The following is a 144179-nucleotide window of genomic DNA, read 5'->3' as shown; positions in this document are numbered from 1 at the left end:
CAATCCACAGTTACAACTCCGGACCTAGGGTGAAGTTGTAGTTCTTGAAGAAGGATGGGATTTCTAGTTCTGATTGGTACTCTTCACTCGGAAGATGGTATAAGGCCAGATCGTCGAGGTGGAGGATGGCCCCTCGTGGGACTTGAATCCACATGCTCTGGTCAAGCAGATTGACACGGGTGGCTGTGTCATGCTGGTCGTAGGTCAGTGTAGCGGTACGTACTGGAGTGTTAACGAGCCATCTATCACCTACAATCTCAGCTTACGTCTCGGTGATGTGGCTGCGAGGCTGGGCATCGGCAGGGCAACGCGTGTCGCTGATCATGGGTTGCAACCCGCAGATTCCATCAGTATTGTCTCTGAGAAACGGTTTGCTGGGGCAGAGGTAGTGAATGTCTTTAGTTAGGGTGCACATGTGAAGGTTTGGGGCTAAGTACAGCTGGGTGTTGCTGTCATGGTACGCCACCACCTCAGGGGTACGTATCTTGATATGAGTGTTATCCTTCCAGAACCCCACATTAACAATGTCTTTGAGTCTGTAGATTCGGCTTGACTCTATGATGGGTAAGTTCAGGAGGAAACTCATCTCCTTCTGCTCAGGATCCACGTAAAGGGGAATAGCACTACCTAGAGAGTAGGCAAGGTGGATTTGCATAGGATCAGTGGGTGTGGTGATGGCGGAAGCCAGCACATTTTGCACCAAGCTTAGGGGTATCAGGTATGGTGGAATTCTTCCCATGGTTAGACTGTCGATGGAAGAACTCACTTCCCGTAGCATGTCAGTCATTAATGTTGTGACCAGCTGCGTTTGGGCAAAGTCATTCTGGAACACAGTGAACAGCTGTTTCATGGAGTTCATGGTCTGGTTCAAAAGCATGCTGTGGGTGTTGAGAATGACCACCGTTCCTTTCAAAGTCTTTCCAATGGTTTGCAAGGATGCACTCTGTGTAGTGAGTTGCTCTTTTAGCTGTGGAAGTTCAGTCTGAATTTCAGCCACATGCCGTCTCACAGTGGCTATATTTACTGCATTGACACTGGACATACCAATGTTGAACAGAGTTCCAACAGCAGCGGCGGCTCCGAGCAGCGCTCCCAGGAAACGTTTGGGGCGGCGGTTGTGTCCACCTAGTTCCGCCTGGGTAACAGTCATCTTCTCATGTTTGTTGAGCATGTGCTTGACATCAGCCTCAGCGTGCTGGAGGGAATCCTCTGTCCAACGGGCACCAGCCCAGCTGTACTGGGCTACTGCGCGGGGGTAGTGTGCTCTGTAGACGTTGCGGGGGTCGAGTCGAACGTATACTTTCTGGGTGTACGTCCGACAATTCGTGATCAGGAGTCCTGGTTGCTCTCTCAATACAATGCCCGAGGCAGGACCCGGTGTGATAATGTCTGATGACGGCTGGCCTCTGGTTGACTGGAGGCACAGGATGAGAATCCACAGCAGCATCCTGTTACAGGCCAGAGAGAGAGAGAGAGAGAAGGGGAGGAGAAGGGAAAAGAGAGAGAGGGAACAGGTCAGTGAGGTTTGTCCCGGGTTGGATGGGACAGTCTTTTCGCTTCGATGGCGGCGGTTGGTGTTTAGCTTGCATTGGCCCCTCCCTGTCTTTCTCTGCTAGTGGCCACATGTCTCTTAATCTGGTTACGGTGGACCCATTTGAGAACTGGTTCTCTCGATCCCCGACTTAGCTGGATTTGGTACGCAACTGGGGAGAGTTTGTTCGTAATCTCATGAGGTCCCGTCCAGTGTGGCAGGAATTTCTTTGACAGCCGCTGGGGGCCTGTCTGAGTTGGCGGGGTGAAGCGGTAATACAAGACCCTGTCGCCCACATTCAGTTCCTGGTGTGACGCTTTCCGGTCATAGTATGCTTTCTGGCCTTCAGTGCTTTTTTGCAGGTGTTGCTGGGCAAAAGCAAACGTTGTTTTCAAGTGTCTATGGAGCTCGTCAAGGTACTGGAATGTGGTGTAAGCAGTGACAAGGTTGGAGTCTCCTGGTTGATACAGCAAGTGTAGTGGCAGGGTCATCTGCCGCCCAGTCATGAGTTCAAAAGGGGACACCCGTGTTGATTCCTGTGGGGTGGCTCTGATGGCCATCAACACAAGGGGTAGTTTCACATCCCAGTCTTTCTGATTAGCAGACACATACTTTTTCAGCATGGCGACCACCGCTCGGTTCGATCTCTCTTAACTTCGATCTCTCTACCTGGCCGGATGCAATTGGATGGTGGCTGATGTGTAGTTTAGCTTGTACCCCTAGGCATTTCCAGATCTGTTGCATGATCTCGGCCGTGAAGTGGGTACCTCTGTCTGAGTTGACTCTCAGTGGCAATCCGAACCGGGAGAAGATATGGTTCATCAGGAGGTATGCAGTGGTTTGGGCAGTGTCATTGGGTGCTGGCAGACACTCTACCCACTTGGTAAACTGGCACACCACCGTGAGGAAGTACTTGTTGCCTCTTGTTGATCTGGGCAGGGGCCCTACCCAGTCGATTTGGAGGTCTGACCACGGGAACGTGATCCCTCTGCGTTGCAGTGGGGCTCTGTAGTTTGGGTTTGCTGGTGTGAACTGGCAGCACACAAGACATTCTCTGACGTACTCTGCCACATCTTGTTGCATGCCAGGCCAAAATGCCACCTGTCTCAGTGTGTCATACGTGGCTCTGGCACCGTGGTGTCCAGCACATGGTGTGTCGTGGGCGTACATTAGCATTACCCCCTTTTGGCATCGTGGCACCACGAGCCGTGGCGATGTGCTGTCATCAGGTGCAAACCACAGAATGTCATCTTGTACACGTAGCATGTGTCTGGTGTTATACAGGTGTCGGAGGCACGAGTCATCATTGAGCTCGGCTTCAGTGATAGGGTGGTTGGAGGGGTCAGAGAGGTGGTTAAGAATTGTCTTTATGGCAGTGTCAGAGGCTTGCATATCCGCAATGTCGTTGTTGGAGATCTGCGGAGTTAGCGATAGCGACTGTGAGGCGGGCACTGCCACAGGTGAAGGTCGTTTGCTGCAGGTTAACACTGCAACATCGGGGCTGGGTGTGGGTTCTGGGGGTGACCACACCTCCCCGTGTAGTGGGCCTGTTATGGCGAGGGTGTCGGTTTTATCATTTAAGTCTTTGTCCAGCCCTGGTAGCTTAGAGTGTCCTTTTACCTTCTTCCAGTACACAGTCATATTGTGCATTTCGGTGATGTTATCACATTCTTGGAACAGGTGTTGGTGTCTGACTAGCTCGTTGTTTGCCGTTTTGAAACCATTCTGTTTCCAGCCCGGAAGGTGGCACACAAAACTGAGTCTGGCATAGTTAGAGTCTGTACAGATGAGGATTTCTCTGATGTCATGGGCTGATGCGATCTGCAGAGTTATGAGAATGGCTGCTATTTCTGCATATTGTGATGACTGGGGACCTAACTTGAAGTGTTGTGGGGAACACGGCTGGTTGTTGACCCACAGCACTCCTGCACCTGCCTTAAGGATGCAATCGTGATTGTAGGAGCATCCATCGACGTAGGCTGTGAGCATGCCCTGACACGCATTCTCTTCAAAGTACCTGTGACAGGTCGGTTGTTGCTGTTGGGGTTCTTGCACACCCATTTCTTCTGCAGATGTGTTATCAGAACAGTTTTGGCATGCGGCCAGGCCATTGCCCAGTGCAGACTTGTGATTCTGTGCATACCGTGCCTCAACATTGCGTCCTTGGAGGGCCATTAACCATGTGGCTATGCGTGAATTGGTGACCACGCCATCTCGGATTCGCTGGCTGTTGAGGAACATTACTGGCTGGTGGCAAGTCTCTATGATAACTTTCTGTGCCCCAATGTAATTGGAGAATCGCTGAATTGCCCATACAGTGCAGAGCAGAGCTTTTTCACAGTCTGAGAACTTACACTTTGGTGGAAGCAGTGTCTTGCTGGCATAGGCAACTACTTTCTTGTCTTGGTCATGCCGTTGGTACAGGCCAGCACTGAGACATTGGTTGGAGAACCCAGCTTCCAGGTAGAATTCCTTTTGTGGATCGGGGTAAGCAAGACACGGAGCTGTGCATAAATGTATTTTTAGTTCTTTCATGGCGTGTTCTTGAGCCTCTGACCAGACGAAAGGGCAGTCCTTGTTTAGCAGAGCTGTCAGAGGTCTGGCAATGTCTGAGTAGTTTTCGATGAGCTGTCGAGAGTAATTGCATACCCCTAGAAAGCTCCGCAGCTCAGAGACGTTGGTGGGAGGCTTGATGTTCTGAATGGCATGAATGCGGTTTGACTGAGGTTCAATGCCTTGGGATCCGATGAGCAGGCCCACGTAGTTAACCTTAGTTCGGCACCACTGTCCTTTGTGGAGGGCGATCTTGGCTCCACCACCGGACACCTGTTGAAGGTGAATGCCAACTTGTGTTGGTCTTCCGGGTGCACCGGAATGGTCCAGAATCCAGAGGCCACATCAAGTGTAGAGAAGATTGTGGCTCCTCTGATTCGGGGTAGTTCTTGTTCTAGCTGGGTCATGGGCCATCGTGACAGTGGCACCTGTTGATTCAGTTTCCTGTAGTCAATGGTGGGTCGCCATTTGCCGTTAGGTTTAAGGACGGGCCAGATGGGGGCTGAGTAGGTGCTGTTGCATGGACGGATGACCCCCTTTTCAAGCATAGATTCGATGATCTCCTGCACTGGTTCGTGTGAGGCGATGGGAATCTTGTACTGTCTGACAAAAGTGGGAGGAGCATCAGGGTTCGTAGGGATGCGCACCGTGTGGAGGTTGGTGAGACCACAGTCTAGAGAGTCTTTGGCAAAGGATTCTTTGAACTTATACAGAACTTGTCTGAGTCCTTGACGATCCGTATCGCTTTGAAGTGCATTAGCGTCTTGTAGAATTTGCTGCACTTGAGATTCAAAACCTGGGTAAGGCTCCTCCATCGGTGTGTCATCAGTTGGGTTGGTATTGAGAGGTGTAGTAGGTTCATGAGCCTCACCGACGTTCTTGTGGGAGACTGTGTATATTGTGAGGTGTTCGTCCTCGGTCAGCTCCGTTCTGCACACTTGGTCTTTAGGCACCGACATAACAGATGTGATGGCAATGAGTTTGAAGGGTGCAGTGAACAATGTACTGTCTGTACTCCCTTCGGGTATCAGTGCGGGTGGAATGGGACCAATGACAGGTAGTACAAGTTCAAAATCATGAAAGTCATGGCTTACTAGCCATCCCAGCCGGTAGGCCTTGGGAATGTTGATGTCAGTTGCCGTGCAGTGTTGAACAGGATGTAGACTACACGACATGACACTTCAGTGAGGGGTGTGGCTTCCAGTGTGAGTCCGAGTTCCACACATTCAGGTGAGGGTTGGAAGAAACCCAGCGTGTGGTTTAAGGTTTGACCCCATCGCATGTTGAGCCGAATAGCGACCCCTTTGGTGTAAGCTGGTACCACCGTTCCCTGTTCGTTGACCAAAGTGTCGACTTCTGGGATGGTCTGCCCTGATATGAGGTTGTCATGGTGGATGGAAACGTGTGGCTGCAAAGTCAATGGGGCCCATACAACTTCATTAAAAGTGTCCACATGAGCCTTGAGGCGAATCAAGAGGTCTGCACCAATGTAAACATCGTGGGGCAGGTCCGGAAGGACCAGGAAATAATGAGTCAGGCACTGGTAATTCCATTTCACATGCAAAGCGCAGATTCCTCTAGCAGACACCATTGAGGATGGGTGTGAGTTCAAAGGGAAACGAGTGCGCTTGCTGGTATAAGGGAGGTCACGTGTCTTCTCAGTGATTGCATTGTATAGTGTAGGCCTTATGTGCTAAATCACGTAACTGTTGCGTTGACATGCTACGCGGGCACGCTAACACTCCCAAATGGTGGCTGACAGTAGGATGGAGGTTTCGCAGAAACAAAGTTCGGAAGTTGACGTCTTCCTCCATGCCTGGTTCATTCCTTGCTCCGAAGTAGGCACGTCGCAGTCGGTTGTAGAAATTTGGTGGGGTTTCAAGTCAACCTTGCTTGAGGTCCATTGCGGTTACTAGCCCTTGGACTGATTCTGGATCAGAGAATTCACGCACCAAAGCTTTTCGCAGTTGCTGGTAGTCTGTTTTGACAGTCTCTGGTTGACGGTCTAAGAAACTGCGTACCTCACGATGGTAGTAAATTCTGAGCAGGTACAATTTGTCCCAAGTGGTTACGTTGGTGACAGTTTTCAAGTGAAAGTCTATATCTTGTAAATAAGCGTGAATGTCGTGGCCTCCTGCAGTATCTGGGTTGAACTTAGGGATGTTTCTAGCCAGCTTGTCCAGTTCTTTTGGAGTTATGTGTCCGTGGCTGGTGACCCGGACTTTCTGGAAGGGTTTTCCTTCCCCCACTGCTGACAGGGGTTCGTGGAGGCTGGCTGGTGACATTTTGAAAAGCAGGCTTTCACCCCCTTTTTCAGCTCGAAGTTCTTGGCTGACAGGCTGGGGTTCACTGGCCAGGGGAAACTCTGTGGAGTGTGTTTCCTCTTTCTGTTCACATTGTAGGCTATAAGAATGTTTCAGTTCTCTGTGAACCATGTCAAGTTCATCTATTAGAAAGTCTTTACGCTGTGTAAGGTCGTTGATTTCAGCTCGGGCAATTTTCAGGTGATTTTCATAGGCCTTAACTTTAGCATCTCTTTCTTTCAGTTCGATTTCAGCCCTTTCAAGGAGAGCGTCACCTTGTCGGAGCTTTGCCTCGAGTCTCTCTCGGGTTTCTCTCTCCAAATGTTTTCTTTGGTCTGTGTCCAGACGAAGATTCTCCAGGGCATTTTGAAGTCTTTCCACTTCTTTCTGTAGTTCTGGATCTGTAGCGTTCTCTTTCTCGTGCTGGTCTTGGGTCTCGAGAAGTAGCTTATCTAGACGACTCTGGGTGTGGGCCTGATGCTGTAGGGCTTCCTCCACTCGAAGTCTCAGAGCCGCGGCTTCCTGCTCCAAGTCGTGGTTGCTCCTTTCGCTGATCCGTGCCTGGGCGATGAGGAGGTGAGCTAGGGTCCCTGTGATCCTGGCGAGTTCTTTGTGGGTGTAACTCTGCGTCGGATCGTTCTCCATCAGCTGGTCCATCTCAGTATCCAGTTGTCTCTGGCTCAAGTGCTGCAGGTCACTGGTGTCCTTTGGCAGGAATGAGGTCGTCATCGTCTCCAGCCATGTCGCTAGCTGATCCCAAGGGACTGCGGGACTGGATGCACGCGACATCTTGGCTCACTGCGGACAAGAGAAGCACAACACACACACAAAGAGGCCAATGCAAGTTTGTTCTCTGGCTAACGAGCTATCGTACGGGCTATGCCGTCTATAAGAATTTTGGCTAACTGATGCAGACAGTTAGACAGGGAGGTGGGTCCAATTAGGGTCGGCCCAAAATAGAGACTTGACAGGGGATAGCCTCGTGGGTCACCTAGTTACACCGGCTGCTCGGTTGTCACTCTACTACTTAGCTCTCCTTGGGGTCTCTCGGTGAACTGCAAGAAACAGAATCACAACAGCATGCAAAAAGGTGAAGATAGGAAAGAGCACCGTGAAAACAAAACACCAAATAAATTGGTCTGCAATGAAATGGAATGAATAAGAACGCTAGAAGTGTTAGGTAGAGAATAAAGGGGCTAAGCCTGCTACTTTTCACAAGAGTTTCTGCTAGGGGCCTACAGCACGTGCGGCTAGGTGGGTAAGAGACCTAGGAAAAGGGTGTGGCTTAGAGAGGAAATGGACCAAACACTTAACATAAATATCAGGGGGAATATCTAATATTCTGTGCCTTATAATAAGTGGATAGGTTTTATCACTTTTGGTTCACCTGGTGGAATCCAGCGGCACGGTCAGCCTCCCTGGCGCTCCCAAACACTCAACCGCAGTGTCCCTGGCCCTCCGTTACTCTGACTCTGCGCCCTCTCAAACAGCTTGTGACTTTTAACACAACCGGCAACACCAAGATGTCAACCGCCAGACAGCACTACAAAATTGGGCTGTTCCCCAGAACCCTCTCTTTAGAAAAGAAAGTGGGCCCCGATTTAGCCCCCGGTTTAGGTACTGGTCCCAGAGATTGCGTCGTGTGTCGGCTGGACTGATTGATCACCGTTGGAGTGCCAAATTGCTGATGTCTCCACTGCGTACCGCAAACGGACAGAGATAAGAGGGACCGAGTTTCACTCACAGCCAGTGTTGGTCACGCCGGTCAGCCCCCTTGCTCACTGGAAACCTGAGATGACTGTCCAATCCCCAAGGGAGTTCTACAATCAAATACACAAAGGATGAACAAAGGAAACTTAAAGTGAATTAAGGTTTGGTTTGTTTAATCATCAACTGAGTCAATATATATGTAGAAATAAGAGGTAACAGCTTTACCTAATAATGATAAAACAAAAACAAAAGCTTTATGATAATGATGGTAATTATCAAAATAACCTAAGCCAAAAGAGAGAAGAAAGATAAACATCAAAAAGGGCTATATAAAACAAAAAACAAAAAAAAAATAAAATAATTTTTTTTTAAAAAAGTAATAATAATAATAATAATAATTAATAATAATAATAATAATAATAATAAAATTAATAAAAAAAATTAAAGAAAAAAAAACAACAATAATAATAAAAAACAATTAATAATATAAATAACATAAGACAGGAATGAGCACGGGAGAAGAAGAAGCTGGTTTTCACCACAAAGGGGCGTATTCACTCTCTGTGGCTTAACCTGGTGAGCAGAAAACTTAATTCAAATAAAAAATTCAAAACTGGTTTAAAACAAAATTGAAAATAAGCAGGTGAGAAGAATTAATAGGAAAATCTGAATAAATGCCCTATAATACCCAACGATAACAGTAATGTGTCATTAATAATTATGAAATTAATCAGAAAGGGTAAAAGTAGACGTATGCAATTCAAAACAGAACCGAAAAGAAAGAGATCAGAGAGATGCAAGCTGTGAACTGACTTAACAGGTTACTGCCACTAGATGGCTTACTTCCTTCTAAATGGGTTAATCAGTGGTTGGCCGGAGACACTTAATTTGCACTATTAAACAATTAAATTCTAATTCAAATCATGTTTGAACCAAATTCAAAGTAAATGTGAACAAAGGCAGGCAAAAATTGTCTAATGCTGAAATAATATTCGCAGGAGCAAAGCTGTTAATGCAAATAATTATTGAGAATTTAGACAGCTAATTCAATAAATCACAGAGAGAAATAGAGGTTAGTAATTCGAGAGCCTTATCTGAAACGGCCACGAGATGGCACTCATGCAAGCTGGAATCAGAAGACAGGGCAACTTGAAACTTCTAAAATTCCCTCTGGTGTTTAGATAGCGGAATGACAGTCAGTTTCACTATTATCTAATCTCTGTGCGCTCATCAGCGCTGATTCTCTGCATCAAAATCGCAACTCACAAACAGACAAAGGTTTTATGACCCTTGAGGTGCTAAATTAAACAGCGCGTGAGGCCGGAGCTTTTCTCTAACCAACACCCGACTGTTAATAACAGGTTTTGTCCATCTGTTGACCTCCCATAAACATTTAACAAAATAGCACTTATGATTTAAATGTTTTAGGTTTAAAATCGGGTAGCTAAGCCAATTTAGACCAGGAGTTTTTATAGTTTAAATTTTGAATATCACTGTGGCTCACCACGAATTCAATAACGATATTTAATAAGCAAGGCCTTTTTAACTGAATCAGAGGAACATCGCTCAGGTTCAGATTTACATATTACAATTAATAAAAGATTTCTTCATCTTTTAAATACTCATATGAAAATGTTGGTCTTCTCTTGACTTTTAACATTTACTGTAGTTTACTTTTATTAAATAACAGTGACTATAGGTATTTTTAGAAACTGTTATTGTGCTGGACAGCTCGCTTTGCCAAATGAGTTCGCTCGAAGCGCGACTTAACTCACAATTCAAAAATGTGCATACATAATATTAACATCCAAAAATGCTCATGAAAATGAAAATGAATATTGCTCACAAAAACAAAGTTTGAACGCTGCCCAAATTAAACTCCACCATAATAATGTAGCAACAATCACTTTCTGGGGAATAATTAACTCAAATGAAGTGAATATTCATGAGTCTATGAATATAACGCGCTTATTGCTAACAAATATTAAATTACCCAAAGAGGGAATATTTAATCATTTAAAGGTAACCTTTACTAGAATTAATTTAAGTTACTCTAGACAATCTGTTCGTCCAGCGAACTGGAAGCTAGACTTCCTTATCAAAATTCAATAAAAATACCCTTCTTACAAACTCCAAGAAATATTAATCTTCTGATCAGGAAAAACAATATTTTCTGTGTCTGTACTACTAAGATTACTGAAATTAATTAATATAAAACAAAGCTCGTAGCGTAGATCACACGATTCAGGGACTTCGATCTCAATGAGCAATAAAACAATTCAATTCAAGCAAATTATAGGATTTAATAAAAACAGACTAAAGAGTACATAACTACAATTCACATGGATTAAATATGAGTATATAGCAAAACGAAAATACAATTTAAACAAGGTAAACGAACAAGAATAATAATGAGATAAATGAGAGAGAGAGAGATAAAGAGAGAGAGAGAGGGCGGGGAGAGAAAGTGAAAGTGAGAACCAATCTCAGCGTGACAATTTCAAACAGTTAACTTTGCAAGAGACCCCAAGTCATTGAATAATTTCACAAACATGGAATAGCCTAGACAACCTTAAACAGCAATTTTAGTTGCGATATAAGAAAGTACTTGCTTTGATCTGGCTCTTGTGTGTAGCTGCGCTCAAATTGTCCGGTCCGTGTGGCCTCAACGTGGTTCTTTCCAGAGCAGATGATGCGCGAGCTCGATGGTTAACGCGAAGGTAAACTTTGCCAAAAGATGACTAGACTTAAGTTCGTTTGGCTCGTGAAGGCAATTGAACGAAGTAAAGACAATAAAGAAAAACTAGAATGAAACGAAAAGTAAAGAAGAATAAACGGAGAACTTCTTGAAGTCCGGTTGCAAAGCTGGGAATCCTCTTTTCTCTCTGGCGGAATGCCCAGAATACAGGTTTCCCTGAGCTTTTACGTAAATCTAGGTTTACACCTATTTTTTAGTATGAGCCAATGAAGTGTAAACAAACTAAGGCGGGAAAAATCTTCTTTGTTTGCTGATCTCCGCCCACTGGTCTAATTTATGGCGATGTCAAAGTTAAACATTTTTCTTAAGCAAGATCGTTCCTCTGAAACAATGCATCTTTTTGTAATTTGCTATCAAGATTCATTACAGTCCTGTTTTTACGATTATACAGACACCAAGAACTATGATTTTACCAATCCCGTATCCAAAGGTACAGAGTTATTCTTAACTAAATGCATATAAAGTTTGCATTAAACACACAGTAACATTCATATATTCCACTATGCCGCATACATACATTTGAGCACAAAAAGGGAGACATTAAAATACATTTAGAGGTAGTTTAAGTAAAAAAAAGTCCATGGGCTAGCCAAAAAATGCTTGTGCCTGTTTTTGAGTGTGTGTGCGTCTCATGACTGTGTGTGCGTCTATTTCACTGGAATGTGTGATCAAGAAGGGGGGGTGTTTGTCTTCCCTTTTGAAGTTCGATATCGCATCTCTGGATAGTCTCCAAGGTGTTATAACTCTCATCCACTCCAGGACGTTGCCGTCATGGCGGCGCCCAGGGTGGTGAGTTATGTTGTAAGAGGGTTTTAAAACGAAAGTCCTGGTTTTTTCTTTAACTCACTTTCTGGTCTTTGAGTGTAGAATGTGTCAAAAGGGTCAGGATTCATTAATATGGAACAGATGGTTGAATACCATCCGCTCATTGGTGTTACAACTGCAATATTAATTTCTCGCTAGAAATTACATAAGTGGAAAAAGTTGTTCAGAAACATACATTTACACACAAACTGAACACTGAATCTTTATTTTTTTGGCTTAACTGTCACAGAATGGAACACACGGGATTGTGGAATATCAAAGGCAGCGAAGGATACATCTATGCTGCCTTCAAAACCGGCCAGATGAAGTCATCTCAGGAGACAGGAAATCAAGCTGACACTGATTTCGGATGTGCCTTGAAGCCTTCCTACTTTGGAATGCGACCTCCAAAGGCAGCATTTTTCAGTTTTCAGATGCAGCCTATGATAGTGAATAGCTCAATAAAAACACATGACCAAATTTGCCTGTCACTGTATGAATTATTACAGATTCCGAAACCCATTTGTAAATGTTGTAAGATAGCTCATTGCAAGCACTCTGCATTCATAAGCTGCCCCCTCGTGATTCAGGTTTTAACAAAACTTCTGAGAATCATGTATTTTACCATTTAAATTTACCTCCTTTTTATCATAATACAATTCATTTCAGAGCTTCATTAAAGAAGGTCTTAGGCTCCAGTTATTTCCCCTTGCTGAATTGACATGCCTTGGTGTTTTCCAGTTTTCCTCTTCATGCCAATAACATTATTCTGGATGTTTTCAGCCAGCAACATTACAGAACCTTTAATGTTCTCATGTGTCACACGACACGACACGACAGTATCAATAATTCTGTGTAACATCTGAATGGCTGAAGCGGTTTATCACTTTACATTGTTGCGCAAACTCAGTGCTGTGTGGGAGACTCTGCTCTTGCGTGCAGCTGGCGGATGCAGTGCGTAGCGCCGCCTCACATTTTTTTGCAGTTTGGTGTAATTTAGAAATGGTGCCTAAAGTGGGGGAAAACTCCCTCGCTTCGGCGATCAGCTCTCACTCAACCGGACCAGAAATGTCCCGGTGCTCCCGATGGCATTTGAGCGGAGTTGTCTCGCTGTAAAGGACACACGCACTCAGTAGATGATGGGTGGGGAAATGTGAGATGACAGAACTGATAATGCACCAATTACAACAAAGAATAATTAGTTTCACAACTGCATGGTACACCATTAAAGGGAACGATTCATGATAGTAAATTACAGATTTTGCAAAGCAACAAAACAAGTGGGCCCGACCACACCAGTGGTACGATAGAAGACGGCCTTAGTGTGTATGTGATCATGTACAGGCCACATGACTGAGCACACGAATGAACACTAGAGGTTCAATATTTGTCTGTTAATTCCAAGCAAGTGTGAGCAGCTATTAAAAATATTAATGCAACCCCATTTTTTTTTTCCTCCTCTCTGGTAATTTGCATGTCATCGTAGCAACTTATGTCCCAAAATCGAAGCACGAGCACATGTAAACACCACATCGGATTAGATAACGTCTCATGCGGTCCACCGTATCTTTGATCTGGATGAAGAAATAAAATCCATGTAAACGTGAATATTTTGTCACGTTCTTATAACCCTATGTATAGAAGCCATAGAGCGACAAATGCCTGCTTTTGAAGCTGTGTGCATCTGAAACATAGTAAATGTGACATCAACCTTAGAAATAAACACCAGTGACATTGATATTTTGCCGCTAAATACAGCAAACCCCCGTTGAAACGCTTATACGAGAATGCTGGTCTCGTTTAACACTGTTCTAATTGCTTAATCGGCGTGTCCTTAGACCAATTGCATGCTCTAGCTGCGTATTGCTCCAGGTGTATGAACACAGATGTATAAATGCTGCTGCAAATATGCTAAATATTCGTTCCTGCAACCGATGCAAAACCATGTTAACCACCAGGCAACTGGATTGGTACACGTCAGCAACAGCTGAGTGTCAGCTGATGCAAGCATGACTAACATGACCTGACTGAACTAACGCGATGCTCGATTTCCTCTTTCCACACTCATGAACTCGACTGCATCGGAGAATGCTTTGGGGAATGAGAATGCCACGCCGCCTGACTTTCAAATCTCTGCCAAGTGTGGAAGAGCACAGCTAAAGCAAGAGAAGGAGACAGGAGTCTGACAGTAATCGGGGACAACCTGTCCAATGGCCAAACTTCAGAAGGAGTGAGTCTTGACCCCCAAGAGAGGGGAGATCAGAGGACTCGAGGCTTAGGATAGCATCCTGATCATCGCTTAGCATAAGCTTCTTCTGGCCGGAGGCATCAGGGCACCATGGAGGAAACATGTAACCAGAGGGTGTATGCCCACTGTCTTGCCACCGAGAGGGGCGCGATATTCTGCCATGGCCACCACGTTGACCTTTGTTGTGGAGTCGGTCAACCCTGTGGAGAGAAGGGCCTGCAGGAACTCCAGCACTGTACCAACCGGGCAATTAACTGGGTCAAGTTGGCGGTCTCTGCACCAAGAAGGGAAAAGCTACCATTTTAATGCATACAGTTTCCTCATTGAGGGAGCTCTGTATTGGAGAACGGTCTCAACAACTTTGGTTGAAAGACCGGAAGCTAAGAGATGTGCCTCCTCAGAAATCACACCTACAGCCTCCAAGCTCCATGCGGGAGCACACCGTCTGCCTGCAAGAGGAGATCTCTCCTGACGGGAACCTTCCATGGAGTGCAGTCAAAAAGAGAAATCAGGTCCAAGAACCGTACCCAGCCTGGCCAGAACGGAGATACTAACAGCAGCCATACTCCGTCACAGCGCACTCTCTCCAGAACTCCTGGTAGCAGAGCAATCGGTGGAAAAACATACAGATGAAGCCTCGGCCACGTCTGTACCATGGCTTTGTTGCTGTGTTGTAGTTGTTCACCAACACATGGTGACTTCTTAGGTCTGGGAAAAAGTAATGTAGGGTTCGAAGCATGGCCAGCAGATGATATGCCATGTCAGATGGCAGCCACTCCACAGACCGCGGACAGGGTGACCACTTATGACCGCACCCCAGCCGGTGAGGGATGCGTCCAGCGCTAACGTTACATGGCGACAAGGAGCTCCTGGCACCGGGACCTGAGACAAGAACCAAGGCTTCCTCCACATGTCCAAGTCATGTATGCACCACCTTCCGGGAGAACCCCTTGGTCTTGGGCCACCACTGTAGGGGTCTCATGTACAGCATGCCAATAGTATTCACATTGGACACAGCTGCCATCAGACCCAGCAATCTCAGAGACTGCTTGACAATGAGTGACAGGCCTTCTCTCACTCTCACGGCTGCAGTGAGGATTGACTCAATCCGAGCAGGTGACATACGTGCTTGCATCGTGGTCGGATCCCACGCCACAGCAATATAAGCGGTTCTCTATACTGAAGAAAGCACACTTTTCTTGGTGTTAATTCTTAATCCCAACTCTTTCATGTGAGCGAGAATGACACCTTGATGCCGAACCGCCATACGCTCTGATCAAGCTAATATCAAGTCAAGTCAAGTCACCTTTATTTATATAGCGCTTTAAACAAAATATATTGCGTCAAAGCAACTGAACAACATTCATTAGGAAAAGAGTGTGTCAATAATGCAAAATGATAGTTAAAGGCAATTCATCATTGAATTCAGTGATGTCATCTCTGTTCAGTTAAATAGTGTCTGTGCATTTATTTGCAATCAAGTCAACGATATCGCTGTAGATGAAGTGACCCCGACTAAGCAAGCCAGAGGCAACAGCAGCAAGGAACCGAAACTCCATCGGTGACAGAATGGAGAAAAAACCTTGGGAGAAACCAGGCTCAGTTGGGGGGCCAGTTCTCCTCTGACCAGACGAAACCATTAGTTCAATTCCAGGCTGGAGCAAAGTCAGATTGTGCAGAAGAATCATCTGTTTCCCGTGGTCTTGTCCTGGTGGTCCTCTAAGACAATGTCTTTACAGGGGATCTGTATCTGGGGCTCTAGTTGTCCTGGTCTCGGCTGTCTTTCAGGGCAGTAGAGGTCCTTTCTAGGTGCTGATCCATCATATGGTCTGGATACGTACTGGATCCGGGTGACTGCTGTAGGACCTCGGTGAACAGTCACGCCAAAAACTGCAGAAACGGCTGCTTCGGCCAAAGTAATTATAAGAGCCTTCTTCCTCCCATCTGCGATCTGAACACAGTTAATGATTAGCTGAGGTAAACAATGCTCAAGATTGTCTGGACCCCTTTTTTGTCAGGGAAACAAATGGCTAAAGGACATTGGGACATTAAGCGAATTGATAACGTGATCATACAACAGAGGAAAGGTCTGTTGCAAAATGCCCCCGCTCATGAGGAAACTAATGGTACATTGACATCCTGAGTCCCTAAAAAGGAGCTGATTTAATTAACTCTTTTTACTAGATACAAGGACCCTGTGTATCACAGCATCACATAATCCCAATGTATGGAAATGCCCCAGGAATTGTTAATAATTAGTGGACCTCAATACAAAGAACCGATACAGGATCATCCCATGACTTTGCTTATTGCTTGCTTGAGAATCTTTCTACGAACTGAACTTTTCAACAAACTATCTCAAAAGGACAACCATTAAGAAATCTGAAGGTTTAACTATAGTCACAAATAATGTTTTATGCCTTTTATATATGTTTGATGTGCTCAAGGTAATCAGTGCAACGTTCACCAATGTTTAATGTATGGTTTTTATAACTTTAACAGATTGATTGCTATTGAATGTGTGAAAGATATGGAAAGTTTAGTATTGAATGAAAGCTCACGTTATTTATCTAAACTTGGAGCAAATGAAATTTCCAGATTCTGTATTGTGTGCATATTATGACACTTTATAAGGTATTAACCCAAAGATCCATCCCACATGACAATGCCACATGATGTTTAATCGAGAAACAGTACGGGGCGTGTCTAAGCTCTGCAACAGCATCCCATTGGGAGATCGCACCGTGGGATGGACCAAATCTGCTTTGATAAAACCCCAATGCTCCAGTCTAGTCTCTAGTCTAGTCTCCAAGCGCGTCATCTCTTGTCGAGGGTGGTGTCGTGTATCGTGTTGCTTAAATGCGGTGCGGTGCGCTGCTCTTCCATCTAGGCCATGGCTTGAACTACCTACACGCTTGCTAGCGTTCTTGCCATCCAGAACTCCAAACCACTCCGTTGAAACTTTGTGACAGCGAAACCATGCTTGCTTGCCCCTCTTCAACCCTGGCTTCTAGCCATCAGCGTGCTTGCAAGTCATAAAGAGTTTCAACTTTCCGTGACAGAATCTTCAAAGCTCACGCCGCACAAACGAGAGGACTCGGAAGAAACTTTGTCCACCGTCAAGGCAAGAGCTGTTGAATCTCTCAAAATTCAGTCGGGCAGTCAACCAACCAATCAAGGCACAGGGCATCCCCAGACGTCATCTACGCAACCGCGAATCCCAGCCGGGATTCCACTTTCAGCTCAACGCGAGCCAAGGAGACGAAACAACACCGCGGCCAGCAGCACAACCACAAGTAAAGGCAAACAAACCTCTATCTATTGCTGAAATGGTGCAAGGTCGTTATTAAGTTGTAAAGATAAACTAGGGCTCTGCTTTTATTGATTCTTGATACGCCTGTGAATTTGGTAGAGATTTTCTCATTAACTCACCTCATAAATCCGTTGCAACTGTGTGTGTATGTGTATGTATGTTTGTGTGTGTGTGTTCATTTAGTTTAGATCCATATAATCTATAGAATAGCTCAATAAATTCTTGTTTCATTTATAAAGAAGTATTGTCTTGTGTGGTGTATTTTAAGATTAAACTTTGCCCAGATCCTGTGCTACCTAGCCTGTACCGTATAAATTTTCTTTCTGTTTGTATTATCTTGTTCATGAAGTAAACTCAAACAGATTTTAAGGATATACTGAATTTTAAGTTTGCTGGACGAACCGTTGATGAAGTATAAACTAAATCAATTTGGACTCAGTTCAAGGAAAGCAATTTGAATCTTTAGATCTGATTTTTCTCAGAATAAATGAGCTAATATTTCCTTACACTGCAGTGACCCTCTGATCTGGATACAGACTGGATCTGGTGGCTACGGTGACCTCGGAATAAGGAGAAACAGACAAATATTAGCGTATAAGTCATTCTTCAAATGATGTAGCAAGTACATACCGTGTTATGGGAAGTGTTTCCCACTCATTCTCTACTATAGGAGAGGAAGAATTGTATAAACTTGTTAAATCATGTAAACCAACAACATCTATGTTAGACCCTATACCATCTAAGCTCCTAAAATAGGTTCTTCCAGAAGTCATAGATCCTCTTCTGACTATTATAAATTCCTCATTGTCATTAGGATATGTCCCCAAAACCTTCAAACTGGCTGATATTAAGCCTCTCATCAAAAAAACACAACTTGACCCCAAAGAACTAGTTAATTATAGACCAATCTCGAATCTCCCTTTTCTGTCCAAGATACTAGAAAAGGTGGTATCCTCACAATTATATTCCTTCTTAGAGAAAAATGGTATATGTGAGGATTTCCAGTAAGGATTTAGACTGTATCATAGTACTGAGACTGCTCAATTTGATAATACCTAGAATATCAAAATCAACTGCGGGCGGCAGATCCTTTTCCTATTTGGCGCCTAAACTCTGGAATAACCTACCTAACATTGTTCGGGAGGCAGACACACTCTTGCAGTTTAAATCTAGATTAAAGACCCATCTCTTTAACCTGGCTTACACATAACACACTAATATGCTTTTAATATCCAAATCTGTTAAAGGATTTTTAGGCTGCATTAATTAGGTAAACCTGAAGGTAGGTTATTCCAGAGTTTAGGCGCCAAATAGGAAAAGGATCTGCTGCCTGCAGTTGATTTTGATATTCTAGGTATTATCAAATTGCCTGAGTTTTGAGAACGTAGCGTTCGTAGAGGGCTATAATGTAAAACCAGCTCATTCAAATACTGAGGTGCAAAACCATTCAGGGCTTTATAAGTAATAAGCAATATTTTAAAATCTATACGATGTTTGATAGGGAGCCAGTGCAGTGTTGACAGGACCGGGATAATATGGTCATACTCCCTGGTTATAGTAAGAACTCTTGCTGCTGCATTTTGGACTAGCTGTAGTTTGTTTGCTAAGCGTGCAGAACAACCACAGAATAAAGGATTACAATAATCTAACCTTGAGGTCATAAATGCATGGACTAACATTTCTGCATTTGACATTGGCCATAATTTAGATATATTTTTGAGATGGAAAAATGCAGAAAAATGCTAGAAACGTGGCTTTCTAAGGAAAGATTGCGATCAAATAGCACACCTAGGTTCCTAACTGATGACAAAGAATTGTCAGAGCAACCATCAAGTCTTAGACAGTGTTCTAGGTTATTACAAGCAGAGTTTTTATCCTATAATTAACACCTGTTTTTTCAGAATTTTGCAGTAAAAAATTACTCATCATCCAGTTTTTATATAGACTATGCATTCCATTAGTTTTTCAAATTGGTGTGTTTCACCGGGCCGCGACGAAATATAGAGCTGAGTATCATCAGCATAACAGTGAAAGCTGTGCCCTCTGAGAAATCCTGAAAACATTGTTATAAATTGAAACAACTCCTCCCCCTTTGCCTTTTAGACTCGGCTCATGTTTATAACAGTAATCTTGGAGGATGGACTCATTTAAAATAATGTAATCATCAGGTTTTAGCCAGGTTTCTGTCAAACATAGTACATCTATATTATGATCAGTGATAACATTTTTTACAAAAAGTGTTTTCGTAGAAATGGATCTGATATTCAACAAGCCAAGCTTTAGCATTTGTTTATCCATATTTTTGAACCTCAATTGAAATGTTAATCTTAACTTGGTCGATATGGTCATGAGTCATGAAAGTGTGCGGTGAGAGTACAAGGCCAGAGCAAGAACCATATTGGTAGGCTTCCGATGAGGAAGGATGGAGATAAGTGCATTTTTTTGATAGATCATGACACACCAGTCCTCGGACTTGGTCTGTTTAAGCGTGCTGAACTTCAGTCCCTTGACTGAGTGGTTCAAAAAAACACATATAAAAAAGGACACACCATCTCATCCTTCCTCGGAACAGTGAAGTACCAGCTGTAGGAGCCGGACTCTGCAACGCAATGAGGGACCACCTCGATGACCTCCATCCTCAGAGAGTGTCTTCTTCTGTTCCATTACCAGAGCCTGCTTGGGGCCCACCAGAACTGGATTCTGTGGCCTCTCACTACAGTGTGCAGGACCCACTGAGACACATTTGGCAGTAGTTTTCACACTGCCAAATAGTATACTAAGGAAACCAGCCTCTCAAGACAAATCTCTGGTGTCATAAGAGTAGTTACATCGGGGCACTGAAGTGGCGCAACGGCAGGAGATAGCCGAACTAGCTGCTTTGGAAACCTCCCAGGAGGTCGCGAGCCTCTTAGCACAGCTACATTTCCGGGTGGTACACCGCTCTTCCCCAGAGGGAGCTGACCCTTAAAAAGTTCTAGGTTTTAGACGTCAGGACGTTATGACTGAAATGATGGTCCGCAGAATCGCTTTCCATTAGAAGCCTTCGACCTGGGAGCGCCACTCTGACTCTAGCATCTATGGAGTACAAAAAGTGACAGACGTGACAGTAATTCCTAACCTCTGGTCTCCACATAATTTTTTGTCAGAGAATGGCACAGAAACTCTTTTCCTAATGGACCAAAATAAACTTCAAATGACTTATAAATGATTATAAGTCATATAAGTCCATATTAATTTATATGTAACCCACTTTAATTAGCATGTTATAATCACTTGTTGTTTATGTCTTTTAATAACTATTGGATAGCTTAAGGATACATATTCATGTTTCGTATGTACGTGTTTGAATCTGTTAGCTTGAAACAGTCATGACCATCAGTTATTTGTCAAATGTATCATATTCTTGTTATAGGAATCATGTCCAAAATTATGCCCTGCAAGAGCGGGAAAATTTGGACCACGTGCTTGATAAGATAATATATGATTTATGATACCCTGAGCAAAGACAATATCTAATTGGTCAAGACAACATTTGAGGTGTGGCCAAAAGGCCAGTTTAAATACTCAGGACGCCATTAAAATTTTGCTTTTAGCTTGCTTGTAGCGTTTGCTTCTTAGCTTTTGCAATTAGTCATACCGGCTTTTAGCCTGCTTTTAGCTTTTGCTCCTAGCTTTTACTCTTAGCCATGCTTTTAGTCCTCACTGTACGCTTGCTGCTACTATCCACGATGAGAAGAAACACCAGGGATGTGCACAGACATTTTGAGGGGCAGGGGCTCAAGTGAAATAAAGGGCACTTCTCATAATTACATTTTTTTTTTTCTTTTTTTTAAACAAAAAAGTATATATATTAACGCAACACTGACTTCCTTTTAAAAAAAATAATTAAAAAAGTTAATTAATTTTATCTTCCTCAAACTAATTTTCAAAAGATGTCTACAAAATAATCAGTTCACACAGAAACCATGTACACATACACGATAACCTATGGTAACTGATAAGGACTTAGTTTCACATTTGAGGGAGGACTGTATCATCACCATCATCAAATAAAACCTTCAAAATCCACATTTAGATGGAGTTTGTTTTAAACCTACTACACTCAAAAATATTCTGTGGCTTAGTAAATATTTAACTTAATTAACTTAATAAAATCTCTGAAAATCTTACTTGATTGTTTGAATTAAACTTACCAAAATAATTGAGTAAAAATTTAATAAAATTAAATAAAAGCCAATGTCATGTATGTATTTGTGGTTGTATGGAATACTTTTTTATAAAGGTTTAGAGGAAATTAAAAAAAAAGTTCATAAATAAAAAGTTAATTTATAAATATTGTTATTTTTAATGTTTAATGTTAACTTATTTCTACTCAGTTTTATTTATAAATGTACAGATGCAGTTACTCAGATTTACTACATTTTTTAGCGTGTAGCCTATCCTCCATCTGTTTGCATCTGTAGATTTCTTCTAGATTCACCAATTTAGATTTCTAAATTTCAGGGGCAAAGACTCTTGATGTAAGTCATTAACTAACTGGGGACGTTCTTATTTTATTAACTTATTTTATTACATGGCTTGGTTGATCTCCAGTGTAGAATGCGGTCTGTTATTTCTTGATAACAGACCGCTGTGCGGAGTATAACAGACCGTTGCCATGAAAAACAGAGCGTTGCTATGGACTCACAGGATTTTAACCGTAGAGACGGAGCGTACTATTTTCTTTAGTGGAAGCAATACAATCGGATTTAAATCAACAAACTACCTTTTAATATTTTGTGTCAAATTATTTATTTATTTGGTAGGTAGCCATGTAATAAGCAGGAGGATAATGTATAGCGATTATCCCTTACACAGCTCTAGTCTAGTAGCTCATGAGGCATGCATGCTAGCAAAACACAGGTTAACTAAGTTATATTTGCCTTTGGCTAATCAGCAGTAAATTCGAGCATTATTCAAGGCACTGGTATTTTAATCTTTTGTTCATCACCAGCTCCACTCACCTCAGCACAAGCCAAGAAAAACACTGCTGGGAGGGGCTGTGTGGCTCAATCCAGGTGTGTGTCTGTGTACAGTGTTGCCAGATTGGACTAAAGATTTCCAGCCCAACTACAGCTTAAAACCCGCCCATTAAAAAAAATACCAGCCCAAAATACATACTGTTATTAAAACTGTTATAGAATAAAACACACCATTTTTTTTCTTATTAAACAACCAGACTAACAAATCGCACATTGGAGAGCACGAGGCTCGCCCCAAGTATATCCAGTGCATTTTATATATATATATATATATATTTATAAATGATAATTTTAATAAAACACAAGGTCTACATCGGAAACCTCAGAAGGGGACATCATTTTTTATTGTTCTTGTGCTACTATTGTCAGAACTACAGTTCTTTTCTAATAGGCCAATTCTCAAATCATTTCATTATACTTTTCTTTTTGTATTAGTAGGTTACTTACAAATTTGCGCTTAATTACCAACTAATTATTTTTTTATATTATCATTATTAAAATTATTATTATTATTTAACTTATAGACCACTGGGCGAATCAACATGAATTCTCGTTTTCCTTCTTTTAATTTTAAATAAAATAATGACTGAATGATACACTGAATCGTAATCAGCTATTACGTTTCAGAAACGATCAAACATCAGAATTGTACATCAAAATAAAACTGTAGGCTAATAGCATAAACACGCTTACCTTTTAATATGAAAGTTAACGTAGATAATCCCCGCAGAACTGATGAAAACGTCTTTATTATAGAACAATTCTAGAACTATTTAAAGATAGGACCAACTTTGTACAGTCACAACCAGTTTGATTAATAGATCGTTGAGTCAAATCTCTCCAGCAACTGCCTGGGAGGTTTGAATGTTGCCGAGGTAAACCCATTCAGACCGGGCCAGTGCGCACATCCATGATGCTGGAGAGTAAAGGTAGATGCGATTCCTAGTGTCATCTTTTAAAAGCGAGACGAGGGAAAATGCCCGCTCAACATGGCCATTGGAAACAGGCAGAACAAGAAGTCTTATGGCACCTTGTGCCAATTCCTGGAAACACTTGTGCCAAAAAGCATGCTCTTTCAAATCATTTAACTGTGCTCTGATTTCTGATTGACAGTATTTACAAAATGCCTTTGTATCATCGCCTACCACAGGTGTAATACATGTTTTTAAAGACTGGTCGCTCTCCCATTCCTTTCTGTAGGACTTTTTATATTTACCTCACTTTGGCATGATGATGATGATGAATGATGATCACAGTTTTGACTATATAACGAATTAGCCTACAACAACCCGCCAATCAAGCTTGAAGTCTGATTGGAAAGGATTCCCCTGAACCTTATTGGCTAAGCTGAACCATACCTAATTTAAACATCATCCTACATTAGCTATATAATTTATTTTATAGTTCGTTTTCATTAAAAAAAAATAAAGAATACTGTTTATAGTCAAAAATAAAAACCCGCCTGTTGTATCAAAAACCAGCCCAAATTTTAAAGACCCGCCCAATGCATTTTTTTCCGGTTGGACGTGACCAAAAGGAGCCCGCCCAATCTGGCAACACTGTCTGTGTATCTGACGTGTGCCGATGTGAGTCGCTGTGCGCCACTGCGCACAAGGGGGGGGGGGGGGGGGTCAATGAGCGCTTCAGAACTCCTGACCTGATATTTAGATATAATATTCTTCAATAAATAAATTTGTTTGACAGGGAAGCTGTGCGCAAACAGGAATATATATTATTTTTTCAAAAAAAAAAAAACAAAAAAAAAAAACAAAAGCACCCCAGAAAAAAAGGGCACTTTCCCTCCAGGAATAAAATGGCAGGTGCCCAAGCCCCCTTTGATGTCTATGTGTGCACGTGCCTGAGAAACACCACCTAGTCTCGTCAAACTTCTGTTCTCTTACTTTAGTTTCTTTTCTTTTCTGTTGAGAGTTGTGTGTTCTGAGTTAGGTTTTGTAATGCTGTCTCAGAATCTGAACTCGAGTGCCCGTTCAACTTCAACCAGCTCACAACTCCGCATCGTCAGACGACGCCCAACCACAGGCTTTCCAATACGTCACTTCAACGACTACTGAACTTCCAGCCAATCAGCCACCTCGGGAAACCCCCTTTCAACTACAACAATGGGAACTCCTTTGCACAGGCAACGCAAGTAACTTTACCTCCAGACTCACATCTGGTGTATCTAATATAATTTTAACCTCATTGAGGAACTCAATGCGAGGGTTAATAAAGTGACTGATGGTTGTTCATGTTTAAGCAATTTCACGTATTGCTGTGAACACATTTTCATTCTCTTAAACATTCTTTCATAACTTTCTATCTTCCTCCAACTTGTGTGAATGTGTGAGTGCGTGTGCTTATGAGTTAAATTAGATTATATATCTTAGATTTATCTAAGCCTTATTCATATTGAAAATAGAAGTATCTTGTGTTTTCTGCTTACAAGTTAATGTCTTAAACTGAAGATCGTGTTACTGTGTTAATTAATAGTGTTTTAACTATACTTTGGATATTAAAACCCAGTGCAGATTTGATGTTATACGGCTCGTTCAATGAATCGCTGGCCGTCTCAGTAATCAGCCATGAAACAGTGATTCTGATCCCTTTAAAATCTTAAATGATTTGCTTTGAGCTAAATTATAGTTATAATCATGAGACATGTCCAAAAGGCAAACGGGGAGGTGTTTCTTCAATTTACAAGTTCAGTTCGTGTTTTCAGGATTTCTCAAAGGGCAGGCTTCAAGTATAGAAGTGATGGTGCTTCATATAACATTATCCAGAGAAACAAATGTTAATGATAAATCCCCTGTGATGTTTGTACTGGCTACTGTATACAGGCCGCCAGGGCACCATACAGACTTTATTAAAGAGTTTGCTGATTTTACATCCGAGTTAGTGATGGCTGCAGACAAAGTTTTAATAGTTGGTGATTTTAATACCCAAGTCGATAATGAAAACGATGCATTGGGATCAGCATTTATAGACATTCTGAACTCTATTGGGGTTGGACAGCACATCTCAGGACCTACTCATTGTCAAAATCATACTCTAGATTTAATACTGTCACATGGAATTGATGTTAGTGGTGTTGAAATTATGCAGCCAAGTGTTGATATCTCAGATCAATATTTAATTTTGTGCAAACTTCATATAGCTAAAACTATAAATCCTACTTCTTGTTACAAGTATTGTAGAACCATCACTTCTACCACAAAAGACTGCTTTGTAAGTAATATTCCTGATGTATCCAAATTCCTTATCATATCCAGAACCTCAGAACAACTTGATGATGCAACAGAAACTATGGACTTTCTCTTTTCTAGCATTTTAAATACAGTTGCTCCTTTACGCTTAAGGAAGGTTAAAGAAAACTGACACCATGGTATAATGAGCACACTCGCACCCTTAAAGAGAGCAGCCTGGAAAATGGAATGCAGCTGGAGGAAAACAAGAATAGAGGTATCAGAATCAGAAATGAAAGCTTTAGCCTAAGTTCTGCCAGGAAGACTCAATTACTTCGTCACTTATTACCTTCATCATTATCCAATCAGGTCTTTTGGTATAAAAGATCGTAATTACACATGTTTGAATTTGCAGATGCCGGCGTGATAACAAATTAATAAGCGTATAAACAATTGTGCTATAAATGATAATAGAATGCGATTGAGTAAGATGGAGGGGTAACAAATAAATATAAGGATATTGCATGTTTTTATTGCATAAGTGGGGAACATTTAACTGTTCATGAGGTAGATTGCCTGGGGCAAGAAATTGTTCTTGTGCCTGACTGTCCTGGTATTTGCGGCTCTAAAGCGCCGGCTAGATGGCAAAAGTTCAAAGATGGGGCAACTTGGATGTGAGGCATCCAGAGTGATTTTCTGAGCCCTTTTCCTCACTCTGGAAGTATACAGTTCTTGAAGGGTGGGCAGGGGAGTACCAATAATCCTTTCAGCAGTCCAAACCGTTCTCCGTAGTCTTCTGATGTCTGTTATTGAAGTGCACAGGACAGACTCAATTATCGCTGAATAGAACTGTTTCAGCAGCTCCTGTGGCAGATTAGATTTCCTCAGCTGGCAAACGAAGTACTATCTTTGTTGGGCCAATGTGACTGTCCCATTTCAGGTCCTTAGATATGGTGGTTACCAGGCATCTGAATGACTACACTGCAGTCACAGTGCTGTTCATGATGGTGAGTTGGGGGAGTGCAAGGAGGTTTCTTCTGAAGTCCACAATCATCTCCCCTGTTTTGAGCAGCTCCAGGTATTTCATATTGCTTAGCGGGGAAGTAACCTGTCCTACTGAAAAGCATTAACAATAGCTAGATCTGATTACTTTTCGTCTCTTTTAGAAGAAAACAAACACAACCCCAAGTATTTATTCAATACAGTGGCTCAAATTAATGAAAAATAAAGCATCAGCAAGTGTTGACATTGTCCAACATCACAGCAGTAATGACTTTATGAACTACTTTACTTCTAAAATCTATACTATTAGAGATAAAATTGTAACCATTTAGCCGCCAACTACAGTATAGCATCAGACAGTGCACTATAGATCGCCTGAGGAACAGTTCCACTCATTCTCTACTATAGGAGAGGAAGAATTGTATAAATTTGTTAAATCATCTAAACCAACAACATGTGTGTTATACCCTATACCATCTAAGGTCCTAAAAGAGGTGCTTCCAGAAGTCAAAGATCCTCTTCTGACTATTATTAATTCCTCATTGTCATTAGGATATGTACCAAAAACCTTCAAACTGGCTATTATTAAGCCTCTCATCAAAAAATCACTACTTGACCCCAAAGAACTGGTTAATTATCTCGAATCTACCTTTTATAATGACTGGCGCCGATACAGGATGGCTGCCTCCGTGATGAGCTCTGCATATGTTTTTGTGTTTTTGTTAGTTTGTCCTGTCTTTAGTTATATTCCTGCCATCAGTTTCACCAGGGAAGAACTGCTGAACATTCGGCAGAACGCACCACAAGATGTTTTTCCGGATTTCAATTATTCAGATGTTTTAGTGAACGTTGTTATCGGAGGAGCGGCGGCGCTGATCAAACGCTTCAGGACGCGCAGACGGGGGAAGCGAGCGGGATCGCTTGTCAGACTCAGGAAGCGCGGATTTCGAACGCCGTTGCCTAGCATCCATCTGGCAAATCTCCGCTCTCTACCCAACAAAACGGACGAACTCCTTCTGCTTTCTCGGACAAATAAGGATTTCACACACTCTGCTGCTCTGTGTTTCACGGAAACCTGGCTGAATGACACCATACCGGACAGCGCGCTCCATCTGCCAGACTTTCAGCTGTTTAGAGCGGATTGCGAATCAGAATCAACTGGGAAATCGCGCGGCGGCGGGACATGCTTTTACATCAATGAACGGTGGTGTACAGATGTAACTGTGTTAAAGAAGACGTGCTGCTCAAATCTCGAAACACTCTTCATTAACTGCAAGCCGTTCTATTCGCCGCGGGAGTTTCACTCGTTCATTCTGGTCAGTGTTTACATCCCTCCGCAAGCGCATGTGAGCTCAGCTTTACAGAAACTCGCTGATCAGATTACAGAGACAGAACAACAACACCCGGACTCTGTTTTAATCATTCTTGGGGACTTTAATAAAGCCAATCTGTCCCGTGAACTGCCAAAATACAGACAGCATGTTACTTGTCCCACAAGAGACAGTAATATATTGGATACCTGTTACACCACAATAAAGGATGCATTTCACTCTGTTCCACGAGCAGCTTTGGGACGTTCTGATCACCTTCTGGTTCATCTTATACCGTCCTACAGGCAGAAACTAAAATCAGCTAAACCTGTATCAAGGACTGTAAAAAGATGGACTAATGAAGCAGAGCAGGATTTACAATCTTGTTTTGACCTCACTGATTGGAGTGTTTTTGAAGCTGCTACCACCGATCTGGATGAACTCACAGAGACCTCATATATCAGTTTCTGTGAGGATATGTGTATTCCTACAAAGACTCAACTAATTTACAATAATGACAAACCGTGGTTCACTGCAAAACTCAGACAGCTCCGTCAGGCCAAAGAAGATGCTTAAGTGAAGGGGGACAATGTCTTGTATAAACAGGCTAAATACACGTTGGAAAAGGAGATCAAAGTGGCAAAGAGGAATTATTCTGAAAAAATAAGGACTCAGTTCACTTCCAACGACTCCGCATCAGTGTGGAAAAGTCTAAAGAAGATCACCAATTACAAGACACCACCCCCCAGCACTGTAGAGAATCAACGACTGGCAGACGATCTGAACGAGTTTTACTGCAGGTTTGAAAGAACACCCATCACCTGCCCTGAACGCCTCCCCACACAACCATTCACACCCTTCACAACTCCTGCAACCAGCCCCAAATGCCTCTCCAAACAACCGTTCACACCATTAACAGCTCCTGCAACCCATCCTGAACACCTCTCCAATCAAGCACTCTCACCATTCACACCTCCTGCATCCCCCCTCTCAGGTGGGGCACCTGCAATTCAGATCAGCGAGGATGCGGTGCGCCAGGTCTTCCGGAAGCAGAAAAGGAAAAAAGCACCAGGCCCAGATTGTGTTACACCAGCCTGTCTAAAATCCTGTGCTGACCAGCTGGCCCCCATCTTCACACAGATCTTCAACAGATCGCTGGAGCTGTGCGAAGTCCCTTCATGCTTCAAACGTTCCACCATCATCCCCATCCCTAAGAAACCCAAAATTACAAGACTAAATGACTACAGGCCTGTGGCTCTAACGTCTGTAGTCATGAAGTCATTTGAGAAACTGGTGCTGGGCCACCTGAAGGACATCACTGGGCCCTTGCTGGATCCTCTTCAGTTTGCCTACAGAGCAAACAGGTCTGTGGACGATGCAGTAAACATTGGACTGCATTATGTTCTGCAACACCTAGACAGACCGGGGACTTATGTGAGGATCCTGTTTGTGGACTTCAGCTCGTCCTTCAACACGAACATCCCAAACCTCCTCCTGCCCAAACTAAATCAGCTCTCTGTACCCACCTCCATCTGTCAGTGGATCAACAGCTTCCTGACAAATAGGCAGCAGCTAGTGAGGCTGGGAAAATACACATCCAGCACCCGTACAATAAGCACCGGAGCTCCCCAGGGCTGCATTCTCTCCCCACTGCTCTTCTCCCTGTACACCAACGATTGAACATCTAAGGACCCCTCTGTCAAGCTCCTGAAGTTTGCAGACGACACCACACTCATCGGCCTCATTCAGGACGGTGACGAGTCTGCTTACAGACAGGAGGTAAAAGAGCTGGCTGTCTGGTGCACTCTCAACAACCTGGAGCTTAACACCCTCAAAACAGTGGAGATGATCGTGGACTTCAGGAGGAAACTCCCTGCACTCCCCCCCACTCACCATCATGAACAGCACTGTGACTGCAGTGGAGTCTTTCAGGTTCCTGGGAACCACCATCTCTCAGGACCTGAAGTGGGACATTCACATTGGCTCCATTGTGAAAAAGGCCCAGCAAAGGTTGTACTTCCTCTTCCGCCAGCTGAGGAAGTTTAACCTGCCACAGGAGCTGCTGAAACAGTTCTACTCCACCATCATTGAATCCATCCTCTGCACTTCAGTAACTGTCTGGTTCAGCTCAGCTTCTAAATCTGACCTCAGAAGACTACAGAGGGTAGTCCGGACTGCTGAGCGAATCATCGGTACAACCCTCCCTTCTATTCAAGAACTGTACTTATCCAGAGTGAGAAAAAGGGCTGTCAAAATCACTTTGGACCCCTCACATCCAGCACACTCCCTCTTTGAACTGTTGCCATCTGGTCGACGCTACAGAGCACTGAGCACTAGAACAACCAGACACAGGACCAGTTTCTTCCCTCAGGCAATCCATCTTATGAACAGCTGATAATAACGGCGAACACACTACACTTTATATTTATATACACATACACTTTATTTATCTAACACACATACTTAGTATACACTTAAATTTTGCACATAATATATATGTACATACATAACTGCATTTTGTAATATACCTGCCTACAATTGTCATTTGTATATTGTCATTCACTATCTACTTATTTGTATTTTTTATTCTTTTATTATGTGTTTTATGTTCTGTCGCTGTCATTCTGTTGTACTGTGGAGCTTCTGTCACGAAAACAAATTCCTCGTATGTGTAAACATACCTGGCAATAAAGCTCATTCTGATTCTGATTCTGATTCTGATTCTTTTCTGCCCAAGATACTAGAAATGTAAGTATCCTCACAATTATATTCCTTCTTAGAGAAAAATGACAGAAGAGGTATGTATCACGGTTCATTCATTCACTGCCTCACCTTCTCTGTTTGTGCGGTTGTGTTGGAGGTGGGGTTATTGATTACCGATCACTCTAATCACTGCCACCTGGAGCCCATGCAGGTGGGTAGAGCTCGGCCTTCCTAGGAGGAGAGAGAGAGTCGACGAACTGAGGGACTGTGTCTTTACTGCGGCACGGTGGGACATTTCCTCAATCACTGTCCACTAAAAGATCGAGTCCAGCAGTAGGGATGAGGCTACTTTCGGGTGGAGCAGCATTGGGGAAATCCTTGTCCGCGACTCTCATTCTGGGAAGATTGGAATGGGCAACCGGCTCTTACGATTGCCAGGCCCTGGTGGATTCCGGAGCGGAGGGTAATTTCATGGATTTTTCTTTGGCCAGTCACTTCCGCATCCCCATCACTTCACTTCACAAACCCATTGCAGTTCACGCTCGCAATGGTCAGACATTATCCATTATCACGCACACCACGGATCCCATCACGTTGACGGTAGCGGGTAACCACACTGAGACACTGGAATTCTTAATCACTGACACTCCCCTCAGCCCCATCATTCTTGGGCACCCTTGGTTGATCAAACACAACCCCAGGGTTGCCTGGGGTCAAGGCTCTGTTTCCACCCAGAGTAATCAGTACCATGCCTCTTGTCTTGTGTCTGCTCATTCGTCTGTGTCTAGTTCTGTGTTTCAGGAGGAGACTTTTCCAATATGCCCAAGGAATACCTCAACCTAAAGGAAGTGTTCAGTAAGTCCCGGGCTTCTTCTCTTCCTCCCCATCGTCCCTATGAGTGTGCTATAGACCTAATGCCAGGTACGTCTCCGCCTGAGGGCAAGTTATAGTCACTTTCTACTTCTAAAATGGAGGCCATGGGGAAATATATGTCTGATTCACTGGCTTCCGAGTTCATCCACCCTTCCTCTTATCCAGCGGGGGCGGGGTTCTTTTTTGTGGGTAAGAAGGATGGATCTCTGCGACCTTGCATTGATTACCTAGGGCTGAACATCATCACGGTGAAGAATAACTATCCTTTTCCATTGATGTCTTCAGCTTTCGAGAGGCTGCAGGGAGCATCAATATTTACAAAACTGGACTTACGTAATGCTTATCATTTGGTCCGCATAAGGAAGGGGGATGAAGGACAGCATTTAATACCCCAAGGGGCCATTTTGTGGGACATGCCTTCCGGGCTGTCCAACTCCCCTGCTGTCTTCCAAGCACTAGTCAATGACGTGGTAGATCATTTCATTTATGTCTACCTGGGTGACATACTGATATTTTCTTCTTCTCTCCAGGAACATGTTCAGCACGTCAGACTAGTGCTCCAGAGTTTGTGAGCGAATGGGCTTTTTGTCAAGGCAGAGAAATGCACTTTTCACGCACAGTCAGTTCCATTTTTGGGGTACATTTTGTAATCCGAGGGAGTGCGCATGGACCCCGACAAGGTTAAGGCTGTGGTGTATTGGCCAAGTCCAGATTCTTGCAAGGCCCTGCAGAGGTTTCCGGGGTTCGCCGACTTTTAACAGACGTTTCCTCGTGATTTCAGCCAACTAACCATGCCTCTGACAGCGTTGAACTTGCCCAGAATGATGTTCAGGTGGTCTGGTGTAGCCGAAGCTACATTTTCCAAACTAAAGAGCCGCTTTGTTTCGGCTCCCATTCTTGTTGAAACTGGTCCATCACGTCAGTTTGTGGTGGAGGTGGACGCATCAGATGTGTGGGTAGGTGTGGTTCTCTCTTTGGCTCTTCCTCAGATGTCAAGATGCATCCATGTGCGTTTTATTCCCATCGCTTATCGCCAGCCAAACGCAATAACGACATTGGCAACAAGGAACTGTTGGAAGTCAAGCTTGCATTGGAGAGATGGCGCCACTGGTTATAAGGGTCGGGGGTTCCTTTTATGGTATGGACTGATCATAAGAATCTGCAATACATTAGATCTAGTAAAAGACTCAACTCTAGGCAGGCTCGGTGGGCTTTTTTTTTTTTTTTTTTGGGACGTTATGATTTTTCTCTTTCGTACCGTCCGGGTTCTAAAAGCATAAAACCCGATTGCTTTGTCTTGCATTGTAGACTGTTCCAAATGTCTGTCTACTCCCGAGTGTATTTGTCATGAAATGCACACACACAGAGCAGTGAACACACACACACTGTGAGCACACACCCGGAGCAGTGGGCAGCCATTTATGCTGCGGCGCCCGGGGAGCAGTTGGGGGTTCGATGCCTTGCTCAAGGGCACCTAAGTCATGGTATTGAAGGTGGAGAGAGAGCTGTTCATACACTACCCCCACTACCCCCTTCTGTTCATACACTACCCCCACCCACAATTCCGTCCGGCCCGAGACTAGAACTCACAACCCTTCGATTGGGAGTCCAACCCTCTAACCATTAGGCCACTACTTCCCCTCGGTCGTTTTGACCGTGGTGGACAGGTTGTCGAAAATGGTTCATTTTATTCCCTTGCCCAAATTACCTTCTGCCAACGAGACAGCCGTGGCTGTCATAGATTACATCTTTCGTTTACATGGCCTTCCAATGATCGTGGTCTCCGACAGGGGGCCCCAATTTGTATCCAAATTTTGGTGGGAATTTTGTAAATTACTGGGGGCTACAGTTAGTCTGTCCTCGGGATCCTTCTGTCCTTCCATCCCCAGAGCAATGGCCAAACCGAGCGGACCAATCAGGATCTTGAGACAGTTTTGCGATGTTTGGTCTTTAAGAAACCTCCCTCCTGGAGTCAGCAAATTTCTTGGGTTGAGTATGCACATAACTCGTTGCCAGTGTCGGCTACGGGCTTATCTACGTTTAAGTGTAGTCTTAGTTACCAGCAACCAATTATTCCCAGCCTGGAATCCGAGGTTGTCACTGTCATGATGGGTGGACTCTTCATCCTGCCTGCCTGCTTCAAAGCCCTGCTTCACTCGTCTGTGCTTTTTCCAGCGAAACTCTTTTACCATTGTCGAGTACTTGAGTATAATAAACCTCTGTTATTCACTCGCTATTGGATTCTCTGCCTTTTTTCCCGTCACTAGACATAACATTATCATATTGTTCACAAGTCAATCAATCAATCAATCAATCACCTTTATTTATATAGTGCTTTAAACAAAATACATTGCGTCAAAGCACTGAACAACATTCATTGGAAAACAGTGTCTCAATAATGCAAAATGATAGTTAAGGCAGTTCATCATTGAATTCAGTGATGTCATCTCTGTTCAGTTAAATAGTGTCTGTGCATTTATTTGCAATCAAGTCAATGATATCGCTGTAGATGAAGTGACCCCAACTAAGCAAGCCAGAGGCGACAGCGGCAAGGAACCGAAACTCCATCGGTGACAGAATGGAGAAAAAAACCTTTGGAGAAACCAGGCTCAGTTGGTGGGGTCAGTTCTCCTCTGACCAGACGAAACCAGTAGTTCAATTCCAGACTGCAGCAAAGTCAGATTGTGCAGAAGAATGATTTGTTTCCTGTGGTCTTGTCCTGGTGGTCCTCTGAGACAAGGTCTTTACAGGGGATCTGTATCTGGGGCTCTAGTTGTCCTGGTCTCCACTTTCTTTCTGGGCAGTAGAGGTCCTTTCTAGGTGCTGATCCACCATCTGGTCTGGATACGTACTGGATCCGGGCGACTGCAGTGACCCTCTGATCTGGATACAGACTGTATCTGGTGGCCACGGTGACCTCGGAACAAGAGAGAAACAGACAAATATTAGCGTAGATGCCATTCTTCTAATGATGTAGAAGTTACATGTTATGTGAAGTGTTTCCAGTTCCGGCTTACCTAATTAATGCAGCCTAAAAATCCTTTAACGGATTTGGATATTAAAAAGCATATTAGTATGTTATGTGTATGCCAGGTTAAAGAGATGGGTCTTTAATCTATATTTTAAACTGCAAGAGTGTGTCTGCCTCCCGAACAATGTTAGCTAGGTTATTCCAGAGTTTAGGCGCCAAATAGGAAAAGGATCTGCCGCCCGCAGTTGATTTTGATTTTCTAGGAATTTTCAAATTGCCTGAGTTTTGAGAACGTAGCGGACGTAGAGGAGTATAATGTAAAAGGAGCTCATTCAAATACTGTGGAGCTAAACTATTCAGGGCTTTATAAGTAATAAGCAATATTTTAAAATCTATACGATGTTTGATAGGGAGCCAGTGCAGTGTGGACAGGACCGGGCTAATATGGTCATGCTTCCTGGTTCTAGTAAGAACTCTTGCTGCTGCATTTTGGACTAGCTGTAGTTTGTTTACTAAGCGTGCTGAACAACCATCCAATAAAGCATTACAATAATCTAACCTTGAAGTCATAAATGCATGGATTAACATTTCTGCATTTGACATTGAGAGCATAGGCCGTAATTTAGATATATTTTTGAGATGGAAAAATGCAGTTTTACAAATGCTAGAAACGTGGCTTTCTAAGGAAAGATTGCGATCAAGTAGCACACCTAGGTTCCTAACTGATGACGAAGAATTGACAGAGCAACCATCAAGTCTTAGACAGTGTTCTAGGTTTTTACAAGCAGAGTTTTTAGGCCCTATAATTAACACCTCTGTTTTTTTCTGAATTTAGCAGTAAGAAATTACTCGTCATCCAATTATTTATATCGACTATGCATTCCATTAGTTTTTCAAATTGGTGTGTTTCACCGGGCTGCGAGGAAATATAGAGCTGAATATCATCAACACAACAGTGAAAGCTAACACCATGTTTCCTGATGATATCTCCCAAGGGTAACATATAAAGCGTGAAGAGTAGCGGCCCTAGTACTGAGCCTTGAGGTACTCCATACTGCACTTGTGATCGATATGATACATCTTCATTCACTGCTACGAACTGATGGCGGCCATATAAGTACGATTTAAACCATGCTAATGCACTTCCACTGATGCCAACAAAGTGTTCAAGTCTATGCAAAAGAATGCTGTGGTCAATTGTGTCAAACGCAGCACTAAGATCCAATAAAACTAATAGAGAGATACAGCCACGATCAGATGATAAGAGCAGATCATTTGTAACTCTAAGGAGAGCACTCTCAGTACTATGATACGGTCTAAATCCTGACTGGAAATCCTCACATATACCATTTTTCTCTAAAAAGGAATATAATTGTGAGGATACCACCTTTTCTAGTATCTTGGACAGAAAAGGGAGATTCGAGATTGGTCTATAATTAACACGTTCTTTGGGGTCAAGTTGTGTTTTTTTATGAGAGGCTTAATAACAGCCAGTTTGAAGGTTTTGGGGACATATCCTAATGACAATGAGGAATTAATAATAGTCAGAAGAGGACCTATGACTTCTGGAAGCACCTCTTTTAGGAGCTTAGATGGTATAGGGTCTAACATACATGTTGTTGGTTTAGATGATTTAACAAGTTTATACAATTCTTCCTCTCCTATAGTAGAGAATGAGTCTATAGTGCACTGTCTGATGTGATACTGTAGCTGACGGCTGAATGGTTGCAATTTTATCTCTAATAGTATTGATTTTAGAAGTAAAGTAGTTCATAAAATCATTACTGTTGTGATGTTGGGAAATGTCAACACTTGTTGAGGCTTTATTTTTCGTTAATTTAGCCACTATATTGAATAAATACCTGGGGTTATGTTTGTTTTCTTCTAAAAGAGAAGAAAAGTAATCAGATCTAGCAGTTTTTAATGCTTTTCTGTAGGATATGCTACTTTCCCGCCAAGCAATACGAAATACCTCTAGTTTTGTTTTCCTCCAGCTGCGCTCGATTTTTCGGGATGCTCTCTTTAGGGTGCGAGTATGCTCATTATACCATGGTGTCAAACTGTTTTCCTTAACCTTCCTTGAGCGTAAAGGAGCAACTGTATTTAAAGTGCTAGGAAAGTGAGAGTCCATAGTTTCTGTTACATCATCAGGTTTTTGGATATGCTAAGGAATTTGGATACATCAGGAAGATAACTTAAAAAGCAGTCTTTTGTGGTAGAAGTGATGGTTCTTCGATACTTGTAACAAGAAGTAGAATTTACAATTTTGGCTATATGAAGTTTGCACAGAACTAAATAATGATCTGAGATATCATCACTTGGCTGAATAATTTCAACACTATCAACATCAATTCCATGTGACAGTATTAAATCTAGAGTATGATTTCGACAATGAGTAGGTCCTGAAACATGTTGTCTAACAGCAATGGAGTTCAGAATGTCTATAAATGCTGATCCCAATGCATCTTTTTCATTATCGACATGGGTATTAAAATCACCAACTATTAAAACTTTATCTGCAGCCAGAACTAACTCGGATGTAAAATCACCAAACTCTTTATGGTGCGCTGGTGGCCTGTATACAGTAGCCAGTACAAACATAACAGGGGATTTATCATTAACATTGGTTTCTCTGGATAATGTTATATGAAGCACCATTACTTCAAACGAGTTATACTTGAAGCCTGCCCTCTGAGAAATCCTGAAAACGTTGTTATAAATTGAAGCAACTCCTCCCCCTTTGCCTTTTAGATGCGGCTCATGTTTATAAAAGTAATCTTGGGGGGTGGACTCATTTAAAATAATGTAATCATCAGGTTTTAGCCAAGTTTCTGTCCAACAGAGCACATCTATATTATGATCAGTTATCATATTATTTACAAAAAGTGTTTTTTCGTAGAAATGGATCTGATATTCAATAAGCCAAGCTTTATCATTTGTTTATCCATATTGCATTTGTTTTTTTACTTGTTGAACCTCAATTAAATTGTTAGCCTTAACTTGGTTTGGACGTTTTTTGTATTTTCTAGTTCGGGGAACAGACACAGTCTCTACAATGTGATATCTAGGTGAAAGAGTCTCTATGTGCTGAGAATTAGCTGACCTCTGTGACGGGAGGCAGCTAGCAGACGGTCGGTTTAGCCAGTCTGTCTGCTTCCTGACCTGGGCCCCAGTTAGTCAGGTATAAACACTAAGACTATTTGCCCTATTTCTAGAGAGAACAGTGGCGCCACCCCAGGAGGGATGAAGACCATCTCTTTTAAACAGGTCAGGTCTGCCCCAAAAGCCCGTCCAATTGTCTGTGGGCACCACTTAGATATCCAGCCATTGAGTGATGACAATCTACTATGCATCTCATCACCACGGTAAGCAGGAAGGGGACCAGAGCATATTACAGTGTCTGACATCGTGCTTGCAAGTTCACACACCTCTTTAAAGTTATTTTTAGTGATCTCCGACTGGCGAAGTCGAACATCATTAGCGCCGGCATGAATAACAATCTTACTGTATTTACGTTTAGCAGGCGCTCTGGCTCCCGGTAAACATTTGACTATGGTGGCTGGTGTCTCTATATTCACGTTCCGTACAATAGAATCACCAATAACTAGAGCACTTTCAACAGGTTTCTCAGTGGGTGCATCACTGTGTGGGGAGAACCTGTTTAATGTTTTGATCAGAACAGAAGAGTGTTGTTTTGACCCACGACTACGCTGCCTCACCGTCACCCAGTTGCCCTGCTGCAGGGGCTCTGTTGCCGGAACCGGACAATGTACAGGAATCCCTGAGCTAGACGCATCCAAAGCCGTATCTAGAGCCCTAACATTCTTACTGTCCTCAATTAAAGTTTGGATGCGTGTCTCTAATTCTGAAATCTTCTCTGTCAGCCTAACTATTTCCCTGCATTTATCACATGTGAATCCCTCATCAGCGACAGAGATAGATAAACTGTACATGTGGCAAGAGGTGCAAATAACGATAGCAGGCAAAGCCATTACTCACAGTGCTTGATTAAATATTCTTACTGCGGTTGTTTGATGAACTTGTCCAAAAAAAATGCAGCGTGAGAGAGGAGAGGAGAGGAGAAAAGAAAACGCTAATGACAAGTGCAGTGTGGAGAACCTCAAGGCTCAGTACTAGGGCCGTTACTCTTCATGCTTTACATGTTAACATTGGGAGATATCATCAGGAAACATGGTATTAGCTTTCACTGTTATTCTGATGATACTCAACTCTATATTTCATCGCGGCAACAAAATGCATAGACGATATAAAAACTGGATGACAAGTAATTTCTTACTGATAAATTCTGAAAAAATAGAGGTGTTAATTATAGGACTTAAAAACTCTGCATGTAATAACCTAGAACGCTGTCTAAGACTTGATGGCTGCTCAGTCAATTCTTCGTCATCAGTTAGGAATCTAGGTGTGCTATTTAATAGTAATCTTTCCTTAGAAAACCACATTTCTAGCATTTGTAAAACTGCATTTTTCCATCTCAAAAATATATCTAAATTACGGCCTATTCAACGTAATGGTTTATTGGGTGGTTGTTCAGCACGGTTGGTAAACAAACTCCAGGTAGTCCAAAATGCAGCAGCTAGAGTTCTTTCTAGAACCAGGAAGTATGACCATATTAGCCTCCCTCTGTCCACACTGCACTGGCTCCCTATAAAACATTGTATAGATTTTAAAATCTTGCTTATTACTTATAAAGCCCTGAACAGTGTAGGACCTCAGTTCTTGAATGAGCTCTTGTTACATTATAATCCCTCATGTCCACTGCGTTCTCAAAACACATCTTTTGTATAATACCCAGAATATCAAAATCATCGAGGGGCGGCAGATCCTTTTCTTATTTGGCACCTAAACTCTGGAATAACCTATCTAACATTGTTCAAGAGGCAGACACACTATTGCAGTTTAAATCTAGATTAAAGACCCATCTATTTAACCTGGCTTACACATGGCACACTAATATGCTTCTAATATTCAAATCCATTAAAGGATTTTTAGGCTGCATCAATTAGGTAATCTGGAACCAGGAACACTTCCCATAACACCCATTGTATTTGCTACATCATTAGAAGAATGGCATTTACGCTAATATTAGTCTGTTTCTCTCTTACTCAGAGGTCACCATAGCCTTCTGATCCAGTCTGTATCCAAGTCAGAGAGTTACTGCAGCCACCTGGATCCAGTACGTTTCCAAACCAGATGGTGGATCAGCACCTAGAAAGGACCTCTGCAGCCCTGAAAGATAGTGGAGACCAGGACAACTAGAGCCCCAGATACAGATCCCCTGTAAAGACCTTGTCTCAGACGACGACCGGGACAAGACCATAGGAAACAGATGATTCTTCTGCCAATCTGACTTTTGCTGCAACCTGGAATTGAACTGCTGGTTTAGTCTGGTCAGAGGAAAGCTGGCCCCCCAACCAATGGAGTTTTGGTTCCTTGCCGCTGTCGCCTCTGGCTTGCTTAGTTGGGGTCCCTTATTTTACAGCGATATCATTGACTTGATTGCAAATGATTGCACAGGTAGTATTTAAACTGGATTCACCACTGATTGCACAGATAGTATTTAAACATGACATCACTGAATTTAATGATGAACTGCCTTTAACTGTCATTTTGCATTATTGATAAACTGTTTGCCTAATTAATGTTGTTCAGTTGCTTTGACGCAATCCTTTTTGTTTAAAGGACTATATAAATAAAGGTGACTTGACTTGACGTTTCTTTTTATTATTATTTTTTGCCACTCTGTCACACAAACAACATCAATCTCCTCAGAGAAAAATCAATGCTGCAGCATGCCCGGCAAGAGCGCCCTCTCACCAGGAGCGGGTGCCGGATCTGGTGGTTAAGGAAGAAGATAGGTATTTGCCTATCTACAATCCTTCCAGTGGATCTAAAAACAAAACCAGTGAGCACAACCACCGCTCTGCCTCGGCGAAAGTGGGCCACAAGAAATGCCAGTGAAAGCTCCCTCCTCAAAGAGAGCCTTCTGAGAGTAAAGCAAAACACTTGCGTCGCAACCGTCAACTCCCTCGAGAGCTGATCCTGCGCACTTCACTCTCAGGCAGACAACACACAAACTGCGTATGTCCCTACTCCCCTTTTTTTTGCTGGCAGGGAAAACACAGCCTGAACGCTGCCTGCTCTCACCCAAAACTTCTCTTGATTGAAGCTTTGACAACTGGAGTTTATCAGTGGACAAACAATACTAAATAAGACTAGAAAACAGATAGAAAACAGCCCTTGCTGAAGACAGAAAGCTTAATCCCGACTTCGCCGCTTGTGCTTTTAAGCTTTCTGGTCTCTGACATCACCTGCCCATGATGTCTCTCCAATCCATTAGACTGATTACACACGTGATTCAGAGCCATCACGCTGGAGGCGTTCCCCAAAGCATTCTCAGACGCAGCTCGAGTTCCTAAAGAGGAACTATAATGCATGCAAGAGTTTTTTCCACATCTTTTTGTCATTAGAGGCTGAACTTAAATTCTATTATTATTAAAATATTGCCATACTGCTTCTGAATGATAAGTATGATCTATTTCATAAATATTGTAATAAAAAAAAATAAAAAAAATAAAAGTATTGAATATAAAACCATATATAGAAATGGGTGCACACTTATAGTCAACAATGGAGCCTGAATGTCATGAATCCTGCCCGTGGTATGCTTGCCACCAGAGGTCACCTTTGCATTATATTGAAAAAAAATTCTGAAAAATCCTGTCATAAGTGCACAAACTGATCGTCACCACTTATAAGCTATTACTAAATATTGTAAAAATGTAATTTTCTGTAAAGTTGCTTTGTAACGATTTACAAAGGAGTAGCATGAGCTTTTTTGGCTCATTGAAGACAACCCTCGCTGCTGCATTCTGGATCAATAGGTTGGTTTCACGTGATGTCACATTGCTGCTTCGGGAACACACGAAATTCAAATGGAGGGCAGGAAGTGAATTAGCGAGGATCCGCAGTCTTCAAAAATGCCCATGTTTTGTGCAGTTTACGGCTGGTCCAATCGTTTTAACCATGAAAAAGGAAAGGGTTTTTTAAGAGTTCCAAAGATTGTCGTTCATAAAGGTGAGAAATGTTAAAAGCTCACAGAACAACGACGTAAAAAGTGGATTTTAAACATATGTCTGCGGTCGGGAGGAGCGGAGTCAAGTTAAACCTGATACACATGAAATGTGGTTGATCTTTACTCTCCTTTGCCTTACAGCTCTACGGCTAAGAAGTCACAACATGAAGAGTGAAGAGTGTCCCAAACAGAACCCTGACGTCATCCTCTGAATAGTGAGCTGTAACAGAAATGAGTCGAACCAGACAAATTAAAGAGTCTATCAAAGCAGGGCCGGCCCGCAGCATAGGCGGTATAGGCAAATGCTTAGGGCGCCACTCATCCATAGGGGCGCCAGAATGGGTGAACGAGTGAATTTTTTTTTACATATTTTTTTTATAATAGGCTACTATTTAAAAACCATTAATTCGAAATACTACCAAATAAAAAAAAACATTAATTCGAAATACTACCAAATAAAGCAAAAAAAAAAAAAAAAAAAGTCCGGCTCTTCAATCTTCCCCCGCCCATCGACTGCTTGAAGTGCGTCAGAAACAGTTGTTGGTAATTTGTTGTGTAGAGTGCCCGACGCCGCATCCAATGTAGATGTTGCACTCCTGGACAGACAAAACTTTGTCTTCTTTTTTTTCTTTTTGACAACTTTATTCTTCCTGGTTCAAAGTTGGAGTTAGTATTTACACGCGAGAACTTCTCTGTATACACACAATCAACAGTTCACGTTCGCTCTTCTCCTCCGTAAGCTGATGACATCACTCTCCTTTTTTTCCTCTGACCTCTCGGCATCAAAAGTCATTCAACATAATATAACAAAATAAAACTCAGATGTAATTTCGATATATTCCTCTTATAACACTAAAATTCACATCTGGTTCAAAAAAAGTAAATTACAACATTCTTCTAGCATGCAACACCCTCCCCCACTAAAATAAAAAATGTTGTCAAACATTTCCTCCTTAATCATATTTAACAATGGCAACAATCTAACTCCAGACGAAAAGTGAATCCACAAATACGTTTTTTTTTTTCTTATACATTATATAATAATTGGGTTTTACTATCTCTCCATACTTTTTTTTTCCTTAGCATCAGTATCTCATAGCATCAACACAAGACTAAGAGTCCATAGTCCATTAGTGTTAAAGGGTGCATAATCCATAGAAGTATTGGTGGGCCCCCCCAAATCTTCACATAGGGACAAGGAAAATACCATTTACACCCATTCTTGTATACCTACACATTTTTCAACTATGAATTTAATCATTCTATATGGTAAGTGTATATATAACCATTACTAAACTACTTTCCCGTTCCAATATACTCCAATAGTAGTCCCTTTCTGTAACTATTACTTATAATAGTTGTACAGATAACTTATTTTGTAAACTCTGTCATGAAATATAACTTATTAAATGTTGAACCAAATTAGCTATGAATTATAAACTACAACTTATGAACTATATTACGTATGAATTTGTTTCTCTGAGGGAATATTATTTATTTATTTTTCTTTCTTTCTTTTTAACCACTAGCAATGATAGAAAGGATACATGAACGATGAACCTGTAGAGAGGTCATAGCTGTTTCCTGGAGACCACTTCACTCCAACAGGGCAGATCTTCAGCTGCTGAAATGTTGGCTTGCCTAACTGATCATAAGTGTAGACACGTCGGGGCTTTCTAAATCTCTTGGGCCTGTCCTTCCATGTCTCAGCCTCACTCTGCCCATCCTCAGATTCAGTGGCTGGGGCTTCCATCTCTCTTTCTGCGTTCCGTACCTCCTGAATGTTCTGTTCTCCAAGGGGTTCCTCTGGTAACATCGTCCCCTCAGTCACATGTTTAGATATTTCCATTCTTGGGCGGAACTCCTCTGCTTCAACATTGAGAGGCTGATTGACACGTTTATTTGTTGTCCACAAATGATATTCTTCTTCACTGGAACTATCTGGATCTGTCAAGTCAGGACCACAGCTGCGTTTATAATTCCTCCTTACTGTCTGTTCTACTTGACTTCTCTTGCTTTTCTTCTCCAGGTTGGGTTCATGAATGTCTGGCTCTTCGACCAGGTAAGGACATGGCAGAAGTAAGTTAGGATGCAACACACGTCTTCTCCCTGTTCCTTGCAATGGTTCTACCACATACACAGGACTCTCAGCCCCTTTTCGTTCTTTGACCACATGAATTGTGTCCTCCCAGTAACTACGCAGTATACCCGGACCACCTCTGGGGGTGAGGTTCCTCACCAAAACATGGTCACCTGGCTCAAGAGCAGAACTCCATACCCGTCGATTGTAATTTTTCTGTCCTCTCCTCGCACTTTTCTTTAGATTTTGCATTGCGATAGCATAAGCTTCTTGCATGACATCCCTCCACTTTTCTGCATAGCCAGTGGGTGACTGGTTCCGTGTAGTGCCTTGCTTCGGAAACATCAAATCCACAGGTAATGTTGGCTCACGACCAAAGAGAAGGAAAAATGGAGAAAATCCTGTGGCTTCGTGCACAGTGGAGTTATATGCATGTACCACCTTATTCAAGTTTTCCTTCCATCTTGACTTCTGAGACTCCCCCAGAGTGCGCAACATACCCAGCAGCGTTCTGTTGAAGCGCTCTGCAGGATTAGCCTGTGGGTGATATGGGGAGGTGCGTGAATGATGGATACCACAGTAGCCTTGGAGCTTGCGAAACAGGATATTTTCAAACTCCTTCCCCTGGTCGTGGTGGATCTTGGATGGGAAACCAAAGCGCATAATAAAATCATCAAAGAGCTTTCTGGCCGCAGTTTTCCCAGATTTATTTTTTGTAGCATACGCCTGTGCATATTTTGTGAAATGATCCACGACTACCAATATGTACTCCTCTCCTCCCTTACACTTGTCCAAGTGTAAGTAATCAATAGAGACCATTTCAAAGGGTGCCGAGGTCTCAATACTTTGGATAGGAGTCTGAGTTATCCTGTTAGGTTTTTTTCTCTTCATACAGTGGCAGATCTGAGTAACATGGTGTTCCATTTCTTGCCTCATCTTAGGCCAGAAGAAGCGTTCCCTAGCAAGGGCCACCATTCTTTCTGCACCTAAGTGTCCCATTTCCTCATGTAAGTGCCTGTAAACAATAGGCTTTAAGGATTCAGGAATGACCAACTGGTTCCTTGTCACTGTCTCCCTTCTGAGAATGCCATCTCCATCGATCTGTAGACGGGGCCACTCCCTGGGAAGCTGTCTAACGGCTCCATCTTCTGCTACTCTGTCTTTATGTTTTAAGTATACATGTGTTCTTTTCAGAGCCAGGACTCTACTAATGGCTGGGTCTGCATTTTGAGCGAGTCTGATGTCTTCTGCTACAAGAGGCTGAATTGATTCTGAGATGCTATACTCCCCTGGCAATGCATCCGCATTACAGGTGATGGCAGAAATCCAATTAACTTCTCCTGTTTGATTTCCCTCCAGAGCTTTTCCAATACACTCAATAGCCTCCTGTTGGCATTCCTCTGTGCATTCTCGCATGATTTCGTCAATGGGTTTCGACCTTCGTGACAAGAAATCCACATCCCGGTTTGCTGTTCCCGGTCTGTATTTTAGTGTGAATCTATAATCCGCCAACTCTTACACCCAGCGGTGTCCGGTTGCGTTAAGCTTCGCCGACCTGTTGACATATGTCAGAGGATTGTTATCACTATATACCGTGAAGTGAGGTGCATGGAACAGATAATCATGAAAGCGTTCCGTTACGGCCCATTTTAGCGCCAGAAATTCTAATTTTCCTGAGTGTAGCTTATAGTTGCGGTCTGCTGCTGTCAATGTCCGCGACCCATAAGCTATCACTCTAGGACACCTTTCTGACGCCTTTCTGGTACAGAACTGCACCAATGCCCTCTTCCGATGCATCTACATGAAGGATGAACGGTTCCTCCAGGTCTGGGTATGCCATCACCGGTGGGTTTGTCAGCTGATCCACAATTTTGTTCACTATCTCCTGATGGATCACTGTCCACTGAATTTGGTGGGAAGGTGGCAGCTGAACAGACTTTTGGCCAGTCCCCTTTTTCTTTTGGCTTTTCTTCAGTTCACACTTGGGTTTGGCTAAGAGTTCATAAAGGGGTCTAGCCAACCTAGAGAAGTCTGGTATATAAGCTCTGTAATAACTGAGGAAACCCATCAGCTTTCTCACTCCTTGTACAGTGGTTGGAGACTCTTGCTTCAGTTCTTGAACTGCTTCCACCTCTTTGAGATTCATTTTATATCCCTCAGCAGAGACTATCCGTCCGACATAACAGACTTCCCCTTTAAAGAAATCGCATTTCTTTGGCCTTAGTATTATTCCGCACTCTCTTTGCCGCTGCAGAACTTGCCACACATTCTGGACATGCTGATCAAAGCTGGGGCTAAACACCAGGACATCATCCAAATACGGGACACAGATTTCATCTCGGAGGTCTCCCAGGCATCCCTCCATGTAGTGTTGAAAAGAGGCTGGGGCGTTAGTCAGCCCAAACGGGATCCTCACCCATTCGTACAATCCCCAGGGTGTGATAAATGCGGTGCAGGGTCTGCTTTTCTCGCTCATGAAGCCCTGGTGGTAAGCCTTCCCCTGATCCAACACCGTGAACCAGGAGTTACCTCCCAAGTTTTCCAGGATCTCCTGTATTCTCGGAATTGGATGACGGTCTGGCAGCGTCTTCTCGTTCAATAGCCTGTAGTCTATACATAGACGAAGACCCCCATCTTTCTTCCTGACACATACGACAGGTGAGGAATATGAAGAACAGGATTTCTGAATCCAACCACGGTTAAGTAGATCCTGAATGTGTGTTTTCACTTCTTGGTAGAGATGCTTAGGAATTGCGTTGTATGTTTTCTGTACAGATACATTGTCTTTTAACTGTCTTGGTAGAGATGCTTAGGAATTGCGTTATATGTTTTCTGTACAGGTACATTGTCTTTTAACTGTATGTTCATCTCCAAATCTCTAATAAATCCTGCATCCCAATCATCCTTTGCAAAGACATCACATTCTTCTCTGAGCATTTGCCATACCTTTTCTCGCTGGTCATCTGGCAAATGGTTCAGATCCACGGGTGGATCCCAGGGCTCAGCTTGTGGCCCAAGACCGGGTTGCTGCACAGGTGAGTTGACACTGCTGTCTGACATCCTGGAACTCTGATCCTCAGTAGGCTTTGTCTGCAGTGGGTAGACAGCATCCACATTGTGTAGCCAGCCAAGTGTAGTGCGACTGCCCAGTGTGATATCATTATCTGTCACATTTTCCACAGAGACCTCAATTTTACCCCCATCATCTGCAGATAGATAGATTAACTGTTCTCTGACCACTAGGCCTGTTGGCCAGGGTGCTTCATAGTTCGGTTCCAACACTACAGGTGACGCACTTAGCACCCTCTTATTCACCCAACTGCAATGCACTGCCATCACTATGTTCTTGGGTATGGTCACTGGCTGCCTGCCTACCCTGACTGTATGGGGTTGAGCTTCAGGCTTCTGTTTCTTTAAAACAGATAGAACAGCCCTTGCAGTTTTGCGTCCTACCTCCATTGCTGAGCACAGCCTCTTTACCATGTAACCCGAGCGTGTGCAGTCTCCAGAAAAATCATTCGCCAGCGCTAATTCTTCAACCACATTGAACCCAATTATAGGCCGATCAATGTCACTGCTGGCAAACAGGATCGGAACCAGCACAGGTTTGTCACTCATCCCAGCTACCGCATCCTTGCACAAAGTGAATTCAATTGCCATCCACCATTCATACGGAATATCTGTTCCATTTGCAGCTGAGAGTTCCAATGCTCCTTCTTCAAGCAACTCCTTCACAGGTCGCACCTCAATGTCTGGCAGGTACTTTTTTTTCCAGTTCGTTCCCACTATTGATACCTGCGAACCCGTGTCCCACAGTATTGTGGTGTCAACTCCTCCCAAAGAAGCTCTTACTAGACACCTTTTCCCTACCAGCTTGGCTGTCTGTCGCTGCTTGCCAGTGAGTGGAGTATTTACACTAAACAGATCCGTTTTTTCCATGTCTTCTCCATGATGGAGTCGGATATCAATTTTGTTTGTGCTGACGGAGGCATTTTTCTTCCGACAACCCAAAGCCCAATGTTCAGTGCTACCACACTTATAACAGTGATCACACCTTCCCTCAGCCTTAGACAACTGACACATCTGACAGTGTTTACTGTTTGGGGTTTTTGACTGTAGTCTGTACTTCCTATCTGGTTGATCACTCATTCTCACTAGTTGAGGCTGGGGCGTTTGTTGAAGGCTTGCTATTTGAGTGGTGAGATTCTGAATGGCCTCGCATATAGCTTTATTGCCCTGATCAACCTTTTCCATCAATGTGTCACGTTTGTTCTTACTGTCTGGTTTGTGTGCTTGGACCTCTTTATCCATATCTTCATTTTCCTCAGTAATCATGGCAACTCTGATCATTCTCGCTTTTGATGTAGATGACAACTTATTCTTTCTTTCTGTCTCCAGATTGTATGCCATCGTCACTTTCTCCAGAAGAACCTCGTCCTTGACTTCCGGATCTTGTAAGTATGGTTTCACATCTGCACGGATGGTGTCGTCATGGAGACCAGTGAGTACTGTTTGGAGGAACTGATTTTGAATTAGCTCTGCACTGTACTTCAATCCAGACTTAACTCTTTCTGAAGCAATCAATCAATTAATCACCTTTATTTATATAGTGCTTTAAACAAAATACATTGCGCCAAAGCACTGAACAACATTCATTTGGAAAACAGTGTCTCAATAATGCAAAATGATAGTTAAAGGCAGTTCATCATTGAATTCAGTTATGTAATCTCTGTTCAGTTGAAATAGTGTCTGTTTTAATTTGCAATCAAGTCAATGATATCGCTGTAGATGAAGTGACCCCAACTAAGCAAGCCAGAGGCGACAGCGGCAAGGAACCGAAACTCCATCGGTGACAGAATGGAGAAAAAAAAAAACCTTGGGAGAAACCAGGCTCAGTTTGGGGGTCAGTTCTCCTCTGACCAGACGAAACCAGTAGTTCAATTCCAGGCTGCAGCAAAGTCAGATTGTGCAGAAGAATCATCTGTTTCCTGTGGTCTTGTCCTGGTGGTCCTCTGAGACAAGGTCTTTACAGGGGATCTGTATCTGGGGCTCTAGTTGTCCTGGTCTCCGCTGTCTTTCAGGGCAGTAGAGGTCCTTTCTAGGTGCTGATCCACCATCTGGTCTGGATACGTACTGGATCCGGGTGACTGCAGTGACCCTCTGATCTGGACACAGACTGGATCTGGTGGCCACGGTGACCTCGGAACAAGAGAGAAACAGACAAATATTAGCGTAGATGCCATTCTTCTAATGATGCAGAAAGTACGGTGTTATGTGAAGTGTTCCGGTTCCAGTTTACCTAATTAATGCAGCCTAAAAATCCTTTAACGGATTTGGATATTAAAAGCATATTAGTATGTTATGTGTATGCCAGGTTAAAGAGATGGGTCTTTAATCTAGATTTAAACTGCAAGAGTGTGTCTGCCTCCCGAACAATGTTAGGTAGGTTATTCCAGAGTTTAGGCGCCAAATAGGAAAAGGATCTGCCGCCCGCAGTTGATTTTGATATTCTAGGTATTATCAAATTGCCTGAGTTTTGAGAACGTAGCGGACGTAGAGGAGTATAATGTAAAAGGAGCTCATTCAAATACTGAGGTGCTAAACCATTCAGGGCTTTATAAGTAATAAGCAATATTTTAAAATCTATACGATGTTTGATAGGGAGCCAGTGCAGTGTGGACAGGACCGGGCTAATATGGTCATACTTCCTGGTTCTAGTAAGAACTCTTGCTGCTGCATTTTGGACTAGCTGTAGTTTGTTTACCAAGCGTGCAGAACAACCACCCAATAAAGCATTACAATAGTCTAACCTTGAAGTCATAAATGCATGGATTAACATTTCTGCATTTGACATTGAGAGCATAGGCCGTAATTTAGATATATTTTTGAGATGGAAAAATGCAGTTTTACAAATGCTAGAAATGTGGCTTTCTAAGGAAAGATTGCGATCAAGTAGCACACCTAGGTTCCTAACTGATGACGAAGAATTGACAGAGCAACCATCAAGTCTTAGACAGTGTTCTAGGTTATTACAAGTAGAGTTTTTAGGCCCTATGATTAACACCTCTGTTTTTTCTGAATTTAGCAGTAAGAAATTACTCGTCATCCAATTTTTTATATCGACTATGCATTCCATTAGTTTTTCAAATTGGTGTGTTTCACCGGACTGCGAGGAAATATAGAGCTGCGTATCATCAGCATAACAGTGAAAGCTAACACCATGTTTCCTGATGATATCTCCCAAGGGTAACATATAAAGTGTGAAGAGTAGCGGCCCTAGAACTGAGCCTTGAGGTACTCCATACTGCACTTGTGATCGATATGATACATCTTCATTCACTGCTACGAACTGATGGCGGCCATATAAGTACGATTTAAACCATGCTAATGCACTTCCACTGATGCCAACAAAGTGTTCAAGTCTATGCAAAAGAATGTTGTGGTCAATTGTGTCAAACGCAGCACTAAGATCCAATAAAACTAATAGAGAGATACAACCACGATCAGATGATAAGAGCAGATCATTTGTAACTCTAAGGAGAGCAGTTTCAGTACTATGATACGGTCTAAATCCTGACTGGAAATCCTCACATATACCATTTTTCTCTAAGAAGGAATATAATTGTGAGGATACCACCTTTTCTAGTATCTTGGACAGAAAAGGGAGATTCGAGATTGGTCTATAATTAACTAGTTCTCTGGGGTCAAGTTGTGGCTTTTTTATGAGAGGCTTAATAACAGCCAGTTTGAAGGTTTTGGGGACATATCCTAATGACAATGAGGAATTAATAATAGTCAGAAGATGACCTATGACTTCTGGAAGCACCTCTTTTAAGAGCTTAGATGGTATAGGGTCTAACATACATGTTGTAAGTTTAGATGATTTAACAAGTTTATACAATTCTTCCTCTCCTATAGTAGAGAATGAGTGGAACTGTTCCTCAGGGGGTCTATAGTGCACTGTCTGATGCGAAACTGTAGCTGACCGCTGAATGGTTGCAATTTTATCTCTAATAGTATCGATTTTAGAAGTAAAGTAGTTCATAAAGTCATTACTGCTGTGGTGTTGGGAAATGTCAACACTTGTTGAGGCTTTATTTTTCGTTAATTTAGCCACTGTATTGAATAAATACCTGGGGTTATGTTTGTTTTCTTCTAAAAGAGAAGAAAAGTAATCAGATCTAGCAGTTTTTAATGCTTTTCTATAGGATATGCTACTTTCCCGCCAAGCAATACGAAATACCTCTAGTTTTGTTTTCCTCCAGCTGCGCTCCATTTTTCGGGCTGCTCTCTTTAGGGTGCGAGTATGCTCATTATACCATGGTGTCAAACTGTTTTCCTTAACCTTCCTTAAGCGTAAAGGAGCAACTGTATTTAAAGTGCTAGAAAAGAGAGAGTCCATAGTTTCTGTTACATCATCAAGTTGTTCTGAGGTTTTGGATATGCTAAGGAATTCGGATACATCAGGAAGATAACTTAAAAAGCAGTCTTTTGTGGTAGAAGTGATGGTTCTTCGATACTTGTAACAAGAAGTAGAATTTACAATTTTGGCTATATGAAGTTTACACAGAACTAAATAATGATCTGAGATATCATCACTTGGCTGAATAATTTCAACACTATCAACATCAATTCCATGTGACAGTATTAAATCTAGAGTATGATTTCGACAATGAGTAGGTCCTGAAACGTGTTGTCTAACACCAATAGAGTTCAGAATGTCTATAAATGCTGATCCCAATGCATCTTTTTCATTATCGACATGGATATTAAAATCACCAACTATTAAGACTTTATCTGCAGCCAGAACTAACTCGGAAGTAAAATCACCAAACTCTTTAATAAAGTCTGTATGGTGCCCTGGTGGCCTGTATACAGTAGCCAGTACAAACATAACAGGGGATTTATCATTAACATTGGTTTCTCTGGATAATGTTATATGAAGCACCATTACTTCAAACGAGTTATACTTGAAGCCTGCCCTCTGAGAAATCCTGAAAACGTTGTTATAAATTGAAGCAACTCCTCCCCCTTTGCCTTTTAGACGCGGCTCGTGTTTATAACAATAATCTTGGGGGGTGGACTCATTTAAAATAATGTAATCATCAGGTTTTAGCCAGGTTTCTGTCAAGCAGAGCACATCTATATTATGATCAGTTATCATATTATTTACAAAAAGTGTTTTCGTAGAAATGGATCTGATATTCAATAAGCCAATCTTTATCATTTGTTTATCCATATTGCATTTGTTTTTTATTTGTTGAACCTCAATTAAATTGTTAACCTTAACTTGGTTTGGACGTTTTTTGTATTTTCTAGTTCGTGGAACAGACACAGTCTCTATAGTGTGATATCTAGGTGAAAGAGTCTCTATGTGCTGAGAATTAACTGACCTCTGTGACGGGAGGCAGCTAGCAGACGGTCGGTTTAGCCAGTCTGTCTGCATCCTGACCTGGGCCCCAGTTAGTCAGGTATAAACACTAAGACTATTTGCCATATTTCTAGACAGGAGAGTGGCGCCACCCCAGGAGGGATGAAGACCATCTCTTTTAAACAGGTCAGGTCTGCCCCAAAAGCTCGTCCAATTGTCTATATAACCTATGTTATTCTGTGGGCACCACTTAGACATCCAGCCATTGAGTGATGACAATCTGCTATGCATCTCGTCACCACGGTAAGCAGGGAGGGGACCAGAGCATATTACAGTGTCTGACATCGTGCTTGCAAGTTCACACACCTCTTTAAAGTTATTTTTAGTGATCTCCGACTGGCGAAGTCGAACATCATTAGCGCCGGCATGAATAACAATCTTACTGTATTTACGTTTAGCATTAGCCAGCACTTTTAAATTTGCCAAGATGTCAGGCGCTCTGGCTCCCGGTAAACATTTGACTATGGTGGCTGGTGTCTCTATATTCACGTTCCGTACAATAGAATCGCCAATAACTAGAGCACTTTCATCAGGTTTCTCAGTGGGTGCATCACTGAGTGGGGAGAACCTGTTTAATGTTTTGATCGGAACAGAAGAGCGGTGTTTTGACCCACGACTACGCTGCCTCACCGTCACCCAGTTGCCCTGCTGCAGGGGCTCTGCTGGAACCGGACAATGTACAGGAATCCCTGAGCTAGACGCATCCAAAGCCGTATCTAGAGCCCTAACATTCTTACTGTCCTCAATTAAAGTTTGGATGCGTGTCTCTAATTCTGAAAGCAAGGACAATTTGTTGTCTCAAGTCCATAGCTCGCACCACAAACTGTATGGGTGTTTCCTTTGGCTCTTGAACCGCACGTGTGAGGGAGCGGTACAACTCCGTAGCATCCTTCTCAATGTAATGAGTCCGTAGTATCTGTCTGAGACCTTGTAATATTAAATCAACCCTGCTTTCAAGGTAACTTTTCAGTTTTGTTCCTGGAGCTATGGCTTGAATAACAGCCTCAACTACTTCTCCTTCATCATATCCTTTTTTTAACGCCCTCTGAATTTGTCTTTCCAAACTAGTGTACGCCAATTTATCCTTCTGATTTGGTTCCCCAATTTGTCCTATTATTTTAAGATCTCTTCTGTACAGTGGATGAACACAGGCTACACTCTGATTCGCAAAAGATGCGGCTTCAATTGCATTTGCAGCAGAAACATTCTCTCTTTGTTCATCTAAGTGACTGGATGTTATTCCGACATCGTCCACAATGTGGCAATGTTGTCCCATCTTTTGAAACGGTGCTTCACCATCATCATTTTTCTCTTTTAGTTCATCAATTTTATCATTTAGTTGCAGTAACACAGACAAGCCTTCATCCTCTCGTGATGTTACCTCTTCTCCTTCTACATACTGAAGAATACGCCTCCTCAGCTTACGTGGTAGGTCTCTTTCACTCATATCCACAGTTAAGCTCAGTGCTGCGCATATATCATTCAACTCCGATGCTGACAGTGTTAACAACTTTTCTTCGATCTCCGCCACGACATTTTCCCACTCAGATGACATCTGCGGTGTTGTAGACATGATTGAAAGGTTTTACCTTCACAACTTGTGTGTAGCACTGCAGTATTCGGTCTTCCTCGCTAGCCGCCAGCTCTCACTGCGTCACAGCCCGTAACCGACATGTCGTCCTGCCTCCTCGCTATCAAACTCCAAACTGGGCGGGAACACCAAGTTTATGTTGCACTCCTGGACAGACAAAACTTTGTCTTCTTTTTTTTCTTTTTGACAACTTTATTCTTCCTGGTTCAAAGTTGGAGTTAGTATTTACATGCGAGAACTTCTCTGTATACACACAATCAACAGTTCACGTTCGCTCTTCTCCTCCGTACGCTGATGACATCATGCTCCTTTTTTTCCTCTGACCTCTCGGCATTAAAAGTCATTCAACATAATATAACAAAATAAAACTCTGATGTAATTTCGATATATTCCTCTTATAACACTAAAATTCACATCTGGTTTAAAAAAAAAAAATTACAACATTCTTCTAGCATGCAACATAGACAGCACTGCTTTTGTTAACACACAGCTCGTAGAAACGGGCCTGGCAGCTCGCGCCAGTTCTAGACACGGTGAAAGTTTCCTGATTGTGACGGAAGGCCGAATTGACATGACACATTATAAATGAGCATAGTCTGGGATAGATACAGTGCCAAAAAGAAGAGAAGAGGATAAAGACAGAGGTAAAGAGATGTAGGGAAAGAACAATTTATTGCATATGAGTAAGATACTATAATTTCATGGCAGTTATTTATTTATATCTTTATTTGACATGGACATACAATTACATTGGACGAACCATATGCATTGGTTTTAGTGTTATAGCATGAATGCTAATTTTCAACACCTCTCCATGAGAGGCTTTTAGGAAGAAAATACAATAACAAGACTAATAACAGAGTAATAACAACAATACCAAAAATAAATAAATAAAAAATAAAAATAAAAAATCTAAATACAGCAAAGCATGAGAATCAGAGAGTATCTTAGTTGTAGGTTATACATGCGAGCACTGTTATTTAGTTTTTAGCCATTGTTTCAGACCTCTGTTAAAAGCATTGCCATCATTCTCTAGTTTTAAATTGGTGGGTAAAGCATTCCAGAGTTTTGGCCCCATTACAGAGAAAGCAGACTGACCAAAAGAGGTCTTGCACTTTGGGACTAGGCAGTCGCCTTTGACAGCGGCTCGTGTGCTCGCCCTGTGAGAGCTTTGACGCCTACAGACTAATTTAGAAAACAGTGGTGAAACATGATTATTTAAGCATTTATAAACCAATTTAATATAATTAAAATCAATAAAACTGTCAAAGCTTAAAAGCTGATGCTTTCTTAAGACATCATAATGATGCCATCTCATAGGTTTCCTGTCCATAATTTTTATTGTCTGTTTGTAAATTGAGAAAATAGATTTTAGTTTGGATGGGGATGCTTGTGCCCATGATGTAACGCAGTATGATAGATGTGAGAATATCATTGCGTGCATGTATAGTTTTGCAGTTTGACGAGACAAATACCTCCTTATAAAGCGAAAATAGTTTATATTAGGTTTGACCTTTTTGCAGATGTACTTAATATGATTGTCAAATTTTAAATTTTTATCCAAAATAATCCCAAGGTACTTGACTTCCTTTACTACTTGTATTACTTCATTTTTTATCTGAACCTCAAATATATCGCTTATAGGCCTATTTCGTATGGAGAAACACATGGAGACTGTTTTCTTAACATTAAGAGATAAATGGGATAACTCGAGCCATTTAGAGATATTATCTAATGCTTTTGTCAGGTGTTCACCTGCCAGACTGGATGTTTTAGCGGAAACATGGACCACAGTGTCATCCGCATACATCTGACAGTTTATGCCCGGACAGCATTTTGGTAGGTCATTTATGTACATTGTTAACAGCAATGGGGCAAGTACGGACCCTTGCGGTACTCCCATGTTGTTGGCTTGCAGAGATGACTTCACTCCATTAACCCTAACACATTGCTGTCTTCCGCCCAAATAAGATCTAAACCACTGCAAAGATTCAGAGGACATTTTAAAATGATTTAATTTTTTTAATAAAATATTGTGATTAACAGTGTCAAAGGCCTTTTTTAGGTCCAAGAACACTGCCCCGACAACATTTCCTTCATCCAGTGATTCCTTAATTTTGTCCAGTAAATAAAAGTTTGCGGTTTCGGTGGAATGTTTGTCTCTAAATCCAAACTGCAGTGGATAAAGCAGCTGGTTGGACTCTAAATGTTCTACTAATTGCTTGGCAACAATCTTTTCCAGAACTTTTGATACTACAGGAAGGATAGCAATAGGCCTATAATTGCTTGCTATATCCTTTTCACCCGATTTATAGATCGGTGTAATTATTGCTGTTTTCCAGCTCTCTGGGAACATTTTTGTTTGTATTGATAAATTTACTAATCAATAAAAAAAGTATTAAAAACATTTGCAATAGCCTCATTACTATGAATCAAGTCATGACAAACTTTAAGACCATTTATTTTTAAGTGTTTTTGTCTACTTGGACTGGTTAGTCTATTTATGTGTTGCCACAATTTATTTCCACTGGCTTCTTCGATTAGTTTAGAGAAATAATTAGTCTTGGCTTTTCGCAACTCTGATACTACCTTGTTCCTCAATCCCGTATAAATAAGGTGGTCAGTATTAATTTTTGTTATTAAAGACTTTTTAAGAGCAATATCTCGCCTTTTAATAATCTGAAGGATGTCACTATTAAACCATGGAAGAGAAAGTTTCTTAGATGTTTTTTTCCAAGTTTTTGTGTATTTACTTATTAGATCCCTTAACACATAGTTGAAATTACTTAGAGTTTAGAGTTAAGTGCCACATCGCAAAACCAACTGAAGGCGGTGTTGTTATTTGTACAGTGTTGAAATTAACCGACATTTCATGTAACACGCTTAACTGTATTTGCAACAATGCAACGATTCATGTGCTAACGTTAATTCACTACGTTACACACTACGAGTGTGTTTTGGTTGCCATAGTGACGCCCGTGACCCGGAAGCCTTAACATACTTCCGGAGCAACTCTGAACTGTGTCAATAGTGTAAACAAACTCCACGGGGTTGCTAAGCAAACGAAACCATTGCATTTACATTGAAGTCTATACTAAAGACACTAGCCTCAAAGGTTAGCCGTTAGCATTACCATCCAGTGGTAGAATAATGTGTGTTTGGACGACGCTGAGGTGATTTAACCATTTTAAACATCTTAACTAACACTTGTAAGTCTCTTTCTCTTTTATTGCTCTCTTTTCTCACTAAACCACTTATTTTCATTTTACTAGAAAGGGAAATACTAACTCACAATTATTAATTGTGACAAATTGAAATTTAATTGAAACATAAAATTTATTTTGAATTTATTATTATTATAATTATTTTAGGAATGAATAAGCCTTGAACTTTGGAATTTTAAGTAAACTTATTCTTCCTTAATTCTTCCTAATTTATTTATTACCCACATGAATATATGCTATTCAGACCTTTACTTATTTGAATGCGTTTTACCCCTCTTCCGGTTTTGGTTATACACTTAACCACTATTGCTTTACTTATTGATTTCCTCTAATTTCATTTTTGCATATTTTGCCCATTTATTATTATTTTTTATTTATTTTACTTTTTCTTACCATTTCTTTACTTTGTGTATCCTAGCCTGGGAACGACACACCTGAGCCCTAAAAGGATATTGTTATCCCTCGAGTTCAAATAAATTAGAAAGACAACTCTCTTTCACTTAAAGTTTATTTTGTTTGATTAGTTGTGCCGCAACTAACACAACGCTCTCCTTGTAGTTGAGATAACCGCTACAGAGACTTACCATCTCCGTCCTCTCCCTCCTTTACTTTCCTCTTCTCTTTTTACATTTGTAGGACATGTAAGAACCATCAATCAATTCTAAGTGAATTAAATACACAATCGTACCAAAGACGACGAATCATCCTTATGAATTTTGATTGTAATCATCCTCTCCTTTGTTCTTCCTAACCTCCCTACATTTGGAAACGCAATCCAAGTTTTAGCATCTCATCCAACGTTGAGATCAATTTAATAGAGATACGTGTTGAAAAACTGTCGCCTTCGCAGCCTCCCTGGTGAGCGGTCCAACTGTAAGGTGTATGGTGTCAATCCTGTCAGACTAAGCAAAGAGATATCAGAATTATTATTGTATTCTTTTGTCCAAAACAAGAAATATAATAATATAGTTTACCCTTTTTGATAACATTTAATTGGAAAAAAATAATTTTCCTAATTTGAAAAACATTTTTGCTTCATTTTTGTCATTGAATTTTGTTTTTCACCTCTTTCTCTTTTTTCCTCTTCCTCATTAGAGTGACAAAGTCTTCGCATCTCTAATCTACTTAGACCCCCTGATATCAACACAGTCATCACCACATTTCACTAGTGGTTCACAATCACTGATACAACACTTAGTTGTCCCACCACACATAGGCTTTTACTCCATACAGATCTGTGTCAGTCTCTCTTCTCCCCAGCGTGCCAACATGCCGCAGACTGCAGACCCCATTTCCCATGGGGAAGATGTGAACACTTGGCTGAGAGGCATGACAGACAGCCTCACTCCAAAGACATTTGAACTCTTATTATTTTTAATAATAATCCTAATCCTGAGAAGATTACTGACACAAGATTCAAGCCAGAACAACAACCACGAGGAGCTAGTCAAGATCACAAGCTCACTAAGCTATGCCTTCACAACCCAGCTGAAACTGAGCGACAAGCACATCACCCACCTTCAAGAGGAGCTGACACATGCTCAACATCGCATAGACAAGCTGGAAGTGAAAGTTCAAGATCAACTCAAAGCACCCAGCGAGAGGGAGCAGGAAACAACGGAACAAGTTATGAAGCTCCAAGCAGCCCTGGCAGTAGCTCAGCTTGACCAGCAACATGCAACGGCTGCTCAGAAAGACCTGGTAAACAGACTCCAGTATGCCGAACAGCTACTAGAGAAAGCCAAGATAGACATCAGAAACAAGAATTCTGAAATCAGTGCTTTGAAAGACCACCTTGAAAGGTACAGAACTGAAACGGACAATCTGACCCAACAATTAGACGATACCAACGATGAGCTCTACATGGTCAGAAAAGAACTCCAAAATTCTTACAAGCACAAACAAGAGCCAAGGAAAGAGAAACCTCTCTTAGCCTCATCACTGCTGAGCAGAGCAGAGTCCCACGTCCAAGAATTGGCATATGACGAAAGGAGCAAAGGGCCACAACCCAAAACCTCACCTGCCTTCGCCACACAACCCTTTCCTGCCAGCGAAAGAAAACCTCCCGTCCAAGACCTTGGAGCTGCACACAGGATGACCATCAAAGACCTCAACAAGCTGTCTGTAAACATCAGCAGGTTCAACCCAGACTCCACAGAAAGCCCCGACATCCAAGCTTACCTGCGAGATATCGAATTTCACCTGGAAGTGAGACCTCATGTGACTGACAGAGACTGGTTATACCTCCTTAGAGCCACGTCCTGTCCCGAGGTATGAAACTTCCTAGATCGGCAGCCCAGTCAAACCAAGTCAAACTACCAGCGAATTCATGAGGTCCTGATTAAAGAGTTTACAGACCCAGAGTCTGAACATGGACTGTTAACTGCCTTGGAAACCAAACAAGGTCGTCAAGAGACTCCACAAGCTTACTACAACCGACTCCGTCAAGCCTAGTTTGGTGCACACAACCAACCTGACCTTGAAGAGGATGTGAACTTCAAAACCCTCTTCCTAAAGAATCTGCACCCTGGAGTCAGTCACCATCTAGGTGTCATGGCCTATCCGAACTCCATGACCATCCAACAGTTGCGTGACCTTACACAGAAGGCCTATAACAAACAGAAGTTGGCCTCAAAGAAAGGTAACAAAACATCCACACTCTTGAACTCTGTCAACAAAGACTCAAGCCTTGCACTGGACGACACCCAGTGGCATCACAACACCAGAGTCTTCCATCAAGAGCACAGAGAACGTGACGCCCATATCCACGACCGCTTTCAGCCCAATTGCTGGATAAATCCATGGGACCAGCCACACTTCTCAAGAAACCAAAAGGATAAGAACATCTGGAAACCTAACCAGATATCCAAAGGTAATCACCTGACTCATCCAAGAGCAACTCGTGTGGGTAAGCGACAACAAAACCCACCTCAGCAAACACTCAAACACAGTGCTGAGTATGCACAAGAACATGGGTAGAATATCCAACTTTTAGTGTAACAAAGTTGCACATACCCACCATGAAGAAACGTGCAGCCATCCTCACAATAGGTAGAACACCTGACACTAAGTTAAGGTTCATGACACACTAGCTGCACCTGACATCCTAGCTCAATAGTAGTTGTAACCCATGCTAGGAAAACCCACAGCAACCTTGTTTTGTTTTGTTCTTCTTTTACCTATCCTTCTCCTTCCCCTCTTTCCTGAGTAGGTGAAACGCCTAAACACCCTGCGAGGGTCGAAGGTCTGATGTTAGGATTGACTCGCAACACCTAATATCCGCCAGCCACTCTAAACTGTATGGAAGCTAGAGAGCTCCATTCATGATAGGTCAATTCATTGAATTGAAAATGAAATTACTAGAAAACTAATGGTAAACGTGTAAAGTAAGACAACCTAGAAGAACCAAACAAAGTTAACCACAAATTTGATTGATGAATCAAAATAAAAACAATTTCCAAGACGATCTAAACTATCCTCAGTGTGCTAAACTACATTGACTAATTGAACTTAACCACGTGTACCTAAATAACCTGATGCCTGCACCAGTACAGTAACTGTCATGGAGGTGTTGTCTTGCTGTTTGCTGTGTTTGTCTGCTTCTTCTGCCTTTGTTTCTCCAGCGATCGACGATGTCTTCACCTAAACACCTCGCCGATCGAAAGGGGGATATATGTAACAGAAATGAGTCGAACCAGACAAATTAAAGAGTCTATCAAAGCGATGTTTGAAACACGAGAGCCGAATTCCTCAGGAAGTAATGAATCAGTTCTAGTGCCACAGGAACCAAGCAAGATGACCAACCAACTTGTTCACACAACAGCTTTCAACATTAACACCACTGGAACAATTATTTACAATTTCAATTCAAAGAAGAGAAATTTGGTGCCAAATGTGTTGTTCGTAATGGAAATGCAACGCTGGACATCACATGTAAACCCAGGAGATCAACTTATTTTAGCTTTATAACTTTTTTTATATTCTTCTAAGAGCGCACTTTCCTGGAAAAAAGAAAATTTGGAAATTACATGAAAATGATTTTTCATCAGGAATGGTTGTTTGGAGACTCTGCGTGAACACCAACCTCAACAGAGCCAGTTTATATGGCTATAAATACTATGTCAGCCTTAAAGACAGTCTTTCTCGGTTTAAAATGTTAAATCTTTAAAATCTATAAAAATGTATTATTATTATTATTATTATTATTATTATTATTATATTTTTAAATCTTTTAAAGACTTAGATTTTTGTCAAATATTGGTAAAAATTTTGCTGATTTACAAGTCACCAAGGTAAAGTAGCTGGCTAACCTATATATGAGGTTTTGTGGAAATTGTTAAAATAAATTGTAGCAGTCTTGGAATCAAGGTACTGTGTCCAGGAGCCATAGATTGTTTTGTAATTAGCTGCCATTTGCAAGCAAACGTGCATACATATCATAAAACACTATCCAAGGACTCAAGACTACAGCTGGCATTTCAATGAGTGTGTGACAGCAGCTGCAGCCGTCCCATCTGTGTGACACTAAAACAGTGTGCTCTCAGACTAAAAGCCTTTAGTGCCTGCAGTCTGAAAACCACATGAGAAGGTAATTTATGATCTGAAAAAACAAAAAACAAACATATTTGTACAGTGATTTGTACAGCCCGATGCCGCTCACGATGCTGTTCCGGAGGCCGAGGCAGTGCCCGATGCTGTTCCGGTGGCCGAGGTGGTGCCCGATACCGAGGCGGTGCCCGATGCTGTTCCGGAGGCCGAGGCGGTGCCCGAGGCCGTTCCCGAGGAGGTGCCCAATGCTGTTCCGGAGGCTGAGGTGGTGCCCGATGCCGAGGCAGTGTCCGTTGCTGTTCCGGAATTCGAGGCCGTGCCCGATGCTGTTCCAGAGGCCGAGCCGGTGCCCGATGCTGTTCCGGAGGCCGAGGTGGTGCCCGATGCCAAGGCAGTGTACGTTGCTGTTCCGGAGGCAGAGGCGGTGCCCGAGGGCATTCCCGAAGCGGTGCCCGATGCTGTTCCGGAGGCCGAGGCGGTGCCCGAGGCCGTTCCCGATGCGGTGACTGAGGCGGTGCCCGAGGCCGTTCCAGAGGCGATGCCCGAAGCCGAGGCGCCTCACGTCTCCACAGGCAGTCCAGAGTCAGGTCAGATTCCTGTTGACCTTCCCAAGTCAAGTCAGGTGCCCATTGACTTTCCAGAGTTGAGTTAGTTGACTTGAGGTCAAGTGAACTCTCAATCAATCAATCACCTTTATTTATTTAGGGCTTTAAATAAAATACATTGCATCAAAGCACTGAACAACATTCATTTGGAAAACAGTGTGTCAATAATGCAAAATGATAGTTAAAGGCAGTTCATCATGGAATTCAGTTATGTCATCTCTGTTCAGTTTAAATAGTGTCTTTGCATTTATTTGCAATCAAGACAATGATATCGCTGTAGATGAAGTGACCCCAACTAAGCAAGCCAGAGGTGACAGCGGCAAGGAACCGAAACTCCATCGGTGACAGAATGGAGAAAAAAGCCTTGGGAGAAACCAGGCTCAGTTGGGGGGCCAGTTCTCCTCTGACCAGACGAACCCAGTAGTTCAATTCCAGGCTGCAGCAAAGTCAGATTGTGCAGAAGAATCAGCTGTATTGAATTCAGTTATGTCATCTCTGTTCAGTTTAAATAGTGTCTGTGCATTTATTTGCAATCAAGTCAATGATATCGCTGTAGATGAAGTGACCCCAACTAAGCAAGCCAGAGGCAACAGCGGCAAGGAACCGAAACTCCATCAGTGACAGAATGGAGAAAAAAACCTTGGGAGAAACCAGGCTCAGTTGGGGGGCCAGTTCTCCTCTGACCAGACGAAACCAGTAGTTCAATTCCAGGCTGCAGCAAAGTCAGATTGTGCAGAAGAATCAGCTGTTTCCTGTGGTCTTGTCCTGGTGGTCCTCTGAGACAAGGTATTTACAGGAGATCTGTATCTGGGGCTCTAGTTGTCCTGGTCTCCGCTGTCTTTCAGGGCAGTAGAGGTCCTTTCTAGGTGCTGATCCACCATCATGTCTGGATACAGTATGTACTGGATCCGGATGACTGCAGTGACCCTCTGGTCTGGATACAGACTGGATCTGGTGGCCACGGTGACCTCGGAACAAGAGAGAAACAGAAAAATATTAGCGTAGATGCCATTCTTCTAATGATGTAGAAGGTACATGTTATATGAAGTGTTTCCGGTTCTGGTTTAACTTATTAATGCAGCCTAAAAATCCTTTAACAGATTTGGATGTTAAAAGCATATTAGTATGTTATGTGTATGCCAGGTTAAAGAGATGGGTCTTTAATCTAGATTTAAACTGCAAGAGTGTGTCTGCCTCCCGAACAATGTTAGGTAGGTTATTTCAGAGTTTAGGCACCAAATAGGAAAAGAACCTGCCGCCCGCAGTTGATTTTGATATTCTAGGTATTATCAAATTGCCTGAGTTTTGAGAACGTAGCGGACGTAGAGGAGTATAATGTAAAAGGGAGCTCATTCAAATACTGAGGTGCTAAACCATGCAGGGCTTTATAAGTAATAAGCAATATTTTAAAATCTATACGATGTTTGATAGGGAGCCAGTGCAGCGATGACAGGACCGGGCTAATGTGGTCATACTTCCTGGTTCTAGTAAGAACTTTTGCTGCTGCATTTTGGACTAGCTGTAGTTTGTTTACTAAGCGTGCAGAGCAACCACCCAATAAAGCATTACAATAATCTAACCTTGAAGTCATAAATGCATGGATTAACATTTCTGCATTTGACATTGAGAGCATAGGCCGTAATTTAGATATATTTCTGAGATGGAAAAATGCAGTTTTTACAAATGCTAGAAACGTGGCTTTCTTAGGCGAGTCAGGTTCCAGCGAACTTTCCAGAGTCAGGGCTAGTCACTGATGACCTTCCAGAGTCAGGAATAGGTACCATGGACTTTCTAGAGACAAGGCTAGTCACCGGTGATCTTCGAGGACTGAGTCAAGTCACCGGTGATCTTCGTCCTCCGGTTGGGCTGACCACAAGGACGTGGTGGTCTTCCGCTCCGCCCTGGGGGACTCCGGCCTCGACCACGAGGACGTGGTGGTCTTCCGCTCCGCCCTGGGGGGGCTTCTGCCGTGACCACATGGTGGTGATGGTCCACTGCTCCGCCCGGGTGGGCATCACGTGATGTCCTTCATGGACCCATGTTTTTGTGTTTTTTGTTTTCTTTTGGTTTTTTTCTCTGTCTGTTTCCTTCTTTGGACCTGGCCCTCCGTCCCTCCCCCTGATCCTCCGCCGGTCCACCACCCTCCTGGACTCCTTGTTTTGTGTTACACTTCTCTTGTCTCTGTCTTTCCATTGTACCTGGTTCTCCTGTCTCTGTCCTTCCATTTTACCTGGTTGTCCTGTCTTTGTCTTCCCATTCCACCTGGTTGTTTGTCTCTGTTTCCCCATTCTACTTGGTTCTCTTGTCTATGTTGTCCCATTCTATCTGGTTCTCCTGTCTTTGTATACTATGTTTTCTGACCCTCCGTCCCTCCCCCTAGTCCGCCGCCAAACTTTATCTGTTGGGTTTTTCCTGGGTTTCAGGTGGAGCATCTGGCAGCTGCTCCGTAGGGGATGGCGTAATGTCACGCTGTCAGTCTCTGTTTTCCTGGGTGTTCCCTAGTGAGCTCACTTCTCCTTAGGCACTTCACCATAGGCACTTTAATTCCTCTAGTCTGGTCCTGTCTTCACAGTAATTGCACTCCAATTAATCGCACAGGTGCAGCCAATCCTTTTTTGTCGTTGGCCTCCTTATAAATAGCTGTCCTTCTCTGTTGTTTGTATGGAGTCCTTACCCTTGTGTGATATGTTCTCGTCTCCCGAGACTTACCCCTGCCTTCTCGTTCCTCCGAGTTTCCCATTCCGTTTCCTCTTTTGTTTTGTTTGTCTCCCTGGACTGTTTATTTTGTATTACCCTTTTTGTTATTAAAATCATACTTGCAATTGGATCTACCCTCTCCTTGTGTTTCCTATACACGATCGTCACAAAAACACTGCAGTGTTTTTGAAAAACAAATTTGAAGTACCAAAAATAATAAGATACATTGAGGAATTCACTTGTGTGTCAGGTCTTAAAATGAATTTAGATATTTCTGTATTATTTCCCCTTAAAGATTCTCCTCTTCAGAAATAGAAAATATTCCAGTTAAACATAAATTAACATATTTAGGTGTAATAATTTGTAAAAATGAAAAACAAAGGAGTCAGTTAAACTTTGAACCAATTATTGAAAAAACTAAAAAAGAAATTTAATTTGTGGTTATTGAGGGACATCTCAATATTTAGGAGGGTTTTATTGTCAAAGGCGGAAGGTATATCTAGATCTGTTTATACGTCATTATCATTAGATGTGCCTCCCAAGATTATTAAAGATCTAGATCAGATTCTTTATAATTTTATTTGGAGGAAAAAAAAAACATTATTTAAAAAAGGTAATTTGTAATCCTGAAGAGCAAGGGGGACTTAGATTATAATACTCTCAATGACACTTTTAAAATTAAATGGTTGATAGAGTTTATGAAGAATAGAGAAAGTCCTTGGAATGCATTCCACAATTATATATTTAATACTCTTGGAGGCATAGACTTTTTGTTGAAATGTAATTTTTCTGTTGACAAAATTCCTGTTAAATTGGTCGGTTTTCACAGACAAGCCGTTACCATGGAAATTGGTCTACGAGCACAATTTTTCACCCCACAGCTATTTCATATGCAACAACAAGGGCATATTATTTAAAAACGAATCTTTATTCTATCATACTTGGTTGAAGGAAGGTATTCTTTTAGTAGGAAAGTTAGTTAATTCCCATGGATACATGTTATCGTATACTGAATTTCTTCAGAAATTCCAATTACCAGTTAAACCAAGAGAATTTGGGATTGTTTTTGATGCAATTCCAAAGAGTGTGATTTTACTTTTAAAAACCTGTAACTTAGAAGAAATCAGTTTGGTTAATCGTTTTGGTAACATTTTCATTGAAAATACTGATGTTTTAAAACAACAGTGTAGCAATAAGAAATGCTCTTTGTTCTGTGTCCTTACCTGCAGCAAGATTTTCTTGGTAATCTTTATTTGGTAATATCTTGTGGGTTAAAGCGTGGAAACTGCCAAATAAGTTTTGTATCAATAACAAAATAAATGAAGTGTCTTATAAAATACTCCATAGAATGTATCCTGCTAAACATGTTTTGGAAATATTTAAGCTTAATATTTCACATACTTGTGAATTTTGTGGTCAAGAAAAATAAACTATCTTACACCTTTTTTTCATTGTATTTACTTAAGATTAGTTTGGAAAGATTGGGAATTATATTAACAGAAAAATTGAAGGTATGATAGAAATTTGTATATTTGATGTCATTTTTTAGACAGAAAAATTTGAATAGTAAAGAACAATATATCTTACAATTGTATTTTTTTTTTTTTTTTTTGAAAATAAGAAAAAGTGGGCTCAATGTAAAACAAATTGTGTACATTTTATAAATGACTTCAAATTATATATAAATCTCTTGGAACAAACAGAAAACAAAAAAGCACTGAAAACATGTAATGCTCTGAAATCATTAAAATGTATGTAACTTTTTTCCTCTCTTTCTCTCTCGCTCTTTTTTCTATGGCAGCTAATGGTAATTTGATTATGTGAATTTGTAATATCTCATGTTCTTGCGGCATTGAATTAATAAAGCATAAAACATTTTCTAGAAAAAGATTAAAAATTAATTAGCAGCCAGGCTGGATGCTATATAACAGTCTTCACTGTTTGCATAAGAGAGATTCCCTGGTCTACAGTTTTGTTGCGGTTTGGATGTGTGGCTCCTTCATGTAATCAAGGTATTTGTAGATATCTATACGATGTAGCAGGCTAAGCATTTAGTATTGTTCTTTTAACACTGGGTCATTGGAAAATAGGTGTTGGACCGATTGCCAGACACTTCTGGGTAGTCGTTCGGTGTACTACTGAAGGTATTTCATTTTACTGCATTATTACATGGGTGTCATTCTTGGACATGCTTTGTAGTTTAAGCATATTTGCACACAGGTCTTGGGCAAGGCACCTGCATCTAAAAGGTAAACGTTTGTTATGGGTAGAACCAGTGTGTTAGCCAGTATACTAGCTTTGAAAACATGCAAAATGAGTTTGTGTTGTCCTGACAATGCATGGCTGTGTTAATTGTTAACCCTTGATAGAAATGTATTAAATCTGTTGTGTGTAACTTATGTAGGATTGTGAAGATTGGCACAAGGGCTCCTTTTCCACTGGCCATCTCGTATGTTACATGGAGGCAGATTGATCCTGCTGCTTTGCCTTGCCTAAATTAAGTGTATTGATAGCTGTACCTTTTATATTTTCTTTTCTTTCTTTTTTAGTTTTGTTGTGGCTATTGTCTAGTGCTCCTGTCGGACCATTGTGGTAGTGGCTGTTCCATACATAGTCTTAAGATTCTGTCTATTCTTTTGGTTGCAACTATTGTACCTCTACTATGACCGTGTGGCTCTTTTAATTGTACCATTTACTAATAAAGTGTCTTATTTAATTTTTTTACTGAAAGCACGTCTCTGTTTAGTTCATCTTTTGGTGTATTTCTATGAACCTGCTTTCCTTAAATTAGGTATTCAGCAGTTAATAAACAAAGTATATCTTGATGTGAGAGGCACCAGGTGCGTAGCCAAGAACTGTTAAGCCTAGATCTGGTTAAAGTTCTCCAAGGTCACACTTCCTCATACTGTACATTAAGAAATAAGAGTAATAGTTTTTTTTTTTCTTCCTCATTTTGGCATATGTAGTGCCAATTACAGAAACGTTACTTTATGCAGAGACTGTATACTCAGTTTTTTTTTTTTTTTTAAATAGAAGCCAATTTTCACCACAGAATAAAAAAATCTATGGTAAACAAAACAAAGCAAAAATCAAACAACAACAATAAAAAAATTGTAAGATGTGAACTAAGAATAAGTCAGAATTCTATGTTAATATCTTGTAGTTCTGTTTATTTAAAAAATGCCAGAAACAAAGTCCGAACTGTGATGTATAAATCTAGAATTGCAAGAACAAAAGTCTGTATTGTGAGATAATGAGGCAATTACTTATTTAATTAATTAACTATTTAATATGTAGCCCCACACATGGAAAAAGTAGCAGGCTAAATTGTGTGCACGATTTACTATTTCGTTCCCTCGATTTATAAATTGTGCACACAGCTGACTAATTCTTTCCCTCAATTTGCTATATCGTGCACACAAATGTATAAATCGAGAGAACAAAATAGTAAATTGTGCGCTCGATTTAGCAAATGGAGTGAACGAAACCTATGAGCTTTTAACAGTTAACTAAATAACATAAATGTTTAATGTAATTTATTTGAGAGTTTTACAAAAAAGAAAGAAAGAAAGAAAGAAAGAAAGAAAGAAAGAAAGAAAGAAAGAAAGAAAGAAAGAAAGAAAGAAAAAGACAAAACAGGAATAGACTCAATACAATGAGAGGTCATAGTGACTACATCTGTCAGGTTTATATTATATTTACTGATAATGTTCCCCTTATCTTGTGACATTTAATAGCTTTTGTTTGTCCAAAATCACTATATTCCACAACAATCATTGCTTTGGTATCCACCAGTATCCCATCTCATAGGAGATGAAGATTTACAACTGGTCATTGGTAAACATTACTCCTGTCAATTATAGTGCTGATTGCCTATAATGATGAAATACTTCTAACTTAAACCCTAACCTTATAGCATTTCTGTTTCTATCATTTCTGTAACGATCACATTATTATATTTATGAACATTGCACATAATCCATCAAGTTTGAACTTGAACCTGTTAATTGACTGCGATGGTTCACCTGAACAGTGTGACCACAAGATCACCTTTTAGGAAAACCTATTATTCATTGTGAGTACAATATGATGACTGGTCGACAGATGGAAGCACTGAGCCAAGCATTATTGTTAACATAGACACATCTAAATCTGTCTATTACTTTAACTTAAAGCACACAGCTGTTTTCCCGAATAAGTATAATTAATATATTTTAAAAGAAGCATGCTTTACGGTGAATTGTGAATATAGACTAAAGAGAATTAGAAATAGTGGAGTGATAAACTAATAGCACAGCCTCGCCGCTTTACTTTTTTTAATATATAAAACTTACAACATAATACAAATATTCAGCATGCATGTTCCATTAAAAAGTTACTTTACTAAGGAAACTGCGCTGTTCTAGAAGCCCCGGACGTGTAAAGTAAAAGTGGCCTCTATGGGCGTGCAAAGGAAGAGAGAGAGAGGAGAGAGTGACTCCAGTTTTAACTTGATGGAAGTTTAGTCATCAGTGCATAAACACAGATATACTAGGATTTTGTGGCAAAGAGCTGAACTCGTTTGATGGAACTTCTTCGTGGATGGAGCGGTTTCGAACCGCCATTCACTGTAACTTTTTGAACGCTCTCCGACTGCCATGAAACTCTTAAGTGAGGAGTCATTAAACCAACACATACAGTCGCCCCCCCCGTGTTCAGTCCTTCGCCTACCGTTTACAAAGCCCCGGGATGGGGGCTGATTGACAAGCGTCTCAGCCAATGAAATGCCTAAGCTCGCGATCCAGACCATTCTATTGGTTAAAGGAGCTGTCAGTTAAAACGCAGCGCCATTGAATTTCATTATGCTGCCGCTGCGCCATCATCAGCCAGCCGCTCGGAGCAGTGAATAATATCCTGCTGAAAACGCTATTTACTAGCCGTTCCCTGATCGCCGGTAATTCTTTGCACCATCACGGATATCTTTGTGATTGGTTTGTGTACCATGGAAAACATAAAGGCAGGCCTATAGGCTGTTATCTGGGTAAGTGCATTATTTGTGTTGATTATTGTAGTTTAAAAGAAATGGAAGCGTGCTTAAAATCCATTGCATTGCAATACACGCCCTCATTCTTTACATATAAACATATAGTAATAACTAGTCTGTGTGATGGGATTTGCGCAAAGCTGGGATTCTGCAGTTGTGATTTTTGTTACATGCAGTGATTGTAACACTGCAGAAACAATGTTGTCTTTACTGTTACTGATATTTGTAGATGCAGTCGGTATTTAATTACGCTCCTGACCTCAGGTATGCTGCTGTGTCGGCATAAACCTGAAGTCCGCATCCTTCACTTCAGCTCAAACCATATCCTGCAGCCCAACATTTCTTTATTAACGGATACTGCTTAAACTGCGTCAACTGGGTCATATTTACGAGTTATGTTTTTAAAAATTAAATCTCTCTCTCTCTCTCTCTCTCTCTCTCTCTCTCTCTCTCTCTCTCTCTGTGTGTATGTGTGCAAGCAATATCATATCAGTAACAGTCGCTTGTACTGAATATTAGCATGACAGTAGTGTGAATATTAGGAGCACAGTACAATAGTACAATGTGATACTGATTTTAAACAGCTGATAAATAAGATGTAACTTGACTAACTTTTAGACACAGTTACTTTGTCTATTATCACAACTCCAACAAAAATAGTTCCAAACAAAAGGCAGAAAAGGATCAGATGCTGCATGTTTTCAAGCAGTGGTCTTGGTGTACTTTCTCTCCTGAGTGAATACGTGTTTAATTGCGAACTAATTAAACTTCATTAAACGGTTCTTGAACTTATACATCAAAAGAGTATAAAATACGCTTGTCACCACCTACTGGCCCAATTTTTAAAAAGGCTCGCTGAACAATTCTCATCTATTGGTCAGCCTGTCTGGAACACCACAAACAAATCATTTTGTATGCATTGGTGTAGTACATTTTGTCCAGTTAAATTATCTGTAAATTGTCCCTGCTTGAATTCTAATTAATCTTTATGGCAGTTGTTTATTTGGTGCATGATCCTCTGAAAATACAGTATGCAGTTTCAACGGGCACTTTGGATAGAGATTTTTTTAACTAATCAACTGAGCTTCTTATGACATTTGACTAAACACTCTGGCACCATATAATCCTTCCCAGTTTCAAAAGCGAATATGTCATAACTATTTCATTGGGTGCTGAAAGCAGATGGTTCAACTGTGATACTGAGGCTCAAGACTGTGGCTGTGTCTTAAAAGTGAGCCTATCTAGACAGCAGTTTTGAGCATCATGTGCTCATCTGACTCAGAATGTATTCAGTGCCCAAAATCTAGATATACAAATAAACGGATTAGGGATCAATAACATGTCCTGGTTCATGTTCATTAAATGCACTGACCTAGTTTTAGAAGTCTTTTTCTTTGATCTGTGACATACTTGCCTTTAATGGTTCTACAACTGATGTACAGAAGCATTGCTTTCAATTTTTAATGTTGCCTTTGGAGAGAAATAGCTATCGGAGTAAACTTAGTAAGAACTTTCTAACATTTTCAATTTGTTAACATGTACTGATTTATTTACTGCTATTTGTGCACTTTACTTCAAGTCAAAGCATTCATTAGTTGTGCACACATTCAAATCTAAAATGGGTGTTATTTTCTTTATTATAATGCAACATTGATTCAGATCTCTTTGAATGTTCTATAGCTCTTTCACAAAACATAAATAGCCTACCTAGACAGCATTTTTTGGTGCATAATCCCAGAGCCATTGTTCACTGACAAGCTGTGCAAAACAACAATCATATGTTGTGCATGTTTTGCGCAGCTTGTCAGTGAACAACGGTCCTGTGTAGTAAAAGCTGCTCCATGTGAAAAAGTGCAGGTGATGGAGATTTACAGCTGAATACAGAATCGGCTTTACTGACAAGATGCGCATTAAATATCGCATGCGATTTATCGTGCAGCCCTACTGTCTAGGTAAGCAGCCCATCTGTGTGTCTGCCAGGCAGTGTGTAGTCTTGATTCTTTCTTTGTTTTATTCATTATTTCATTATTATCGGATGCACTCATGAACCTTCACACAGCAACACACAATAATCCTCCTACAGTACATGTCATACACACTAACTGTTCCATCTGGAAAAATCAAGTAGACTTTGTGGGATGTGTGGCATCTCTTTCGGGGTTGGTGGAAATCACAAACATACTGTCTTTCTCTGACTTTTTCTCTTCACTTTAAAAGAAGGTAGTATGTAAAAAAAAAAAAAAAAAAAAAAAAAGAATAGTTTACTCATAAAAATTGTACACTCATTTCTCTGCCATTCACCTTGCCCCCACAGGCTGTAAATATGATCTGCAAATAGAAAAGAGATCGTTTCCATCAACATCCTTACAGTCATTTTCGAAACTGCTTGCCCTATGTAGGGTAGCTGGGATGCTGGATCCTATCCCACTCTCACAGGCGTTAAGCAGGGAAACAAATCCCTGGACGGATGGCCAGTGTGTTCCATTAAGTTCTAAACGCAAATACAATTATTTGGGATCGAAACTCCTTAATAACACCATAAAAATAGACCAAATTACCCATGCACTATATTCCGTGCATATGGTTTGTTTGAGAAGAACAAACAACAACAACAACAAAAAAAAAATTATTAATTGAAAAAATGTATATCCACTGCATTTTATTTTCTTATCCGAGACAATCATGAGAAAATTAGAGTGTGTGAACAAAACATTCTTTTTAGTTAGATAATTGGAAGGAATTTGCTCACAAAATACGTGAACCATGTGTCTGATTTATCTGTTTCTTGAGTTCAACTCCTTTCTCAGTGATTCAGTCACAGCATGTCTGGATTTAACAAAATCATGTTTCTGGAGTTATCTGTAATAACTAAATAAAGGACATTCTTTCATGACTAATCATTTGTCACTTCAGTTATGTTGATTTAAAAAATGTATTTCAACTCCCAGCTCTTTGCTCTCCATAAGTTCATGTCATTTTATTGGTAATCTCATGCACCATTTTGTTGATGCCATCATGATTTCAGGGCTTAAAGTTCTCCGGTACTGTGCCAGATATCTGGCGTGTGGCATTTGGCTGCAGGAAAAAAATAGTTCTTCTGAAAAAAAAAAAAAAAATCTTGTTGATTTAATATCACTATCGAGTCAATGAGCTCACCTACAATGGTAGGAGAGGAGCACAGCTTTTACTCTTAACCAAACTAACTAGCCAAGTTACTAGCCAATCTGTATGATTTGCTCTTATAAACCCGAGACGTGCATATAGTATCCAATTGTGTAGGAAGCCCTGGTCAATGGAAAAGCGCGATAAAAGCTGTGAGGCGCAATGGTCAAAGATGTCCATCTAGTGCATATTTGCATAGAAAAGCTAATTAAAAAGCAGTGGAACTTTGTAAACCACTCAGAGTAATCATGTCATCTCCATAAAACATTATGTTTGCCAGAACAAATTTACCAGGATTTTTGAAAAGGTCCTGTTCACATATGATCTCTTAATGGTAATTTACCAGTGAAGACTGTATGTGTGAAAGGGGCTAAACTCTTCCTCTGTATATGCTGTGAATTTGAATTGCTTAATGTTCCTCAAAAAACAGTGTGCATTATCGCACTAGATTTGTAACGTAAATAATTTATAAACCTTTGCCAACACAGGAGAATACACTATGCCATGTATTGTACATCACGATTTCAAAATAAAAGTTTCTGCATGTGGCCAAATATCAAAATTTAATGGATGTAAACATTGTTTAATCATGCTGTAAAGTGAAACGTCACCAAGCCGTTGGCGCCCTTTACCGGTATTTGTTATAATACATAATATACTTAAGTTGGTTATGTTCACATAGTATTTTAACAGTGTTGTTATTTATTGGTTTTAATATTTTATTGAGCCAGTTATTATTGCCTCATTGTTAGTTTATATCTTAATAGTCATACTAAAGCCTGGTTTTTCCACTTGGGTCTGTTTGTTACTAAAAATATCAGATTACTCAAAATAATTCAATTAAATAATAATTCAATAATTCAAAATGATTCAGTTGTCAAAATAATTAGAAGATTACTTGATTACCAAAATATTAATTAGTTACAGTCCTAGATTAATTAAAATATTTCTAAATACAACTGCATTGTTTTACTATTTGTAAATAAAAAGTATATTGTCAGTGAAAATTTCTTACTTGTTGATTACGGTTATCACAATTTACATTGAATGACGTTTATACTATTGTTTGATGCAACTAAACAAACTGAAAACACTAACTGAACAACTTTTGGTGCTTTTCTATAGTATTAAGCCTCAAATGTCAACTCTACATCGGATTTGTTGCTTCTTTAAATTATATATATAAAATAATAAAATATATGGGGAAAACTCTTAAGATAACATGCAGAAGGAACGCATCTCATGCGTGCAGAATAACATAAGTAGGACTTTGAATGATTAATTGCCGCTTTGAACGATTACGTAAATGCCACAATTACATAATCATTCAAAGTGGCTTCCATAATTGTAGTTGTGATTAGAAATTTGATTCATTGTGCAGCCTTAGAACCAAGTATCTGTATTTTGACTCATCTCGTGAGCAAAGTATATTGTCATAACCCTAGTGTCGATAAGTGGTGATTTAGCTCATCATTTTTTCAAGTGTATGAGCTTTCATTCTTCAGGTCAACCATATATTCGTGTGGAAAAAAAATCAGTTTCAATAAAGAAAGTAATCATTTTGCCATAGTATCCTTTCAAATGTTAAGATTGCCACAGTCTTTGCTTTGCATGCAAAACCACTTCCAGGAAATTCAGTCACATTCTCCATAACCACAAAAGCCATTTGCTTCTCACATGTTCCATTTTGTTTAAATATTTGACTTTTATTTTCTGGTATTAATCACTTAACCCAATGCTTCTTGACTCAACCTGCTGAACCCTGGAAAGGTAACCGTGAAAACACAGACGAACGTTTGGAATATTGCTGTTCTGACTGGGATGCACCTTTTAAGCTGGAGGGTTTGTAGAGGTGAAAATATCTTGTTTATTTTTAGATAGTATCATGTCTTCCTGTTTTGTTCAGATTTGTTCTGAGAGCAAACATATGGGGCTCATCTTATAGAGACGTGCTTATGCCATCAGACGTCGCCTTAACTGCCCTGCCTGCATTTCAGATGTGTTCTAGAATATGTAACTTACACTGTGTAAGGTAATTGTCAGATACTTTGCCTTAATACTGCAGGTAAAATCTCACATGTTGAGGAACAGAGCAGAAAAAATGGCAACATTTTGTGTTTTTGCTGTGTTGGCATATAAACCTAAAACTAATTCTTCTAATTAATAGGTTCAAAATTCAGATTATTGCTGTCAAAAATGAACAAGACCTCAAAACTACATCAGCATTTTTGTTCTTTTGTTTAGCTTTTACATGTTTAATTAAATTGAGGGATCCCTCTTTCATTTTCCAAGTTACTAGACCACTATTCACAGATGCAAACTCAAAAACGATAATTTAATTCTCTTAAAGTAAAATATATAGGATGAAATATGTATACATATTGAAGTTTAGCTCACTTATTTTGCTTAAGAGCACAATCTATTTAAGTCCACATATGATACTAAAAAGAAACTGAAATTGCTTCTAACCACAGTTGGAGAGCTGAAGTTCCAACCACACAACTTTGCGGTTTTGTGTGTGTAAGTTCCTTAGAACTATGATTTCAGGAAACAAGGGATTGTTAAACTATGTTGGTAACGATGGAACTTGCAACTATAGCTGGCTAATGAATATTTTGGGGAACACACACCCCTGAATAGCTAAATAATGACTTCATTAGGCAGACAAACAAATTCATCCCTAATTCATGCTATTTGTTGGGCCAGTGTTGCAGTTAACACATTTTAGGAGAATCATCCTGTGAATTGCTTGTTTTAGCTGTACTTGCATATTAAGCTGTGATAGAAGGTATTTTAACATCAAAAGATTGTACACTTTACCTGCAATAAGGAGAGTCTACCAATTCTAAACAGACCTGCAAACCTGTTCACCAGTGGTTAAAGTAATATCTTTCATAGTGCTCAAGAAGTGTTGGGAGTAATGCATAATACCGTATTTTCATAGTTTGGCTGGTGCTGCGACTTATTTATCAAAATTAATTTGACATGAACCAAGAGAAATGAACCAAGAGAAACAATCTATATATATATTTTAAGGGGTCATCAGATGCAAAATTCACTTTTGTTGTTGTTTGAACATAAATGTGTGTTGGAAGTGTGTGTACACATCCACCCTATAAGGATAAAAATCCAACCAGTTTTTTTTTTTTTTGTGTGTTTTTTTATCACTATTTTAAAATCCCTTCTGAAATCAGGCTTATCTGAAATTCCTGTCAGAATGACGTAGTTTTGCACAGGCCCCTCCCACGATAGTTGATTCACATGGCTGTCATTCCTTACACCTGCCTGAGTGAGCTGTCCGCCATTGTGTCAACTCCGGTGTGGGGTTGTCGCCTAACGCCTGTTTCACACGTAATCCATCTGCAGTGCGTATGCAGTCCGTGTGCGTTACGTATGTGGTGCTGAAGCAGCAAGGACTCATTGTGCTTTCACACAGGACACGTTTGCAGTCCGCTACTGATCTGTGGCTGTTTAAGCCACAAAACACAACATTTGTCCATTATTTTGATATCAAATCATTTAAAAACAAAACAAAGTTTGGGGGTTCGATTTCCAGGAAACCCATGATAGGTAAAAATTGATAGCCTGAATGCACTGTAAAGTCACTTTGGATTAGGGATGTCAACGATTAATCGATGATCGATTAATTGTCGATAAGAGATGCAATCGATTAAAGCTATCGATGGTCGGTTAACCGATTCAATGTTGGGCTGCGTGCGGCTCATGCGCACTCAACACGTGCGAGCGGCTGTGAGTGACGGTGATGATATATAAAAGCATCATCATTCATTCACAATGTACAAATTAAGCTTTTAATGTGATTTAAACTTTAAAGTACATTAAAATAGAAACAACATAAAAGTTCTTCAACATTAAATGCAATAGAAATGTAGTTACTAATCATTTCATCAGATAACTGTTTTATATCGTGCGCTTTGCAGGGCTGCGGGACACAGTGACAGGACAGGTAGTCTATTCATTCCTACAACTTGTTAATTCATTCCTACGAATTATTAATGTGGCAATTGTCCATGTTTCATTAATTTTGTTCCCTAAATAACCCATGATTTAAGTGAAATAAGGGAACAAATTAATAAATCGAACGAATTCTTAATTCATGAAATCTTTAATTTCCCTTCCCATGTTTACCACAGTAAGAGATGCGAAAACAGTTATTAAAAGCGAAAGATAATAAAATAAACCTGGGAAATTAGAGGGTTAGACTATGAAGATTTAGGAAAAGAAACAATGCCTAAATATACTGAATTTGTGGAAATTCGTGATCAACCGGCAAACCAGAACAAAGCCGCGTAAATGAAGACTATGGGTTCCAAAAGCATGGTCGCGATCTAACATTTTCCAGTTAACCTATTATTCGTCTAATAAACAAAGCTTTTATACCACACTTGTCATAATCAGATCTTATCATTTCTAAATAAATAATTGCTGGATTCAAAACAGCGATTAATAGGCGCTGTGACCGACACATTCCTGGAGCATTCAGTTTAAATAGACCGTAGTATACCGGTCCACTCTGCTGTTATGCCAAAGACGTTTTTGCTCATATGAAGAGGATCATCTTTTCCGTCTATATGCGAATGCGTGTTAACTACAAGCCTAGTTTACATTATAAATAATAGTTTAACATTCAAATACATTGCGAATATGGAAACATTTCGATTTGTGCCGAATGAGACATGAGCAATAACCTCCAAATAAATCTAGCCAAAGCCGCGCTCGCTCATCCTCGTCTGCACGCATGCACTGTCACGATCTAATGCGCTGTATGCCGGATTTTTACAAATCTGACATTTTCTAGGACAGAATCCAGCAGGATCAAATTAATGTGAGCAACTGTGTTTTGGTGCAGCAGCGCCGATGTAGTTCACTTAATGTGCAGCGCAGTCACACGCGCTCCACATTTCGGATAATTTTATACAATAATGTCAGTTGAAAACATTGCAATTGTGCTTTAAAATACAACAACGAGCACCACAAAACCATTTAAAGATGCGCGTTCAGCGTTCTTCGTGCGGGATTGGAAACTGTCAACAAAGTAAAATGACCTCAAAAGTATGGCGCGCTCTCTTCATTTTATCAAATGATCATAATCGCATCTATTTATTTTATAATCCTGCTACTAGCATTTTATTCAGACTAAAACCTCTTTAATTCAAGTGAGAAAGCGTTTTGTGTGTGTATGTGGCTTTTGCACATCCTGTCATACCGCTGACTGCGTGCCTGCAATAGACGCATTTTGCAGTATTATGGTTAACGATTAATCGATTAATTGATCGTTAATTTAAACGACGATCGATCATGGAAATAATCGAAATTTGACATCCCTACTTTGGATAAAAGCGTCTGCTAAATGCATAAATGTATTTATTTAGTACAGTAACAATCTTTCATAGACCTATTTAAATTCAAATATAAACAACGTATTACTCATGCATTTGACTGCTAGGTTTTTATAATAAGTTGCTGGAACAAGCTGCAACACATTTAAACACAACATTAGCATCCTTTTCTTGTTAGGATATCACAAACATTTAAAGTTAAAACTCCCTACTGACAGAAACCGTCGAGTCTCGTGCCTGTTGCATTTAAATCTTTATTACACGCAATCCAACGGGTCTTAAATTATTTTTGTTTTTCTGCCTCTATAAAAGTGCATATATAATATTGCCTTGTTTCTCTAAAGTTGCTCTTTTTCTTGTTTTAAATCTAGCCAAAACCCATGTGTTGCGTGTGAAACACAGTACGCTTTAATTAGTATACATTTATTGTGAAATGACTGCATTTCCATGTCAATCCATGTTAATTTTTACCGCAAACAATGCGCTGTCACTTTAATTCAGCACATGCAGCTCAGCAAAAATAGACTCGGTATATAAATGTTCGCTGCACTGCTGTAGACGCACCGCTCCTGTAACGCACATACGGACTGCAACCACATGCAGTGTTAACGCTGGAATCCGTTAACATGGGTCGGGTGCGTAAAAAAATATGCAATGCATACGTACTGCAGATAGAGTATGTGTGAAACAGGCATAAGCTATTGAGATGTTTTGTTGTTGGTATAATAATAAACATAGCAGTCATCATTTACTCCCGACATCTGAGCCACTGACATTATAGTAACAGTTTAATTATTGATCGTGTGTTTGTAAGGAACAGACTGCAATTTTGGTTGTTAGTCAATAGGTTCAGAAGTTCTAAAATCTCAGATGCTACTCTCAATGCATTTAAATTTCATTCATCCAAATAGTGCCAGATTTGACTTTATCCACCAGGATTTGATTGGATTAATTTTCTTGCAAACCCTTCAGAGAGTATAAAAAGCAAAGACGGGTAAATACAATGTTGGTACTTTTTGTTTTAGGATGTGGAAGTGGATCTTTTAGGTATCCATCTTCTGATCCAGCTGTTCTTTCTGTGTGTGTGGTTGACCAATGGAAAGTCTGAAGTGGGTCACACTCTTTTTCGTCACAGCTAGCCTTTGCTGAGGTCATCACATATCACCACAGCCCACGGTGCACTCTTCTGCCCTTGTGTAGGCAGCCTATGCCTGTTCTTTGAGAGAGAACATCAGCCAATACATAGAGAGACTCAACAATGGGCCACAGGCCAGAAACATACTTTACACAAGTATGCTTAGCCAGAAGAGAAGCGTGCTGTCCCACTGACCAAGATAAACATGTTTTTGCACTGTCAGGTGTTGTTTTTTCAGGCAGTTTGCAATAAACATGACAGTTTGATTCACTTTTTTTTCTGTATTTTGAGCCTTAAAGCTGCAGTAGGTAACTTTTGTAAATATATATTTTTTACATATTTGTTAAACCTGTCATTATGTCCTGACAGTAGAATATGAGACAGATAATCTGTGAAAAAATCAAGCTCATCTGGCTCCTCCCAGTGGTCCTATTGTCATTTGCAATTACTGACCGCTCCCAGTAAGAAATCAACCAATCAGAGCTGCGGTCCGTAACTTAGTTTGTGTTCAAAATGTAGAAAAATTTATATAATAAGCGAGTACACCATGAATCCATTTTCCAAACCGTGTTTTTAGCTTGTCCTGAATCACTAGGGTGCACCTATAATAAGTGTTTATAATCGGACTATTTTAGATTGCTTCGGGGTTACCGCGGCGGAGTAACCCAGTACCTTTGTGATTCTTCATAGACATAAACGGAGAGAAGTAGTTCTGGCTACGATGTTCTACCACAAGACGCAAGCAGTTCTGTTTATTAACCGCTAGAGCGTCAAAAGTTTCCTACTGCAGCTTTAATGTCCATGACTTAATGCCTTAATGTCCATAATGTCCATGCAATAACATCATTTTCAGAATATGTCCAGAAGTTCAAAAAATACTGTAAAAATACTATTCGGGTAAATATGTATGTTTCTGTCCTTAGAAATTGTGTACCTCAGTATTGCACGTTCAATGTACAGAATGTACATATTAAGGTTAACACCATAACCATAAATCTGTATTTATGCTAAACTTTAAACTTAATTAATAAAAGTGGGTGGTGTTGGTGCAGTGGATAAGACACATGCCTTTGGTGTGAGAGACCTGGGTTTGAATCCACTGTGAGACACCAATGTGTACATGAGCAAGACACTTAACCCCTAGTTGCTCCAGAGGCGTGCGACCTCTGACATATATAGCAATTGTAAGTTGCTTTGGATAAAAGTGTCACTTAAATGAATAAATGTAAAGTGTAAATGTAAAAGTTATTACTAGGGTTGTCACAGGTATTGGCACTACAATTGTTTTATTTGCAGTAGCGTAGTGTGTCAACTCAAATTAAATGAATTTCTTAGTCAGGGTGCATTTTATGTAAACATACAGTAGTCAGTTTGTCCTCCAAGTAAACAAATTGGGGAAAAAAAGTGTTACATTTAATCTGCCTTGCAGTATACATGCAACCAAACAGACCTTCTTCTGTCTATTGTGTTGTTAGAATTAATCAAACAAGAAGAAAAAAAAGGAAACAATACTTTAAGAAAAATATGCAACTTGCATGCCATTCTTTAATAAAAATGTAGGCCAAACTTAAAAATTATCATTATAAGCTAACTATTAACTATGACTTTTACTTCAGTGAACTCCTAATTTGCTGCTTAGTTGTTGTTGTTTTTTATTCATTTTAGTTAGCAAGGTAGTTGTTAAGTTTAGGTATAGGGTTGGATTAAGGTATCTAAAATATGGGCATGCAGATTAAGGCATTAAAATGTGCTTTATAAGTACTAATAAACAAACAATAAGCTAGAAATATTTGTGCTAATAGGCAACATGGTAAGAATTGGTCCCCCATAATTTAATTTAATTTGTTCATGGTTACGTGATAACATTTTAATGCCAACCGAAACTGTTACCTTTTAAGGGGTTAGTTCACCTGAAAATGAAAATAAGCCCATGCATACTCACCCTCATGTCATCCTGTAAATGACTTTCTTCTTTCAGATTAATCCAGTCAGAGTCGTTTTAAAAATTGTATCTGATCTTTCAAGCTGTTTAATGGCACTCAGCATGTCTTGCAGTGCATTAGTCCAAAAGAAGTTAAATAAATGGCGCCCGTCCATATAAAAAGCTCCGCTGTGTGAACAAATTCCTCTCGTTGCGCACTGGTTCCCAATCTTGGTCCTGGAGAACCCCCAACACTGCACATTTTAGGCCCCGTCCACACGGAGACGGAGCTTACCCCAATCCAATCTTTTTTTTTCCTCGTCTCAAGAAATATCCGCGTCCACACGAAACCGCATAATGATGTAGTATACATGCCAGACCAGACTACAGAGATACACTAAAAGCAGAGAAGAAGACTTGGACTATGCTCATAAACCTTGCGCGTGGTACACAAACGAACATGGAACAATACATTTATTAATCAGTGTTAATGTTACTTAATAAAAAGACAATCGTTCAGTGTTTGTTCATGTTTTTGTTGCTGTTACGTGACGTAGAGGTGTCTGACTAGGGGGGAGACGTGGGCTGATGACGTCATCGTTTCAGAAAATATACGGATTAGCCGTCCAGACGAAAACGCAAAGACGGCGTTTCAAATTTATCCACTCTGGGACCCGGTTTCAAAAAATAGCGGTTTCACCTTATGAAAACGCCGGATCCTTGTGGACGAAACGCCTATCCGATAAAAAATTTGTGCGTATTCACAGAAACGCATTTCTGTGTGGACGGGGCCTTAGACGTCTCCCTATTCACACACCTGATTCAACTCCTCAGTTCATTAGTGAAGACTCCAAGACATCAAATGTGTGTGTCAGATATGAGAGACACCAAAACGTGCAGTGTTGGGGGTTTCTCCAGTACCACGATTGGGAATCACTGCTGTAGATAGATGAATTTTGGTAAGAAAAATATCCATATTCAAAACGTAATAATCACTTTAATGTAGCTTGCGTCAACAGTTGCATATGGAAGTAGTTTCCGGGAGGATGACATATGATGTCAGCGTTGCACATCCTCCTGTGAGTCTTGGGAAAACCAATGTTTGTTAACAGGAGCAAAGGAAACCAAAGTCTACTCTTGGCTTCTATTGAAATCCTCAGACATTGTTCTTTACAAATCCTCATTTGGTATCACTTCTGACCTCATACGTCATCCGCCCAGAACTGCTTCCATGTACAACAGTGAGCACAAGCTACTTTAAATTGATTATTACATTTTAAATATAATTTTTCTTAAAAAATGAATCGATTCACTACAGGAGGACTTTGTTTACCCCCCAGAGCTGTGTGAGACACTTTTTATTTAGGATGGGTGCTTTTTATTTCACTTATTTTAGACTGATGCACTGCAACACCTACCGAGTTTAAAATTCGAAAAACACAACTAAGTCTTACTGTACTGCATGGTTTAGTTACACACATCCTCACAATTGATGGCCAAATGTGATTGCACTTTAGGGTGTTCCTAGTGTCTGGATCAAATTAGTTGGTCTGGGGGTGAAATATATACCACATATCTTGGTGGGAAGCTTAGACTCCTAAATTCAAAATATCACGGTCCCTAGGGCAAAAGCTGAATCACACAAACAGCCACATTCTTTCTCTGATCAAACACGTTCTTGATCTAAACCACTGCATGTTTGTGTTTGGATACAAAACATTTGCTAAATTAGGGATGCATCGATCCAATACTCAGGATCGGGATCGGCTCTGATACCGGCTCTTTTCTGTGGATCAGGTATCATTCAGACGAGACCGATCCAAATCCGATATTTTGTGTTATTGTTGAGCCCCACGAAAGGCACAAAAACATTATAAAGCACCACAATGTTTTTGTGCACTATATTTCAAGTGTCCTGAAGCTGTTCTGTAGTTCAATGTGAGGTACAGATTATTATTTAAGTCATTCAATTCAAGTTCGCCTAAACTCTTCTTTCCGCTGCGGCAATCTGTTATCCTCCATTCAACAGTCAAACTGCATGTTGTGTTCGGTTACAGTCAAAACGATGAAACTCTTCAAGAACGCACAGTAACTGAGGTTTGAAACTGTTCAAAGTAAAGGCTTAATAAACTAATGCACAAATTTAATACACTACGTATTAATATTTCTTGCCTGAGGACTGGTTCAATTTAACCGGTTCTTCTTAGTGAACCAGTTCACCAAATCAGACTGAATCGTTTGAAACTTTCCGTGTCTCCAGTAAGCATTAATCCACAAATTACTTTTTTTAACATGGCTAACACTCCCTCTGAGTAGAAATAAACCAATATCCCGGAGAAATTCATTTACTCAAACAGTACACTGACTGAACTGCTGTGAAGAGAGAACTGAAGATAAACTTGAGCAGAGTAGCTTTTGGGTTGTACTAACTGTTCTATGTGGACTCGGAGGGCTGCGCAGCTGCACACTTAATACATTTAAAAGAAACATCTTTTAGATTTCTGTATAATTGATATACTTGTTTTTCATTAATGTATTTTACAACAATACAAAGAGCAATGTGTAACATTTTACCAGAATTTAGACATATTCACATTTATTTGTAAATACAATATTTCACTAGATTTTCTAAAATTGTGCACCCATGATTTTCCTAGAATCTAGAGTATCTTTTGCTGCTGAATTATCCACTAACCTAGTTTATAATAGTATTTTTGTCATAGATAATGATTATATAGTTTTTCATTTGTTATTTTTCATTCAAATGAAGTTGTCTATATGTAGTAGATTGTGTTTAATACACAAAAGAGTGATGATCAGGTCAACACAAAGTATAGAAATTCTACATTGATTAAAAAAAAAAAAAAACGATGCTGGTATCGGATTGGATCAATATTTGCATATGCTCAGAATTTTCAGGATCGGATTGGTTCTGAAAAAATGGTATTGTTGCATCCCTAGTATTAACTAAAGGTTTAGATCTGGTCACTTTCCACCACTGGAGCTACTTAAGTCAGTTTTGTTCAAATGCTCCATTCTACTGAGGTATAAAAGCTGTCATCATGTAAATTAAGATTTGACGGATGAAATTACACCTCAATTGAACTTTTTTCATGTTACATGTGGTAAGACTTTGTCATCTTTGATATTTACTTTAGTCACTGTTGCTATAGTTAAAGGTGATAGTCACAAGTTTGTTATTCTTTCAATTGGTATGAATATCAGTGTCAGTTATTGCAGTTTTGGATTCAATCCTACATTTATATATGGTTGTGTATTGAACTGCATGAAAGTTCATTGCGAGCTCACTGACTAAGTTTGGCTCTCCCAAATACAATCCATGAAGCTGACTGACTACACTGCACATGTAATCTTTTATTTACACAATGTCCATTATTATTAGGGGTGCTCCGATCACGATCGGCCGATCGTTAATGCGCATCTCGTCAGTAAAGCCGGTTCTTTAATCAGCGGTTAATTCCATCAGGTGCGTGATTTCACATAGAGCAGCTGTTACTACACAGAGTCGTTGTTAACTGAGAAGATGCGCCAAAAAACGCTGAAAATGAAGTGGATTTGCACATCTTCTCTATTAACAACGGCTCTGTGTAGTAACAGCTGCTCTATGTGAAATCACACACCTGATGGAATTAACCGCTGATTAGAGAACCGGCTTTACTGACGAGATGCGCATTAACAATCGGCCGATCGTGATCGGAGCACCCCTAATTATTATGAATGTATGAAAGTGCAGAACTTGATGTGTTTACGCTGAATCACCTCTGATTGACCATTATGTTAAAGGGGGGGTGAAATGCTATTTCATGCATACTGAGTTTTTTACACCTGTTAAAGAGTTGGATTCCCATGCTAAACATGGACACAGTTTCAAAAATTAAGTTGTACGTTTGAAAGAGTATTTTTGTTCCAAAAATACTCCTTCTGGTTTGTCACAAGTTTCGGAAAGTTTTTTTTCGAGTATGGCTATGTGTGACGTTAGATGGAGCGGAATTTCCTTATATGGGTCTTAAGGGCACTTCTGCCGGAAGAGCGCGCGCTCCCGTATAGCAGAGCACTTAGAGCACAGACATTCACTGATCAGAGCCAGAGCGTTGCGAAATGTCACAAAATAACTATGTTTTTGGTTGCCAGGGCAAGACAACCCTGCACAGATTACCAAAAAAAAAAAAAAAAACGGCATTAAGGGACCAGTTGATGAAGTTTATTTTTTACAGAGCATCAACGGAGTTGTGCAAGTGTTTTTGTTTGTTCCCTGCATTTCGAAGATGCTTGTTTTACAAACAAGGCCCAGTTTGACGCCGGATTTGCACATCGTTTATTTCTTAAGGATAATGCAGTCCCAACGAAAAAGGGTCACGATCGTGTGTTGGAACCACAGGCGGTGAGCAAAACTGCTTCAAATATCTCTGTGTTGTTAACTTAGCTATCGGCGCGTAAGCACATCAAGTAAACAACATGCGATGTTGTCATCAAACTGCACTTTCCACATGTACAGCTTAAAAAAAATAAATAAAAAAAATAAAAATAAAAAAAGACGACATAAAGTGTAACTTAGTCATTTTCAAAAACCGCTAAGCAAATATATACAGTTTCAGTACATACCACATAGAGACGTCGTTGCTGATGCTGCTCTTGTTAAATTTCAGCCTCTGGATCTAATTCTGGATCATAAATATACGCTGAATCTGACTGTTAGCCATGGTTTGTTTTGGTTGTTTTTTTCCTCACGGTACTGTCACAACTTCCAAACGCTCTCAACGCAAAAGCCTACTGGCGCTCGTGATTCTTTAGCTCCGCCCACATGTCACGCCTCCAGCCGGTCGTGTTTTTACGGAAAATATCGGTACAGACTATCTTTCTCTTATGAATATAATAAAACTAAAGACTTTTTGGAGTTATGAAGGATCCTGTACTACTCTATAGGTACTCAAGATTAACAGGAGATTGAGTGAAAACGAGCATTTCACCCCGCCTTTAATGTGACTAACAGACATGTTTATATATTTCAATTTTGACTTTTTTTTTCGCTTGCTTGACAGACAATCTGACCAATCATAATGCCGATTCCATCATTTTTTTCAGACAAACAAACCAGACAGTAGAGTATTTTAACTTCAGTGTTGTGTATTGACATCTTTCCGCGGTTAAAATAATATACCTTCTAATGCCATTCATGTTTATTTTGTGCTTTAATTAGTAAATATGAAAAGATGATCGGTTTACATACCACTTGAACTGAGGCATTATAATGATCTGTCATGTCACATTAAAGAGCCACGAAACAATATTTATTGTTTGAACTTTGAAATGACAAAATTTGAAAGCTGAGACTTTGTTTCATACAATAAGTAACCTGCTCTGTCTTGTCTGTTGGTGTGTTGTCAGTTTCCTCTTTGCTCCGTAATGTATTTTTTAATTGCATTTTATGAAGTCCAATTCTGAGGGGAAGAAAAGTATGACTATTTTTTACAACTGCAAATTTAATTAAAATTTAACTCGTCAAAAATGGTCAAAACTCTCAACTGTGAGTTACAAAGTCAGAACTCACAGTTGAGAGTTTATTTCACGCAATTCTGAAGAAAAAAGTCAGAAGCGTGAGATGAAAAGTCAAAATTACTTTTATTTTTATTCAAGCTTCTATACTTCACAGAGCTCACAAAGAAATACATGCCGAACTAGTCCAAGGTTTTCAACTGGTCTTTCTAATGTTTTTTCCACAGGTCTGGATGCTCTACTTTGTTTTTGAAGGGTTTAGTTTTTAAAAAAGGACTTAACAACTATACAGTACAATACAACTTAATTTAATGCATATTTATGTTGCATTATGAGATGTATTTACACATTTCAGAATATAACAATGCATCAAATTGAGCTTGTGTATCTAGCAGTGTCTGTGCCCACATTTCCTTTCTCAGATTACACACACACTTGTATGCATTATAGAGCGTGGCTAACACAACATCACATACGTTTTGCATAAAAAAAAAATCAGCTTGATAGATCCTTGAAGTTCTGTTTATCATAATAGTTTGTGTCAAATAAGCAAGACGTCTCTTTGAAATAGCAGGTCTAAGTTGTAAGTCAGTATTACACTGATCAACGCTGCACAATTAAGCATAAGTTAACTACACTAACTAATATAATAGATTATTTCAAAGAAAGGCTAATTTGAATTGAGAATTTTCATTGTGACCAAGCAACTGGAATTAATGAAATGCTCTATTCCTGTTAAGCTCATCTACGTCAAATGTTTATATTGTACAGACCCAAACAAAAGACATCTGTTTGCCTCTGCTCTGTGAAGGTTCTTTGTGCATAATTCATGTTGTGAATTGTCCTGCTGAGTTTTCGATCATTCATATGTGTGTGCGTATGTGTTGTTTGTAGGCAACAGTGCAGCTTTGTGTCTTCAGCAGTGAATATCCCACAGTGCCTCTATCAGTCAGTAAATAACATTCACTTAAATGTGAGCTGCTTTTTTTTTTTCTCCTGTTGCCTATGGTCTGAGCATATAAAGCATCTGTGTGTATGAGTGAATGCTTGCACCCAGCTGAATGCACATTACCCTCAGGACTGAATCTTCACGAGAATCCCACATGATGATAGAGGTGGGGAGAGATGGACAAATCGAGAATAGCAAAAGAAAGTAGTGCTGCACGCCGGGAGTTCACTAGACCTAGAGTGAGGGAGACTAAACATGCAGACACCAGATACCAGTGTGATTTACTTTCATTTTATTTTATTTTTTTTATTTAAATTATTTGTATGTATTTAGTAAGTGCTCTTTCATTTAGATAGATTTCTAGGGCTCGAATATACAACTCAAAGTTGAGTTGTTAACATCAATTATATGTTTCACACTGTTAAATTTATTTGACATTCATTGTATTTTAGGAATGTAACGATTCACTCAACTCACGATTTGATTCACGATTTCACGAATCAGTTTTCTCACAGTTTTTTTTTTTTTTTTTTTTCAAAATGAGATAGAAGACAACAGTGTAATTTTATTAGAAACATTTCTTTGTGGAATTAAAATATAAAAATTTTTTCCTTTTTTATTATAAACCGGTTTGTAGTCATGTATTAGTTTAGTTTTCCCAAGAACAACTTGTTTTTATTTACATTGAGTGTAGTTTTCTTATTAGTTCAGTAGCATTTTCCTCCCTAAGCTGGTACAGACAAAACATGGGCACTGTCATAGTTCAAAGACTGGAGGGGGAAAAAAAGGAATTAAAAATGACTACAGAATTCAGTTCAGAATATTCGATACATGCTAAAGGACACAAGATGCTCTAAACAATTCAACACACAAGATCACAAACCTCCTGTAACAGAAAATGAAAGGTTCTCTCTTCTGTGAGCTGTACAGAGTGTGTGCTTATTCTACATTACGTCCAGTCTGTTCTAAAAATACAACTGAACCCTCAATTAAAGATTTCCCTCTGCCTGCTCCACACATACAATGTCTGGCTGAAGATCTCTGTATCTTTAAGTTGTTTTGGTATCTTTTTTTGTGCATAATAAAAGGATGTTAAGGCAGTGCTCCAACATTTTTTTGAATGTGATATGTGATCATTATCTTCTTAACTGTGGCTTGTGCTTTGTAAAATCTAATGCTGCACAAAAACTAACAATTCATAAAAGCCAAAGACATAAAAGACAAATTTTTGACATGCCCAAGACTGTAATCCAGCCACAATTACTTTTTATATTGAAAATAGGTCACCCCCCCAAAGTGCCAAATTATGGACTTTGCAATTAAAGAGTTAAAGTCTTGTTTTTTTTTTTTTTTTACATTTTGGTAGTTTTGATCAGGACTGTGGTTGATTAATAGATTTATGCAAAAAGCGCCCGTTTAATTTAGTGGATGTTTTCATCCACGAACATCACGGAAGGGTAGTGAATTTGAACAACCCACAAGGGTTAAATTGTAATTTCTTACATCATGTTTAATACCAAGTTGGTCTTTGCCTATAGTTTACACCTAATTAATAAAATGGATTTGACCTACATAAAGCTCTCCTTGGAGGTTAATTTTATAGTCTGTAGTGTCATATTTCTCTTCAGTCATGGGTAAAGTATATCATCCCATGTCATCTCAAACTAGACTGCAAAAAAATGGCAAGAGACATTTGTGGAATCTAAAGATCCAAAAAAGGGATTTCACTAAGAATACCTTGATCTGACGAACCTTTAGGACTGTACGACATTACTCTGCCACAGGGAGCTCGGCACCTGAAATAGCTCTATAAAGTGTCAAAGTGTGCTCTACTACATGACATGTAAGGGATAATGTGCTAGTGATCGACCAATACTGATTTTTTATTTTTTTTTTTATTTTTTTTTTATAACCGATACCAATTATTTGCATGTTTATGTGCCCGATAACTGGTATGTGGAATCAATATTTATTTACTGTTATAAAGTTAATAAATGACTGCGTGAAGTAAGAACACAATAGTTATTTCACTTTGTTTTTTCTTCTTTTCAGTCATCTTTTTTTTTTTTTTACTATTAGGGTAGGGTTGTATACTACTAACCTTTATTGCAATCCACTATTCCATTGTATTCCTTGTATTTCATATATAGGAGTAGGAGTACTGACTGAGCAATATACAACACTGTAAAAAAAAAAAAAAAAAAAAAAAAAACACTTGAAAAATGTAGATGTGACCAGTCACTAAAAGATTTTGAGTTGGGAATGTAGATTTTTTACAATAAAGACTTCCTGATTCATTATTAGGACATTCATGTTTATCCTTTGACGATACCACTGCTTTTTCTTATGAAATGTACATGGAAATTGGCAGACAACAATAAAAAAATAAATGACAACATTAATTATCAATTTGCCACTTCTATAAATCAGTTACTAAAAAAAAAAAAAAAAACACCAATTCCTTTACTCTACTCTTACTCTAATATATCTATCATTATACACTAATGATTCATTATTACTTAATACAAAATTATATTTAATAATACAAAACCAAATAACTTCACATGATGTTTCTCTCTCTGTGCCATTTAGTGTTTTCAGACAATGATGTTTGTCTTTGATCATTTCTGTGCATACTGCATAATATAATGCCGAAATAAACAATGTTTCAAATTTTAAAAAGTAAATTAGAAAACGATCATGATTTATTTTAAAGTATGTTTTCATGGGTGCTAGTCGCTTCATTTTTTTTGTCTTATTAATAATAAGGCTGAATAAGCTGATCTATAGCATGTTAAATGGTGGTTGCCTGTCTATGAATGGTACACCCCCCTAAGCTCACAGAAGTGGTTTGACCCAAGTCCTCAGCAGCCAATGACATTGACCCATTCAAACTGATTTTTAACACGTAATTAACGCATACTTGACGTGAATTTCACGTGTATTTAAATTACCGCTTGCGGTAATGTTTTTAACTCGGTGTGGTGCGGACGCGCCTGGAAAAAACGAGCGTGGCGCGACCGTGTTGCTTCCATTATAAGCGCGCCTACATTGGAAATAACGAACTTGAGCGCGCAAAAGACGTGATATGTGAAAGCCCCTAAGTCTAAATATTTAAGTATTTGGTGCTGTGATGAACATCATATAAGTCTATTTAAATGTATTTAAGAAAGTAGTGCAGCTGCTTTATTTATTGGTTTTCAGGATAACGGCTGCATTTCTGCATTTTAGCGCCGTCTGCTGTCAAAGAGTGAATGAGTGAGTAAAAGAGTGAGTAAATTTTTTAGCTTCATCCTTTCCTGTAACAACGTTGAAAGCTCAGCCAAGATGAAGGGACAGCTGACCATAGCTGTATATGGATTACCATTTTGAAATAAATTTAGTAGCAGAGCTAACCCATTTATCCTTTGCTGAAATTTCCGCGTCTTCATGGAGAGAGCAAGTCATGGTTGCTTTGCAACGGCAGACGCCTCAGGGGCACAACGTTCTGAGCACTTTGGAAAGAAGGAGAACGTGGGGTGCATAGCATTTTCCATGCATTTTTAGGCGCGATATGTGAACGACACATATATCTAAGTCAGCTGATGGCTGCAAAGGATCAGAACTGATGCACAACTGTGCCCGGGAAAAGACAACAGTAGTCCGGCGCCGGGATAAGGAAAAGAAAATAGTCCAAGATGAGGCCCGTGCGTCACCTTTAGGTACTTAATCCTATTAATCTTTTTTGGATTTTGATAACATTAAGTTAATAACATGTTTTAATATCGAATCTGCCTTTTAAAACCCTCTTAGAGTTTCAATGTTTTGTTTAATTAATTCAATTAAAATATCCACTTAATCTTTCATTTTTGGCCACCTTTTTGCAATGCAAATGCTAGCCTCTATAATTTCTTCAACAAAAACATGTGGATATCACACCCTTCCAAAAACCAATCCTTGGTTTTCTTGAAGTAAAGTTTTCTTGTGTGTCATTTCTAAATACTTTAAACTACAAAATAAAACAGACAACTGTATTAGTAAAATCATAGCCATAGGCAACTGTCTAGGTACAATTGTAATTTGTAAATAATAATTGTTTTATTTTTACTTGTTCATTCAATTTTTTAAATGCTCATGCTAAATACTAATGTACCTGCAAAACACTGTTTATTTTTAGAAGTGTATTATGTGCATTTGTAATGTGTATCTTTGCTCTATTTTTTTTAATGACAAATATAAATTAATGACAAAGATTTATGTTTATAGGTGACTAATTGAGCTTCCATTTATTTTATTATTAGTAGTAGTATTAGTTCAAGAATAAAATAAAAATATCGGATTGATATCGGAATCGGCAAATAGCCAAAGCTGCGGCATCGTTATCTGTATTGGAAGTGAAAAAATGGTATCGGGACAAACATTGTATTTTATTGCATTTCTCAACTGGAATATTATAGACAAAAACATTATTAATAATTTTGCTATCTAGATTATGAAATGCTTTAAACAAGTGAATCTTGTTCAAAGTTACATGCAGTGGCCTTGCTGGAGCATTTCCTGAGCATCAACCCCCTGATTGAACAGCAATATGAAAGTGGATTCATGAGACTAATGATGAGCAAATTTACAACAGAGAGAGAATTAAAATTCAGTGCTTTTATTTCCAGCATGCGCTCATTCGTGGCTGTATTATTCAATTCAGGCAAAGTTACGTCTTTATTGGGACAGGACTTGATGTGTTATTTAACATGGCTCTAAGAAATAGAGACCAACTCACGGAGTCAAGCTGCATAAACTACATATCAGGTATTTATGTAATGCATCCACTGTTGGGAACGTTACTTTAAAAAAGTAATTAGTTATAGTTACTCACTACTTGTTCCAAAAAGTAACTGAGTTAGTAACTGAATTACTCTATAATAAAAGAAACTCATTAGCAGGGAATAACTATTTGCGTTACTGTAAAAAAAAAAAAAAAATTGCTATGTCAGAGAATTATTATTATTATTATTATTATTTTTTTTTTTGCAGTTTTCACAAGTCACAAGTCAGTTGAAATGAGTAGAACAGACAGGTGTTCATACATAACTTTCGATATTTATTGCACGTCAACAGACAGCAAGAGTTTTATCCTGCACTTCAAGTATTATCTTTGTAAGAAAAGTGTTTTTGGCCACTAGCTTTGTAGATGCGTGTCAACCATTACATGTACACATTACATGCACGTTCTTGCCTTTGACCACAATGAATTTGAAGTAGTGCTTATATCTCCACCTTGAAAATGGCAAGGTGCCTTAGCCAATCATAATTGCTTATCTCGTTATTAACCCACCTACTCTCTCGCTGTGTGAGCCAGGGGTGCATTCGGATTGCAAAGTTTATTAAATCAATGCATCGTAATGCCCCGCATTTAACGTTCAGTAACGTTTACGCTGTTGTAACCACGGGAAAAGTAATTAGTTAGATTACCCCGTTACTGAAAAAATAACGTAGTTGCCTAACGCTGTTCTTTTAAACGCCGTTATTCCAAACACTGAATGCATCTAATTTGTGCATAACTGGCTGTTATGTTAGATAAAGTTTACTAACTACAGCAAATGAAGTACCTGCACGCCATTGTTGTTGCGTCTTTTCTCAGCGCACACTTCTCAAAAGACCCAGCAGATGGCGGCATTTACCGGTGAATCTGATATTACAAAACCAATACTCGATAATGGTAAAATGCTTAAATATCGGGGAAAATATCGTTAAATCGAAATATTGGCAGATCTCTCTAATGTGCATCCTGCCAGTTGTTATTGCAGAATTACCTGCGACAGGGTGATCAGGTCTTGTATCACCCTGAAGGGGGTTATTCAGTGCTAAAAACCAGCTTTTATGTACAGTATCTCGCTTATTACTTGGCTACTTGTTACGCGAGTAAATAATTAGACACAAAAAAGTGATATGAGTTGAAATATTTGAACAAAATAAAGCTTGTGTGAACATAGCAGTTGCGAGCAAGCAGCAAATTCAAACTAGACAGACATTTATGTGGTGCAGTCAAACCACTTATTACAAAACATTTCACCACATAAATAGTTACAGCAATAAAAGTAATACCAAGTAATAGTAATACCAGGATGCATAATTAATTATTTTTTTCTACACAATTTTGAATCAAGTTTTAATATTTTATTAGCTAAACAAATGCAAAGCTTCCACCAAGAAAAAAATGTTCCTGGCAAAAGTATAGCTCCGACTTCAGTTACCTGGATGAGCCTTTGTTTTTGTTTTTGCTGGTTGTTACTGACATACTGTACCTAGACCAATCAGAATCAAGTACTCCACAGAGCTGTGTAATAAATCTGGATAAACTCCTGGGGCTGGATTCAAGGCACCAAACCCCCAACTGCTCCCCGGGCCCTAAATGGCTGCCCAGTGTGTGTGTGTGTGTGTGTGTGTGTGTGTGTGTGTGTTCACTGCTTTGTGTGTGTGCACTTCGGATGGGTACTTTTCTGAAGTGACTGAAAGTAAACCATGATCGGTCATGATTAAACACAACTCGAAATTCAAATTCAAAGCAACTCTACAAAAAATGTGTTATTTTTAGGGAGCTAATTTTTTTTTCCATCTATAAATATGAATTTGGTGGAATGTATCTTCATTTTATTATCTGAATTTTTTTTACTTATTTCTTAAGAAGATTTTTTTGTGAATCCAGCCCCTGGTTATTAGGATCTTTTTGTTCATCATTTGATAATTTACTGCTGTTATGTTAGAAAACTGTTCTTTCAACAAAATGACAAGCTTTCCACAGGTGGTGTTAGCACTATGTTATCAGGCAAATAATATTGATATCAGTAAATCTAGAGTATAAGAGAAGCTATCAGTGTCTAATGTCAAATCTAACCTCCCCCAAAATATCACATTAAAAAGCTAAATGTCAGAAAATATGAAGGCAACATGTGAAAGACTTTTGGGATAATCTTTCAAATAACATTTTTTTTTTTAGGTAATTTAAAGTAGATTTAAATGCAGTATGCATGGCTATTTCTGGGGATGACTCCTGTGATAGCAATTTTTAACATAAAGTAAGCAAAGAAATTGTGGGAAATCATGCAGTCCTGATAGAAGTCTGGATAGGTTGACTTGAGCTTTTGTTTGCGAGAGGCTAGACACTGTCTGGGTGAGTACCATCACTGTGTTATGTAATCTGTACCTAAAACAGGTAATACTACTGAGTGTGAGGTTATAGAAGGGTTGATTTTAATTAAACTGTCCCAGAGTGATTGAGAATTGGCAGTTGTTCTGAACAAAATATAATCCCAGTCGGAGCAGACTAAGTAACGTGACATACAGCCAATTATGGTGACCCATACTCAGAATTCATGCTCTGCATTTAACCCATCCAAAGTGTACACACACAGCAGTGAACACACACACCGAAAACACACCCGGAGCAGTGGGCAGCCATTTATGCTGCAGGGCCTGGGAGCAGTTGGGGTTCGGTACCTTGCTCAAGGGCACCTTAGTAGTGGTATTGCCAGCCCGAGATTCGAACCCACAACCCTAGGGTTAGGAGTCAAACTCTCTAACCACTCTCTAACCACCAGACTATAAAGCGGTTTATCACATTGTAATGTTAATCTGTGTTTCTCTTTCTGTTTCTCTCAGGATTCTCTTTTGAACACAAAGCAATGTGTAGGAAATAAGGATTGTGCTGTGCAGGTGAGTGTAAAACACTGTGCTTCAGTAGCGTGGTCCGGGAAGGTTTGATAGGATTGCCTATAGGCAGGCTTACATGAAGTCTACACTCACAAACTCACTGCAAATTTATGCAGAATTCATAATTACAGAAAGAACACTAAGGCAGTTGACCAAATATTCACACTGCTTTTTTGGGTTTCCAAAAACATACCAGTGTGCATTCAACAGGAAATAAAGGTATTCATCAGAAAAAGTAATTTATGTAATGTGCTGCTTGTCTAAATTACTAAGTTTTTTGGACATTTTGGTGAATCGGTGGCCGGTTTGAATGATTTTGTGCAATCTCATTTGTATGTTTTCATAAGATTTGCATATGTTTATAGGCGAGGTAAGGGTGGACTTTCATGCTTTTTTTCCCTTTCATTTTTTTTTTTATGTTTCCATATGAATCATGTTGTACAAATTTGCAAAATTGCCACCCCATAAAAAAATGACATTTTCTCATGATATTGTGTTGCCTTAAAAGACAGACCAAATAAAATATGAAATATGTGACCAATTAAATCTGACATCTAATATTATAAGAATAACTTATTGTGGTTGTTGTTGTATAAAATTGTGAAGTATATTAGGTTTTATTGTAATCCAATAATTATTTATTATTTTGTAAAAGTTTCAGTCCTGCACAATGATTATCAGATACAAGATTTTATTTTTATTTTATACCCCCTAATCTTTGCTTCTATATTATTAAACATTTTGGCTAATGTGATTATACCTATGGCTACCAATAACATGTGTTTCCCCAAAAGTTTGTGAACAAAATAGGCAAAAAATATGTAAAACAAAATGTTTAGTTCACTTACTTCACTAAAGGTCTATTTTATGTGTTCATTTAGATAGCGAAGTAAACACGTGTGAGATATTATGCTGGATAGAGTTCAGAGTAGGGTGTGTCTTCTCTGTGGAAAGAAAACATATAATATTCATGAGTCTGAGTGTTTAACTCGGGAATGTGTGTATGAAGTCATATGAGCTGTGCTGAAAACTGGAGTGATTATGTGTGTTTTCATGAGGTAGTTTGGGCTAGCGAAGACATACTGAAGTGATTAGACTCTGTAGACTGTGTGTGTGTGTGTGTGTGTGTGTGTGAGTTTGACGTTTCAGTGAGTCACGGGTTCCATACAGTATAATGGTGGAGCTGCTTACTGGAGCTACTGTCCTATGCCCCTTAGGTTTTTCTCTTTCTCTCCTTGGTTTTTTTTTTTTTTTTTTTTTTCTTGTCCAAGAAGAGAAACACACTGGTCAGCATTTTAAGTCCAGAGCCTGCTGGGTAGTGTCAGTGGGTGACTTCACATCAAAGATGTATGGAGTGAGCATCTCAGCAGCCCTGACAACCCTAATAAAGAGAAGCCAGGGCCTCCTCGCATTAAACCAGACCTCTGTGGCTCCAATAAGCACTTTCTGCTTTGATGCTTTGTACAGTCTGAATGAGCATTATACACTGGAGCAAGATGAAGGGCAGTATCATGTGTGGATGGAAACTATATTTCTGGTTCTTTCCTGGTTCAGTTTCATTTCTGTGCTACATGTGTCAGTGAAGATGGAGCTCTGCATCAAAGATAAAAGAAAACATTTAAATAAAAAAACATTTATTGACTAAGGTTATATTAATGATTCTTTTAGTGCTTTTGAAAGAGCTGGCTTGTACCTGACTGATTTGTAAGTCTAAAAAAAAATGCCAAAGAACCAAAGTTAGTTCTATTTTAAGTATCATCATCTTTATACAAACATCTAATAAATGTCTTAAATTGTGTAAATTTACATACGTCATAAATTATGCACATTGCAAAAGATTCTGTTCTAACATCCAACAGGAACATTTGAGCTACAGTTTGATTTTAGATGAAAAGGCACCTTCAAGTCAAGTGAATCAGTTATTTTTATAGTCATTATAGAGTGGACAACAGTAGATGATGGAAGCAATGCAGAGAGAGGGTAGAGGGTAGGGTGGGATTGGAAAATACTAGCTAACGGTTTAAGTTACACATGGTTCGGGTTGGTGTCATGGTTTTTGAGTCACCGTTTCGCTACCGTTATGTGCTACAATAATGGCCAATAATATCGGCACCCTTGGTAAATATGATCAAAGAAGGCTGTGAAAATGTATCTGCATTGTTAATCATTTTGATCTTTTATAAAAATAAAAAATAAATCTAACCTTTAATTGGATAAGAATTTAAAACTGAGGAATAATATAATTATGAAATAAATGTTTTTCTCTAATAGACACTGGCCACAATTAATGTCACGGTTTTATTTAAACATTTGACTATGGTGGCTGGTGTCTCTATATTCACGTTCCGTACAATAGAATCACCAATAACTAGAGCACTTTCATCAGGTTTCTCAGTGGGTGCATCCGTGTGTGGGGAGAACCTGTTTAATGTTTTGATCGGAACAGAAGAGCGGAGTTTTGACCCACGACTACGCTGCCTCACCGTCACCCAGTTGCCCTGCTGCAGGGGCTCTGCTGGAACCGGACAATGTACAGGAATCCCTGAGCTAGACGCATCCAAAGCCATATCTAGAGCCCTAACATTCTTACTGTCCTCAATTAAAGTTTGGATGCGTGTCTCTAATTCAGAAATCTTCTCTGTCAGCCTAACTATTTCCCTGCATTAATCACATGTGAATCCCTCATCAGCGACAGAGATAGATAAACTGTACATTTGGCAAGAGGTGCAAATAACAATAGCAGGAGAAGCCATTACTCACCGTGCTTGATGAAATATTCTTACTGCGGTTGTTTGATGAACTTGTGAAAAACTGGAGCGAGAGAGAGGAGAGGAGAAAAGAAAACGCTAATGACAAGCTAACGAGTGCTAATGCTTTGCAGGTGTACTGCACTCACGGAAAAGTGAACGATCAAAGTTAATCTGATAAGATTGATCGATAATAACAGAAATATGGTGTGAATTAAGTTATATTTTACCACTTAAAAAAAAAACCCACCAAAGATGCCATGTGTCTAAACAAGATGTCCAGGACTTCAAGTGGAAATATAGGCCCTCAACTTCAAAAATACAGCTGTATATTTCATTGTACACATGGGGTACTTTTTATCAAGCACCATCTTGAGTGTTTGCTGCTGAAAAGCTTTTTTTTGTTTTGTTTTATCTGTCCATATAAGCAATTCCCATTTGAAGTTCCAGTCATGTCTGATAACTAAATATGCTGGGGATTGTTCTTGGATGAGCTAGGATAATTTTTCTTGAAACCCTCCCATACAACATGTGGTGACAATTGACAATTTTTGTTTTAAGTTTTCTGGCCCAAGACTCAACTATTTTTTGCAATTCTTCAGCGGTGATCCTTTTGAAGAGTCTTTGGTCACTCAAACTCTCATTCTCTTCGTGAATAAGGATAATATAGATAGGGCTGTCACTTTTGTGAAAAAATAATTTAGATTTTTAAGACGTAAGTGTTCATTGAATCGATTGTAAAATCGTTTTTCCATGTCTAAACAAAAAGCCGTTTCCTTTTTTTAACGTCAAATAACAGACGAACGTAGAGAGAGCGCTGGAAATGCACAAGTCAGCAATATTTCTTATTTATTGGCATGAAGTTTCGTGCAGAATAACAAACAGCAACAGGAGTGCAACCTTCTCGAAAAAATATATGGAGGGGACGGCTGCCATAACAAAAGAAAAACATCACTGCAGGCTTCAACCCGGCTACATTTATGATTTAGGCAATTCATGATTCAATCCATTTCAAACAACTGTTCAAAAAATGAAACTTGAGACTTGAGAACAGGCCATATGTGTTTTTTTTTCGTTTTTTTTATTGAACGTAACCGACACTTAGATTAGGCGGCACTAGGCAGGCATAATGAAATGCGCAAAAAGGCTAGGGCCATTACAAATTTATTGGACAGGAAAACAAACCGATCAACATTTTCAGGGTCCAGAGCAGAGCGTTTTTTTTATTCACTATATGTCCAGCTGTTGAGAAGACGTTCTCCGACCGCACCGATGTCCCAGGGACACTCAGGTACAGCTGCGCAAGGTGGGGGTATTACTGACAATTTTCCACCACAAAAGCCGGTCGCTGTCAGCTTGCAATGGTCCTTTTCATAACTCAGAATCTCCTGTAACTAGATGCGCGAATTAGGCGAATTCGCATCTACCACACTTTTTTCACACTTTTTTGCTATGTATATAATTCCAAATATAATTCCACATGTGTTAATTCATAGTTTTGATGCCTTCAGTGTTAATCTACAATTTTCATAGTCATGAAAATAAAGAAAACTCTTTGAATGAGAAGGTGTGTCCAAACTTTTGGTCTGTACTGTATTTATTAATGATAGGTGGGTTTGAAATATTGTCATTGTCTGCTAGAATGAACCTTGTTTTAAAGAAAACAGCAAGATGAGTGATGTCTATGTTGTGCAAATGACAAAACAAAACTTAATAGTGAACATTTCAGTTCAGTAAAGAAATAATAATGAATAAATAAATAAAATAAAATTATCAAATTAGAAAAATATAACATTCCTAAGACCGAACCAAAAATGATTTATGTTTATGTGTTAACTAAAGTATTTCATGGCAGTTAATGTCAAGCGAGCGTTTAACATTTACTTTCGTTTCAGCTGGCCGTGGGTTTGACACCAGCACGTGTGCATGCAACACCCCAAATAAACACTCACCCTGTTTACTCGTACCTTCCACCACACCCACCTACATAACCTACTTGAGCACCTCAAAATATCACAGGATGTTCCTTTAACCCACACAGTCTCAGTGGAGCTGCAGTTTCACAGTGTGTTTGCATAACTTAAGAGCAGATCCTTTAAATCGAGTGCAGTCTGTCTCATTCTGCACAGTGGCATCTCTAAAGAGGCTTTATGGGGCAGCATTAATACCTTTTAGTGCACAGATGAGAATTGGGTAGGCCAGCTGTTCCTGTTCTATTGTTCCCAGTCAGAGCTGTGACGCACATTGGGCAGAGACACTTTTCTTGGCTTTTGTCTTCACACACCACAGAGTTCACTTAGACAGATAATGCAGCCTTACAAAGATCTTTCATCAGGTTGCTGACACTTGTTCACCTTAATACACAGCAGAGCATCCTTCCATTTTTAAATCAACACACAAACACACACACATACACAAATCGCTTCACTGGCAGGTTTGATATCACTCAAACTATTTTAGTTGTTTGCTCAGTAACATAAACCTTTAATGTTTTTATTGAGTTGTCAGTTGCAATCAATTTTATTATATTAAATGAAATTACAATTATAAAATGTTAACTTAAACCATTGAAGTTAAGTTGGGCCTACATGAATCATTTATGTTGCATTGACTGAAACTGGGCAGTGGATTTCTAGTTCCCAGTAATCTTTGCATAGGGATAGACCAGGAGAATAAATGTTGAAATTAAGTGCTGTTTAATGTGTTTTTGGTAAAGGGAAAGACATATTAAAGTTTGTTGTTTAGTTATTTTTGACATTTAAAAGAGTTTGATGATTTTTGAGGTTACCATTTTGTTAAAGTATAGACTTTGTGATTAGGCTACAGGCTACACGAGCTGTAACTGTGCTAATGTTATGAGAACATTTTTACTCATAACTTGCATGCTACAAAAATTTTACTTCACATGTGAACAAGTGTTGTGTTGGCTATTGCATTTTCATAAGAATAAATATGAGAATTAAAAGAAAAAAAGAAAAGAAATCAGTTTGAGGGCAAGCACGTGCTTTACAGTTTATATTGTCAGCATTTCTACCCTTCATAATCAAACAATCATAAAATATTTACGTGTGTTTGACATGCTATTGACAATCTAAGCACAAGCTCTACTCTTCAACAAAAAAAAAAAAAATATGTTGTTTGAAATCATTTTCAAAATAACTCAACATTAAAAACTTAAACTCTTACAGGCCTTTCCATTTTCAAAAAAATGCAGAAAACACACACCTATGCACAAAGGATGAAAGAATGAAAAATGTATAAATAAAAGTAATTTTTTGTCAGCGTTATGAGAAAGAAGAATTTAGGGGAATCAAAAAATAATAATACAAACAATATGTTATAAATGTCATTGTAAATGTAAAAATTATAAAAGTTTGGAAACTAAGATTTTTTTTTTATGTTTTTGAAAAGTCTCACCAAGGTCATTTATTTGATTGTAGTATGCTCAATTTGGTTCTTGATTATTATTATTATTAATGTTATAAATAGTATTTGCTGCTTCTTTTTGTGGAATATATGATGCATTTTTAAGGATTATTTGATGAATAAAAAGTATTTAATAGCATTTTTTTTAAATAAGATTCTTTTAAAGCATTATAAATGTTTTAATTTTCACTTTAAATCCTTTTGTATACTAGCAAAGAATGTAAGCAGTGCAGCTGTTTTCTGTATTGATACTAATAAAATAGTTTATTTAGCAGCAAATCAGCCTATTAGTATGCTTTCTAAAGGATCATGTGACACTGAAGACTGGCGTAATGATTTTTATTGTTTTAAATCACAATTTTTCCATGATTCTGAAGAGACTGCTAAACAAAATAACATGTAATTTACAGATTCTGACAAAATGTTAATTGCTGCAGTCTGTTTGAAAAGATGTAATTAATTTGAAAGAATTATTTAAAAAAATGGTTTGAATGAATGATTCAATGACTCACTCGCGACTTTACTTGTTTCACTACTGAATGAATCCGCATTTTGAACAAATCTCTTGAATGACTGAATGACTCACTCGTAAAGACTTTACTTGCATCATTTTGGTGCAGCTCTAATATAGTTACAGTAGTGACTTTGAGACACTTTTTATTGCATTACACATGGGATTTTCTTTACATAAAAGTTGGCTTCTAAAAGTTTGGAAGGATTTAGGCCAAATATGCTTAATTATATTACAAATAATCACAGTGCAAAAGATGGCTAAAATAAGCTTAATTGCCTTTATGCAAAATATGTATTTATTTATTTACATTTATTTACATTTTGGTAATAAATGTGACCAGGCCGATAATTTTGACATGGCCTAAATGCATCCTTTTACCCAAAATGTTTTAAAGAGACCACAAGTCAAAAATTAAATAAAATAAAATAATAATTAAAAACTGTGTCTAACCACAGTGCCAGTCATGCTAAATTTCAGTTGACCTCCAGGCTTCTTTTGTCAGATCAGTGGTTGGTGGTGTACATTAGGGCCAGAGGTGTGGGTGGTGATAATCCACAGTAGTAATTATTTCCACAGTAGTAACGTTTCCTTTCATTCGTTCATAGGACTGTGGATAGACATGAAGGATTGTGGGTAGGAACAAGCTTCGAGTGATCCATTAAGCTAGTTGTGGAGCAGTCAGAGATTTCAGCACTCACTTTTCTTCTCTGAAAATACACTGGAGGACGAAAAGGTTCAATATAAACTGCAGCAATACATAATACACCATTTATTGAGCAATATTTGTTTGTTTGTGCGTTTCGGACCATAATATCACATGAAATCTCACACAGTAACACTCACAAATTTGTGAAGCGAAAGATTCTAGTTTTGTTTAGGGATGCACCGAAATGAAAATTCTTGGCTGAAGCCGAACAAAATGAAATACTGAATATCGTTTTTCACATTTTTTCCCCCATGTAGGCTTATTTTGCCAATCACAATTGTTTTAATTTGCCAAAATGTGCTTTTTTACAGTTTTGTCCTGCTTTTCAAATAAAAAATTCATTACAAAACAACGCTTTAAAAATATTTACTATAAATATTTACTTTTTACATTCTAGTAGACATTATACCAACAAAGAACAATTCAACTTAAAATTAATAAGTTTGTAAACTAACATTTTTTGGCCATTTTTTACTTTTGAGACTTGAGTCAGGTATGTATTTTTACTGTACAAATAAAGGCAGCCTTGCTGAGCAGAAGAGACTTCTTTTAAAACATTAGTATATACCAGACCCCAATTTGAACACTATGTGTGAATGTTATAATAAATGTATTAATAGAGCTGTTGTTGGGTAATTATTATTATCATCATTATTATTGTCTTAAAACATAAACATAACGTTAAAATTACAATTATATCATTTGTGATTGTAGATGGAGTTGCTGCTTATTCTCTGCTTTTATTTTGGCAGAAACCGCATATCACATTGCCACATGCCTTTAAAAAATCACAAAAATGTACTGAGCAACTGACAAGTAACAAGTTCAGTACACTTTTTGCATGTTGGACTTTGAAACCTGGCACCGCGAGCTCGTGCAGCACTGTCAGGATACATGCAATTCCTGCATGCATTGGAAAATATAACATTCTGAAGTTTATTTACCAATATTACTAAACAGTGTCTTGCTGTCTGTGCTTCATGCTTGTAATGATTTCTGCATCTTTTTTTCTGATAGTTCTAAATACTTTCACACTGCCGAAGTGTTTGCTGCGTTAGTGTGTGCTTCTATTTTATAATGTTAGTCATTGTTCAGTACATATTATTCAGGCTTTCTGATTATTCAGTCCGGACAACAAGATTATTTTGATTGTGTTACATTGTTACATACATACAGTATTGTTCAAAATAATAGCAGTACAATGTGACTAACCAGAATAATCAAGGTTTTTAGTATATTTTTTATTGCAACGTGGCAAACAAGTTACCAGTAGGTTCAGTAGATTGTCAGAAAACAAACAAGACCCAGCATTCATGATATGCACGCTCTTAAGGCTGTGCAATTGGGCAATTAGTTGAAAGGGGTGTGTTAAAAAAAATAGCAGTGTCTACCTTTGACTGTACAAACTCAAAACTATTTTGTACAAACATTTTTTTTTTTTTCTGGGATTTAGCAATCCTGTGAATCACTAAACTAATATTTAGTTGTATGACCACAGTTTTTTAAAACTGCTTGACATCTGTGTGGCATGGAGTCAACCAACTTGTGGCACCTCTCAGCTGTTATTCCACTCCATGATTCTTTAACAACATTCCACAATTCATTCACATTTCTTGGTTTTGCTTCAGAAACAGCATTTTTGATATCACCCCACAAATTCTCAATTGGATTAAGGTCTGGAGATTGGGCTGGCCGCTCCATAACATTAATTTTGTTGGTTTGGAACCAAGACTTTGCCCGTTTACTAGTGTGTTTTGGGTCATTTTCTTGTTGAAACAACCATTTCAAGGGCATGTCCTCTTCAGCATAGGGCAACATGACCTCTTCAAGTATTTTAACATATGCAAACTGATCCATGATCCCTGGTATGCGATAAATAGGCCCAACACCATAGTAGGAGAAACATGCCCATATCATGATGCTTGCACCTCCATGCTTCACTGTCTTCACTGTGTACTGTGGCTTGAATTCAGAGTTTGGGGGTCGTCTCACAAACTGCCTATGGCCCTTGGACCCAAAAAGAACAATTTTACTCTCATCAGTCCACAAAATGTTCCTCCATTTCTCTTTAGGCCAGTTGATGTGTTCTTTGGCAAATTGTAACCTCTTCTGCACATGCCTTTTTTTTAACAGAGTGACTTTGCAGGGGATTCTTGAAAATAGATTAGCTTCACACAGATGTCTTCTAACTGTCACAGTACTTACAGGTAACTCCAGACTGTCTTTGATCATCCTGGAGGTGATCATTGGCTGAGCCTTTGCCATTCTGGTTATTCTTCTATCCATTTTGATGGTTGTCTTCCGTTTTCTTCCACGTCTCTCTGGTTTTGCTCTCCATTTTAAGGCATTGGAGATCATTTAAGCTGAACAGCCTATAATTTTTTGCACCTCTTTATAGGTTTTCCCCTCTCTAATCAACTTTTTAATCAAAGTACGCTGTTCTTCTGAACAATGTCTTGAACGACCCATTTTCCTCAGCTTTCAAATGCATGTTCAACAAGTGTTGGCTTCATCCTTAAATAGGGGCCACCTGATTCACACCTGTTTCTTCGCAAAATTGATGACCTCAGTGATTGAATGCCACACTGCTTTTTTTTTGAACACACCCCTTTCAACTAATTCAACTAATTGCCCAATTGCACAGCCTTAAGAGCGTGCATATCATGAATGCTGGGTCTCATTTGTTTTCTGAGAATCTACTGAACCAACTGGTAACTTGTTTGCCACGTAGCAATAAAAAAATATACAAAAAACCTTGATTATTCTGGTTAGTCACATTTTACTGCTATTATTTTGAACAATACTGTATAGATATGCAAGCACAATTGCGGAGGAATCTAAACAGAAGCCACAGGGTTTGTGAGCATGCAGCCACTGGATGCACTGACTATGCAAAGACATGCCTATCGAAGGGTCTTGTTTACTGAGAATTTCTGCTTCGACTGGTGTGACTGAACAGATTTCCGATGTGTTTGTGGTGAAGGGTCACATGAACACTACATTGCTCAAGGCTGTATGTATTTAATCAAAAATACAGTAAAAACTGAAATATATATAAAAAAAAATCCTGTATGAAAGCACAGTCCATGCTGCACCACATACGTAACGCACACTGACTGCATACGCACTGCAGACAGAGTATGTGTGAAACGGGGTAGAGTGTAATCGGGCCTTAAAAGTTAGGCCCGACAGGAACCGAGCCCGACAGGTTTCGGCCCGAGCCTGACAAGTACATTTTGATTGACAGCTTTTTAAAAGCCCGAACCCGTTTACAGCCCGACATTATTCAAATGTGCGACACACACAGCTCTTTTGCCTTTTGTCAAGAATGAGTCATTTATACATGTTTTAACATAATTTATTCATAACTAACCACTTGGATGTTGGAATAAAGAGATAAAAGAAGTCCTCTGTAACATCGTAACATCTCAGCACTCTAAACAGTCATAGGCTCATTAGCCTATAAATAGACCAATGCACCAATAAAAACAAGTCTTTTTTAACAAATTAAATTAAGATAAATTTTAAATTAAGATGGGTATTTGGCAATAACGAAATTAAGATAAAGGCTCCGCCAGATTTGCTTCGCCACTAGCAGCTGACATTTAATATTAGCATATACTCTGTCCACATTAAGACGCAATGAAAATTTAGTTATCATTTGAAACCTTTACTCACAGAGATTAGGCTAAGCCTAAATGTGTTTGTGGAGGAAAATTATTGAATCCACTGTAGTGGCTTCAGCGTGTTCCTGCGCTCACAGATGGTGCGTCATTATTCACTCATTATTCTAAAGATATATATTTAAATAAATAAAAAACTCCAGAAGGTGTGATAATTAAGCATCATACTGTTTGGACCAGCATTAATATCATGAGTGCACTGGCCTATGAAGACTTACTAGGTTTTGAAACAGAGCAGCTATCTGCTGGTTATTTACTACAATTTTCATTAGTCTTTCAGACTAATTAATTAACAGTTTAGACTAATGTGCTGATATTTGATTTAAAGATCTCTTGGCTGCTCCTGCAGCCCTCTTAGGAGAAACACCTCTCATGGAAAGTTTGTGTGGTCATGTGTTGCTTTGTCATTGTCATACTCAGGTTAACCACATCCTCTCGAACAAACACTTCATACGTGCACACAAATAGAGCAGCTCTGCACACAACGGTGTTGAGTGTTACAGCAGCACAATACACTGATCATCACAACTAGTGACTGCTGGTTTCTTCAAATGTGACTAGTGTCGCTTTGCAGCTAGTGGCAATGTTTTCAAAAGATTAAAGGCCAAAAAGGAAATCCTCACAAAACTTGCCTGTCTGTATGATCTGAAACCTGTACCCACACACAAGAGTCTGATCTTGAATGAACTGATACACATTACGTTTTAGCATTGTCGTTTGTTCAGTTTGATTTAGTGAAGTTTTAACGTCCTCTTTCTGTGTAAAATTGATCACATTTTATTTATTCTTTTGTATATTAAATCAGCAGGAGTAACAATACCATCTTTTAGTTCATTATCCTACATCTTCCTGGTGGGCCAAGTTTCTGAAAATGTAATCAGTGTCATTGACTTGTAAATGTGGGTGGTCATCATATGTCATCAGGTCAATTAGTTTCTGACACTTTATTGATCTTGGAACTAACCATTTCTGTTGTATATCTGTTATATTATTATACAGATAAAAACCATAACTGGCAACCCATTTACACTCTTCAAGCCAGTTTACTAATCCAGTGTTGGGGAAAGTTGCATTCAAATCGAAATGCATTACAATATTGTGTTACTCCCTAAAAAGTAACTAACTGAGTTACAGTACTTGGTTACTTTTTTTGGAAAGTAATGTGTTAACGCAAATGTCATTGTTTATCTAAAGTAATTTTTGCTTATTAGTATGGTTGACATGGATCATCGAAGGTCAGCAGCAAAAATATTGGTTATTAATAAAATAGGATTAAATACATAAAGCATACTTGTGTTAACACATTTAATTATTGCATCATATTCTGAGTTTGCATTTCAATGTTTATATTAATTTGGGGAGTACTGAATCTGTTTTTGTGCAAGTGAGATGAGTAAATGTACACATTTAGTCTAGAACTACGGTAAGCATCATGTTTACACTGTGAACACAACGCCCCTGATTTCTCGTCATGGGGACAGGAGAGTCAATAAATTGGAAAACAACGTTACTGGTGTTACTTATTTGAAAAAGTACATTAGATGGAAGAAAGTGTTGCACTGTAGCATGAAAACACAACACTTCACCTTCATGTTTGTGTAACCGCTAGTCCTTGGCCTTGTCTATAGGCTTAATAGAACTTGAGGAAACTGTGGAAATCCAGGCGTTTATCTGAACAATGATGAACTTCCTCTTTCTCCTCACAACAAAAGCACAAAATACATTTGCACATGAATTGATGATGAGGTGGCATCAGGTGTTTGAGGGTCATGTGGTGACCTACATGTATAATCACTACCACATGTGCAACCCCACATGTGTGAACATTAATCCATATCTTTGGCCTAAAAATTGAGCTTTCATTGAACTGTTTGTGCAGAGTTTAATTGGTTTTGTGTTATGGAACTGCTCATATGCTGGCCATATGCATGACACATGTAAGATTCTTTTTAAAAGTAAAGCCATAGAGTTTGTGCAGAACTTAATCTATATATAGGAGCTACTGTGCATATGGAAAATAATACTTTGTATGTTAGAGAAAGTCCCCTTTTGATTCTATCTTTTAACTTTGGCTAAGAGAAAAACAGTCATTTCAGAGGTTGGAGGTGAGGGTCAAACCATGGATGCAGCTGCATTATAAACACAAGGTCATTGCTTTATTTCCTCATTTAATCTTAGAGGGGTTTATTTTAAGAATCCATGATGACCTTCACTGCTGGACTTAAAAAAAGGCAGCTGCGGTCAAGGAAGATTTCTGCTAGCCCTAGATGTCAGCAACATTTGATGTCACTAAATATGCTTAAGTTCAGTCTGCTAAAATTATCTGCCCAACACGCATCTACTCAATTTTTTCACACCAAATACAGATTACATTTTTTCTCATGAAAACCAGAATTCATCAAGAATCCATCAATATATTTGTAAATGTTCGAACTTAGATATTGTAAGTAATGGATATTGTTTTTCTGAAGCAATTAAATGACTAGTGATATGATTCACATTTTTAGTCTATACAAAGTCTATGGCTACATTCAGCATCAGTTATCTCCCTCTCTATGATACTGAGTTCGTTTGACACAATGCTGCCAAGCTGGCCATATTTGACAGGCGGTGAAGAAAATGGACAGTAGCTTCATCTCCACTGGGTTAGGGGCATGTTCCCTTGGTATGTCCATTAGTGTGAGAGTCTGAGCTCAAATGTGAGTGTGTGTTGGAAAGCTATACATGGATGGTTTGCTTCCCAAGCAATGACTGCAAGAAGTAGGACAAGGTCATTACTATTGTGCCAACTCATATTCCATGATCCAGCTACAAGCAGAATTACCACTGCACTTTAAATGTGTATTTATGAGCTGGGTATATCAATAAACATCAACACTATATGATTTCTGATGACATTAGGCAGGCGGGTGGAGGAAATGTTATGTTCTAGGCCAGGGGTGTCCAAACTTGGTCCTGGAGGGCCAGTGTCCTGAAGAGTTTAGCTCCAACCCCAATTAAACACACCTCAACCAGCTAAGCAAGCTCTTACTAGGCATACTAGAAACATAAAGGCAGGTGTGTTGAGGCAAGTTGGAGCACAACTCTTCTGGACACCAGCCCTCTAGGACTGAGTTAAGGCCTGTTCTAGGCAATATTCTGCTGGAAAACCTTGTTTCCTGGCATTCATGTGGATGCTACTTTGACATGTACCATCTAAAGACTATTGCAGACCATGTACACCCATTCACTGATGTTCCTTGATGGTAGCGGCCTCTTTCACCAGCATAATACACTCTGTCACACTGCAAAAAAAGTGTTTTGGAATGGTTCTAGGAAGATGACCAAGGCCGCATTTACTGTGGAGGTCTTTATGCCCCATTTCGATTTATTGGCTATATCCAACCATATCCATACTAGCTATATCGATTTTAAAAGTGGTCCACATCTGATGTCTGCATATGAACTACAGACTTGCCTAAACATCCCATGGAAGATGTACTTACCCAGAAACAGGGTTGCCAGATCAGCGAAACAAAACCATCTCCAATTCTGATCAAAACTATTCAAAACCCTTGTGTTTTTTTTTTGTTTGGTTTTTTTTTTTTTTTCACTTTTTTTTTTTTACTTCAGTGGCCTTCATTTAAATTGTGTTCCAGGGGAAGTTGGGAGATTGTTTTAACCCAGAGATTAAAAAACAACCTGCAGCAACAGTTTAAAAGTGGTCCAGTACCACAGGAAAACCACAGACTTGGCAACACTGCTCGGAAAACCGAGTTGACATGAAGCACCACAATCATTTTTTATCAGTGACATACGACATGTACAGAGTAATCAAATCTGTCCACGTACAGGGGAGATGCAAATGCATGTATCTGATTCATACAGATATATTTCCTCTTATAAATGAAGCCTGAAACCAATTTGACAATATCGACATCTATGTGCTTTTTTCTGCTTACACATTTGTGGGTCATTTCCAGTCTCTCAAAATCTGAATTTGTTCACTTGAACCATGTAGTGTAATTGAGGCCTTTGAATTCAGGGTGTTGCTTTGGCTTCTAAATTCCCCAGATCTCAATCTGACTGAGCATCTGTGGGATGAGCTGGATCAACAACTCTGATCCATGGAGGCCCAACCTCATACCCTGCAGGACTTATACGATCTGCTGCTAATGCATTGGTGCCAGAAGCCATGTTCTAAGGTCTTGTGGAGTACATGCTTCAACGCATTAAAGCTTGTTTTCATGAGGGGACCTACGTGACATTAGGCAGGTGGTTTTCATGTTGTGGCTGTGTATGTTCTTGTGCAATTTCAAACTATGCTGTGCTCTATCTGGTGTCCTGTTATCAGGGCAGGACTTAGGGGGCCGGAGGCCCCTGGGCTCGAGGTTATGTTTGGGTCCTGTACCTGTACACTACAAATGCCCTTAACTATAACATCATTATAAAGTAACATAAAATACAGTTCATTATAATACAATAAACAGGATGTGCTCTCTGTCGAGAGATCAAAACACGTATATTACACTGACCAAAAAAGACAGATGTATTAGTATTATAAAAAAATAAAAATAAATTGCCATAGCCTATATGTGTCCTCTTATGTCAGATTCATGAATTTAATCCAAACATTTAATCAGAATAAAAAGACATGGTGGGTGTTAACAATCAAATGCATATGTTAAGTTTAAACATTTCATTTTTGGAATAATTTAATATTTCTACATTAAAATGTTATGCTACATTTTTTAAATATGAAACTACAACCACCAATAGGTGGCAGCAATTAACGGTCTAAATGAGTGAGCTGAACACTTAAATAAACTGATTCATTTAAAATGCTTATAAATGAAACTTTGAGAAACACAATTCCATTTTGCTCCATCAAAAAGAAAACCGAACCAACAGCAGAACCACTGTGTCTCTAAGCAACACAGTGTTTTGTTCACGGAAATGATTCAGTCAGGCTATACAGTAATTAAAACAAAACAAAATAAAAGCAAAAAACAAGACAATTCGGCTAGTTTTGATCAGCAATGGGGATGGTTTTGTTTCGCAGATCTGGCAACCCTGTTTCTGGGTAAGCATGGCTTCCGTGGGATGTTTAGCCAAATCTGTAGATCATATGCGGATATCAGATGTGGGCCACTTTTAAAATCGATATAGCTAGTATGGATATGGTTGGATATAGCCAATAAATCGGAATGGGGCATCAAGACCTCCAGAGTAATTGTGGGTATTTTTTTTTTTTCAGTGTGTCAGAGTGTATTATACTGGTGAAAGAGGCAGCTACCATCAGGGAATTATTGTAAGACACAATTTGTTTCGCTATAAAACTTATTTTGAAAGCTGAGATGTTAAAAGTAGGTCTGTCAAGAGCACAAATCGTATTGCTATTGGGTGCATTAATCTGAGCGCCCAATCACCTTCGAGTGTTAAAGAAACAAGCCTATGAATGTCATTTTGTGATAAGACGCCATATCAGATGTCAACTGCTGCATTCCCACACTCCTCAGATGCTTTTACTCCCAAGTTGTGCTTTTAAATCAAAATGTGCAAACAACATAGACACTAACTTAACAGTCTAATTTAACTAGCGATCATGTGTGGTGATGATGCTTCGTACGTCTGTTTCAGAGCACCATACAGTAGGTATATAGTGAGGGAGACTTTAATCAAATATTCCAATCAAGTTGCACTGAAATCTGCATTCTGATTCGGACTCTGATTTATGTCAGCATAGTGTAAGGTTTTGCATTGCAAAAGCAGTTTAAAGTTGGATTAACACATGCAGTGTCCTTTGTTTAACAATGAAGTTTTTCACAGATACATTTCCTGCAACATAGGCTCACTGGAACAAAATTTTAGCAAATCTCTACGTACAATTCACTACAGTTTCCAGATGAAATGAACACTACTCACAGTAAAACACCAGATAATTGTATTCCTTTTCACACAAATTATGAAATTGATTGTGTTCCTTGCACTATACTTTTATGACCTCAAAACACTTCTATCATTCTGATGTTTGCATCACATACCAACTCTATATTGATGGATTTTTGGGATGTAGTAAACTTTCTCAGTAGCTCACCTGATGACCATTAGAAGTCACGATAAAAGAGCACAGAGAAATGTTAAAGCAAGGTAAAATGGCATTGTTGCTTCAGTAAATTTATTTTTGGTCTCATGATTACTTTTGTTAACAATATTGGTTAGGTTTAGAGTGGGGTTTAGCATACGTTGTATGTTATTTTCAAATGTGTTAGAGCATAAGCCTTTTAGCTCTACTAACCAAACTTGTTATTTCTGAACTGCCACTTTCATTTGTTTTGGATGAAACTGAAAATGCTTTTAGCCCCACTCTTTGGACATTTCACTTTAAAATGTTCATAAAATGTCAAAGAAGCAATGTAATATCATTTTGCAAGAATGTTGCCAGTGTAACATTTTTCCAGTGAGTCTGGGTTGATTTCCTGGGATAAACATTCTGTACCATTTCGTAAATCCTGTGGAGAGCTTTGGGTTCATGTTTGCAGTGAGCGGTTGTTGTGTTGTTTATGGGCATTCTGGAACTGTAAATGAGAGGATGTGGGCTTACACTGGATTACTCATAACGTCATAAAAGTGAAGCCGCTGCGCCACCATATTTGTATTTCCTAGAATTCCCATACATTCTATTGATTTAACAGGAAAAAGTACTATTTTAATGTGAAAACATCACCTAGTGCGAGTGTGCTCATTATACCACAGTGTCAGACTGTTTTCCTTAATCTTCTTTTAAGCATAAAGGAGCAACCGTATCAAAAATGCTAGAAAAGAGAGAGTCCATAGTTTCCGTTACATCATCAAGTTGTTCTGAGCTATTGGATATGCTGAGGAATTGAGACAAATCAGGATGTTTACTTACAAAGCAGTCTTTTGTGGTAGAAGTGATGGTTCTAGCGTACTTGTAACAAGAAGTAGAATTTACAGTTTTAGCTATATGAAGTTTGCACAAAACTACTGTGACAGTATTAAATCTAAGTGAAAGTGAAAGTGAGGTGACATTCAGCCAAGTATGGTGACCCATACTCAGAATTCGTGCTCTGCATTTAACCCATCCTAAGTGCACACACACAGAGCAGTGAACACACACACACACACACTGTGAACACACAATAGACCCCAATAGAGTTCAGAATGTCTATAAATGCTGATCCCAATACATAATTTTCATTATCAACATGAATATTAAAATCATCAACAATTAAAAGTTGTGGCCTAGTGGTTAGAGAGTTGGACTTCTAACCCTAGGGTTGTGGGTTCGAACACTTGTTTCGCTGTATAATGTTATATGAAAATTTTTATTAAATTAAATTTATGCATTTAGCAGACATTTTTATCCAAAGCAACTTGCAGTGCATTCAGGCTATCAATTTTTACCTATCATATAAAGCACCATTACTTCAAATGAGTTATGCCTTAAGCCCGCCCTTTGACTAATATTGAAAATATTGTTATAAATTGTAGCAACACCTCCACCTAACAGTAATCTTGGAGGTGGACTCATTTAAAATAAGGTTTTATTTTAACCTGGCTAAGGTTTTAGCCAGGCTTCTGTCAAACAGAGCACATCTATATTATGATTAGTGATCATATTATTTACAAAAAGTGTTTTTGTAGAAAGGGATCTGATATTCAATAAGCCAAGCTTTATCATTTGTATATCCGTATTACATATGTTTTTTATTTGTTGAAAATCAGTTAAATTTACTCTTTAATTGGTTTGAATGTTTTTTTTCTTTTTTTTCTTGTATTTAATATTATAATATATATGTTATTTTCTCCCGCTCCTGACCACAAACAAACAAGTTTTTTCCACAGTTTTTTTTTTTTTTTTTTTTTTTTTTTAATACATTGCATATTCTGCCTGCAACTCTGTTATTTTTTCACTTGCTCCCCTGTTGAATATAAATGTAACAAATAAATGAAAAATAAACAGTCTCTCGGGGAACTCCTTCAAGACTGTTGGAAGACCATTTCAGGTGACTACCTCTTGAAGCTCATCAAGAGAATGCCAAGAGTGTGCAAAGCAGTAATCAAAGCAAAAGGTGGCTACTTTGAAGAACCTAGAATATGACATATTTTCAGTTGTTTCACACTTTTTTGCTATGTATATAATTCCATATATAATTCCACATGTGTTAATTCATAGTGTTGATGCCTTCAGTGTGAATCTACAATTTTCATAGTCATGAAAATACAGAAAACACTTTGAATGAGAATGTGTGTCCAAACTTTTGGTCTGTACTTTATGTATATATATATATATACATACATACATACACACACACACACACACACACACACACACACACACACATATATATATATATATTAGGGGTGTAACGGTTCACAAAATTCACGGTTCGGTTCGATACGATACACTGATGTCACGGTTCGGTTCGGTTCGGTTCGATACGTTTTAGATACAGCAAAATGTAAAAACATCTCAACTTTTCAGAATGCCGCAAGCGCACCGCGGGTCATGTGACAAGAACCAACCAATCAGCTTCATCCTTTCCCGTAACAACGTTGAGAGCTCAGCCAAGATGAAGGATCAGCTGATCATAGTTGTATATGGATTGCAATTTTGAAATAAATTTAGTAGCAGAGCTACTGCAAGCGATTTTTAGAGCTGCAAATCCATTTATCCTTCGCTGAAATTTCCGCGTCTCATGGAGAGAGCACGTCATTGTTGCTTAGCAAAGACAGACGCCTCATGAGCGCTTCTGCCCGAGCGCTTTTGAAAGGAGGAGAAAGACGCGCTTAGCGTTTTCCATGCGTTTTTAGGCATTTTTTTTTTTTTTTTTGTATTCCCGCTGGTGTACCCTGTCATGTTGCAGATGCGACATACCGTTGTTTTTTTATCCACCACTCTCTTGCCATCACCATTATAGCTTAAAGGGAATCCAAAGTGCACCCAAACACCAGACCTGTTGGTTATTGGAGGATCTTCTCATTTCTAGTCTGTTAAACGCATTGGCTATTTTGCAACGAGCCTTCAGCGCGTACTGAGTGAGCGAGCGCCTGCTGAGTAGCCTAACATAAACATATAAGATGGTGTTTTTTTCTTCTTCGGGAGTGTCAGGGGCGTTGCCTGTTACGTTGTTTGGGTTATTGGGCTACCTTGTTGAACGCATATCATTATATTTCTCTCTCTCTTTTTTTTTTTTTTTTTTTCAAATATAATTAAATACTCCAACGAACCGTTCGGTATACATAATGCGTACCGCGTACCGAACCGAAAGCGTCGTACCGAACGGTTCAATACGAATACGCGTATCGTTACACCCCTAATATATATACATACATACATACATATACATACATATATATATATATATATATATATATATATATATATATATATATATATATATATATATATATATATATATATATATATATATACATACAGTACATACACACACACACACACACACACACACACACACATATATACATACATATATATACATACATGCATACACATACACACACACTACATTCAAGTGCACACTTCTATTTCACAAATGTCTTCGTTCTCTGTAGTTCACTGTGAGGATCTTCTGGAGGGAGGATAAGAGATGTTTCCTGATGGGAGTTTATTGTCTGTTAGACAGTTCAGCTGTTGTGCAGTTGATGGATCATGGGCAGAACATCCGAGCACAGTTTTAAAACTCTACTGATGAACGGAAGAACTCACACACATTCACACACACACACATTTTCTGCATGCGTCTATAGTGCTTTAGTGAGTGAATTTCCTGCATTTCCCAAAAGAGGAACTTGCTGAGCCTAAAGAGGGAGTTAGTTTATCCTTCTTAATTACTTTTTTTTTTTTTGCGTTAAGTTAGTTCTTTAAATACAAAAATACATTTTGTAAATTTTTGGACAGTTTTTAGCTGTTGTTACCTTTGTGAAAAAAGTGCACTTAATTGTATCGAGGTACTGTAGGTAAAATCTAAAGATGACACTTTTTAGACTCTTAATCATTATATTCAGTTCACACTTATGCTAAAGGATACTTTGTCTTCACAGGGGTGGTTTATTCCTCTGTCAGATCATAGAGGATGGGCTGTGTGCAATGTAAGGACAAAGAGGCTGCTAAGTTAACCGAGGACCGGGACACCAGCTTGTCTCAGAGCGGAGCAGGTTATCAATATGGCGTCGAGCCCACACCACAGCATTACCCTGGCTTCAGTGGGGTCACTGGGGTCACTGGGGTCGCCGCTATCCCAAACTACAACAACTTCCTTGGTGCTGGGATCACGCAGGGCGTAACAGTCTTCGGAGGGCTCAACACATCAACACAACAAGGAACGCTTCGCACACGGGGAGGCACAGGTAACGTTCTTTCTTTCTCTTAAAAATAAAGTTATTGTTTTTATTTAGTTGGTTTGTTTTTTGCCATCTATGGTTCCATTAAGAACCTTTTACTTTCCATTATACAAAATGTTCTTTTAAAAAAAAGAAAACAGTGTTTAAGAACTTTTTAGATATTTTTTAAGTGTCTTCTAAAAATACATACATGCATACAAATTGCCAATAACCTTCAGATTATCCTTTAAATTCTTGTTTGACCATGATTTATAAAGACCTTTTAAAGATGGGTTATCACTTTTGATCTGTGGCTTGAATCGTCAGACTGCTAAGTGTTGGATATGAGCCCATTGAGGTTGAGTGTTTTACATCCCTGTCCTACTTAATGTCTGCTTAATGAGAGATTTTAGGTTGGAGTTCTTTCTAATGAAGGGGTTTGGTTTGCTTGTGTCCCATTACTCTGAGTCTAGTATGTCATGACCAGATTTCTCAAGTCTCATGGGAGTCATTTGAGGCACACATTTACAAGCATCAGTCAGCATAGTTAAGATGACATTGTAGTACCAGAATGGACAAATATTCCCCATCCCGATCCCACAAAGCTTTGTTTATAACATCCCAATGTGTCACTTTTAGATCATTGGTTTAAGATACTTTTAGACCAAAGTTCAGACATCATTTAACGCTGTGTAGGTCTTTTTGTGTCTGTACCGTGGTTGATTGATGATCTTGAATCAATTGAATCAGTCTTGACTCTTGAAATGTCTCCTGCAGGCCCTAATTGCAGGTGTTGATCTGTCTGAAAGCCTCTGCATACCAAAATGTTTTTGGTCACTTTCCAGGATAAAAGTATGCTTTAATTTAGTCTTAATTTTCATGGTGCTGACCTCTCTCTCTCTCTCTCTCTCCCTCTCTCCCTGTCTCTCTCTCTCTTTCTCAGGCGTGACTCTGTTTGTTGCTCTCTATGATTATGAGGCCCGTTCAGAAGATGATCTCAGTTTCAGGAAGGGAGAGAAGTTTCAAATCATCAACAGCACGTAAGTCTAAGACCTGAAACACAGGCTATGTTGGAAATAGAATACTAACTCACTGAATTAAACTGAATCATGTCCCCTTAAAGAGTTAGTTCACCCAATAATCAAAATTATGTAATTAATAACTCATCCTCATGTCGTTCCAAACCCGAGAGACCTCTGTTTATCTTCGGAACATGGTTTAAGATATTTTAGATTTAGTCCAAGAGCTCTCAGTCCCTCCATTGAAACTGTGTGTACGGTATACTGTCCCTGTCCAGAAAGGTAAGAAAAACATCTTCAAAGTAGTCCATGTGACATCAGAGGGTCAAGTTGAATTTTTTGAAGCACTCTTGGACTAAATCTAAAATATCCTAAACTGTGTTCCGAAAGATAAACGCAGGTCTCACGGGTTTGGAACAACATGAGGGTGAGTTATTATTGACATAATTTTGATTATTGGGTGAACTAACCCTTTAAGGGAAGACAGTTCACTCAACAACTATGTATCTAACATCCCAGATAGCTATTTTCAGCCATGCAAGAACAGTTTCTATAGTTTCTAATTCTATTTTTTAATTGAGAAAAACAGAAACATGTGAAATTACTATTTGAATAAATAGCATGAGAAGATCATACAATAACTTATAAATGAAATTGTGTGAATTCTAATATATTAGACACCAATTTGCCAAAACTTAAAATAGTTATGTATTGCCATTAAAGAGTGTTTTTTTTTAATAACAATAAATTTTTAGACTGGTCCATCCAACAGTTTCTGGAATAAACAAACTAACTGTAAGGTGGGAATTTTATTACTAACGCCAGTATAGTGAGTGTTATAATTTATTCAATTAATACATATGAGTGGATCATCTCGAATGTCCAGTTATCATGTTGGAAATATATATTGTTCGATTAATTTGTGTCCAATCAAGTAGTGAGTAATTAGATAAGAAAGACATGTTATAGGACAAATATTATGTATTTTTAGCTTGCACAGAAATATATCTTGGATTAAATTAAAAGACATAGTTGAACTTAAGAGTGTTTTTGACCCACCTAAATAGGATTAAAGTACATCTTTATATGTAATTTCTTAATTTTTCCTAGTTTATTTTAAATATAGTTAACCCTCTGGAGTCTAAGGGTATTTTTGGGGCCTGGAGAAGTTTTGTCATGCCCTGATATTTGTGATTTTTTTCAGTTTCTTATAAATATCTAAATGGGTAAAGTCTAATATCACTGTAATCAGCACAAACTGGGCTATAATAATATGTGAAATGCATGCATGTACATGATTGTATTTTTGAGAAAAAATGTTTTATGCATGATTAGTGAAAAACTAAAAATGTTAAATCACTTGAATAAGGCCATAAAACACATAAATAACATTGGTTCCCGGGATTGTTAAGAACTGGAGCTTGTAGCCTAGAATTTTGCTTTCTAAATTATGTGAAAATCATCTTGTTTACTCACTCACAGAAAACAATATATTGATTTAAATTTTCTAAGACACTTTTTGTTGGTAAAAGTCATATGCGAGTAGGCGTCAACTATCATGAATATCATTGTGATTTACACCTGAGAAGACAAAGGGCCACATAATGAGCTGCATAATGAGCCTCTCAGTCAGCTGTGCCACTGAGGGAGGACTTACAAGAAAGAATGTGAGAATAAAATAAATCTATATAATTTTATGTTTGTAGTTTATTAAGAATATATTTAATTATCCCACAACATAATTTAATATTCACTTGGGCGAGCAGTTAAACAGTTTATTAGGAACAATCAAAGCTTACTTTCAAACACATTTTTTGGCATCCTTACTCCAGTTACACAATCCTTCATAAATCCTTTTAACAATCTTATTTTCTACCAAAAAAAACCCCATTTATTACCATCATCATCTTTATTATTATTATTAATGTTGAAAAGAGCTGAGAATATTTTTCAGGTTTTTTAGGGGGAATAAATTGAAAGAACTGCATTGTTTTTACATTTGTTAGAGTTGTCTCTATTGGTCACATTTATATTATTTACATCAAGCTTTTGAATGGTATAGTATTGTATATTGTTATTGAAACTTCATAATGTTTCACTTGATTATACATTTAGTCAGGAATTATAGTTTGGAAAAAGTCTAACTAGTAAAATGTTTACACAATATGTGAAAACTAGTACAAATAAATAAAAAGAGACTTACTCATGTTTATGATCTCTGCTGAATAAAGTGCTTCATTCTTTTTTCTGAGGAAATCCATTTCTCAAATCCTCAACCACATCACATCTTTTCGGGGTGAATTATGTCTTATTCCTCTCGTCGCGAAACAAACAGTAAAATAAAATATAAACTTGAAGAACAGTCTGGCTGCTTTTTCTTCTGTGTGGGCGTATTCAAGCCGCGCTTCAGTTTGAATCTGAATAGAGCGTTCAGCGCGGAGGCGTGTACACATTAAAAATAATGAAGGGAGACATGAAAACATACATCACATTGTTTTCATATGGATTACTTTATCTCAGAATATTTGTTTTCGGCAGCACTTATTTAGTTTAAAAGTAGACATGTCAAGCTTTCTATAGATATCTCTCTCATGTCTCTTCGTTGAGTATTCACGGAGTTACAGTTCATTTTAATGACGTGTTTGTAAATGAAGATCAGCGCAGACAAAGGCTGCAGAAAGCGCACCTTGTTTGTTTTATAAGTGCACAAAGGTTTTCTGTTATTATGTCTGTATCCAAAAAAAAGTAGACCCTTTACAGATTTGATTGATGTATTGCTCTTATCTGTACGATCAAAACTGAGAGTGTAATTGAAGTTATTTTTGGGGGTTATCAGGAGAAAATGACTCAAAACGCATATATTCGTTAACCCGACTTCAAAGGGTTAAAGTATACTGTTGAGTGTCCTGACAAACATTATGATAAACTAAAATTCAGTGTCATTTCTACTGAAACTTGTATCCTATGTATAGAAATAGTTGTTTAAGTTGCAATTTAGAAAATGTTAACTTTAAAATGTAACATAAAATAACACATTAATAACAATTAAAAATATAGTTCCAAGCAGTGATTGCGGGCTCAAGCCCCCAGTGCAAACGTATTTGGTAATTAAAGGGTTAATCCAAACCATCAAGTTTAAAGTTTCATTAAGTTTCATTTATTTAGGAGTTGTGAGTGGTTCATAAGATCATTAAGAGATGTGATAACAGTTGCTCAGTTTGTTAATAAGTGTTTATTGATACATATTCCAGCTGTAATTCACGATTAAGTCAGGTTGCTATAAACACTTAGTAATTGCCAGACATCTTTTTTTGGGAGCTCATCTAAAGTGAGGACTATTTATACCTTCCAAAGCATTTACAAAGGAGATTTAAAGGATTAGTTATCTTCCAAACAGAAAAGATAAATACAACACAGAGGGATACAGAACAGAGAAATATATATTGTTAAACTGACTATTTCTTAATGCTTCCCTAATTCACAGAGTGCAGTTATTATAAAGTGTCACCAATGCATTTAGTATTGTTTACAAATTAATCATTATTTTAATGTTTTACCAAAACCTTTAATGATTTGCCACAGAAAAAGAATGAGATGCATTCTAACATAACTGTGGCATTAAACTCACTTAGTAAGGACTCATTTAAAATACTGCACATATATAGGCAATTCTGATTACTTGTTAAAAGTACAATGAAATACCTTGTATCTGCAGACGATGTAGTCTGTTTGTGGATAGAGACTTCACTGGCCACTTGCGCTAATCCTCCTAACTCCGCGTGTGTGTATGTGTGAAATGCGGTGCTGAAGTGAAATAACTGGGCAGTTTGATAGCTGAATCATAATAGGCCCCCTCATAACCTGCAGTTAAGGAAATTTTACTTTATTTGCGGGGCGGGCCAAATAATTTCATGAAACCCCGAGCCGCACATCACGAACACACACCCCACTCCCCTCTCTCTCACAGAGAGGCAGAGTGAAGAGTTCCTTTTTTGCTGTTATTTCAATAAATTTCCACGGCAAAACCGTTTACGCTATCCATAATCTGTTCACAATTTAGCATCTTCATTATCTTGGCATCATGTTAACAAAGTTTGGTGTGAATTTTATAATTTTTGAAAGAGTAGAATGCATTATTTCACAGACATATTTTTCCCAAAATCCATATTCAAATCAAAATAGCCGACTTCCTGTTGGTTGTAGCTAATGAATGTAAATTAGAAAGTTGTCCATATTAATAAGTACAATATATGTAACGAGTTTGGTTTCTGTAGCTAAAACTAAGCCGCCCACTTTTGACAATAGGTTGCACTATAGAGTGCCTCCTCCCTGCCCTTTTATGAGCTTTTGCCAGTGTCTATTATTAATTCTGATATGTGTTGTGAGTTTCATAAAATTCTAAGCATGTTATCTGCCTCTAAATCACCGAAAAAAAATATTCCAGTTTGACATGTTGCCATGGCCCCTTTGGACTTGAGCCCTAATTATAAGTAGGTCCTTTACATGTGCTTTAATATGTCAAAACATCAAACAAGTGTACTTCTTCAGAGCATATTAAATGATTATTAAAACAACAATTTAAAATGTACTCTAATGTAAAACTTTTAATGTGACATCATTACTAAGTACACTTACATGGTCTTTTGTTTCATTATATTATCTGCATTTTATTTAAATAGAAACTTAAGATTTGAAGTCCACATTTATTATAATTAAGCACACTTTTTCACAAGGGTTGCATTTTTGTATAAAGGTGATACATACTGATTCATATTTGATTAAAACTACATGTAAAACAGTTAAATGTGTTTCATAAATGTGTTTTAATCCTTACTTCCTTAACTTCAAATTCTGAATTCTAAACAGACTGTGCAGTGTAATTTTAGACCAATGTCAAAGCTTCCATTCTATGCTAAAATGATGTAGAAGAGCGTTCTCACCCAACTTCAGTCAATTGTTCATACAAATGAGATTTGTGAAGTGTTTCAATCAGGTTTTAAAAAACATTGCAGCACTGAATCAGCTTTGCAAGAGAGTTTTTAAGATATTTTTCTTGGATTCTGAAATTTTACTGTACTTTTACTTTTAGGTCTGATGGCAGCATTTGATACGATTGACCATCAAATACTAATATCTCGTCTTGAAACATCTGTGGGTATCTGTGGAAATGCCTTAAGATGGATAAAGTCATATTTTCATAATAGGAGTTTTTTGGTCCATATGGGAGAATTTGTATTGGCACCCATTTGTTGTGGTGTCTCGCAAGACACCTTTTTTTCTTTCCTCTGTATATGCTACCATTAGGATTGATTTTGGATAAATATGGTGTGTTATTTCATTTTTACACTGATGACACTCAGTTATATTTGTCTTTTAATCCAGATTCTTCCAGTGCCTTGGGTTGTCTGTTGGTCTGTTTAGGTGAGGTGAAGTCTTGGATGTCGGCTAACTTTTTGAGTTTTGATGAATCGAAAACAGACATCATTTTATTTGGTCCCTCTGAAATGAGCAATACAGCTGGAGTTAACTTGAGAACACTAAGCCCTTTTAGGAAAAAAAACATGGGTGTGATCTTGGGTGCTTTAAAATTTAACTTTCAAATTAGTAAAGTTGTCAAAGTAAGCTTCTACCAATTAAGAATGATTAGTAAGATCAAGCCTTTCTTAGCACGTATAGACTTAGAGAAGCTTATTCATGTTTTAATTTTTTTCTCGATTAGATTATTGTGACTCACTTTATTACGGTACTCAAACATAATTTTTGGACAGATTACAAATTGTCAAAATTCAGCCACAAGTCTACTGACGGGTACACAGAAGTATGATCGCATTACTCCTGTTTTGTGATTGTTGCATTGGTTACCAGTATCTTATAGAATTAATTTTAAAATTCTAAGTTTTGTTTTTAAATCCCTGCAGAATATGTCCCCTCCATACATTGCTGATCTTATTCATGTTCAAGAGTCAAAGAGATCATTATGATTTAATGTACACAATCTCAAGGTCAGAGGTGACCCAGCATTTTCTGTAGCTGCCCGAAGGCTTTGGAACATTTTGCCAGTGTCTTTGCGACAATTATCATTTCAGAATGAATTTAAGAAGCAGTTAAAAACTTTTTTTTTTTTTTTTTCATTAGCCTTTGATCAGGAATTAGTGCCGAGGTATTATTGGTGTAGTTACACTTTGGTCTGTCTTGTATGTTGTGTATTGATGATTTTATTATTTGCTTTTATATTCTTTTGATTGAACTTACTGTACAGCACTTTGGTCAACTTAGTTGTTTTATTAGGTGCTTCATAAATAAAGTTGGAGTTGGAGTTGTGCTGCAAGGTAGAAAGCCAGTATTCCATTTTGTATGTTTTGATTTGTATGAGTGTTTAACAATAGATCGCCCTCTGCTGGTGTTAATATAACCTAATCTGCTCCCAACAGCATGTCTTCTCAATGATTGGGAGAGATGAGAGATTACTTTTTCTCAAAAAAGTAACACTAGTTACTTTGTTTTCCCATTTATTGACTGCCAAGTCTCCTGTCCCCATATTGGGAGAAATCTGAAGTACAGAGGCATCATGTGCGCTGTGTGAACATGATGTAGTTCTAGATTAAATGTGAATGTGCATTTATTCATTCCACTCACATAAAAAAAAAAAACACAGATTTAGTATTCATCAAAATTACTTAAAACAGTGAAATGCAAACTCAGAATATGAAGCAAACCTGCAATAACTAAATATGTTAAAACAAATGTATCTAATCCCATTTTATTAACTAATGTCTTTGCTGCTGACCTTTGATGATCCAGTTCAACTATAATAATAAGCAAAACAATTTTTAACTTTAACTTTAGATAAACTAACAGTTGAGCTTCATTGTTTAGTTTTTTTGTTGTTGTTGTTGTTGGTCTTTTTTAATTGCTAAAAGTGTGTCAAACCTTCTTCTCCTTTGTTCTGCTGACCAGACCTGAATTTACTTTTCCTTCTGCCTGAGGTTTATATTTATTAAATGTTTTGGTGTGAAAGGGCTTGCATTTGCTATAAATATAACTTCTTATATTAAAAACAATCAAGCCCTGCTCATATTTAAAAAGTAATGCAAAAGTAATGTAACACAATACTTTCCATAATGTAATTAGTTACTTTTTTAGGGAGTAAAACAATATTGTAATGCATTACTTTTAAAAGTAACTTTCCCCAACACTGCATGTGAAGTGTTTGAGAGGAAGAGATTGATTAGTAGAGAGGAGTATTACATGAAGGGCATGTTCAAGAGAGAGTAGATATACACAGATGTACTGACCAGTTGATAGGCAGCGATCTCTCTCTCTCTCTCTCTCTCTCTCTCTCTCTCTCTCTCTCTCTCTCTCTCTCTCTCTCTCTCTCTCTCTCTCTTTCTTGTGGTATTTCTGTTTATTGGTCCATCTAAATGAAGGAATGAATACCCCTCCCTCTGACCTTTCACTCTTTCACACAATACCTTTTTTATTTATATAACTTGTGTGTGAAGAGGTAAAACTGTGTATAGGGTGTGTTGAGTTTTACACTGTGGTGAGAATATACTGAAGACAGATGGACAAACTTATGAATGGTTACTGGATGGATGAATAAACGGAAAGTTGAATGAAGTGAGGCATTGGATGAACATATGGATGGACAGATGCTTGGACAATCTACTAAGTCTGCTAAAATAAATTCTCAAGTTCTCCCATGACAAGAAGAAAACGTGTGTTTTTGTCTGTTTGTGTCAGGGAGGGTGATTGGTGGGACGCCCGATCTCTCACTACAGGAGGGACCGGCTACATTCCCAGCAATTATGTCGCCCCCGTGGACTCAATCCAGGCTGAGGAGTAAGTATTGTATGATTTGTGTGTGTGTGTGTGTGTGTGTGTATGTGTGTTTGTGTGCGTGTGTGTGTGTGTGTGTGTGTGTGTGTGTGTGTGCGTGTGTGTCTGTGTGTGTTAATCTGAAATAACTGCCTGTTTTAAGGGTGGGGGTAAAGTGATGTAATTGTAATCATTCCTACTTTAAACCATCGACCTCTCAGCAGGATTGATGACAAACTTTGGCTCACTCTTAATTGAATCCAGATACAGTCACAGTTCAGGGTGGTTCTTGAATGTCATTGCTAAGCAACATTTGTTGTTGTTTGGGACAAATTACAAAGGCATTTCCCAAAAAGCATAACCATATCTGAAGACTGAATGTGCAAAAATGAGAAATTGCAGGAAAATGTAATGAAAAAAAAAACAACAAAATAAATGATTGTCTATTGTCAGTAGTGTTGATATGTTTTACACAGAAGTCTCAAACAATAAATTTCAAATCAAGCAGCTTTCGGTCAGTGTGGCAAATTCACATGACTGATCAAAAAAGTGAAATCTGCACTGGAAACTTTTTGCCCTAATTCAGTACTTCAAATGCCCATATAGAAACCAATGTATTTTGTCACTCCCCCTCTTTTGTTGTCCTAACAAACATGTAGTCCCTCCCCATGGAAGAGACCACCATTGGTTGGGCTAAATGTTGACATGTCAGACTGAAAACTATTCTTCAGGAAATGTTTTAACACACACACAAATGCTCACACAGCTTCAAGTTAGTTAAATCTCAATATTTCAGACACAAATTTAAAATTAGCATTTCTGCTCCGAACAAAACTTTTAATTATGGTGTTTCTCCTGTGATTTTCTTAAGTTACACTATGAAAAATGATATCATTGATATAATGATATCATTATTTTGTTTGCGGATGTTTTCTGATGTAATTTGTAAGACCCCTCAAATTGCATATTTACATGTTTACATATAGAGCTGTAAAAACATTTCCCAGCCATCCCATCTTTGTGATCAAGTTTATATATGTTTCTAGATATGTTTGTAATGTTATGTCTAGCATTGATGTGGTACATGTTCAGAAATGCATTTAACCTGTCATGTAAACAGACTGATCCAAACATGCCTGGCTTAATTAACAGTATCAAGAAAATGCAGACTCGATAAAGACCTTCTTCCCCTTTCTCTGTCTCTCAGCTGGTATTTTGGAAAGTTGGGCCGTAAGGACGCAGAAAGGCAACTTCTTTCCACAGGGAACCCGCGTGGCACCTACCTGATCCGTGAGAGTGAAACCACTAAAGGTAATAAACTACACTTATGGTGCTACATCATTAACCAGTTTATACAAAGTTTACTACTAAGTTTACTTAGTTCATCTACTGTGCTTAGGGATGTGATTCATGGAGAGTTTAATCATTCTGATTCCAGTTATGATTCTAAAGACAGAAATGAAAATCATAATTTAGCCACCCTAATTTTTTTGTCCTTACATAAACAGTTTAAAGTACTTGAGCTGCACTATTTATCACACTACAGAGTATTGGTGCACTACAACAGCCCTTCTGTTTTGTGTCTGTGTGGCAGGTGCCTTCTCTTTGTCTATCCGTGACTGGGACGATGTGAAGGGGGACCACGTGAAACATTATAAAATCCGTAAACTGGACAGTGGGGGATATTACATCACCACTAGAGTTCAGTTTGAGACCCTTCAACAGCTGGTCCAACATTACACGGGTAACACGCATAGACAAGCTTCTCATTCCACAGAACTCTCATTTCTCATAGCTGCAGATCTGACATGCAAGATTATCCAAAGTAATTAGAGTTTTAACTTTGTGTCTGTTAGAGTTACAGAGCCATGGTTGTATCCTATAATGCCATTCACAGTGCTTTTGCAGCTCTCTACAGGAGGCGGCACTGCTCCAGTCAGTCAGAAAACCTCATCTGAATCGCTCTCTCTCTGTCTCTCTCAGTAGGATGTACTTTGTCTATGCTTCAGTTAACATATTGACTGTTAATGCATCTATGAGTCATATAGACTTTAGATAGTGTGTGCAGGTGGCTTCTTCCATTACCTCCCATACACACAGATACTCATAATAATACATCATCAGATGAACTTAACTGTGTATCAGCTTCAATTGCTGTGTTGATGCTACTCTAAAGTGGCCATGTTTGCTTTAGCTTAACACTTTCTCATTGTTGACTGCCTTCACTTCCAGGCAGCAGAGCTTTGTGTATGTCTTTGTAATGCGCCCTGTTACGGCAGTGGTCCAAATCTTAAAGCAATTGCACTGCCTACCCCTGACCCTGGTCTCCTTTCACATTGTATTATTTGGTGCATCTGTATCATAAATGTGAAAAATAGCATCAGATGTTTACAACTGTAGCAAGGTCACAACTCGGGGTGGGTGAAAATCAATTCAAGAAATGCATCAGGACTCTTTCTTAAATTATTCTGTATTGACTTGATCCACAAAAATACATGATCAGAATTTACTGAAATTATATATACAAAATATTTTTGAAAAGTCATATGCAGGACAAAATATCACACATACAGATATGTGCCATCAGGGCCAGCCCGTGGTTTAGGAGACATAGGCAGTTGCCTAGAGCGCAAAATGTCTGGGCACCGCACAAAAGATTTTTTTTTTTTCTCTGAAGTGCACCCTCTTGTGACCATCATGCATTCTACACCCATATATTAAGCTAAATAATTTCTGACAGTTAACATAATTTTAGTACTTATTATTTTTAGATTAAAATAAGGTTAGAATAAAATAAATTTGACATCAATGAAAAATCATAAGATTTGACAACATCTTCATGTTGGTCATGTTGGGCTAATTTAAATACGTTCTGCATTATGATGTAATTATAATACATCATCATAACACTCATTAATTATGCATGGTGCACGCAGTTAAAATAGCTTTGTCATTTATGTGCTCTTAAAATCATTATAGGACTCTGTCATTGTGCATGCTTATTCTGTTTTTTATTGTGATCCTATTGTAGTGCAACTTTTCATAGGAGAACCACCAAAATATCACATGAAACCAAACAGGAGTGAATTAATTACTTAAAGTGCACCTATTATGCCATTTCCAATATTGCCTTTTGTGTAACTTTATGTGATTGTAAACAATCTGCAAAGTTGTAAAGCTGAACGTGCACGATAAGTTATTGTTTTCCAAAATAAAGAATCGACTCTCTACAGCCTAAACGAGTCATTAGTCATTTGAATCCCACTTCTGTGACGGCTAAATGTCACAAGGGAACACATTTGCATAATTCATGCCTATGTTCTATGTTGGCTGGCCACAAACAACTTTTCCCCCCGCCTACGTGTTTACGTCATTTTACTGACGACTGCTTCTCTAATCTCGGGGAGTTCAAAGCGGGATTCACAAAATGCTTGCTGTTAAAAGATGGATCAGTATCCTGTTTTTTTGACCAGCTATTCCACTGAATCACAACCTGTAAGCGTGATAAATAATAGATGTTTAAGTAGAGTTTAACAAGAGTTTATATTTTCTATCAAGCATTCAAAATACAGAACTATAGAAATAGGCATATTGTTTCAGACAGGATGTATGCAGTAGACCAATCACAACAGACTAGACCACCTGACCAATCAGAGCAGAGCAGGCACACAGAAAAGAGGGGTTTAGAGAGACTGAATCTTTGAACTGCTTCGAACTAATGGTTTGAGAATCGCTGGAAAATGAGGTGATATTAAATGCATATTTTGAGGAAAAAAAGCAGTTTTTGACCTTGCGTTTATGTAATCCTATCGTAGGAGACTCCCAAAACAATATTAGGAACTGTAAAAGTGGCATAATAGGGGCACTTTTTCACTGATTCTTTCACTGACACAGTAACTGAAGAAATTGGAATCCATAATCCAATTGAATGAATTTAATCCAAGACTTCTGCTATTTAAAAAAAAAAATCTGAGCCCAAATGTAGAAGGAAAAAAAAAATAATAATAAAACTAGGCCAATAGCACTTTTATGAGGTTTTCCCCTTTGGTGCATGCCCCCTATGTTGAAATAGCAAGGAAAGAGATTGCGTTAACCCATGGACTAAAAAACAGCTTGCGGTAGCAGTCCAAAATTTGCCAAATTCTGTGGGAAAACTTGTCAAAACTGCCCAGAAAAGCATCCACCTGAGTCACTTTTTTTCTGAGGCACTGACAGGGGAATATCCAATCTGTCTGCTTATATGGCAGACAAAAATGCACATATCTGATTCATATAAGATTTATTTCCACTTATGAATGAGACCTGAAACTGATCTGAGAATATCGGAATCAATGTGCTTTTCCCATGTTCTTTGTGGGTTATATCCGATCTATCCCACGTGGGAAAAATAATCTGAATTGGATTACTTGAACTATGTAATGTAAATGCAGCATATGATGAACAGATTTAATTTAGGCTATTATTCACATATAAACATTGATCATCACACATACATGGAGCACATCAAATATGGCAAACAAGCTCAAGATGTGTGTACTGCATTCTAAAAGAGACATATCCCAGAAATCATTTTAAAATTGACTTTATATCAGTGGTGCTCTATCCTGTGCTCAACTCCAGTCTGATGTCAATTTTTTTTTTTTTGGTAAGCACTTTGATTTAAAGCAAGGGTGCCCCTTTTCCTGTAGATCTACTTTCCTGCAGAGTTCAGGCCCAACCCTGACTGGAGCCTGTACCAAAATCTCTAGTGGGAAAACACCTCAATCTAGAGAGCCAATGAATTTGATATCACTATCAAACTTTTATTCCCATGTGTGAGAGGACTCATGATGTTGATGGCTGATGAGGCCTGATTCATGCTTGGATTCCTCAAGCTAAGAGTAGATGGCACTCAATGACTGATTCCTGAAATGATGCATCTGTGTGTGCCACGTTTTTTGTTATCTCAGCTTTACAGTCTGAAGTGAACATTGCTGTAGTGTTGTTGGAAAATGCCACACATTAACCCTTTGTTAAATGTCAAAACATGGCATCTCCTACATTATGGCCAATCGGTAAGGGGCAAACATCTCCAAGAAATTAAAATGATTGGATTGGTAACCATCACTGTTTTTCAATCAGTTATTAGGTCATAGTTGTTATTGTTGTTATAAAAGATTCCTTGCACTGACATTCAGTATTTCACAAACAAATGCAGTCCACTGAAAAAAAAAAAAAACAATTGCATCATGGATTACCATTCGCAGGTGTCATGCTGAAACTCTGTACTGCTTCTTTCAGTGCTTCTGATGCTTGTCTTTTCTCTCTCTCTCTGACTTTGTGTATCTGTATGTGTCTGTGTGCACACGCTCAGAGCGGGCAGCGGGGCTTTGCTGTCGTTTGGTCGTCCCTTGCCACAAAGGGATGCCAAGGCTCACTGACCTGTCTGTCAAAACCAAAGATGTGTGGGAGATTCCACGGGAGTCACTCCAACTCGTAAAGCGCTTGGGCAACGGCCAGTTTGGGGAGGTTTGGATGGGTATGGCCCATCGCACAGTGCTTATCAACAACCAACCAGGAGTACGTTTCCCAAAAGCATCGTTAGCCAACTATGGTTGCAACTACTAATACAGTTCAATGGAAGTGATGGAACCTGCAACCATCGTTGCTTTTGGGAAGCGCACCCCAGAGAGAGAGATGGAGTAAGGTCAAGGTGAGAGGAGGAGTTACTACAAACGTCTGGATATTTAAGCTTATTTTTTAAACAAATATATCAGGTTCAATATGTTAAGCTGTAACAAAAGTATTTGTAGCATTATGGATGCCAAGTCGACCCTCTGACGAATTTTATAAAACACACTCTTACAGTAGATGTAACCTGGGCCAATGTGTTCATCCTTTTCTGGAATATTCAGACATCATGAAGTGACTGACCCTCTCAGGACAACAGGACCACCCTCCTTGTCTCTCTTTGCATGTTCCCCTGTCATCCTACTAGTTAACCCCTCTACTCCTCCCCCTTTATAGAGAGTGCAGATGGTTTGTGCTTTCAATTAACGGGTGTGTGCATGGTCTACATCCCTGATACGGTGGGACTTAGCCATGATTCCTGGGAAATCGGCCGTGAGTCTCTGACGCTGGACAGGAAGCTGGGGGCCGGGTGTTTTGCTGATGTTTGGTGTGGTAAGACAGTTGCCTCCTCTCCCACATGCTCTGACCTCCACACAAACTTAGGTTTTAAATTAAGATTTTTTTATTAATTAAACATTTTCATCTAATCCTGTTTGATACAAAATATTGGTTGCTCCCGTCATTCTTATGACAATCTTCTGACATCCTTCAACCATCTCATTTGCACCTTTATTTAAGCACTTCAACAAAAAAATGCTTTTGATATTTGTATGTATGTATTTATTCATTCATACATCTATTTAATAATGATTTATTTTTATTTATGTATTTGTTTATTTTTTTATAATTGTCAGGCACAGGGTGCGCCCTGCCTATTCATGTTGCAAGCTCACTCAACTAGAAGTGTTACATCCTCCTGGGCGCTGGCTCATGGTGCCTCGCTGACAGATCTCTGTAGAACTGTGGGCTGGGCTTCGCTAGGTTCTATAGCCTTCGTGTAGACCCGGTATCCTCCTGTGTTCTCACATCAAATGGGTAGTGGCACTGAGAGGCCCCGGTTAGTGTCGGCTTGCTAAAACGACTCCAGATTGTCTGTACTATTGAGCCTGTCGAGGTCCTCCGTCTCTTTGGTAGCCAGACGTGGGGGAGCGACTGGTGCCAGGCCTTCAAATGTTGAATCTTTGAGAACTGGTGGAAGGCTGGGTTCCATATGAGAGACTTAAGTGGAATCTATTTATGTAAAGTCCACGGTATAGCATTCCCAGAGCCTCCTGCCATTTTCCAAGAGGGTTTCAATCACCTCCAATTTTCCATATGCACCTAACGAATGTTCAAATGTGTATTTGATCCTGAGGCCTACTTCAGGAAGGTCGGAGCCTTGGCAGCATCCCCGTTCCAAGTGGAACGGGTATGTTTTCCCAGTGTTAACCAATCTCACTGAGTGGGTAGTGCTTCGACAATGGTGAGTGGAACTTCTTGTAGGCACTGCCTACACCAAAAAGGAGTGCAGGTGGCTCGCACAGGGCAGTGGATGGAGTAGCATACATGGCGCTTTGGTAGGGAATCCCAATTCGTTGGTCACCGACATGACGTTGAGAGTGATTGACTGAAAGGGAACATGTTGGTTATATATAGTGACCCTCGTTTCCTGAAGGAGGGAACAGAGACGTCATGTCCCATCCCAACACATATACTCACGCTGTGATCAGCTGCACCTGGATGAAATAACTGCATGCCAATATGCATTGGCTCGTATAGTTTACACACAAAGTAGATTGGTCTATCGAAGCGATATTCCAATTTGTTGGCCACCGGCACGATGTCTCCATTCCCTCCTTCAGGGAGCGAGGGTTACCATACATAACTGAGACGTTAGATAGACTTTTAAAGCATTTAAAGCACTATGTATTTCCTTTCACTTATATTAGTTGTAGTGTATACTAGTTTAAACTGTTGAATCACTTGCACAATACTCTTGAAAAGCAACATGATAATGTTGTAAGTCCCCCCTAAATTATTATACTGAATAATGACTTGGTCCATACCAACTAAAAGTAAGAAATCTTGAAGTCATTTTGATTACTTTTACGGGTCTTTTTTTGTGTGTGTGTGTGTTTTTACTTTTTTATTTTAATCCTGTCTGAAATTTGACAGTCATTGTTACTATGAACTGCTGTAAAAGAGCAGTTTGAAATCTCTTCAAAAATCCTCTTATTTCATACAGGTTTGGACGGTGAGCAAACAATGCAGGTGAACTATTTCTTAATGAACATTTAGGAAACATTAAGAAACATTTATTAATTAATTAGTCTAGAGGGATCTTGCAAGTCTTTTAGTCTTACCCCTTCATTATGGATCACAAACCATTTATTTGTACCCACACCACAAACAAGGATTAGATGAATATCTGAAAAATAATAATAATAATTTAAATAATTGTATGATTAAATAATAATAATGATATTATTATTATTATTATTATTATTATTATTATTAAATATTATATTTTTCACAAACAAATTTTACCTGACGGACAAACTTGGGATATTTTTTGCATGCACATTTTACACATTCTGATTTGTTTTGATAATTATTGTGAGAGCTTCAGTGATTCTTCATCATGTCTGTATCATGTCAGTAAATGGAGGTAAGAATATGAGCAGTAAGTATCAAGTGGAGCCATGAGTGTCACATCTATTTATCACAAGCAATCTGATTCAAGATAAGTGTGCTTTTATGCTAATCTTTCACTTTTCCCCATACTTCCCTGTAGATGAGCATGATGAGCTTCCCTGTAGAATCTGCCTTTTAGAATTATTGCCTTTAGGACACTGCTGGTAATCATGAACAAAGGCACACAGATCAGTGTGTGTGTGTCTGTGTAGATTTTAAAAACCAGGTACCACATCTGATGTAACCATTTGAGTACCACCTTGACATCGCCTGTTAGTAAACATGAGATGATGTTTGTAACATCAGAAGTATTTCAGTTTTAAACAAAATATTCAATATGTAAAGTACTTCTCCATCTGCCATTGGTCAGGTTGTCCAGCCCAAAACTCGTTTCATTGGTTGAGCCAGTTGTCTCTATTAATGTGGTACAGGCTAAATTACAAACTTAAAATGATCAGAATGTCCACCATCACAGTGTCAATTAAAGGCAAGCAGATTCCAGTGCTGTGTATTTAACAAAGTTGTTTTTTTCTGTCCATTGAAATCTCTTGAAGAAAAACAGCTACAAATCACAAGTACAATGTAGGTTGAAAATTGTTGTAAATTGCAAAAATTGTTGCAAACAAAAATATCTAAACATATTTAAAATAATATATTAAAGATTGCATAAGAAGCCACTGAGTCAAGCACACGTTCAACAAATTGCATTCAGCACAACTTTGTGTTGATCCGCATAGTTCTTAATTTAAGAGTACTAAAACAAACTAACAAAAAAAAAAAAACAGTTCTATAAATGTGTACAATTAATTCATGGTGAATTCCCCATGAGTGTACTTGTGTGATAATGGCTGCTTTAATTGCATGTTAATTTTGCATGAACTTTTTTTGGAGTGCATGAAAGTCATTTTGTGGCATGCTGTTCAGCTAGGAGCTTTGTGCTGTTCTGACTCTCTGCTGTGTGGTTTCTGTCAGGCACATGGAATGGCAATACTAAAGTGGCTGTGAAGACCCTCAAGCCAGGAACCATGTCTCCAGAGTCCTTCCTGGAGGAAGCGCAGATCATGAAGAAATTACGCCATGATAAACTAGTGCAGCTCTATGCTGTCGTTTCTGAGGAGCCCATCTACATCGTCACTGAGTATATGGGGAAAGGTCAGCAGTCGTTTTCATAGTAAAAGTAAAGAGAATGAGTTAACTAGAGGACAGACATAGAATGTATCTATTTTAACAACACTGATGGGATTTGTAGGCCTGACTGAAAAAAAAATCCAATTAAAGATAAATCAGGATTGAAGGTTGATGTTCTAAACTTAGAAATTGTCACTTGGGGACTCAAAACACTCTGCTTTATTGGACAGAAAGATAAAGAAATTATAGTGGGCTAAATTTAATTTGAAGAGCTGTAATGGAGGAAGCACACATTTAACCTAATACTGCAAGAAAAACTAATGGAAATTGGAGGAGAAAATGCCTGAACTCTACACATGTTATGTAGCATCAAAACATAATTTAGTCATGATCATAATCCACCCTCTCTTAGAAGTAACCACATTTTAAAAGAAAAATAGCCCATTTATTATATGGATCGATGAAGCTAACGTGTACTGTATGTTGTATGTTTTAGGAAGCCTTCTAGATTTCCTGAAGGATGGGGAGGGACGTGCACTCAAGCTGCCCAACCTCGTCGACATGGCAGCCCAGGTAGAGCAGCATCACTTAAACCTGTTCTACAGTGTTCCCGAAAATATTTAGACATTACAGCCACACTTAACAATCCATGTCTGAAATTGCATTAGCACCATTTATTTCAAAGAAAGATATAAATTAATTCAGAAAGAGACATGTTCTTACTCATCATCACGGTGTTTAAATGATGCAAAAATAGGTATACTACTTAATATAGTTTTTGGGGCCTCTGTAAATCAATGATGTAACAAATATAGCAGGATGAAAATAACCCTGCTTTAGTTTGCTTCCATCTGAAAATAATCCGTTTAGGCCAGTGTTGTGTGCATGAAGTTATATTACTTTACGGTATCATGCTGTATCAGCACTATAACAACCAAAAGGTAATATTTCTTTGTTTGGCCTAAAGTAACCTCAGCACTATTCCTTACGGATTTGACTTTGCTCAGCACATTTCAGTGTAAGCATTTGTGTGTGCAGGTGGCTGCAGGCATGGCCTACATCGAGCGGATGAACTACATTCACAGAGATTTGCGCTCTGCTAACATTCTGGTGGGAGATAACCTGGTGTGTAAGATCGCTGACTTTGGCCTGGCCAGACTTATTGAAGACAACGAGTACACTGCCCGACAAGGTAAGAAACATTTGCCACCAAGCATATTTCTTCTTTCACACACTGTCTTGACACAAACATATGTATTGTTTGGGATGCTGGTCCCACAGCATGGCATGCTAAAAATAATAGTTGACTCTTTAGTTATGTCATTCAACATTTTTCAGTGTAATACAAAAGTAGAATTTATCTGAATATGTTAATCTGAATATGTTAATTTATCTGAATATGTTAATCTGAATATGTTAATTTATCTGCATATGTTACAGTATTCTAAATGGTGATGCACAAAGTTTTTATTTACCTCAAACCCTTTTTTTTACTTCTGCTAAATATGGTTGTGTTCTATTGACAACGTTTAAATACAAAATTTAAAAAGAAAAGATTAGGATTAGTGTTAGGATAAGTTTACACAACCATTTAGTCAAAAACGAAAAAGTTTTTCCCTTGCGTTTTTAAAAAGTTTCACGTATACACGACGTTTTCAAAATGATTTGTTTACAAATATCTGCGAAAACGGCCACAAACGCTGTGTTACATATGCTAGGCCAGTAGTTGGCTCCGTCATCTTGTTGGTAAACAGTACCTGTATGGAAGTGATGATTAAATGCATTTCCGCTGTTGGTTGTAATAATGGTGAAGTAAATCCACCCTTTGCTGAAGAAGCATTAGCAAACTCTTGAGCAGCAACAACAGTACCACATACTTTGCAATTGTGTATGTTTGTTCACGCATGCCTTTAAAATTGACAATTTGTCAAAATGTCTACATACCTAACATGTACTACGCACATGCATGGCTTTACCATTTCAAAGATTCCTGTATTGGGTGTTTACACAGAAATGATAACAGTGGCTTTTTCAAATACTTGCACTTTGAAAACCATTTTCAACAAATATGCGGTTTTCAGTTCCAAAAATGTTGTTGAACAGGCAAAGCGCATAAAAAGCTTCCTGTTTTTGCCTGAAAACGTTGTCATGTAAACGGCCCCTTAGATGTCTGCACAGTAGTACATTGGTGTGAATGTTAATTACTGAAAAAGGTTGCAAATCCTAAAGCATACTCTTATTTAAGAAGGAAACAGTGTTGTGTTCTAGTCCAGGTATATATGCTCCATATTTCATTTTGTGATTTGAATAACCTTCTTCCCACGTTTGGTCTCTAGCAGATTAAGAGACTTTTCTCATTGGCAGACTGCTTAACCTGTATCTGTGGTGCAGAGAGAGATACAGTAGCAGCCAAAGAGGTTGCAGCAGAGTAGAGGGAGCTGCTCAGAAAACGTTACATGAAAGGTCACAATTTATTTTCAGTAAAACAGGCAAGGGGAAGGAAGACCTGTCACAATCCCATAAAAATGTCTTGAATATGAATTTCAGCCTCCAAACTGCCCGTATAATTTGTGCTAAAAACCTCCACTTCTGAAAGCAAATAATTTCCCAGTTGATTTACATGTTAATTTATTTTATACATCAAAGGAGTTACATCTTACAGATTGTTTGATTTTACAGATTGAGATTTGATTGAATGGTGAAAAGTGAACTTTGATATTATTGGTCAACACACCGCACTGGTTACATCAGCAGAAAAGTAAAGTCATTTTAGAAGAGCAGCAAATTGCTAAATCTAGGTGAAAGATTGTGTATACAGATTGTTTGAGAATAATGTAAGATATGTATTAAGAAAATAAATGTAAAGTCAGAGAAGTGGCTTATGGGAGCTCTCACATATAGCTCAGATGTGCTATAGGCATCTTAAGGTTGTTTCCCGGTCCTGCTCTAGTCTTGTCTCTGATTATTTCCTGTCTCTCATCCTACTGTCCTGTCCATTAAAGGTGAAAGAAGTGTAAAAAGTATATTTTGACTTCATGATTTTGTTCCAGTGAGACATTCCAGTGCATTTCTATTTGAATACATCTCTTTCTTTCTCCCATGTCTGTATCATAGGGGCAAAATTCCCTATTAAGTGGACGGCTCCTGAAGCAGCTCTATATGGGAAGTTCACCATTAAATCCGATGTTTGGTCTTTTGGAATCCTGCTTACAGAGCTGGTCACTAAAGGCAGAGTTCCATATCCAGGTAAATCTTAAATCGCCTGCTTTGGGTGATCAATAAAGGAATTGTAAAATTAATATTGTGATTTTAAAAAACAATGATAATAATAAACCAAAAAAGCCAACATTGTTTGGCCTGCCTCTTCATCATATTTCATCTTTAAACCAAAAGACTTGTCTGAACATTTAAAGTTGAAAGTTTTTGCTGTCCCATAACCCAACTTCTGAGAGGCATACTGTATGTAGACTCAGATTTTACATTTCCATTTGATTTCCAACTGAGTCTGCTTTTTCCACACCTACAGGTTTTTTTTTTTGTTTGTTTTTTTTTTAGTTTTTGAATATTTTGGAAATACAGTGTGTTGCTAATTAGATCAAGTAACCGAAGCAAGTATTCATTAACATCAGTATAAATCCGTGTAAAAATGAAGTCAAATACATGGTGAATAACTAAAGATCTGCACAATTCTACAAACTAGTTCCACTGATCACGGCTGGAATTTAGGGGAGTGTGAAATGCCATTGTGTCAGCACAGTATTGCATCATCCACAGATGTTTGCAGGCGTTTCTGTCTCAGTGTTGTTGATATGTGGTCATGTCCCTCATGATGATGATTAATCTTCTAGCTTCATGAGTGCAGTTCTGTCCCAAGATCTCTAATATTTAGAAGCAGGTCTTATCACCCTGCCGCCCAAAGCTTAGAAAACGGTGATCTGATATTTCCTGGTTTGATTGAGAGATTGATGAAAAATGTACTTTGCAACATTAGTTAATGGATCTCTTTATTAGTACTTTATTTCAAAAGTGGCTACATTTCAATGTACTGTATCTATGAAAATACTTTGATACAAACAGCTTTGTAACGAAAATCTTTTGCTGTGCAAATTAGAGATGATGTAGGCCAATTGGAAGACAACTATTCAGATAACAGCACATACATATAAAACTCTGTTTTTTTGAGCATCCCAACTAGTTCACCATGGCAACACTGGCTATTCAGCAAAACAATGGTGTAAGGTAGGGCAGAACTAACTAATGAGGGAGTGTTTGAGAAAAGAGTTTAATTTATTGCATTTAAAATGTTATTAGTTCTATTTGGTGCAGCTAATGGCATGGAAATTACATGCAGCTTTAAATGGTCTTGTAAGGTTTAGATGTGTCCAGTCTCAGTGGTGGACGAAGTACACATATCAAGGCAAGGCAAAAATATTACTCAAATAAAAGTACTCTTTTAAATTTTACTAAACACTACACAGACATATTATTTTTATATCATTTGAAACTGCTATGGCAGCAAGGAAATTTGTTATTTTTAACTTTATTTACAGTTTTTATACCTAAAGTAGCCTACCCTGAACAGAAGGTGACACACAAATGTAGACATTTCATACACTGGTCTTACACAGCTTGCCCTTTTAAAACAGATGTAGGTCACAAATAACTGACAGTCATGTCCTAAATATGTCCTGTTTACTAGTTAATTTTTAGTTAGACATGAAGACTCACTCTGACTGGATCATTGAATCAGTGAGCTACAGTCGGATCATTTCACTTTGCAATTGAATCCTTCATTCAGAGATTAATCTAGATTTAAACAGAGAGTGTGTGTCTGAACCCTGAACGTTATCAGGAAGGCAATTCCAGAGTTTGGAAGTCAAATGCAAAAAAGCTCTACCTCCTTTAGTGGACTTTGCTATCCTAGGAACTACCAAAAGTCCAGAGTTTTGAGACCTTATGGAGTGTGATGGATTGTAGCGTGGTATAAGGCTAGTTAGGTACGCAGGAGCTAAAACATTAAGGGCCTTATTGTAGGTAAGTAACAATATTTTGTAACTGATACAGAACTTAATAGGTAGCCAGTGCAGAGACTGTAAAATTGGGGTAATATGATCATATTTTCTTGACCTGGTGAGGACTCTAGCCGCTGCATTTTGGACTACCTGTAGCTTGTTTATTGACGAAGCAGGACAACCACCTAGAAGTGCATTACAATAGTCCAGTCTAGAGGTCATGAATGCATGAACTAGCTTTTCTGCATTAGAAATAGGGAACACTTTTCTTAGTTTAGCAATGTTTCTAAGATTGAAGAATGCTGTTTTTGTAACATGGGAAACATGATTTTCAAAAGACAAGTTGCTGTCTAATATAACACCCAGATTTTTGACTGTAGGGGAATTAATAGTGCATCCATCTAGTTGTAAATCGTAATCCAAGAGATTCTGTGTATTGTTTTTTTTGGTCCAATTACAAATATCTCTCTTTTATCAAAATTAAATAGGAGAAAATGATTGGTCATCCAATCTTTTTAATTTTTAATACACTCTGAGCTTAGGTAATTTAAAAGGTTTATCTGGTCTCGTTGACATATAGTAGAGTATCATCAGCATAACAGTAGAAACTAATCCCATATTTTCTAATAATATCACCAAAGTGCAACATGTATATTGAAAATAGCAGAGGACCTAGGACAGATCCTTGTGGCACTCCATACTTTATGGTGATAATTGAGATGACTCCCTGTTTAAATTAACAAAGTGGTAGCAATCGGACTTGTAGGATCTAAACCATTTTAAAGCCTGCCCTTGAACACCTGTATAGTTTTGTAATCAATCTATGAGTATTTCATGATCCATGGTGTCGGACACAGCACTAAAATACTAAATACTAAAGAACAGATACTTACTGTCCGCCACTGTTCAGTTCTCATTTAAAAATGGCATTTATCATTTTATATAGTGAGAATAGTTCCCTAAACTATAGTGTTACCAATAATTTTGTCTTGTTTTCCAGAAATTACACACTTAAGCATTTTGTTTACTGTGAGTGAGAAACCTTGTGGTTTCCAAGAGAAGAAAGATAACTGAAGTCCATTGTTCTTGATATCTATTTAGCCAAAATTAATTTTTTTGCAATTATAGGGTTCTCAGCTCTGGCCCTTAAGCTCCACTTATGTTCATAGTTTCGCTCTATCCCTAATCCAACACACCAGAATAAGATAATCAGGGTCTTCAGGATTACTGCAAAGTTGCAGGCAAGAGAGTTTGATCGAGTTTGGACAGTGAACCTTGAGTGCAAGAATTGAGAACCTGGTTTGAGAAACTGCTTTATATCTTTTGTCTTCCTAAAATCTCTAATAAGATAAACATACTGACAGCATTGTTATGCTAAAACTCTCATGTAATTTTGGCTAGGGATGAATAACAGAGAGGTACTGGAACAAGTGGAACGTGGCTACCGGATGCCGATTCCCCAGGACTGCCCGATCTCTCTACACGAGCTGATGGTTCAGTGCTGGAAGAAGGATGCTGAAGAGCGGCCCACTTTCGAGTACCTGCAGGCCTTCCTAGAGGATTACTTCACCGCAACCGAACCTCAATATCAGCCCGGAGACAACCTCTAAACCCAGCTTCCTGGGCTCACCCTGATCTTATCCTCCCTGGGCCATCCCAAGTGCCCTCGACTCCCTCCTGACTGGAGGCATGTACAGTTTCATAAGTTCACCTAAGCTCCACTCCGGCTCACCCGAAGACTGAACCATTTGCACAGACTTTCAGCTTGAGAGGTGTACACACGAGCAAGCTGGGGAGGCAAACAGGGAGAATTGTGAGAAGGGAGGGGACGTGGCAAGGGTTGTGGCCATAATCATTATAATGATAAGAAATTATGCCTGTATTCACTGTAAATATGAGATGCTTGTTTATGGATTTTTTTTGTTTCTCTTCATGTTTATTGTTTTGTTAAACCCCCGCTCATCTTTTTGTGCTGCTTCGCAAAGTAGCAATTTTGGTCACTTTGAACCCGTTCTTCATGAAGGATAAAGCGGACATCTATGAAGGGTTTAGGTGTGTGCCAGTGCATAAAACTCTTGTCTGCTTGTGATATTTGAGTTTTGAGAATGTTTGTGGTCTATTCATTCTCTCCTCTTCTGATGAGATCATGTTCCAGATGGAGGAATAAAGATTCAGAGTCTATTATTCTAGTGGTTCTTAAAATATCTCAACCTTCAAGGGAAATTGATTTGTCATGTTTTCTTTGATTTATTTTACATTTTACAGTGCTTAAGATACTAAATTGAGTTGATATTTAGTTAATCTCTGAGAACTGTGTCCTCTCCAAATTATTAGTTGTTAACCTAATGTGACAAAACATTTTAAATATTTCTAGCCAAATGTTAATAACTGCCATATGTCAGCATATCTCCACAAACAAAATGCATTGTGTTTAGTTCTCCAACTAGCGGGTATTCTTGAGTATGGATGTTTCTTTTTCATGGTGGAAGAAAATTGGTTGTTTAAAAGGTATTGTTACCCCATACGTAGGCTGTTTCTGAAGCTTGAAAAAGCTTCAGTCTAATACAGAATTTAGAGGTAGGAAGATCCCAAGGCATGTCTGAATCCAGCATCCTGTCTATTAAGGGTTGATTCATATGTTACACTTGCGTGTATGCAGATGTACTGTGGACACAAGAGAACATCTCACAGTAACTCTGCTTCAACTATCAGTTTTCTCTTATAGATCAACTACTGTCATGGCAGAGAAAAAGTTTAAAGTGAATCTTGCTGAATAAGTCTTCGGCAAAGCTAGCTAAAGTTATGTATTGTAGGAAAGATTTAAATTAAATTATATTTTGGGGTACAACAACTTGTCAATGGGCCAGTACCCTCAAAAGACCCTTGTCTACCACTAAAAGATGCATTTTAGTATCTTAAAGTAGTAATATGTATACTTACTGTAAGCTGTCTCTATGAACTGTTTAGGTGTAAATTGTTTAGTTGTCCCGCTGAGGATACGCTCTTGATAATTTGACATGACATTATGGTGCCTTGGAAGCCAGTCTGAAGAAATGCTACAGAAACGCTGTTTGTTGAGTCATTGACTGACTGGGCAGTGAGTAAGCAAAAAGGCTGTCTTTGGTTTCAGACACAACCTCATTTAAATCGATCAGGTTCCATTTGCCCTCCACGACAACTGGTCTCTATCCTCACACACCTCAGTTTTCATGTGCCGTTTATTCTGTTCTCCATGGAGGGCACTTTTAAAGATATATTTGTTTCAATTTGTTTTATTAAATCTAACATAAAGCTATAGTGTCTGTTTGGATTTGGATCAAGGGAACACTCCAAAGTACCATTTTCCATTGTTGGTCTGTAAAGTGTTCATCAGAACTAAATATTTCCCATTTGGAAAAAAAAATTATATATATATTACACTCTTTACAAGCTTTACTCCTTTTTCTTATTCTTAAAAAAAATCCCTCTTTAGAGGTACAGTCTTGTACAGTGATGTAGAGGGAAAACAGCAGTGGAGAGAGAACACATCCCTCCACAAACAGGATCCTCACATATATCTCTGGTCGATCTAGATTTTGTAGGATATAATACAGTTCCATGTTTACTGCATCATCCACAGACCTTCATTTGTGTGTGTCCTCCATGATGGAACTGAACAAATCTTCACCACTAATTATAAATGGACACAATTAAACGGCCTTTAAAATTCATCCAAATGAATCCTGAGATCTGGAGAAATAGGATCACAAAACTGTGTACAAAGGGTTCTTCAGGTTCTAAAAGAATCTGTTACTGTGTGTAAAGAACCTTTAAAGAACCATACAAAAAAAAAATAGATATAGATATAGATATAGAATAGATGACACAAATGCACGAAACCATGTTAAACTGTTTTAAGAGAGAACAAAAACGTATATAAAAGAAATCAGAGAAACTGTTAATTTGGAAGTCTGAGACCTCTTAATTAATTAAAACTTGATTCTTTTTTATTCTTTTTTATTTTATTTTATACAGTGAGTAGTAGTAGGGTGATTAGAAAGGATGAGTTTTGAGACTTCTGCCTCAGAGAGTGAAGAGAAGGATGTAAATGAGTGTACGTTTGCTGGTGTTATGAGCTTGAATGATTGTGGTGAGGAAAACTGTGCACTAATGTGTTTAATTTTAGTAATGAAAAACGTTGCGAAGTCGTCAG

At 39.0% G+C, this 144179-nt stretch overlaps 1 protein-coding gene and 1 long non-coding RNA gene across 5 annotated transcripts; one reads left to right on the top strand and one right to left on the bottom strand.

Annotated features, from left to right (window-relative positions):
* The first annotated feature begins 69384 nt into the window (after nt 1-69384).
* LOC113063512 (tyrosine-protein kinase fynb) lies at nt 69385-142168 on the top strand. 4 transcript variants are annotated; one of them, XM_026233966.1, is made up of 14 exons: nt 69385-69574; nt 95254-95307; nt 116449-116754; nt 117671-117767; nt 125490-125588; nt 126772-126875; nt 127159-127308; nt 130918-131082; nt 131571-131726; nt 134820-134999; nt 135472-135548; nt 136014-136167; nt 138090-138221; nt 141389-142168. In XM_026233966.1, exons 3-14 carry the CDS (start codon nt 116481-116483, stop codon nt 141595-141597), a joined length of 1797 nt encoding a protein of 598 aa, XP_026089751.1. In that variant the 5' UTR covers nt 69385-69574; nt 95254-95307; nt 116449-116480; the 3' UTR covers nt 141598-142168. The 4 variants fall into 4 exon arrangements, with proteins under 4 accessions (XP_026089751.1, XP_026089752.1, XP_026089754.1 ...); XM_026233967.1 differs by lacking the exon at nt 95254-95307; XM_026233969.1 differs by lacking the exon at nt 130918-131082.
* On the bottom strand, nt 127508-130140 carry LOC113063513 (uncharacterized). Its single transcript, XR_003278699.1, has 3 exons — nt 129720-130140; nt 128398-128399; nt 127508-127518 (listed from the first exon to the last, which is right to left on the bottom strand). It is a non-coding gene; the product is annotated as an uncharacterized LOC113063513 (long non-coding RNA).
* Nucleotides 142169-144179: the final 2011 nt, after the last annotated feature.

This window comes from Carassius auratus, chromosome 45 (assembly GCF_003368295.1).
Source record: "Carassius auratus strain Wakin chromosome 45, ASM336829v1, whole genome shotgun sequence".
NCBI classification, from domain to species: Eukaryota; Metazoa; Chordata; class Actinopteri; order Cypriniformes; family Cyprinidae; genus Carassius; species Carassius auratus.
This window is presented reverse-complemented; position numbering and strand designations above follow the sequence as displayed.

Excerpts from the sequence above, each read along its gene's own strand:
- LOC113063512 (XM_026233967.1), top strand. The coding sequence starts at position 116,481 with ATGGGCTGTGTGCAATGTAAGGACAAAGAGGCTGCTAAGTTAACCGAG. Across the intron at positions 116,755-117,670 it reads TCGCACACGGGGAGGCACAG|GCGTGACTCTGTTTGTTGCT; the intron begins GTAACGTTCTTT and ends TCTCTTTCTCAG. Across the intron at positions 135,000-135,471 it reads CACTGAGTATATGGGGAAAG|GAAGCCTTCTAGATTTCCTG; the intron begins GTCAGCAGTCGT and ends TGTATGTTTTAG.